The sequence below is a fragment of the Emys orbicularis genome, chromosome 22 (genome assembly GCF_028017835.1).
Source record: "Emys orbicularis isolate rEmyOrb1 chromosome 22, rEmyOrb1.hap1, whole genome shotgun sequence".
Lineage (NCBI taxonomy): Eukaryota > Metazoa > Chordata > Testudines > Emydidae > Emys > Emys orbicularis.
In genome coordinates this window covers 21,418,105-21,562,283 of record NC_088704.1, presented here as the reverse complement: position 1 = coordinate 21,562,283, position 144,179 = coordinate 21,418,105, and positions in this window count along the sequence as shown.

Here is a 144,179-nt window from a genome sequence, read left to right as displayed (position 1 = left end):
AATGTTGTGCATCAACAGCAAACGATGTTGTTAGGGCTCTGGGAATAGGGTGTTAGTTACCTCATTCTACATCAGCTCAGGAAAACGCTTTGACCAGTGTTTGCAGATAGGTAAAAGGGGACCGTGATGGCATTTCCTATGTCGAGGGCCATTTGTGTACACTTTGCAGTATTCGGGCAGCTGGAGGGGGGGGCCCGCATTGGAAGCCTCTTGTACGAGACAACATGTCCTCACTCCTTCCTCCTTACATCATAATAGTTGTGTCTCCTTTCAGTCTGTGAAGAGGACAAAGGCATGCGTACATGGAGCCTGCTGAGGTCAAGTTCATTGGAGGAATCTGTCTCTCTTTTTCTCTCCTTCCTGCATGTCAAAGTCAAACATTTATTATTCGTGGTCATTAAGTTGCAGATCCTGCAGCTGTTTGGTGTGACTCGGGTGCTTTGCTTGGCTTATACCTTTGGAACAGCTGTAAACTTCCCCCTGGGCATTTTACTGCCAATTCACGGAGCCTCTCCCATACTTTCAGCCAATTCTGAACTGTGAAGGATTGTCCGTCCCTGGCTAGTACAGGAACATCAGAACAAAAATGAAAGCTCCACTTCTAGCAATCTCACTGTTCCCTGACACACTTTGCATATAAACGTTGTGCTCAGAGGCTCCCAGAGAATGGCTATGGTTTGAGATGGAAGGGAAGAGGAACATGAATGAGGAAATGTCAGTTCTTACTGGTACAGGACCATTTTTTTCGAGATGCCACAAGTTAGCAGCAGGGTACATTTCAAAGTTGCAGCTAAACTTGTTCAATCTCAATCTGGTTGCAAAATCTATATTCATTGAATTTTAAAAGCATGCAGGACTGGCCTCTGGCATATGCACACTGCAGAAGTGTGGTTGTTGTTGGAGATCTTTTCATTCCCATGTTCTTCCACCCTTGCACACAGGGCAGGGCACAATCTAGACCTCCATTAAACTCAGTCTCCACATAATCAGATGCTTCCTCTGAATTTTTTTGATCAAGCAATATGGCTGGGAATTCCATGAGACTGTTAAAAAAAACAGCCTAAAGGCACTAAATAATGAAGCAATGATGGCGTCACATACTTCGTGTCCTGTTTGAACTTCTGCTGCTGGCGAGCACATGTAAAGATGTGCAATGTATCTTTTAAAATGAAAGTGAACTATACTTTTCCAAGCCTGAAAACTATGCTGTGGGAGGCTGAGGTACTGTTTTGGATGAAGGAAGGTTTAGGTCGCTTCTTATTGGTTCTGGATGGATTCACTCTGTTCCCCAACTACTTCTAGGCTTTGAGCAGTCAGGTGGATTTGCTGTTGACTTTTATTCTGGCCTGAGCAGATGGGGAGTCAGATGGAATTACAAATGATTTTGGTTAAAAAGAAGCTGCTTATGAGAATCTTAATAACATTTTGAAACACGTAGCTGAGTGATTTCGAGGGGAGACTGTCCCTGAGAGGTTCCTGTGACACTTGTCAAGAGCTGCACACAAGAAGCTATTGGCGGAACACAACAAGAAGGGTTATTGGTCCCACAAAACCTCGAGAGCTACGCTGCACATTCCTCAGTGCCATCTACAAGCACCTTATCTGTTGGCTGGCTATTTACATCTCTGCTTTACAGAGAACTCCTGGAACAACATCTGCAGATTGCTTCCAAGTTCCCCTTTTTTTAAACAGGGGAATAGGTAAGAAGCAAAACATAACAACAAAACAAACAAATGAATTCTAACTGATTATTACCCTCATTTCACAGATGGGGAACTGTGGTCCAGAGAAGTCAAGGGTATGTCTACACTGCCCACTGTGTTTCCAATCCCGTGTTTGAGCATCCACACTGCATTGTAAACCTGGACCTCGCAGTCTTTCACACTGTGCAGACAGACCTTCTGACTCGGGTCCATGGCTTGACCTGCATACTGCAGAATGACAGGGCTTGGACCCAAGTCACAGAAGGGTCCTAGGTCCCATTCCCCTAGCTGGGTCCTAGGACCTAGGTGCTTGCTGACCCAAAGTGGGGCCATGGGCTCAAATCTGAGTCAGAGCTCAGACTTAGCATAGACATACACCCAGTGACTTGTCCAAGGTCACACAGGGAGTCTGTAACAGAGGTGGGAAATGAACTCACATTTTCAGAGCCCCAGTCGTGTATCAAAGCCACAAGGCTCTCTCTCCTCTGATGGATAGGCTCCTGGAGGCCAATCAGAGAGGGGTGTTGTAGATTTGGACAGAAGGATCTCTGCTGCCATAAACTTCTGAATGGCATATAGCCTAGTGATACCCCGACGTCCCAGGAGGCCAACGATTTGTTCCAATGTATCGGGATGGATTCAGATCCAGTCCATTTTGTCCTCTCACTTACTGAACTGGAACATGATTTCAATTGGATTAAAGGCGGCTTGGCAAGGCTCCTGAAGCTTATGGTTTGCTCAGCATCGCAGTTACATCTCAGAGCCTGAGTCTATAATTCTGGGAATGCACAGTAGTGTTGTCTCTACTTAGATAAGTTAGCTGCTCCACAATGAACCTGGCAGACAATGCAAGGCAGTGTGTGTGTGTGTGTGTGTGTGTGTGTGTGTATCGGGGTCAGCAACCTTTCAGAAGTGGTGTGCCGAGTCTTCATTTATTCACTCTAATTTAAGGTTTCGTGTGCCAGTAATACATTTTAACATTTTTAGAAGGTCTCTTTCTATAAGTCTATAATATATAACTAAACTATTGTTGTATATAAAGTAAAAAAGGTTTTTAAAATGTCTAAGAAGCTTCATTTAAAATTAAATTAAAATGCAGAGCCCCCCGGACCGGTGGCCAGGACCCGGGCAGTGTGAGTGCCACTGAAAATCAGCTTGCGTGCTGCCTTCGGCACCCGTGCCATAGGTTGCCTACCCCATATTCACACTGAGACACACAATCTAATGTTAACAGCTATCAGCCGCTCTTCTTGGTCTTTTGCCTTTCCAGAGTATGGGGTGTCAGGGAAACTTCAACCCCAGCATTACACTCTATCCCTGTGGCCTGATCTGGTTTTCAAAGCGACCCTTTTTCACTGCTCTCTGGGACTGGGTCTACAATTAGTATTTTCTCTAAGAATTCTAGACAAATTGTCTCTGATAAAGTCACTTCTGAGTAGAGCTGGCTGGAAATATTTTGACAAAAGATTTTTTAAATTGAAAATGCTGATTTATGAAACCCGAACTTCCCTGGAAGAACATGACAGTTTAAATGAATTTTCCATTTAGAAAAAAATTGAAAAAACAAAACAAAACAAAAAACATTGAAGATGTCTAAACAGGACATTTTCATATTTTTTTTCAATGAAACATTTTGCTTTTTCAGTTCAAAAGGACTTTTTGTTTATAAATAAATAAAAAGGTCAAAACAAATTTTTTTTTGGAGATTTGTGGTTTGTGAAAAATTTTGAGATTTTGCCTTTTTTGTCCTGATTTGGGATGGAAAAAAAATTTCAAAGCTTTGAATTTATTCCAGGTCAGAAATCTGTATCCCAACCAGTTCTCCTGATTAGCAGAAGAAGCGATTGGTTTCAGATGGTCAGTCAGTTCTGTTACTGATTGATTAAAATGGCATAACCGGGTTCTTTTAAAAATGGTGGTCGTTCATTATTAGCAGAAAGTGTGTTAAGCTAGAATGAGATCTGGCCCTAGGACTGTGCCTTTCTATACGGACTCTGATTGATAGCCTCACGAGGGCTTGATTTTCTGACTTAATATCACAATCAATCCACAGAGCAAAGACATTTTTTCACTACATTTGAATATTTGTAGCAGATGTTATCTGCTCGGGGGTATTCTGAGAGCACCAAAGGTGTGAAGCATTGGGTCAACTGCTTGTTGAAAGTTCTGCACTCTGCTCTACTATCTAGATATTGGTCATGTCTGCCTTTCACCATTCCCAACTCGCTATTTATAGACACAAGTAATAGACTCATAGACTTTAAGGCCAGAAGGGGCCATCATGATCATCTAGTCTGACCTCCTGCACATTGTAGGCCACAGAACCTCACCTGCCCACTCCTGTAATAGACCCCTCACCGAGTTACTGAAGTCCTCAAATCATGGTTTAAAGCTTTCAAGTTACAGAGAATCCACCATTTTCACTAGTTTAAGCCTGCAAGTGACCCATGTCCCATGCTGCAGAGGAAGGTGAACCCCGCCCAGGGTCTCTGCCAATCTGATCCGGGGGGAAATTCCTTCCTGACCCCAAATATGGTGACCAGTTAGATCCTGAGCACATGGGAAAGACCCACCAGGCAGACACCTGGGAAAGAATTCTCTGTAGTCACTCAGAGCCCTCCCCATGTAGTGTCCCATCTCCAGTCAAATGAAGGTGACACAGATAGGTGTTACAGACTTTTAACAATGCCTGTTGGTGTACCCTACAGGTAAGTATTACTGACCTGAATCAAAGCACTAAATCCAATTTGCAAATGGAGCAAAAAATAAAATCTGAAGTTTGGATATTAATAGCTTGCATGAGCACTACCGTCATTACCCAAATTTAACAAATCATTGTGTCTAGGGTGTTTTAATTGTTCTCAGTACTTATTTAACTGTGAAAGAACACTGCGAATTATCTTTTTCAAGGTGCGTTAATTTCGTCTCCATTTACTGGTTTGTGGGTTCAGTTCCTCTCCAAGATTTTTCTCTGCCTATTTAGACATGAAGTGCTGCTGCTGGCTGGGCCGGTCCCCTTTATATATTACTGGAAGCTTTAGAAATTTCATTTCAGGGATATGGTTTGAGGGTAAAGAAACCTCCCTTTTTGCCTTTTGTTCATCAGCTGCCCATGAGGATTGGAGAAGGTCTGAGCCTTTCCACATCCTGTCCCTATTTCATCCTACATGCCTGCTCCCACCTCAGCTTCAGCACCGACCTCTCCAAGCATTTGTCCCCTTTTGCTCCAGTGTCTCTTCCTCCTTTAGTTTTTAGACAGATTGGTGACCATACAGAGTGGACATTATATGTTCCCTGGTCATTGGTGGATCTTATAGGGTAGGTGGGAGGGTGGTACCCTGCAGTGGTGTGACTATTTTTCTGTATGGATATATTCTGGCTGTGTAGTGTGTGGAAAAGTGACAAGGGCAAGCAAGGATTCACTCTATCTGGACTCTGGCTCCTTTGGACTGAGATACTTTACCAGGGCAGTTAACACTCAAGGGAATGGCTCAGATTCCATTTTGGAGCCTCTCAAAGCCTGACGTTTACATGGCCGCAGTCAGCACACACGCCTCAAAACTTTCCAAACTTGTTTTGCTTTGTGGCACCCTTTCAAGAGTGACCAATGATTTGACCTTGAGATACAACACAGCCTGAGATGGCTGAGAGACTGGCCCTGTTGGAGCTCAGCCCCTCTGAACACCAGGCCTTTGCCTCTTGAGTGGGGCACCCAAAATAAGTGACTCTTTTTGAAAACTGCAGCTTAGCTGTGTGGTATTCTATTGGAAGCCATTGGCCATGCCATTGAGAATTTCATCTCCAGGAAATGAAAAGATTAGTGACGTGGATCAAAATATGCTGAGAGATTCAGGTGAGATAAGCATCCAAAACTTCAGATGCTTATTTGAAACCTGCTTTGTTCCATTCTCTAGTGCAAGTGCAGACAATGGTTTCCATTTGTCATGGAATGGGTTTAAGCATCACCAGTCCAGTGAAATCACACTAATGGTGAATCATTCTAAGTATTGCCCCACATATGCACTAGTGGTGTCATAAGCTGCTTCAATTGCAATGGCTTCTGGGTACCTATTCCACATTTGCTGGCTTAGCTCTCAGAAGCAGTGCATTCTGGGAGATTTCTCAAAGCTACCTGTGCTCTGTGGGACAGAGGACTAGTCAAACCTTTTCTGCCTTTCTGCTTCCACATTGGCACTAAACCAGTTCAGAGTGAAGCAGTTAAGTTTTAATGGTTACTAAACCTGCTGAAAGTCTGCCTGTTCTAAACAGCTGTGGCCCTTTTATGTTCTACAAAGGCTCCAGGGGCTGAAAGTGATTTCTTGTCTTTAATGTAAACCAGGGCCTACTGCTGGGAATCTCTCAAGAATGAGTTTCTCTGGTGCAGTTCCTGGGACACTCCCTGGTTCGGTCTGGGCTGGAAATACAGGTCCCTCCTGTAGCATTGCAGTGCTTACCAGAATTAGGAGTTGCAGAGTCATGAGACATTAAAAGACTTTTAAAAATGGAAACGTAAAGGGCTATTTTCAAAGGGTGGCTTTTGGTTTTTGGTGGGTTGTCTGAAGCAATTCCCTGAGCCCCAATGAACATTCAGCTTAACTAGCCCCAGATCGGAGTTGTTCTGCTCCTTGTGAGCAGGCACAATGATTTTTTGGTGAGCTAAGCTGTGTACCCTAGTGTACTTAAGTGCCATCAGCAGACCCATCTCCTCTCAACTCCACAGAGTGCGATTACACGTAGCAATGGGGGAAAGCTGAACAATTCACACACAAATGGTGATAGATCAGTGGGCACTTCAAACCAGAGATGGAGCAAGCTGCTGCCTCCTCTATTTTCCCTGAGCCCCATGGCTCATCACTGACTCTGCAAAGTGATCTTCGCAAGCTGCACAAATAACATCTCAGGTCCCGCTTCTCCCACCCCGGGCCTTTGATTTATGTTTCTATCCATGAACTGACATCATTGTGTATAAAGCTGGGCTACAGGGAGGTACAGCAGAAGTAATGTGGTACATGGGGTGGGGGGTATAAGGCTGGTGATGTGATTTCAAGATCTCTCTAGAATGCTTTTTCTTTGTCTCTGCCTGGAGGCCTGAGGGTTCCAGTCCCCCGTGTGGCTCCCACAGTTCCTTACACCCCATGGCATAGTGACTATCCCTTCAGCAAAGAAGGAAAGAGAAAGGCTTCCTTGGGAGCCCATCCAAGCCGTTCCTCAAGCAGCTAGAGCTTGTGACGAGCTGATGTAAAAAACTGCACAGAGGAAGATGTTTGGCTTCTTACAGATTGGTGGCAAAATTCCCAGAAGACTTCTTATTTGTTCTGAGCCTGCCCTACCCTCACAGAGTTCCCTGAGCATGCCCCAGGGTTGCAGGGTCTGAACGGGACTTCTCTTGCAATTGGGCCTCTTTGTTGCTGGGGTCACTGTGGCTCTGGGCACCAGATCTGAGAGTAGGGAGACATGCTCTTGTTCTGTCAGTGTCCCCCTCATGGCACTCAGGAGAAGGAGGAATGTACGGGGTGAGTAGGAGATGGCGGGGGGGAGGGGTAGGTTACAGAGGGATAGTTGCAGAAGGAGGAGAGGGAGACAGAGATGAACACGCTGGGGGTGGGGAGGTGGTGACATGTTAGAGGAAAGGAGAGAGGTCAGGCTGAGGTGGGAGAGAGGGTATAATATATAGTGAATGAGGTTGTGGGGTCTGATTTGCAGAAGTCAGTGGGAGCTCATCACTGAACTTATAACATCGTAGAAAATGCTAAGAACTCTGAAAAATCAGGCCCTAGGTATCTTAAATTGGACGCCCACCATTTTGACAATTTTGGCCTTAAGATCTGTGCCTCAGTTCCCAATCTGTAAAGTGGGGAGAATAGCCCCTCACCTCAGGGGATTTTGTGAAGATAAATTCATTGATGTTTGTGAAGCACTCTGGTCCAAGGGTGGTGAGCGCCAGAGAAAAGTCCACGAGCAAGTGCAGAGTTTGGGGATAATGTGCAGTAAATGCCACAAAGGGAATGATGAGGATGAAAAGAAATATCCATCCAGTGAGCACCAGACATCCTGTGCACTGAATGAGGCAGGTGTCCTATGGGAAAAAATAGCATGTGATTGTGTAATTAAAGACTATCATACGCACAAGGGGCAAACTGAGGTTGCACAGGCAGCCTTTACATGGGCATTTCCTTACTTTTAAGTCCTTGGTTTTTCAACCTTAACTTTCTTTCTAACACAGTTTTTTTTTATATATATGTAACTGCCTAAGATGAAGATGGGAAGTTAATATGTGTTCTGTGACTGTGTGATGAATAGACGGGGAGGATAGATTAATTTGTTCCACCTGGGAAATGATCGGAGTGAGAAGCTTCTAGTTACCTGGACTGTGCATTTCTTAGGAGTGTGTGTTTGAGCGAAAGCAGTAAATCCTTTTGTATCCATTCTGAGGTGGGTTGTAACTAATTGGCTGCATTACTGATGTGGAAGAGTTATAATGGTTATAAGGCTAGATTATGGAACAGAAGGGAGAAAATTTACACAATGTTGCTCTGTTCACTTTGATACACACACACACACACACACACACACACACACACACACACACACACACACACACACACACACACACACACACACACACACACACTCTAAGTTCCAATGACTTTTTCCCCCAGCTTAGCTTTAATTAGATTCTATAAAACATTTCCAACTGAGAGTTCTGGTTCAGTAATTACTATATCTTTCAGGTTCAAAGAAACCAGCATCTCTCCTCTTAGTAATTTAACAGTACATTTCACACTTGAAGGGCTAAATGCCCTCCAGATTTTCCAATCCTTTCTAACATAACTGGAAGAGGTATTGTTTTTACTACTAGCAAAAGCAACCTTTTCCTTTGATCTCTTCACTGTAAATTTGGCTAACGGTTGGAATTATCCCCAGCACTGAGCACTAGGTGTGGAATCAAGTGACGAACATCCAGTCATTCTGTTCCCAAGTCAATCATTTGACATTTTTGAATGTGAAGCTCCCATGCCCATGTGAGGCCTGCCGTCTCACCAGAGCATGGAGAAAGGTTTTCATTTTATACTGTTGTACCTGAAAAGCCCTTCCTTTTAACCACTGCTCAAAATTGTGCTTTACCTAAAAGGAGGATCCTTCAAAAAAGACAAAACTTACAGAGGGACCAGATTTAAAACAGAGTAACGCCATGTGAGAACTGTCATCTCTGCTCATAGCTCAGTTATTTGTGTTTTTAAAATGGGCTCACAGCTATAGCTGGTTGGGAATATTTCATCTAAATGGTTTGGGTTTTTCTGACAGAAAATGCAGATGTGTCAAAACTGAATCTTTTTGTGGGAATGAATCAGTTCCAACAAAACTTTTGCCAGGAAGGTTTCTCAGGTCAAAGATGGGATTTTTAGTCAAAACCAGAGAGACCAGAATAACCAATCGGGGGTTGAATTTTGGTCTCCGACATCTCAGGTAAATGCCCTAATCCTGAAGCTATAGAGTCAACCTCTGTATAAATAAATAAACATGTAGTGGGTAACTAAGTGGCATATCTACAACAGGTGAGATTGAGAGTGGTTAAACCTGACCCATATCTCAGTTGATCCCCTAACGACTGGGTTTTTGGCTAGTCTGATCTCTCTTGTTCTCACTCTTGTTTTTCCTGAAAATTTTCAAAAGGTCTCAGTTTTGTCTCAACGCAGAACGAAACCAAATGCCAAAACTTAAATTTTCTACACAAAATGGAATTCTTGTTTTTCTGCCAGCCCTACTCACAGCCCATCTGATTCTCAGCTGTATCAAAACTTTGTCCTGTTGAGGACCACTTAGCTCTCTATTTGCTCTTGCAGTGCAATTAAAGAATCACATTTTCAGCCGTGGCTTCTGATTTTGTGGCTGTGGAAATACACTGAGTCTGTAGAATTGCTTGCTCATCCCTTTGGCCTGTGCAAACATTTGCCTCTGAAAATTGGCTAGTTAGGTGCAAATATTGGCAGATGCACAATTTTGTGAGAGCAAAAACTTGCATGTACTGCTTGGTGAATGCAAAACAAATTTGGTTTAACCCTTGCTTAAATTTCACCAGAAAATATCATGGGAAGGATGATGGTGTCTTCAGCACCTCTAAGATCAAGAAGAGCAACTGTCCAGGCTGCAAGGAATGAAGAAGTCTTATTCAAAGGTAACAATCTGGGACCAGCTAGCACATTCCTATTTCTACACCTGGCTCTTTCCCCCGCCTGTTTAATGCTATTGGTAAAGTTCCCCTTTCGTGACAGCTCCACAGTCCACATTTTGCTTATCACTCCTTTCCTCAGCTGCACTAAATAAGATTCAGCATGTCTCCAATACGTTTTCCCTTGGAAAAGCCTTGCTTCCTGATCCATCATAATCAGGGCTAAGAAAACACGAGCTGCAAAAAGAATAGACAGCCGCACGGCGAACGTTCGTTGATCTCCAAATGCAGCTGTAAGGTAGGAAAAGCTTCCATCAGCAGAGAGCTAATGAACTGGAGAGTTAGTGGGTGGGAGCTGAGGAGGTATAGTGCCAGGGAGAGGAAAATTACCAAACCTTCTCTCCCCTTCTCTGTTTCTTTGCAAATTTTCACTAGAATTCCCCCCAAGTCTCTTTTTCTGACCTGTTTGCTTTATGCCAGAACGACAGCTCTGGAGATGAGGCAGGCGCAAGATCAGGGCAAACTCTGCCGCCATGTCCTGCCATTGCGCTTCACTTCCGGCCTGGACAGACCCGGTCTAGGATCGAGGGCAGTGTGGGGCAGAGATTCAGTCCCCACAGCCCTTTCCATACCTGGCTTCTCAGCAGACTGGCAGCATGGGGCCATTTGGTGCTGGTTGTAGGCGCGCACACGCTGCAGGGCTTTGAATGATCAGAGGCAGCAGGCCTTTGCTGACTGTGCCTTTACCGCAGCACCATAGGACTCCATCAATGGGGAGAACCCCTTTCAGGCAGTGAGCAGATGATCTTACCGTATTTTCAGCTGGTTCCCTGCAGACTCATCTTGCAAGTAAATGGAGTGTGACAGAACACTTTGCAATCCGCACGGCAAGATGGGAGAATGTCGTCTTCAGTGACCTGAATAACATGCTTTGGTGCTCACTAACTACCTTCCCGGAGTGGGTCTGCCAGCCCATCTGAAACTGGCTTTTGAACTCTACATTGATTGCTGGCTTCAGACTTTGGTCAGCCGCTGGGGCTGCACTCGTGTGGCTTCGCAAAGCTGCCACAGACTAGGGTGACCAGATATCCCGATTTTATAGGGACAGTCCCGATTTTTGGGTCTTTTTCTTATATAGGCTCCTATTACCCCGCATCCCCTGTCCTGATTTTTCACATTTGCTGTCTGGTCACCCGACCACAGACTCATTTTACTGTGGCTCTCGCCATGACATCGAGGCTTTTTTTGCACATTGATAAATGATTTAAAAACAAAGCGACTTGCACCAGAAGGCCCATAGTTGGATTTCACCTATTTGCTTACTGGGCACAGGGGTTAAACTCTTTACTGGTGTAACTGGGCCCCGCTACATTGACATCAGTGAAGTTACATCCATTTGTATCAGCAGAGAATTTGTGTGTGGAAATGGAGGATTGGCAAAATCCAGGCACAGAATAATAACAATCCTGGTACAGTGCTGGTTCACAGCGTCTTCCTTCCAAGGATCTCAAATCCCTTTTCAAATGTCAGCAGTGAATAACATGCACTCGTCTGGCTGCCCTTAGCGCCTGCAATTACTGGAGTGCTGCTTTGGTGTTTAACAAGAGGCAATTAAGATTTTATTAAAACAGTCTGCAACAACATTTATACTTTAACTGGAAAACACACACAGATGAGTTGTTAGTGCCAAACTGTGAAGTTCACACCCAGGCCTCATGCTAGAATTGCTGGCCTGAGAAATGCTAATATGTGGCTAGCTACGGTCCCCGTACACACCTCTGACCATCCAAACGAGCCAGCATGACACTGGGGGAATTCCTCTGCTGCAGGGCTGGCAGAGGGCCAGCATTCTGTCCAGGGCCAGAACAGGGGCATGCGAGGGATATGTCTGGGAGTCGGGAATGGAGAGTAGAAATGGAATGGGTGCAGCCAGAATGGGAAGTGCTCTGCTCTTGGCGGGGCAACCGCGGATAGGCAGCCATTCATGGCTGCCAGAAAGTAGGGCAATCCTCAGGGCAGCTCTTCTTTATCCTGGGTCCTGCACTGGTCCTCAGAGGAGCCCAAGATTAGGGAGACGCCAAGATGGCATGTAGCCATCTTTGCCCCCTCTCTTGAACTGCACTTTATGTCCCGCATCAGAAGCGCAGCACAGAATCTGGTCCACTGCTCTCAGTGAGAGTTCATCTGTGTGGGGACTTTATACAAACTATCTATCTATCCATCCACTCATTTCTGCCATTCTAGAGTTACAGCGTTCTTTTACCCCAGTCCTTTAACCGTATTATAAGGTAAGAGAGAAACAATCAATCGTTCATGTTTTAGAATACTGGCCGAGTGACCTGGTGCATATATTTCACACGAAGTTTACACATAGAGCCATCTTCGGACTTCTTTGTTGTTAGACTCAGTAAGAATGCTTATTTCTTCTCTTCATTCTCGTATCCCTGGTAAAAGCCAGGAGTTTTGTAGGCCACTCTAAAGAAAAGCCAGCGCGGCTTGTTCTCTACACCCTCATCTCTGGCACAGTCATTTACACCACTGTAGAATGGGTGTAAAATGATGACAGTCTGATCTGGCAGGTGTTCACACCCCTTTCCCCCAGAGGTACATGCACACGTTACTGGAGAATCTGGCCCAATATCTTCATAGAATATTAGGTTTCCATAACAATGCCTGATTCTCCTAATTTACATCAACGTTGCACCAGTGTAACTCCACTGACTTCACTGCAGGTCCTCCTGATGTACACCTGTGTGTGTGAGTCTCCCTCGTGTCTGCATTTAGAAGTAACAGTGCTTGTGCAAGGGCTGGATCATTGTCAGTGGAAGTGATCTGCTGGGACAAACTCCCTAATTTAGCAACAACATTAACAGTAAAAAACAAACAAACCTCTGCTTTATGAACTGGATTAAGCCATAATGTCATCTGATCTGTGATAATTCCCCAATAACATTCCCCACGGAGGAACATTCAGCTCCTATAACCATGAGTGCAAGGGAAGATTTAGAAATGCCAAAAAGTAACAAGTGCTTGGAAGCCTCTAGTCATTGTTCAGAAAAGATTATCTCAAACTTTGGGACAATTGACCTTTTTATTTGCTCGGTATTCTTGTTCACACCCAAAGGTGTTACCTGCAGCAACACAAAACATACTGCAAGCTTCCAAGCCAGAGGTGGGGAATAGCCTTTGCAGTGGAGTTTTAACAACATCTTTCCTAATAAGGAAAGAAAATTCATTTAAAAATGGTAGAAATGTACTCTGGAGAGAAATTTAGCTTCATGGCAAAGCACTATTTGCTGGCAGTAACTATACATGAGCTTTAGGACATCCACATTATTCTTTAAGTATCTGGCTACTATAGAGGTGGTCAGCATTATACTGAGTTCTAATTCACAGCATTCATGAAGGAAGCAGATTAATGGGGAAATGGAATTAATTGTAACCTAATTCATTCCCCTTATACTGAGAGCTGCAGCTAATCCCTTTACAGGAAAAATAGTTTATTCTGAAAAGGATTGTGCCCTAGTGATTTGCAGACCCAAAAGAAAGGGAGTGTGAGGATGGAGTAGGTGTTTACTTGGGACGGGCAAACCTCAAATGAATTGAAGCTACTCCAAACTACCTCTGAGCTCTTGGAATGCAAAACTGGACAGGAAATCTTACCACAAGCATCTCTCTCCTGGTGTTTCAAGGCATCCGGTTCTGGTCCCAGACACAATCTGGAATGCAGAGGTATATGAAAATTGGGAAAAAAGAAAATGCTTCTGTCAGCTCTGCATGGATCTCCTCCCTTTGACAGGGAAGAGGGGCTCAGGATCAGTGTCCTCTATGGAGTGGGGACCGGATGGCCTATGGGTCACAATGAATTATGCATAGTTAATTCCTTCTCCCACACTGAAGGGTTAAAATCCATGTGCATTTTATATAACAACCTGGTACATGGATTGTGCCAGCTCTTTTTCAGATCCAAAGTCCAGAGTTTGGTCTGGAGACCAGAGGCCTAGCAAATAGTGATTAGCTAAGAGAAAAGCAGAATAAACAAGATAACATTGCCTTTGCTAAAATATGCTTGGTCAGTAGAAATGCCAGATGTTGAAGCAATAACTGAATAATTATGTTTCATCCAAAGTTTCAAATTGAACAAAGGATCCCTGTTCCTATTGTGTTTCTCCTGAAGGGAAAACAGTCTTCCCACAGATCCAACCTTGAGTTTATGAAAATTGGCACATGTCAGTATAAAGATATGGCATCCTTCCATCTCCCTTCCAAGGGACCAATGCCCTGCTTCAAGACATAAAGGAGACAATCTGTATTGTCATATACTCTCACTGTTTCTTTGCTTTAACCCCTAGGAATGTACCTGTTGGACAATCAAAGGAGTTGCTCCATTCCTATGGACCCCAAATCAGAATTCAACATATATATATATTTTATACTAATAACCTTTTATCAAAGTATTAATTAAATGTTAACTTGCTAACTTGAGACCATGGGCGGAGACATTATGTAACCTTTTAACCATTGGCTACTGTGCTATCTTGTCTTGCTGCAAAACCTATCCCGGGGTGTGGAACTGCCTACCCCGTCACTTTCCCCCACTCATGGAAAATCTATATATTCCATTGTAATCAATTGATTGACAGTGTCTCTGAGCCTAATAAGCAAGGTGACGCTCCGCCAGCACTGTGTGTAATAAACTCCTATGCTTGACCTCTACACGGTGTGGATTTATGTCCTTCACACACCCTGTAAATTTTCATCCCAAAAGTAATCTGTTTTGTGTTTGTCTGAGGTTCAGAAAAAGTTTGGCTCCTTTTTGTCCATTTTGACTGGAGCATCTACATTTCAGGAGAAGGATCAAGAAAAACTGTTCTCATGGCATTCCTGGATGGACTGGAAACAGGAAATCCCGCATAGCGATGAATGAAGAGGCGGCTTTTTTTCTAAGATTCCCACACCAGTTTAGCAGACTTAAGAAACTTGGTGGTTCTAGAGAAGTTTTCCATAAGCTCCAATCCTAAATGAAAATGGAAAGCCCATGCTCTCATTGTTCTGGTCCATTCTTTAGTTCCCAGCGGTTTGCTGCAGAGAAAATCCCCCTGTCCCTTATTTTCTAGTAATTCAGGGAGCTCCTCACAAATGAGCATTTGCTCTCATAGATGGGTTCTGATTGTGTTGCAAGGTAAATTCCCGGTCCCTGAGATGGGAGGGATCTTGTCATTAGCTGCCAGTGGGCTAAGCCCATGCCTCTTTCATGTCTATCTGTTAAGCAAGTGGAGATCAAAAGAGGCAGCAGGGGAGTGTGTGGACATGAGTTTGTGGATGGATTTGATATTGAATTTTCAAACGCAGAAGAAGCTGTTTATTTTTAAGTGGGTGTCCTTGGGGTATAAAATTACAAAACAGCAGCAAGAAGAAATGGGGATGAGAGAGGCTGGCACGGCAGGGAATGTGTGGAGGCGGCTGCGACTCAGGGCAGGCACAGCCGGCTCCAGAGGAGGGGCAGAGGAGGGCAAATGGGGATTAGAAGACTCCAAAAATCAAAGCTGAACCAACTCAACACAAAGAAACCATTCCACATCCGAGGGAAGCATCACAAAAGCATTGGGAGAGTTAACTGTGTAGGGACAAAAGACTGAATGTTTCCAGCTCTGATTTGTATGGAATTTTTTTCTCTAAAAAGACTAACACTCTGGGTTGAAGATTCCTATGGATCTGGATATACTCTACAACAAGTGAAAGCCTGCTGCACTCCATACAATTACTACACAGAGCTGGCTACGGACTATCCCTTCTGAACGAGCAGTGTTGGAATTGATGTTTTGCGTTATGTGCAGACAGTCTCTGTGATTTGAGTGGAGTTCATTGCAAGAGCAGCTGTAGATAAGAATCTGGGTCTCAGTTCCTCGTCTGTAAAATGGGGATAATAATCTTTCCTCTGTTTCTTCTGTATTTAGATTGTAAGATCTTTGGAGTGTGGACTGTCTCTCACTCCATGTTTGTACAGCATCTGGCACAATGGGACCTCAGTTACAAGTGGGGCCTCTAGGACTACTATAATAAATATCATCATCATAGCAAATGCTGGAGGCAGAAGCTGCTCTTAAAACCTTGCTCCGAGACATTTTGAGGAACACCCACTGATTGGGGAGAATTTTAGCTATTAGGGGAAAATGAAAATTAACCAGAGAAATAGAAACTTCTTTTAATGTTGCTGTCGGAAGGTTCAGTTAAAGAAGTGGGTTTTAAATTCTGCTTGACAGGTCCTGAGTAGGAAATCCATTAGAAAAAATTTTTCCAATGAAAAATTTAAATGAAAATGAAAATTTTCATTAACTTTTTTTTTGTTTTTATCGAAAAAACTGTAAACACAAACTAAAAAGTTTTCCATTTTTAATTTTTTTGATGAAAATCTATTTTTTCCACAAAAACATTCAGCTTTGTCAAAAAGCTATTTTCCATTGAAAAACTATTTTGACAAAAACTTTCCCACCAGCTCTGCTCCTGTGTTTCATGGCCATCACGACCATTTCCAGGCATGAATTCTCAGCTGATGAACCAATTGTCAAGAAAACTCTGCTGTCTGGGCTCGGGGTAGGCAGAGGGTTCCTTCATCCTGTGGGAACACAGCTGTGGTAGGAAGCCATGGACACACAAGACAAATCAGTCCCTTGGGTAACTTGGGCCAGTAAAAAAAAAAAGGGGGGGGGGCTTTGAAGATGCTGACTAAAACCTAAAATATGACTCATTATTCATAAGAACATAAAAATGGCCATACTAGGTCAGACCAATGGGCCATCTAGCCCAGAATCCTGTCTTCTGACAGTGGCCAGTGCCAGGTGCCCCAGAGGGAATGCACAGAACAGGGCAATTGAGTGATCCATCCCCTGTTGTCCAGTCCCAGCTTCTGGCAAACAGAAGTTTAGGAACACCCGGAGCATGGGGTGTCACAAGGAGCCTGTGAATCGAGTGGAGCATTGGAGTGATGGGGTCTCCCTGGCCAGTGCTGCAGAGCAGGGGCCTGCTATGTTGTTCCAACTGTATTGTTTTAAGGTGCATGGTTTCAGTGCAGAGCCGCATCTGGAGGTGAAGAATACATGGATAGCCCTGGCTACACCCCCATCGGACAGAAAGGGATGCAGTCTTCTTGCCAGCTGTAGATGGTAAAGGGAGTTTCTCATGGCTGTGGCTGTTCAGGTTTCCAGAGGCAGTCAGGAATCTAGGCTTTAAAATAACCAGAATGAAAGTCCTGGTTTGTAGTGGGGGAAGGAGTTTGGAGGAGGCTATAAACACATGGGAAGAAAGCGAAGCTGTTCCTCTCTGCTGGCCTATAGGGCAGGCTCACAAGTAGACGTGCTATGTGGTATCTGAGAAGCTGAAATCATTGCCCCCAGAATGTGCCCTTTTCTCTCCTCGTTATCATCTTTGTCGGGGGAATGAGAGTTTCCATCTCTCATAACGTTCTCTGGGAAGCAGCTGCAGACGGGGCCCTTCTGACCTTTTAGTTTTCTGTAATTTGATTGGCCAGCTAGCCAGCCCTGGTCTCCCCCTTTGACAGCCTCATCAGTTACTGGAAGGTTAATTAATCCATTTTCCTGAGTGGGAAACCAAAATGGGAAATGATGTAAAGCTGACCCTTCTCAGAGACAGTGTGCTGAGTACCACCATTACAATGCTACTTTCATTGGCATGACACAGAGAGATGTGCACAGCCGGCAGGGTAAGGGGGCACTGGAAAGAGCAGAAAGAAGAAAGAATTGTATCCAAGTAATAATGGAGGCTGTTCTCCCAGTGTCCTTGCTAAGCACTCTGTAATGCTCATGGGAGTTACATTGGGCACACACAGAGGTATCGGTGGCCGGGTGTGTTAAATACAACTTGTCCTAGCATCCTTACCAAAATTCCTGCACATTAAGTGATGGAAGTTCTATCTAGCTTGATGAAGAGAGTACAATTCCCTACAGAATTAACATGGAACTTCTAATGTCCATGCAGAACAGCCAGGACATCATTTTTAGAAGGGTTCAACAAAAAGACCCCACAAGCCGAACATTATAAACATCAGTTCATCTAACTGGGAAGGAATTAAAACTGAGCTGCCCCGCCAGTATTTGAACCTGCAGTCCCAGGGACTCTAAGAGCAGTTGATCCCCAAGTTCATTTAAGTCAGAGGAGGTGGCTGATTGTCTATCATTCCTGAAAATATAAATTCAAGGAATAGATTGGTTCAGTTCCTTCTTTGTCCAATTATTTTAATCCTTCTCTGCTGGAAACAGTTCCCATGTTTTTTTCTTCTCTGTTTCTTTAAGGAGGTGTAAAATATTCCTTGTTGGAGAAAGTCCTTTTTCGATTATTAATTTTTATTTCTAATATGGCAAAGATCTTCCAGCATCTGAATTTGGAGGATTTTATTATTTCCCCCCGAACACCTCTGCGTATCTTCCTGAAAATGTACTAGCAACTCGATAAAAATCTGTTTTAATGGGAACAATACTTGGAGGTATAACTGCCCTAACTTAATGGATCCTTTTAAGATAAAGGCTGTCAAATATCAGATTAAAAAACCTTTATACAACAAGAGCAACTATATTAAGTGTACTAAATCAAAACCAGACTGAAGGTTCTATAAATGAAACAATGTCTGTTAGGAAAGGTATTCTACTAGTTAGCGAAAAGAAAAATGAGATTTAGTAAAAAGAACAAGAAAAACTCAGAACCAGACATTGTTGTGTTCTAAGAAACCCAAGATGGCTCATGTGAGAAGCATCTTTAAAACATGGCAGCACTATCTATTCAGAATAAGGTGATGGGTTCCATTCAGTTATTCTCCACAGCCTTTAAGATCTAACATGAAAAATTGAAATGATGGCCTCAGCACTGAAATCAGTAGGTTTGCTGCTGCTGGACAGTGACCACCACAAACTTGGACTGAAGCAGAAAGACAAGCTGTGCCCAAGTCAGGGTGGGCATAAATCCAGAGACATGGGGCTTTTGTGGTGCATCGCAAAGTTTGGTCAAACTTCTTTTGTTACCCACATACTGCTGTAAGACTCTGTGGCTGATGCGTTCTTTTGTTTTGGCTGGACCTGGACCTAGACCTTTCCTCAACCCTCTGCTCCGAGACGGGATCTTAAGTGCTGATCAAATGAGGCAAAAGCCAGCACTCCATGGATGGGCATAAGGAAACAACCATCCCTCTTCTTCTCACTGAGGACAGCCCCAGGGAAACACCCAATCCTCTTCTTTGTCTTACTCGCTGGGGATGGGCTGCGGGAGTGTGACATGATTCAACATGTGATGCAAATGTCCATCAGTTGAGCTCACAATGGCTGAGTTGGTGCCTGACTCAAGTGGCTTGTCCAGGCCTGTGACTGAGGTGACACTGATGTTGGGGTTACTGCTTGCATGAGTGAGAATGAGACAACTCCATGTGATGTGCCCCACTTGGTTACTACAGTAGGATGCATCCCCTGGAGGCTTCTGGTGTCTCACTACCTCCTTTGGCATCAGGTATTTGGGCGTGGCAAGGAGTGAAATATTTTATAGCCCCATATCCAGAGGATGCTTAGTATTGTTGACACTTTGGATGGAAAGATTTGAAGGCTTCCCTGGGAGCAAGACTCCCATGATGCTTTGCAGTTCAGATGAAGTGTACTTTAGAGAGTGGAATTACCCCAAGTAGTAATCCTTAGCAGATTTTTAAAACTGCAAAGAAATTTCCTACAGTAATGTCCTAACTGCAAGATATGAAGTAAATTGCAATAGAACAGGGAACCTTGGCAATAGCCTGAGATCAGGAAATACGCGAGGACCAGAACAATACACAATAAGGGTGACAAGGGTCTAATTGCTCCTAAATCACAGGGGAAGCAAGACCACCTGTAGGCGGGATGCCGGCTGTAAGAGAATTACATGTGGAAGGTCTTCCAGAGCTATTGGCAACTGCATGACTCTCTGTGTATGTGCTGTCTTTACTAACTCTTAATCAATAAATCCAATCAAAGCTGATTTACCTGAGGTTTGTTATTATTAAACTAATCTGGACTGGAGAGAACCCCTCTCACAAAACATATAGTCACAATTAATTGATAACCAATAACTGATAAATACAAATGTAATTGTTAATTGATTATTGACAAATATTGATTGTTAATTATTAATACTATATACAGGCAATATCGTCAAAGAGTTAAACCTGGCACAGTTTTGTTTATAGCAGTTCTCACTGTTCTCCCTGTCCCTGAGCTCGCTCTCGTTGATTGCTGTTTCTACCCCGATCTGACATGTAGCTGAACTAATCCACCCCTTCCTTGCATGCAGCACAGAATCCCACAGAAGATTGGAGTGATGATATTATAAATATGATACGGGTAATTAATCTGTCTTCTGCTTCAGTGCCCTGGCAAGGATTTGGGCTGTGGTTTCTTTGCTTATGAAAATATACCAAGGTGACTACTCTTATGTGCTAGGCTATCACAAGATAACACACAAAGCATCCTGTTTCTGTTGCATTCATTCATTCATTCATTCATTCATTCACTTAGCTCTAGTGCTGGTGGAAGCTCTGGGCTTGGAGTGCTGGAGGCCTACATCTGCTGTTAAGAGCAGAATGGTACAGTAGAGGCAATTCAAAACCCCTCCCTCCATCAGTGCGACCGAGACCTGACCAAAGGGGTAAAGAGGAATTCATTTTCCATTAGTCTTTGGCCCCTCTGCTGAGTCTGCCAGCTGCGTGACCAAATAAATAACAAGTATAAGAAGAAATGGGCTAAGATTCAGAGTACTTCTTTCACCCAGGCCACCAAACAGCCATTAGTGGGGAACTATTTTCAGTCTCTAGTTACTTAAAGCCACACTGAAACCAGTGAGCTGTATATCCCATTACCAATCTTTTGAGACATCCATTAGGATTATCCCAGTGTTATTTGTTTGGGTTCAACTAATAACATGGCTACTACCATACTCTAGTAAATACCTGGAAATCCAGATAAAATACTAACCTGACTGGTTTGCCTGCAGCACGTGTGGGAGTAATAAATTGCTCATTTCCTTCTTCCATTCGTCTTCCCCTTTTTGTCAATGTTGCAAATTCTCCTAGTTAAAGTGAAACTGGGGAGCTATTGTTACCACAGAAGTAGATGAACAGACTGTAAATATGTGTCAAAATGTGCCATGCCAAATCTAGGTTATTTCCCTGCAAAGATAATTTCTCATCCTGGATTTAAAGTCAAACACAGCTTCAAAGTATAAACTGTTCAAAGAATTTTTATGGTCTTTGATTTGATTCCGCACATCCATCAGATTAAAGATTTGTACCTTTGTACCACAAATAAGGGTTTGCATGCAAATAGAGTCCAGCAGACAACAGTCTTTCCATCCTTTTTACTCTTGTTTTGGCAGATTAAAGCCACCCCTCTGAACAGAAGGATCCCTGCTCATGACTCAAGGGGCTTCCACTTTCCCTTTGTTTTCAGCCCTTGAGAGCTGGCTGGCCTGCAGAATGCAGGTGATGGAACATTTTGTCCCTCTTCTCATTTAGCTGACGAAGTGGGAGAAAGCCTGCCTCCATCTGATTTAATCTAATCTAACCCAGTCCACCCATGACATCTGAAACATGCCCTGCTCCTCCTACCCTGGGAAAACGGGGAGAGTGGCTTTCCAGCCTAGCCATCATCAAGTACATCTCCTGCAAGGTCACCAAATGCCCTCCCTTTCAGCCTTCACTGAGCACTGGGTAGCTCTTTTCAGTGCTGCTTCTCTGTAGGAGTGAAAGCCTCAGCCAGGTCCACCAGGGAAGGATGAGAGAGTGAACCAGCTATGCAGAAAAAAGCTTAATTTTTGCCAGGCTGAAATTCTGGGAGAGACATTTCCAGGCAAGGTGCACAGTATTGGGGAGGGAATGTCTGGGATTAGGGCTCCAATATTCTAGCCCTCTCGCCCCATTTCACAGTCTTACAGATGAAACCCACAGGGATCTGTAGACATGTCATGGGCATCTATAGAAATTAGCCTAAAATCCTGTAGAGATGAATAGAGAATGGATAAAGAACAGTTCTTTATTGTTTAACTGATTCCACAGGACTTCTCAGCACACTGCCTTTCAGGTGTCCCAGTCCTGGGTAATACGATACTAACCTATATGGCATTACAAGACGGAGCCTCCCCTCTTCAATCAGCATGTAGGACATGGTACTCACTGTACCTGTTTGCACAGACTATCCATTTCCTTGTGATAAGAAAAGTCTGTAGAGGCTTGACCCTGCCCTGTTTCTTATAAAATATTCACTGCTACAGAACCAGAGGTGCTGTCTTAATAAAAATGCCCAGCTGTGTAACGAAACTCATCCATCTAAAAGGCGGCAGGTGGAAAATATTTCACCAACGCGCCCCCTTTGAGAAAGCTGGGGCTGTGGATCGTTAATGAAGTGTGTGCTCAGAGGAGAGACTAGACTGGAATAGCTTTGTATCAGGGAGAGAGAACCCCATTGTGAGGCAGCCACGGATTTGCTGAATAAGGGTGATTGACAAGGTTATTTTTACTCATCAGAAAAAAATGAAAAATGAGTTACAATACCTCGAAACAACCTTCCCTTTTCTTTGCAGAGCTAGTCAAGGCTGAGCTTCTGCAGCTCATCCGGAATATAACCTCTAAATATCTTATCAGAGCTCAGCTCTTCATAAAGTGGAAAGAGGGAAAAGCCAAGGGCTTCTTGAATAAGAACTGGTCCAACAGATTTTGGTTGTCAGATAAGACAGTGTCTTGGTTACTGAACTAGCCTGTCAGCAGCAGAGATACAGGGACCCTATTCTTCATCCGAAGGAAAAGCCATGGTAGTCTCCCTGATTTTGGCTGTCAAGTGGTTAGATCCAAATTGCTTCTCATGCCTCATTGCCTAGGAACCTATGGATGTTGCAGTTTTACACACACACCCCTCAAGTTTATTGCTTGCAGCCCGAGATCTGCAAATGTGAAGACAGGATGAAGTCCTGCTTGGATATCTGAGCAAAAAAATAACCTCACTGTTTTGCAGCTAGCCTGGAGTTCTAGAGGCATTAGTGAATCTGTGAAAAACTGGCATGTGCTACTTTAATGTGTTATCCACTGAGGTGGACTAGCTCACTTGTTCCTCTATAACTTGTTTTACATGCGCATGGGTACAGTGATGATTGGAGAATGTTAACACATTGCACCTTTCTAGAATTGAATTAAAGCAGTTACCGGTAATTAGGCATGACTGATCAGGCAAGGAATTTTTGATCATCCAGCAGATTAAGACTCCAAATATTGTTACATTCTTTCAGTCCCAACATACTCAAGATCATATCTAGACATCTGTGCATGGTTGAGACTCAATATACTGTGGTCTCATTTTTAGTTTTATGTTACAGTGGTGTTGCCTCATTTTGTATATTTTAAGCTGGGTATCTATGGGAGTGTGTAGGTGTAATGGTTTGTAATCATTTATTGCAAGAATGTTTGGAGAAATGGAAAGATTCTTGGTTTTGTTTCTATATCAGATTTTGGTATTTAATCATTTGATATTAGTACCTACCTTTCTTTTCAAATGGGATGTTTAGCCTTTTTATCTCTTTGGTTTCTTTTCATATACTTCTCTTTGGGGATTGAACAACTTGTAAATACAAACTCGTTTTTACAAATAGTTATTCAGAGCTATACAAAGAGAAGGTCACTATCATCTAAAACATCCTGAAGTACATTAAATAATGTGTATAAAATAGATACATTCACTAATGTACATCAATAATAATACATTCAATAGTGTACATACACTACTTGACACTTAGTGCATAAGAGATGCTTTGTGCAAATTCACCAATTGATTTATTGTACAGAAGTGGTAGCACAATTTGTGCACATGAATGGTAGTTGACGTATTCACATGTTATTTCAAAATATCATTAAGCTTTTTAAATAAAATGAACCACAGGAACATATTCAATTAAATGCACCTCTGGCAAATTTATGTGCATTCTTGAAGCAGCTCTTCACTGGATGGTGACAAAATATTTAATAATAAACAAAACCAAGTAATTGTGCCTGTCAGTGGAGACTTGCTGAGTAAAGGCTGAATATTTATCATTCATGTCTGATTTTCCTCATCAAGGGCCAGCCTGCCAGGAGGAGGGGCGGAGGAGATCCTGAAAGCTAGATTAATACTATTGAACAATTTATACATCTGATGCCAAACACACACACTTTTTTGAAATCTAAGAGAACATGCTTCAGGTCAAATGCAAAATATAAGGTAGTTTCCAGCTGAACATTGTCAGGGTGAAGTGACTAGCACAGAGAATACACAAGATTGAAATCTATTTTTCATGTGGCTTCAAAGGCCTATTTGGTCAGATGTGTCAGCCAAATTTTCAGTTCATTATTCCCAGTGTTGCTGCAAAAAAGGCTCCAGAGATCATGTAGATAAAAGGGTCCATTTGTACTAGCAAACTAGCCACATTTCTTTTCAATAAACTTCTCAATGGGGTGGTACCATCTGCTGAACATGCCTTGGCTTGGCTAAAATGGACATATAAACATATTTTACATATATATAAACATATAGCAACATGTGTTAATATATACTGTAAAAAAAATTCCAAAAGAAAGCACTCCACTGCATACACCTCTCCCCCTGGGCAGAGGATGAGAGAACAAACTACATGTGACAGAGATGTAGTCACATTGCTTAATGCACTAATGGAAGATGCTCAGATACTATAGTGATGAATGTGGTAGAAGATATTATATAGACTGGAATATGCATTGTTGTTTCATACGGCTTTGTAGAATATGATTAGTCCACCTTAAAAGTTACCTTAAATATCATGGCATGTTAGCAGCGATCTTAAATCTGTGGAATAATAACAAAGCTGGAGTTTGTTGCTGACCTGTCTCTGGTGTGTTCCTTTATTTATCAGAGCATCCAATGGGTCAATGAATTTAGCTGGCAGGATTTCAGAGCCAAAGGTTTTCAGTCTGATTCCACATGGCGTTGTTAAATTCACGTTAAGAAAATAACTGCATAGCTTGCTTTAAAATGTCTGCACTATGTCCAGAAGAGATTTCTAGGAACGGCAATCAGCAAGCACAGTGAGTGGGTCACAGGAGCATTTGATAAGCTCTCCCTTGACTTTGTTTCATCTCTTTCTCGCTCACACACTGAAGTGAGAATCTTTCTGGTGGAAGGGAAAAAGGAACAATGATCAGAAGCAAAACTGAGTAACTGATGGACGTGCACACAGAGAAAAAATGGACGTCCTGCTCAAAGATATGCTATAGCTCAAACAGGAGTTATGGGCTTGATGCAGAACTTATTGGGCGAGGTTAAGACCTGTGGTATGCAGGTCAGATCAGAAGATCAAAATGATTCCTTCTGCCTTGCAGAGATGCACACGTAGTATTTTCTTATACGCCATGGAATTGTGGTAAGTGGCCACTTGCTTTTTTTCTGCAAAGTGGTGGGAATGAAAGGAGCCCAGCTACTGAAGTCTTTACGTGGCCCTGCAACCGGGGCATCTGAGCGCCCTACAATTTTAATGTATTTATTTGTCATCATAACACTCCTGTCAGGTAGATTAGTGCGATGGTCTCCATTCTACAGCGGGAGACCTGAGGCACAGAGAGATTAAGGCTATGTCTACACTTGGAGTCTCGGTAGGTTTGTACTCGGGGAGGCTAGCCCATGCTACAGCTCACCACTGCCAGTGCTACCCCAGCTAGTCTTAGCACAAGTGTGAGTGTGTGTACATCGGCTGGGACTCACACCCCTAGCTCCAGTGGGTGCATATTCAGGACAGCTAGCCTGTGCCACCCCAACTACACTGCTATTTTTAGTGCCTCCATGGAGGGACAGAGTGCTCTCCCCATCCCAGATCACAAAGCCACCCCCCCTTCTCCTAACAAATCCTGCACACCCCTGTCCTTTCGCAAGGCCCACACAAATGTGCCCACTGTGGGGTGCTGGTCCCTGACTGGGACTTCTGGGCACTACCACAGCACAAATGATAAATAATCATAATTATCATCAGTTACTACAGTAAGGATGAAGAAAACCCCAACAAAGTCGCCCCATCTCCGGATTGCCCAGGCCTCCTGTCCTCCACAGTGCACAGCACCTTGTCTGCACAAACCATGTAAACAAACACATAATAATAATACTTAGGGAACTATTGTTATTAGGCCTGATGAGGGGGCCAAGAGCCTCCTGCTTGTGCTGGTGGGGATGAAGAGGCCAGAGTCTCAGCTAGAGTCAATCTAGATTGACTTCAATGGAACAACCCTGATTTACACAAGCTCAGAGGTGAAAGTGGCCGCTGGTACGGGCTGGTACACAGCCGACATTAAAGCGCTGGGCCACTCAGGGGGCGGGGGGGAATGGGGCAAAAGGGCAGCTGCCCTGGGGCCCGGTGATTTAAAAGGGCCCAGGGCTCCCAGCAATGGCCGGAGCCCTGAGCCCTTTAAATCGCTGCCGGAGCCCCGGGGCTCTCGGCTGCCACTGCCGCTACCGCGGGGCTCCAGTGGTGATTTAAAGGGCCTGGGGCTCCCGGCCACTGCTACTGCAGCAGCGACCAGAGCCTGGGGCACTTTAAATCACCACCGGAGCCCCAGGTGGCGTGGGCCGGGCAGCGCTGAAGGGCTGGCTGGGGGAGTCTGGCCCCAGCCCCTCCCCCTTCTGCCCGAAGCCCCATCCCTTACAGGGGCCCAGAGCCACACCCCCCGCACCTTGCCCAGGACCCCAGCCACCCTGGGTATCGGTAAGAGCTTTAAGTTTCTTTCACCCCTACACAAGCAGAGGGTATGGCTCAGTGATAGCATGTCCACAGGAAGTGAAAGTCGCTGGTACTTTCCAGAGCCTTTCCTCAAGAGGGAGCGCTCGGTTTGCGGGCCTGCCTGGAATCCGATGAAGCCAGACGGCTAAAACCACAACATGCACTCGAAAGACTTATTGCACTGCTTCCAGAAGGCCCAGATTTCGTAAGCCTTGTTGATCTTTTTTAGAAAGTTCCAAGGGAAAGCCTTTTCCTGCATGACGATTGCTCAGAATTGCTATCCCTCGCGTTGTACCAGGCATAGGTACCAATTTCAAGGAGAGGAAGGGATGGTTTTGTGGTTATGGCACAGGGAGTGGGACTTGCATCTGGGCTCCTTTCCCCGCTCTGCACCAGGCTCCTGCATGTCCTTGTGCAAACTGCTTCCTCTCTCTGCGCCTGTCCAATGAGGATAATACTGCTTCTTTTGTCTGCCTTTCAACTTACTTTGTAAGCACTCCAGTGCATGGATTTTGCGTCTCTTGCTATGTGCCTCTAGAGCACTGAGCATAATGCAATTCCGTCTCAGTTGGGGCTTGTAGGTACTTCTGGAATATAAATAATAATAGTGGCACGAGATCTCTGGAGCCCACACTTGTTTTAAAGAGTTACACATGAGCACGAGGTCTAGAGGGAGAGTGAGGAAAGTGATGGATTACTCGATCAGGACTGGAGAATGGGGAAAGGCTACAAGATGTAGCACAGTTGATTTGTGGTGTCTTATGTTCTCTCTTCATTATGTTTTATTATGAGGGGGCGGTATCTGGCTGCTGGCCAACATTCATGCAGAGGGTAATCGAGCTAATGGGCGGGCTGTAAATCTTTGAAGACAAATGGAAGGCCAGTGGGTGGTGTATTTTGATTGGCTCTCACACAATCTCCTCTTGCCCGCTTTGTGAGAGCTGAGTCCCAGATACACTTCTTCGGCCTTCAAAATACACAGAAAACACTCTCCAATTCACTGATGCCTAACTTAGAGAGAGATAAAGAGCTCAAGCCCATTTCAGGTTAACGTCACCACTTGACATTTATATAGAACAATTATCGCTTCAAAAGTGTTACTTCTAAAGTAAAGTCTCCCTACTAAATCAAAGCATAGCTGCCTTCTGCCGACACTGAGCAGTGAATGCATGGAACAAAGCTTCCTCGCCCTACACTAGAACTCGGATGCTATTCCGAGTGTAGTTGTGATGGATTGGTTCTTTTTGGGACAGCCACAAAGGCCCAATACTTATCAAAGGTATGGCAGAGCCAGAATCACAACCGAGGTCACTGCTCTGGTTTAGTTCTGAACACTCAGAATGAAACGCAGTGTTTGCCTCACTGATCTTGCTGCACTGTTCAGCCCACTGAAAACCAGTTGCTTTTTAAATATAAAAGTACACCTCTACCCTAATATAACGTGACCCGATATAACACAAATTCTTATATAACGCGGTAAAGCAGCGCTCCAGAGGGGTGGGGCTGCGCACTCCGGTGGATCAAAGCAAGTTCGATATAACGCGATTTTTTGGCTCCCAAGGACAGCGTTATATCGAGGTAGAGGTGTATAAGGTTAAGTATAAGCTACATATGAACATATTAAGTGCCAGCTATTCATCTTGAATGAGTTATCAAAGAATTATTATTTATTGATTGTATTGTGGTAGCAACTAGGAGCCCATTGTGCTAGGTATTGTACAAACAAAGACCAGATCCTGCCCCAAAGAGGATAATAAATGACGAATGTCTCAGGGCAAAGGACATAATTTAAGACATTTTCATATAATTTATTAGTCTTCATTCTCCTTCAAAAGCTCATCTAGACTCCAGCTGGCACCCACTAAACAATTTGTTTCAGATCCTCAGATGGCATGAATCAGCATTGGCTTCAATGGAGCTGTGAGGACTTTATACCAGTGAGAAGTTGGTCCTGTGTCAGGCTGTAACATCCCCCATCTCCAAGGAGAGTTGTGGTAATATCATTTAAACAATCCCTGCACTTCCTGTAATGGATTCATGGGGAGATGGGGGGCAGAAAACAAAAAGAAACAAGGCAGCGATGATGACAATGATGATGATGAGAGAGATGCACCTGAAAAGAAACTAGAGCAATAAAAAAGGCAGGCAGGCCACAAGTCAGAGCAGACAACCCCAAGGGGAAATAAAGTTCCTGGAGCTGAAGTCTCACTCATGGATTTAAATTCCTTGAAAGAATTTTCTGAATTTTCACCTGGGGAACATAACAGTCCTCAAATGTTATCCCAAGCAGTGACGGAACATCAAGTCCAAGGTTGCTGGTGAGATAGTACCTGTTGGAAGTTTGTTTAAAAGCCTATGTGGATGAGAAGAAGAAGATAATGAATTAGTCCATATGAAAAAGTAGGAGCCCCCAAGAGAAAATAACAGACTCTTTTCTAGCTCACTCTTCTTCTACACATTCAGAAGAAATAGTGTCTGGATTTCAGATTTCTTTTGCTGATTATTGATAAATGCTTCTTCCTTGGTCAGAATTTTGATGGGGATTAATATTTGATTTTCACTCTGCTTTCCTTGTTCTGTTTCTGATCTCTCTCCAGCATTCATTTTTTAATAGAGCCTGTGAATTTGTCTTTTAATATTTATCTGGAAGATATTATTGCAGTGTGACCCACTTATTTGCTTTTTGAAAATATATTTGGCTGAAATTTGAGGCATGAATGGGGTGGTTGATGCCTGGAGGTGTGGTTTGTTAAATGTCACATATATCTAACATTTAAAAATTTACATTAACAATTCAATTAAGTGAAAGGTCCTGGACTGACAGCCTTGGGGGCTGGAGCCCTCTGTTTATCTCTTGAAGAGATATAGAATGGGAAACAGAAATACCAGCTCTCCTGAACAATACACTGCCAAAATGCATCACCCCTTTCCTGAATGAATGATATAGCTCATTAGATGCTCCTGTCACGTAACCAGAAATAGTAATAGAGACCCCACCTGAGATCAGGGCCCCATTGTGGTAGGCGCAGCACATCCTCCACAGGGGAAGAAACAGCCCCTGCCCCAAAGAGCTCCCAATCTAAATAGCCCAGACAGAGAAAGGGTGGGAGGGGCCAGAGGAAATAAAACACCCAAAGTGTATGAAAGTGAGCAGAATGCCTTCATGCCCTCCCTCCACTCAGAACCAGTGATTGTCTTGTTGGTTTTTCCTTTCTTGTTCTAAAACTATGAACACACATTCAAGCTTCACTGTCATTGTTAGTTTCTTCACCCTGTCATTGCTGACTCAGGGAGAAGATATCCAGACTCACAACACAATGGTTCATTTAATTTTCTTGTCAGTCTATTTTTTCTCCCTCAGTTATCTTCTCGTTGCAGCAGGCCATTTATCTTTTCAAAACCTAGAGAGCATCGTCACTCCTTGCACTTAAGAGCCCCACTTACAAGACCAGCCTGGTGCGCTAATGGCTGAGGAGTGAAGATCCGAGTGTAGGCACTGGACTGCCGGACCAGATTCACAGGACATGTCATGGAGCAGCTTTAGTCCCTGGGGGACACCAGGCCTCTTCCATTGTTGAGGTTTATGCTGTCTGACGTAGAAAGGTTTGTTCTGAGCTAGTTTACATCAGTAGATAAAGACCAGCCTGCGGAGACATCAGCGTTCTCACTCCACGTTGCAAGTATAATGATGCCCCCGTGCCCAGATCATCTTCAGGGACGATACCCAGGATCTTGGGATCTCAAAGCATAAACCTCTACTGCTTGAGACAGTCCCAGACTGATACATCTCTTTACATGATCCAGCCACTACAGACAGTTCTTCAGATTGCACTGAGCTCAGGCAAATGAGTACTTTGACTTCAAGGAACTCAGTAGGATATGCTGATAAAAGCCACATCCAGCTACTAGGTGTCAGGACGACATTGCTGCTAAGCTTACACCATTTCCTCCGAACAGTGCTTACATAATGGATTTTAATCTTTGAGACAGGGCAAACTGCTTGGAAGAAAAGTTGTTGTTGTTTAAGGCCCTTTTTTGGCTCCTTCTGCCTTGTGTTTGGGCTGCACAGTTTCAGGGAGAACATCTGAGATGAGATAAACACTTAGCGAGCAAAGGGTTCACAGGATGTAAAATCACAGATTGTTCTCTGTGGTGTCTAGGCCCTAATAAGTCATTGTAAAGAACAAACTCCCACTTTTTCCTCATAGAAGATGCATCTAAATATTTAATGAAAAGCTAACTAAGCCTTAATTTTAGGGTTATTTATCTTTTTCTATAAATATTTGGTGTATGCGGCACATGCAGAGCCTGGATATTAAATTATACAAGAGTGTGAAAGGGACACTGGTACATTTCTCATCTGCTATATATTCACCATGCAGAAGAACAAAATATATTGTTGTTTTTATTAAACTAAGGTTGGATCCAAACCACAGCCCTGGATCTGGACATCACTAGAACTGGGAGAAAATTAAGCCCTGTATCTACTCAGACCCATTTTTATTTATATTGTATTTATCTTATTTATTTATTTATTACAAAAATAAGGGGAGAACAGAAAAAGAGTCAACAGAACAAAAAAGGAAAGGAAAGGGAGGATGGTGGGTAGGGAGGGAAAAGTGTCCATCTGCTAAGAATTAATCCAAGGTGTCGAGAAAGTTACACCAAATCTTTTCAAATGTGTCTGAGGTCCTTCTTCAAATATTACCCACTCTGTAGCTACCAGATCAGCCCGGTTACAGTGCCAGGCTTCTACAGAGACAGTCGGTGCTTCTGTCTAAGCACTATACGTTGTTTGCCCACAAGTCCAGGTCTAGGGAACCCCCAGCAGGCCAGTGGCCAAGTTGGGAACAGAAACCCAGGCCTCCCAAGCTCCACTCCAGTGCTCTATCCACTAGGTCATACAGCTGTGTGTGTGCGTTTGTGTGCTGTACTGCATACAGTAGCATTTATACTTGTAAGGGGAGGTGCTTCCTTTTCAGCTAATACAGAAAGCCTAAAAATGCTATGCTTGTTGCAGTTATTCAGAATTGCTGTTATTGTTATTCATCTGCAAAGTTACCACTGCTGCAGCATTATGGAAAACCCGTCCCATGAGTAAGGCTGTCTGGCATACGTTCCTTCCCCTCCCGCCCCCCACTCTGCCAGGATTGCTTCTCTTTGTCTCCATGGCATTTCATATTTCAGCACGTCACTTTCCCTCTCTTTTCTTAGACGAGTCCAAAGCCAGAGTTGCTTCTGATCCTCCCACTGCTGCTCGCTTGTTCTGAAAGCAGGTGTCAGTTGAGCGTTGCTCCAGAGACCTTTAAGGACTGATTTATTTATTTGGTGAATTCATTCCAGCGCTATTTGTCTTCCCTTGTTCATTCTGGGATGCATTATTTAGTGCAGTAGGAGCTGAGTTCGTGACAGTTTTCCTCAGAAAAGTGAGTTTCATTCCCTGACAGCTCCAGCCAAATACTATTTGTCCTTCTTTATTGGATTTAAGTTTTATACTTTCCATATGCCTATCCTTCTTCCTGCACCATCGTTTGAACTCAGCTCTCACTGAATATGCAGTTGGCTCAAGCACCTCTCATGCTTCAGAGGGGTGACTTGGTACTGGATAGAAAAGTGCTGGTTTGCTGAGTAATTCTTTGAAATTTCCATAAGCCCAGCCTATGAACAGTGCTGAAACGTCGGGTTAGCTCACGGGTTTGCCTCAGATCCACTTGCTGCCATTCTTTCCCTTTCTTGGTGAGTGGTTTGCTGCAGTACTAATTAAAAGCAAACCTGGAAGAGGAACTTTGGAAACATATCCTCAATAAACTGCAAGGAAAGGGAGCAAGAGGCCGAATGGGATTTGGGAGGCGTTGCTATATAATAGCAAGAGATGCATTTTCCTCCTTCCAGTAAAGATAATAAGCTAAGGGCCAAAATCTGCTGGTGTGACATCCATGGTGTTACATCAGCAGAAGATTTGTCCTGTGTTTGTCCTGTATCTTCTTTGATTTCAGAGGATTCCAACATGCTTTAGAAAATGCCCGTTCTTGTGGAGTCACTGAGAGTGTCACCAGTCATATGCCAAGCCCTCTCCAACCCATGGCAGCATTGCATCGAGACCTCAGGTACAGGCATTGTAGGGACACTGCAGTGGGATGCTCAGACCACTTGACTCACTGTGCCTAGCTCCTCACCTAGATTTCCCTGCCCTGTATGCTGCCACCTGCTCTTCCTTGGGTCTGCCCTCCCCTATTATCATTTATATTATCATAGAGCCTAGGAGCCCCGTCATAGGCCATTGTGCTAGGCACCGTACAAACACAGAATGAAAAGAGACTCTCTGCTCTAAAGAGCTTGCAATCTTTGTAGAAGAGAAGGCACAACAGGTGGCTACAGACAGGGGACTACAAGAAAACCATAGGTCAGTATTGGCCAGTATGATAGGCAGTGGTCTGAGTACACCAGCAGCCTAACCTTTTTTGTAGGCATCATGCTAAAGAAGGGATTTAAGAAGGGATTTCCAGGTGGATAATGAGGCAGCTTTGTGAATGTTTATGAGGAGCTCCTCCCAAGCATGGGAGAAAGTATGAAGATGCTTATTTGAAAATTGAACAAGTAGGTGATGGAAGCTGGCATCATGGACTGATCAGAGGTGGGGGGCACATTTCAGACTGAATGATATGAGAGATGATACTTATGGTGGAGGCAGGCCATGGCGGGCCTTGAGAGTGAAGAGAAGTAGTTTATGTTTGATACAATAGAGAAAGAAAAGCTGGCAGAGGGTTGCAAAGAGAGGGGTGATGTGGTGAAAACAATGGATTAGGAAAATGATTTTTGTAGCAGCATTCCCAATGGTGATGAGTGGGGCAAGACTGCATTTGTCAAGGCCAGAGAGAGGATGTTTCAGTAATTGCGACACAAGATGACGAGAACCTGGGAGAGAGTTTTAGCTGTGTAGTTGGGTAGGAACGGACGTACTTTAGAGATATTATGCAGAAAAAATCTGCATGACTTCAACACAGCCTGGCTGTGAGGACCTAGAAAGAGATGACACCCAAAGAGGACACCAGGTTATGGGCCTGAGTGACAGGAAGGATGGTGGTGTTGCCCACACTGCTTGAGAAAGAAGGTAGCGGGGAAGACGTGGGGAGAGAAGGTAGAACTGAAGAGCTCTGTTTTAGCCATGTTGAGCTGGAGCTCAGAGCTACACACCCCCAAAGAGAGTCAGAGAATCAGGCTGAGATTTTTAGTTTTCCTCCACTTTGCAAGTCCCGCCAGCTGGTCCAGTGACATCTGAGGATCTGACCCTCTGTTTATAAACTGTTCAGATGATACAATCTGTGATGAGGTGGGGTGGCTGCTTGTCACTAGGGACATTTCTCAAGGACGATCTCCCCCCACTGCTCCTGCTGAGAAAATGCTGGTTTGTTAGCATAGGGCAGACCTGGAAAGCTCAGGCAATGCAGGCTAGGTGGGTGACAGCTTTTTGTGTGAGGCACCATCCATTTATTTCTCTTGGTTCATCCACCTACTTTCCCATCTTTTTATACTGTGCCCATCAAGGTGATATATGAGCATTTCAGAAACATGTCAAAGGCCAGGGAATGCAGCTGCTTTGATTTACAGCAGCTGAGGATCTATCCTTAAATCTCTAGCATGTGACCAAACTATAACTACATTGCGGTATTCTTCGTTACAAGGGCCTATTGTCAATAATTGATAATTATTACAGTTACTTTGGACAAGTGCTTATTTATGTAGCTCACAGCAAGCAAATCTCATACAAAAGTGCTTATTTTCCGTAATTGCAGATAAGCACTTTTATAACATCGCTACAGCAGTGTGTGCGGCGGCTCAATCTGGATTTTATGGGCTTTTCTTTTGTGGTTTGAAATGTCTTAACACTTCTGGTGAATTGCCTTTCTCACATTTAAGACAATGTCATCTCTGGGTTTCTGTAATGACCATGTCCTGTTGCTAAACTTTCTTTGCCAAAGAAAGACTGTAGAATAAAATTGAACATAAAAGTGGTCCTCGTTCTTTATTACTGTGTTAGACTCCTCTTGAGATGGAGTCTAAAATTTATCTCTCTTGCTGTGGGATAACCAGTTTCTAGGATTATTTGCTATGAGCGGGCTCTCTCTTTAGATTGCATGTTTGGGCTTAAGGCAACTGCACAAAACTGGATTCCACACACATTTTTTCCTGCGTCTCCCCCTCTTGTTGTCAGAATTACACACACACTCTTTAGGCCAGGCCCAAAACCCACTGAAGTCTTCTGAAAGAGTCCCATTGAGTTTAACGGGCTGTGGGTTTCACTTTTCAGATGCTGTATAATGCTCTCTGCTCTGTTATTCTCCTTACTTCTATTTATTTCCTATTTAGAAGAATGGATATTTTCTGGATGTCTAATTCTTGCTGTCTGCTTTCAAATGTTATTGCAAAGTCACACCAGCATTTAATTTACTATACAGTTAGGAACATCTCTTCTTTTTCATACATTGGAGAAATGCTGGAAAACACAGGACACTCTTTCTATTGAAATACACTCTTGCTCTGCAACCATCTATTTACCAGTTGCCTAGAACAGTCTGGGGGTGGGATTCCTCCGGATTTAACCTTGTCTGTTCTGTGCATCTCTGTCGACACTAGTGATGGTGAAACCTCTGAATAATTGGACAGTCAGATCAGTTTGGTTGGATAAACTCTCAGATGTTTGGATGCTCATCCAAACTATCTTGACCTCTGAATCAACAACATTTGACTGGAAATCTCATGAAAACAGGTATTCTTGCAAGATTTTCAGTGGTCAGAAATATTCCACTACTGCTTCTGGATGGGCCCAAGTGACTCAGATGGGGGTGAAAATGAAAGCAAGATGTTTTAACCCATCTTTTACCCAAACCTTAAAGATTTGGTTCATGTTCAGTTTGATGTCTGGTCAGTATTTATTTTATATAAACCAGAAACCCTCCTGGGAAAATTCAGATCCAGATCTGGATCCAAACACTGTAGGCTTGGTTATCTTTAGAATAAACCAGTAATAGAGCAACAAATATATTTTTTAAGATTCATACCAAAGCATGTTACAGTCTCTGCTCTGTTTGGGATTTAAGTACAAACCACTATCTAGCAGAATACATTGGACAGAACACTAACAATTTGCTTTATTAACTAGTCACCTATCTAAATATGCATGCACTGGCTGGGATTCCAGGATACCTGTTACGTTTCATCTACACAGCTGATTCAAAGCATTTACCTGGAGCTCATAGCTAATAGAGGGAAAGTGACATCTCAAGGGAATCCTGTACCACTAATTAAAATTATGCTTCATTTGAAGTGCTGCTAATGTTTGCAAGTCTTTTACTGAGCTAAAGGAGATAGATGTCAGTTCACAGAAACATATTTCCTCAAGGCTTTGGAATTCAGTATTTTGAATCTTTATTTTATGACGATTTGGATCCCTGACAAGAGCTATCATAACCCCGTAGAAGCAGCTGCTCTACAGTGCAGGACGTATGTCTGAACACCTCTGCGGCACTTCAGGCAGCGATGCTGGTGCTTGGGGCTACGATGCCTGTCTCTTTGGCTGTGGAGAGTTTCCCTGGCACAGCACATCCTAAACTTAGGACCCACTTAATGAACATTAAGCAATTGTATCTATAATAAATCTGAATTAATACTCCTTATTTGGGAAACAGCCTCATTAGCATCATCTCCACAGCAACCAATTGTTGGAGGATCATGGCTGCAAATGGGAATAAACAAATAGAGCAGGAACAATACTAGGAAACAAAGATACTGTGCTAGATTCCCAGCTGCTGCATGTGGGTGTAGCTCCTCCAACTTCCATGGCCCAGGACCTCAAAGATGTCTACAGCCATTTGCACCTGTGGCGGTATCCGCCCCTGGTGTATTTATGCAAATGTTCCCAAACACAATGATGTGCTGAACAAGGAAGAGGAGAGAAAATATGGAAAATACATTGTGAAATTGGTAAGCGTCTCCCAAGGGAAGTGAGGGGAGCTGTATTGCTGAAGTTATGTTAAAAGAAAGTGTACAAAGTCCTAAGGAAAATAGTGTAGGGGCCAGTCTTGCATGTAACAGGACTGGAAATGGAAGGGATTATTTAATTTAAGAGGAATTATCTGAGCCAGTTCTGCTGAAATCATCAATGTGATGCTGACTAAATAAGCTGAAGAGTTGGTCCTAGTTCAGCTCCAGCTTCGGTGGAACTAGCAGAAGAAGAATTGCTGCTAAACAGAATAATTCTCAGCATTTCCCCCATGAGATGTCAGTGGCTACGTTCATAACTGGGATCATTTCTGAGTTACTTTCCTGTTGAATTGATGCTTCAGGCTGGATGATTATTTCCAGTTTGTCATGAAATGATCACGCCTGCTCCTCCACCATTTATCAGCTCATAAGGCTCCATTAGGAAGAGACAAGGCCACTAATTAATTAACTCTGGACAAGAAGAATATTGACAAACAGTAAGGGACCATCAGCTGGGCTGCCAGGAGTTTGTGCTCTCAGGATATGGTGATGCAATCCCTGCACAGCTGGGAACACCTTAGTGTCTGGTTTGTTCGTTCGTGGTAGAGACAGGTGAGGGTTGGTCCAAATGAGCATCTAAAGATGAAAATGTAGAACTTAGAGAAGGAAACGACCTACTAGCTCATTTAATCCCTTCCATGTCTCTCCTGTCATTGCAGAATTCGTCCCTATTCTATGAAATATGTATGTTCTCCAAGGCTTTGTCCAGCCTTATTTAAAGTGAGCCAGTGATGGGGATCACTTCCATTGATAGAGTCAAACAGACCTCACCACATCAGGAAATCCATCCTGATATTCAGCCTAAATATTTATGTGATCATTTTCACAGCATAACTTCTAATTACACCCCTTACACTACCCTAAACAATTCTACACACCCCTTGCTCTACTTTGAAGTTTATCTGACTTTACCCAAAGGTTTGCAGCTTGCACATTTCTGGAGAACAGGCTCCCTATTCCCAGATTTCCGCAGTTCCTGGTTTAGCCTGGGTTGGCTGTGCCATGGCTGTAATAGACAACCTACCCTAAATTCTCAATTACTGAGGGACAATCTTCACTCATTGATATATTTGCTTTCCACAACTAACTCTCTGTATAACTTTTCATGAGTGATGTACCCAAATACTTGGATGCTAATATCTAAACTGTATTCTTAAATTTATTCACCTAAATTTGGGTTATTGCTGATTATGCACTAGACGCATTTTATGACTTTTAAAACAAACGTTGCATTTGTGGATAATCTAAGCACTTTACCCAGATGTACAGACACTCTTTTCTCAACCTATGTATTATATAATTTTTTAACATTAGCATTAATACAAATTTTAAATCTTTTCTCATGTGATATTTTGGCCTGTTGGCTCCCAGTTGTGGCTGGACCCAGGAAGTGCAGAAGCGGTCACAAACATGGCAACAAATAAACAAACTCACCAAAATGCTAAAAGGCCCAAATGTGAGTGCTGGGCAGAGCTTCGTGTGGGTTTCGGATTTAGTCTTGCTCGGCTCACCCATGGCCACCCCACAGAAGGACAGGAGTACGTGTGTGCGCACGCAGAGGGATGCCATCCCCTCTTCCTTTCTGTCACTAGGTGACCAAATGTCCTGATTTTATAGGGACAGTCCTGATATTTGGGGCTTTTCCTTATATAGGCTCCTATTACCCCCCAACCCCTGTCCCAATTTTTCACACTTGCTGTCTGGTCACCCTACTTGTCACTGTTTCCCTGCTTCTTTTTACCTGTTTTCTAAATGTGTGTCTGTCTCTGCTCCACTTCCCCAACCGTCAGCTCATGCCTTCGGTCTTTCTTCCTTCCTCCCAGTTCCATGGAGCATTGACTTGGCTTAGGCTGGTCGGTGTCTCACCTCCCCATCATTACACTGATTCCCCTGCCCTAGGCTCCGTTTCCCTTTGAAATCACAGCCGTCAGCCCCAGAGCCCTTTCATCCTGTGCTGCTCTCCAAGCCTTAAGGGGAGTAGTTACATTTTTCTTAAATCTAAGTGTTTGCCCCAGAGGCTTTTCCCTCTCCCAACATCCCTGAACTGGTAAGCCTATTTGATACACTCAGAGCAGCCCAGCGTCACTCAGGGAACCTCCGGCTTGGCTGGGTTTTAAGGAGCTGTTTTCTTTTAGCAGTTGTAAAATGGTTACAGCTGACCCAGAAAAACAGCTTGTGCGGCTACGGGTCTGCGTCAAAGCACCATGGGGCTTCCCGGGACTGGCCTGCGGACGGGGCACCTGAGCACCATGCTAGGCTGGGGAGATGTGCAAACCCTCCACGCTTGGGAGGCCTCCTTGAACTTTCTTCCTCAATCCCTTTCCATAGCTCAGGAGTTTATTCCTGGGGGCGGGTGAGTGCAGGGTATCATGCCGACAGACTAAAGTAAACAGTTCTATTGATGGTCAGGCTGGGTCAGGAACAATGTGTATAGTGGGGGTACTGAGAGCCACTGAACCAAACTGCAAACCCTGTATGTGATGGAAACCACTTTAAGCCTGGGGGTGCAGCAGCCCCCCCAGCATCCCTAGGTCCAGCACCAATGAGGAGAGGGCGTGGAGGGGGACAGGGCGATGGCAGGGGGCCACAGAACTGGCAGGGTGCCCTGAGGGGAGCAGGCACATCCTGCTAAGAGTTGGTGCAGACAGCCTGCTTCCCCTGCACACGGCTCCTGGAGGGTTTGCAGCACTGCCCCACCCCCAGTGCGGCACAGCCTGGCCCGTAGCAAGGAGAGCGCAAAGGAGAGGAAGAGTTAGTGGGGAGTTAGTGAATGCTCAGAGCCGGGGAGGCTGAATTTGGGCTGCCCCTGCCCCCTGTCACTGCTGAATCCCCGCTCTCACTGCAGTCTATTTCCATGATAAGAGGGAAGGCTGCTCCCTCGGCCTGACAGGTCTGCCCCTGGCACTGCCTAAGAAAAGCCCGCGAGCCGGAGTACCTGCGCTGGCTGTTTTATGTGTCGAAGGGACATTCTGAAGATTAGCCAGTCCTGTCAGAGCTGCTCAGAGGAGTCTCTGCAGCTCCTGCATTAGGCTCCGCAGCTGCTCCACCGCCTGAGAACTTACTGCACCAAAGAATGAATCATTCCAGTTCCTTCTAAAAAAGAGTCCTTGAATCTTTGAACCACTGACGGCTCCTTCTGCTGAATCCAGGTCGCTAGGCACATCTCCACTTCAGTACCAACGTCCCCCTAGGTGCCTGTTTTTTCTCTTTTCCACGTAGGAAGCTTGAGGGCTGGAGTGGCGTGTGCCAGCTGCTGTTCCTTGCTGGCTGAGTGCCGTGAAGGTGCCGCTGCATGCTGAGTGCTTTGTATTTTTGCTTATCAGTTTAATGCCAGGTAGTTTTCACATTTCTTTCATCTGCCTGGTAAAAGGCATGTCCTTTATTTGTGCAGCAAGTGGCTTGAATATGCTGCGTGAGGTGGGAAATACAATGAGGCACCTAGACTGTTGCATTAGAGCCGGTTGCATTAAAAGTGTTATCTAATTTGTTCAAAGGACAAATCTGCTGGGAAAAGTATCGCCCTTTGGTAAGTTGGCCACATACAAGTATCGCCCTTTGGTAAGTTGGCCATTTATTTAGTAGGCATTTGTTATTTATCGCTGCCCATTCCCTTCCCTTGCTGACACACAATTAGGAAAAGGAGGCAGCAGATAGGTTTGTTTTCCTCGTCACTCTTTGGGATTTGGTCAGAGTTCTATAGGGCGTCCAGGATCCTGCCTTTCCCCCTTCTCCTCCACCTCATGGCTGGAGTCTCCTCTCTCACCCCTGCAGCCAATATCCTTCAGCTCAGCTGGCCTGGCGTTCAGAAATGTTCTCTCTCCCAGGAAACCTGCCCCTTTGTTCCTCTGCCCTGAACATTTCAGCCTCTATGGTTTTAAAGGGCGGTACCTATACCTTGTTCCTTTTTGGCCCTCCTGGGGTTTTCTATTACTTCTCTAGAGACCTAGGCCACGTCTACACTACAAAATTATATCGACCTAACTTACATCCATGTACGGCCACCACAGTGATTAAATCGCTTGTGTGTTGCACACTTGGCTCTTTGTGTCGGCGATGCGCATCCTCACTGGGAGCGTTTGTATGGATGGTATTGTCCGTGGGGGGCACTGTGGGATGGCTCCTGAAAGCCAGTAACAGTCGATGTGAGCAACACCGTGCCTACGCTGACACCGCATTGAACTAATTACATCGAGTGTGACTCTATGCCACTCGGGAGGTGCTGTTACTACATTGGTGTAGAGAGGCACTTATGTCGGTGGGAGCCAAATTTAAGTGAAGACGCTGCCACAGCTAGGTTGACACAAGGCAGCTGATGTCAAACTAGCCCTGTAGCGTAGATCAGGCCCTAGAGAGAGCAGGTTTCATTCAGGCAGCAGCCTACCATACGGTTCTGCTAGGACTTGGCCTATTCTCTTCTTGTTGATAGTCTTTAATGACTGTCTTGTTCAAAGGCAGACACTCAGACATCACTCCCTATTTCCTTAGAGCAAGGGGTATTTCTGGAAAGAACTTCATTCCTTCAGTCCAAGTAGGTAGCAATACAACAGTGAGTGGGTAAACTGAGTCACACATTTTCATACAACTACAGAAACCCCTTGTTCTCTGCACGTGTAAGTGGGACTCAAGTGATGCCTTGGCCTGTTGTGATGCTGGCCCCTGAGAGGGGTGAGTAATCAGGCACTGAAATGTGTTGGCATAAACCAGCTGTCTAGGCATTTCAAATTAATGGAGAAATTCTGAAAAATCAAATCTTCTCATGGCTAATTCATATGTGGAAAAAGGGGCTAAACTGATTAAGTAAAACCGTTTGCTGTGAGTACTCACTGAGCTCCACTCAGTGCTTTTCGGTAGCAGATTTTTAAGCCTAATCGTATCAAATACTCTTCTGGCACCCATTTTATGAAACACATCGCAACCCCTGCTGGTTTTAATGTATCTAATCTCCCGTTGATTATTCCTGGGGTTTCAGCCAAATAAGCACTTCGAATTAAAGCTTTCACTGCAGCTCAAAGTTGGGTTACCATGGAGATCAAAGTAGTATTTCTTTTTCCTATATTTTGTTTAAACCAGTTTAATAATTGCACTAATTAGACAGCACCATTTCTGTAGGTGCTGAGGTCTGGAATGCTGAAGATGGTGGGATCTCAGGACACTGCCACAGCAGCCACTCCCATTAGGTTATAGTGGCAAAGAAATTCCTTTTGGTAAGAGTGAGTAGGTTTGTTGTAACGAGGCAGAGGCGATCGCCCGGACTCAGCGTTGGTTACACCATAGTGCTCTTTGACTAGCTTGTCCAAATAAAGCAGTTGTGGGATGAGATCTAGCTCTAGTAGAGGCTGCAAGCATGTTTGGAAAGGAATTTTGCTGACATCAGGGAGGACTAGCATGACCCACAATGGAGACTGCAGATGGGTGCTTTGCTTTGATGAATGTACAAAACACCCTGTCCACATATGAACATGTGAGTCTGCTAATAATGCACAGATAACACAATGCCCCAGTTGAAATTTAGTACACAGGCGGGTTTTAGAATGTCATTGGAGATCAGAAAAATTGACCATCAAACATTATCAAACTCCTTGTATGAAATATGCATCTGATTCCATCACATGTCACTTGCTTAAACAATTATTCAGATTCTAGGTCCACTCTCAAAGACAACATGGACATTCTGCTGCACCAGGCCCTAAGCATTAGTTCAGTCCTTTACCTGATGGAGTTTAGGGGGTGCACAGGGACTCATGCAGACCACCTGACCTGGGCTGAATTGCACATCACCCAGTGCTCAGTCTCCCAGTGAAAGCATTTCAGATCCTGAGTGGTGATTTCACCAGAACCAGAACCCTACGGAAAAGAGATGGGTTTGAACATTGGAGTTACATACAGTCAGATCCAGAGGAAGATTCTTACTTTCCTAAGTTCGAAGGGGTTTATATCTGAGACTTGGATTTGGGCTCATCTCCACTGATGAAGCAAGTAAAAGAACCAAACATCATGACTGATTTTTCTGGCGTTATGATTTATATTCATTTTTTCCTCTTGTTGGAAATTCTAACAGGAATTCTGGTAGCACTGGACTTGCTGTCCTGCGTCAGCATTTCATTACCCTCAAAAGCCATTTATTGTCTAGGGTCCTCTTCTGCCGGGGAATTTATCCCCAGATATATCATCATTTTAAGATCATCTATTTCTAATGTGAGGAACGATGCCAGGCAGACAGAGCTAAGGTGTACGTTTTTAACCACGGGAGCAGTTTTCCAAGGGTTGTGGTGGATTCTCCTTCACTGGTAATTTTTAAGTCGAGATTGGATGTTTTCCTAAAAGCTCTGCTCTAGGAATTATTGTGGGGAAGTTCTCTGTACCCTGTACAGGAGGTCAGACTAGATGATCACAGTGGTTCCTTCTGGAATCTAGGCTACTGGAGCGGTTTACAGGGGTAGCAGCCCCAGCAAGCTCCCCCATGCACTGACCCTTGTCCCAGTCCCAGTCCTGTTCCATAACAGAGGATCCATCTAAAAGCAATTGGATGGACTCACCTGCATTAGGAAACTGTGCTAAGTTCCATCAACTCATTTTACTTAGGCCAGTGAAAACTTTATTGCCTAAAATACCCTTTCCTCCAATCTCTTGAGGAAACTCTTATTGCTAATCATGAGTATTTGGATTACAGGTATAATATCCAATGTAGGGCTAAAGAAATAAAGCACTAATTAAAATTCTGCTGAAGTGAGCAAATTGCTTTGAAATGAGAACATGAGGGAAGGAACTACGTGTAGATGCAAAACATTTCCCCGTCCTCCCCTCTATTCCCAAGACACTAAACTTTTAAGTATTTCTTCTTTAGCGTGTCTTGAAATCCCATAAACCCTTTGACTCCTTGGTCTGAAATCTTGCAAATTGTTTTGAGAGGATTATATCATCTCGCTCCTTCTGCAATAAAGCAGAGCATTTTCTTGTGCATGAGGGAATCTCTGTACGGCATCATAAGGGGGAAGAAAGTGTCCCAGGAGGAGAGTAACATTTATAGAGCTCAGTCATCTTCCTCTCCTATGCAGTCATCAGAGCTCAGGGTCCCGGTTGCATAACCAGAGGATAGTCAACTGCCCTCCACATGTCAGGTTGGACACTCTTCCGCCACATGCAGTATTGTCTGAAACACAGGCACACCGCGGAGAGGAAACCAGGGCAAGCTGCTGCATAGTTGCGACAACTCCGGATGAGCCAGAGAGTAGCCTGTTAAGCCCAGACCACGATTTACAATCAAGTGGACCAGAAGGTAGGTGCAGCGATGGACTCCTGAGTTGATTTAGCGTGTTAGACTTTTTCCCCCACCGATGCTTCCACTCAGAGCTCAGTCACGTGCCATGTGTCACCCAGCTTGACAGGGGCTGCTTTCGTTTCTAGAGCTGGGCTTTTCAAAGGAGCCTCTGGCAAGGGGACACCCAAATGCCATTGAAATGCAATGTGATTTTGGGCCCATTATGCTTTCAGGCTAGTTTGGCTAGTGACCCTGATGCAGCATGTTCATTCTACATTTGCTGTTGCAATGGGAAACAGGCACTGAAAACACTCACTACAGGCCATTTCAGTGAAAATGGGTTGCCCATTGGCTCCTTAACTGTTTACTCCTGGGGGAATTCTGTGCCACTGCGCATGTGCAGAATTTATGTCTCTGCAGAAAAATGACTTTGTGACAGGGAAGCAAAGGGAAGCCACAAGAGTGGTCATATGACCCTCCCCAGCAGTATGTTTTGGATACCCAGGGCAGCCGGCAGAGAGGTAAATCACTGTGGGGCAGGACTGGGGAAGACCCGGCTGGTGGCTCCTACCCTGCACCGGGCTCAGCTGCGAGTCCCGGCTAGGCTGGGGAGGACGGGATTTCCTCTTCCCCTGCACGGCATCCGGGGCTGGGTCAGACCCACCCCCAGATTTCTCCCCCAGCTGCGGGAAGCTCTGCAAACTGCCCCCCCCCAATTCCTGCACCCATCGCTTCTCAGCCTCAGGGGGAGGGATCCCTGGACAGGGAGCTGCTCCCTCAACCCCCATGCATCCACCTAACCCCTCATGCCCAGACCCTCCCACTGAGCCTTGCCTCCCACACTCAGAACCCCCTCCCCCGCCGAGTCCCACTCCCCCTGCACCTGGACCACCCCGACGAGCCATGCACACCTGGATCCCCACCCCGCTGATGCCTACTCCCCCAGCATCTGGACCCCCCCCAAGTCCCCCACACCCAGACCCTCCTGCTGAGTCCCAACCACCTTCACCTGGACCCCCCGCAAAGTCCCATTACTGTTGCACCCAGAATCCCCCAACAAGCCCCTGTGCATGCAGATCCCCCCAGCACCTGGATCCCACACTGAGCGGCCCGCACCCAGATTGTCCCACACAGAACCCTCCCAATCCACACCTCCCCCCACACTAAGCCCCTCCAGATTTGGATCCTGCCTTGCTGAGCCTGCCTGCCCACACCTGGTGCACCTGGCATGGAGGGGCAAAGCCCTGGGGTGTTTCTGGGGCAGGCCCGGTCCTTGTGCTGTGTCAGGGTTGGGTGCAGCCTCACCGCTGAGTCCATGTCCCGGGGGGGGGGGGGGGGAGCTGCACAGTGATCTGGAGCCTCCACATTTATTTGACAAATAAAATTTGCAGAATTTTAAAAAATTGTGCCAGAATTTTTATTTTTTTGGCACATAATGTTTAATTATTTGGTGCAGAATGCCCTCAGGAGGATTAACTTTAGCAAGCTCTCTGTGATCAGAGAGTGTGGTTTGAGCAGGTTAATCTGGAAAGTAATTGTGAGGAGCATTCTACACAAAGGGTCCTGCTAGTCACTTAGGAGATGAAAGGGGAGGCAGTACTTCCTTGAAGGTACTACACTGGATTGGGAGGGGAGGGAAAGATCCCAACACAGGCTGGGCAAGCAGGGCGAGGCTGAAAATTAGAGCTGCAGGGAGCAAATCAATCACATGAAGAGTAATTTGCCCTTGTACGGAGAAGCACTCAAGGCCTATAGGCTGCTAAAGCCCCATTTGCAAACTCAGGGCTTCAGTGCTGCTTCTTAAATAGGGCTGGCACTCTGCAACAGGGGCAAAAGTCAGTCTGCTGGGCAGCCACATGCCGCAGGCTGGGAAAAACATGCAACAACTGAAGGGTGGTCTTTGCACTCCAAACCCTGCGCAGATCAAGCAGGGTTTGGAGGGATGGAGGATGTCCTGGGGAATGGAGGATGCGCCAGGATTCTGTTCTGTTTATTGACTTTGAACACAATGCAAAGCGGGATTTGGGATTTTTGACAAATCTGTGTGTGTCACTTACTTCTCCAGCGAAGCTGATTTCAACTGGTGATTAACAAGTGATCCACAGGTTTCAGAGTAGCAGCCGTGTTAGTCTGTATCCGCAAAAAGAACAGGAGTACTTGTGGCACCTTAGAGACTAACAAATTTATTAGAGCATAAGCTTTCGTGGGCTACAACCCACTTCTTCGGATGCATATAGAGTGAAACATATATTGAGGAGATATATATACACACCCATACAGAGAGCATGAACAGGTGGGAGTTGTCTTACCAACTCTGAGAGGCCAATTAAGTAAGAGCCAGCAATGCCCCTCTGCTATGTACATTGGCCAAACCGGACAGTCTCTACGCAAAAGAATTAATGGACACAAATCTGACATCAGGAATCATAATACTCAAAAACCAGTGGGAGAACACTTTAACCTGTCTGGCCATTCTATGACAGACCTGCGGGTGGCTATCTTAAAACAGAAAAACTTCAAAAACAGACTCCAACGAGAGACTGCTGAGCTGGAATTGATATGCAAACTAGACACAATCAACACAGGATTAAATAAAGACTGGGAATGGCTGAGCCATTACAAACATTGAATCTATCTCCCCTTGTAAGTATTTTCACACTTGCTTCTTATCAAACTGTCTGTACTGAGCCATCTTGATTATCACTTCAAAAGTTTTTTTTCTCTTACTTAATTGACCTCTCAGAGTTGGTAAGACAACTCCCACCTGTTCATGCTCTCTGTATGGGTGTGTATATATATCTCCTCAATATATGTTTCACTCTATATGCATCCGAAGAAGTGGGTTGTAGCCCACGAAAGCTTATGCTCTAATAAATTTGTTAGTCTCTAAGGTGCCACAAGTACAAGTGATCCACAAACACTCTCACTAGGGGAGTCTTTGATCAGACCTAAACCACTGTCAGCTACAAGGCTGTCAGTCTAGTGCTCACCCCAGCAATCATTATCCTGCTCAACTCACTGTGAATGAAGAAGAATTAAAACACGCTCAGACAGCTCTTTGCTCATCTGTTCATAACATCTTTCGCTCATCAGCAAGAGGCTGGGGCCATTTGCTTTCTTTGCCAAAGTGGAAGAACTTGGACAGATATTTAAGACATCACCATCATACTAGTTAGGAAGGGAAGTGGGCCGAATGGCTGTGAAGTCTCATACGCCTAGGGGAAGACTCCTCTCCCTGGGTCATCTTGTCACAGCTGTGGCATCAGGAGCATGCAGGCTGGCTCCCCCTCACGAGACATCATCTAGGAGGGCTCCGGGACTTGAGAACGTGTGCCCCTCTTGGTCTAAAAGAGCCTGAATGTGGCATGCTGTTAGATGGGGTTTCTGGAGAGAGCAGAGGGTGTGCTTCTCGGAGTGGTGACGGGGGTAAGGGAGTTTATGTAGGTGTTGGGTTGTTGAGTCCCTGCTGAAATGATAATTGTAATGCTGCTGAGATTTAATTGTGTTGTGAATAGTGTTAGGGTGGCTAGAGTCTTGGCTAGGCATCTTCATAGTTATTTAAATATAAATAAATAAATATATAAATATTTGCAATATACACAAATTGTCAGCTTAACCAATAACACCAACCTCTTCCCAACAGAGCCCAGCCAGCAGAAGAACGTTCCCTGTCTCACCTACGAAGATTCTGCCCTTGCTAGCTTTATAGGCATGACGTGGGTGAACGAGGTGAGCACATATTGGTTCTTGGCATATTAGTGGACTTGTAGCTTCAGAATCCTATTTGCAATATTGCCCAAATCCTGATCCAATGGTTCTCAAATGCAATTTATAGCAATTCTTTCTTTTGTAATGGCAGCTCAGGTACACGGGTGTGAATTGGTCTGACTGCTGTAGCAGTTAAGAAAAATATCTTGATAGATGCAACATTTCCACTGGTCTGTCCTGAAGATTTTCCTGAGAACTACCCAGGTTACTGATGGCTGCACTCTTTGTATTTCTTTTACTTCCATTGTTAGCTTTGTTTTTGCTGATGCCCAATTCTTTGTGCAGTCTATCTGATAAATTCCCCAGACTCTGTGTGTGTGTGTGTGTGTGTGTGTGTGTGTGTGTGTGTGTGTGTGTGTGTGTGTGTGTGTGTGTGTGTGTGTGTGAGAGAGAGAGAGAGTGTTCATTACCCTTTTAGTTATTTATGGTATTCTCAGAAATAAGAGCTAATCTCCATTGACTGTTCCAAAAATGAATTTCACTGAGAAGTTTTTGTCCTGAGGTTGGAACTGTCTCGAACCTTTCATTTAACATCAGACTTATTCACATGTAATAATTTTTTTTAATCTTCGTAATTTGAAAATATGTTTGCTGAATGACTTTGAAGTGAATAAAGTGGTTTGGTCAGCGCTGCGTCTCTGGAGTGTCAAACACATTGTCAGGTTTTGACAGTGGAATTATCTCTGTGAATGTATGTGTGGCTAAATTAGCAAATAGCTTTAAGATCTAAGAAATGATGGTTATTATAAGAACAAAATAGTTATTAATGTACTAATTTACTTGGGAGCCAGACTTTATGTAATTACAGTTTAGGATCAAGATAAGGTTAATGCATTTACCTTCCTGGGGTATTTATAGAAATTGTAAATTGTTCTCCACCAAATTCTAATAAATAATTGTGGGTGTTCTGTAGTGACAGAGCAGTGGAAATAACATGGGTTTGGAGAGAATTATTATTTATAGTATTCACACTAAGGTACTTCACAGACATAGCCCTTCTCCTGAAGTGCTTACAATCCAAGGGCCTGACCCTGCAGTCTTTTGGGACCTCTCATGTCAGGAAAGCTACCTGTGCCACTGGAATCAATGGACATTTTGCTATTGATTTCATTGGTGCAGCATCTGACCCACTAGGCCTGCTCACCTGAACACCTGCTCACCTGACATGTGTGTCAGTGCCTGTTGCATCATCCCCTAAATCAAGACACTGTACAGATAATGTGGGAGGGGGGAAACAAAATTGAAGATAAGACTTTTTTTTTTCAGAGAATGATTTGATCCCATGCCAAATTCTTTTACTGCATCCTTCATTAAACGCTTCCTGAATACATGGAGTTGAAAAGTCTTTGCAGACCTATTACTGTTAATAATGCTCAGAAGTTATATGATGTGGTGATCTACAGTGTTATGAACATGAGGACCCATTTATGATTAACCAGAAGAGGTATAAAGTAATTCCTCAAGCATGAGACAGGTGGTATTTTATTTCCCACTATTTTAATGGGTCTAGAATTGCAGGACTCTGTGGAATCTTTCAATATTTTTTGGCCACAGACACTGTAATTGGGGTCTGAGTGACTCTTTATTGAAAGTGTTGTTATACCTGTGTCGGTCCCAGGATATTTGAGAGTCAAGTAGGTTAGAAGTTGGTCCACTAAAAGATATTACCTCACTCACCTTGTCTCTTTAGTGAAAAACGGGATTAGTAAGGGAGCAGCAGAGAGAATCAAGAAAACTGCCGGTGAAATGAAAGAAGGATGCTTTCTGATCTGAGGAACCACTGTCCTGACAAATCCTATCAAGATCTCTGCCAGGCACTGAATCAGTTTGCAAGGCAAAAGAAGGTAGGATTGAAAAATAAATGTGATGTGATGTTTTGGGGTTGGCTTCTCATCTCCTCCAAGTAGCTCAGGAAAGCAGATATTACCCACTCACAATATCCTGAGCTTGCACTTCGTCCACTGAAAGTTTGCAAAAGTTCTCCGAGGTGCATTAAAAGGTTCAGCACTATTTTTGTTAGCAAGTGCCTGAGTCAGAAGCTAAGCCTGGTGCTGGGCCATTATACAGTTCATTTCTTCAGTGCTTATGTAAGTGCTTTGCACAAAGCCCAATTTCCTGCCCATGTCTTTAAAAGCACGTTGTTTACATAGGTATTTCAAAGCACATTTAAATTAGTTTTCAATCTTAAATACATTTTAAAATCAGATCTCCGGAGGAAGAGACCGTTGGGGATTTGGCGCTCTAGAAACACCCTTGGGGAGGGAGTGCAGCTAAGTGCTTCCAAATCCCTGGGGCCGAGATTAAATGACAGTCTGAGGAAGGGGCTTTATTGTTGCTGTGAAAATTCTTCCCATTTTATGTATCAATAAATTATTAAAGCAAATGACTTTGACTGCTGGAAACTGCCAGTTAGTGCAAGAATATTTCAGCTGTCACGTTAAACGAAACATAGGAGGCACAGCTCCCGCACATTAAAGCGCTAATAGGAAGAAGCCCTGGATTCGCATTAAACTCTTGTCTAAGGAGGAATGCTGGGGCTGACCTGCAAAGCACATTCACACCCTCCAATTCCAGCCATGCTTTTGGAGTCCCACTGTTCAGCCATGGGAGTCAAATTTGACACTGCTCTGGTCACAGCAGAAACTAGAGCAGGGCCAGGAAGGACAGGTTTGGTTTTGCAGTTCCGTGCCAGCTGGGATTTGGTTTTGCAAGTAGCAGTTCAGAGCTAAGCTCTTGGTGGGGGTGGCGTTAGGGAAATGGGTTTGGGTCTGGTCCATCTTTAGAAATAAATGGATGGGGTGGGGTGGGGTGTGGTTGTGACAAGTCCAGATGCCATTTGAATAGAAGTACCTGAGTTTGGAAGAGGCCTAGTCCTAGAGTGTCTAACGTCACGTTGATCTGTTTTAGGTGCTCAGACAGCTTGCATTTCCATAGTGTCTGAGCACCTCCCAGTACCACTGTGACAAAGGGAGGTTCTACCCCATTTCATAAGCAGGGAACTGATGCACTAAGTGATTGACCCAAGGCCAGCCTGTGGCAAAGAAGTGAATTGAATCTGGGCCTGCCCGCTCACCGGCTAGTGCCCTAACCACCGTACCAGCCTTCCTGTCCAGGAGGTGATGTCTTCTGCTCTTTGCACAATAAAAACAATGTGAAGAAACCACACAGGCACAATTGAATCCCACATAACCATTTTTCCATAACTGTTCACAAACACGCAAGGCCCAGCTGCTTACACCCTGCTACTCTGGTTCGAGCAGTTTCTTAAACAGAACATGGTGAGCTCCACTAGAAGGCTTACAAACTATTTAAAGGGATACCACCTGATTCTTGTACACTACACAGAGGAAATATTCTTCCAGTCGAGACCCTTAGAGTGAAATCTCATGACTCTTAAATCCGAACATCTGACATTCTTTTGCTCTTAAGTTCTGAAATGCCTTTAGGACTAGGTTGTTTTTGTGTGGTGTGGGCAAATGTCTCTTCACCTAGGGACCAAACAGCCACCAGTTGGTAACACTGCCTCCACCAACTTCCAGCTCATATTTGCTCCAATTTGTAATGCACTCAAGCACAAGTAGCTTTATGCATGTGAGTAGGCTTCTGATGGCGATAGGAATAGGCTTAATGTTAAGCACCTGCTTAAGTACTTTGCTGGATCAGGGTGACTGGGATTAGTGATCTAACAGCAAAATTCTCTAACAGAATTTCAGCTCATCATCTAATAGACCAGGGGTTCTCAACCTTTTTCTTTCTGAGTGTCCCCCTGCCCCACGCTATAAAAACTCCACGGCCCACCAGTGCCACAACAACTGTTTTTCTGCATATAAAAGCCAGGGCCAGCATTAGGGGGTAGCAATCAGGGCAATTGCCGGGGGCCCCATGCCACAGGGGCCCCTGCAAAGCTAAGTTGCTCAGGCTTCGGCATCAGCCCCCGGTGGCAGGGCTCGGGGCCCCAGGCTTCAGCCCCTTATGGCAGGGCTTCATCTTTCTGACCTGGGCCCCCGCAAGTCTAATGCCGGCCCTGCTTGGCGGACCCCCTGAAACCAGTTCCCGGCGCCCCAGTTGAGGACCACTGTAATTTTTAAGCATCCTTCCCCCAGGTTTCACAGCAACAGTGGGATACATCCCACATCTAATCTCCACCCCTTCAAACAACAGCTTTACACCAAACCAGCATATGTGTTCAAAGTGTTTCTTGCACACAAAGAGGATTGTAAGAGGTAACTCTGTCTAATGCCAAAAGTTGCAGCCTGAGCAGTCCAGTAAAACGTCAAACATTTCTAAAATATCAATTCACTGCAACATCAGCTCAGACTCAAAATATCAAAGGAGCCAGCCAGCCAAATTCTGGCAAAAGATGGTTTAATGGTAAGCTGGCATGTCTCAGGTGTTTGAAATCTTCGACATCCACATCTAATTTTCAATAAGACTTGGGATACTGGGGAAGTCCCAAAAGACTGGAAGAAAGTGAATGTAGTGCCAGTTTCTAAAAAGGGTAAATGGGATGACCTGGATAATTATAGATCTGTCAGCCTGACATTGATCTCAGGCAAGATAACGGAGCAGCTGACATGAGACTCAATTAATAAAGAATTAAAGGGGGGTAAAGTTGTGACGGGTTGGATCACAGAAACCCCCTTGGGAGCTGCCACCTGACATACCAAGACTACCCCTGCTTCTGTTTTCCCTGCCAGCTCAGGACTCCAGCACCCTGTCTTGCTGAGCCAGACACTCCCGTCTGCTCCAACACAGACCCAGGGTCTGAATCACTTGCCCCAAAGCTGCAAGTTTACCTGAAAACAGCTCACAGAAGTGTGCTTGTCTTTAGCACTCAGATGCCCAACTCCCAATGGGGTCTAAACCCAAATAAATCCGTTTTACCCTGTATAAAGCTTATGCAGGGCAAACTCATAAATTGTTCGCCCTCTATAACACTGATAGAGAGATATGCACAGCTGTTTGCTCCCCCAAGTATTAATACATACTCTGAGTTAATTACTAAGTAGAAAGTGATTTTATTAAATACAGAAAGTAGGATTTAAGTGGTTCCAAGTAGTAACAGACAGAACAAAGAAAGTCACCAAGCAAAATAAAATAAAATGCGCAAATCTATGTCTAATCAAACTGAATACAGATAATCTCACGCTCAGAGATGCTTCAGTAAGTTTTTTCTCAGGCTGGACACCTTCCAGGCCTGGGCACAATTCTTTCCCCTGGTACAGCTCTTGTTCCAGCTCAGGTGATAGCTAGGGGATTCTTCATGACGGCTCCTCTCTGCCCTTTGTTCTGTTCCACCCCTTTATATATCTTTTGCATAAGGCGGGAACCCTTTGTCCCTCTGGGTTTCCACCCCCCTCACTGGAAAAGCACCAGGTTAAAGATGGATTCCAGTTCATGTGACATGATCACATGTCACTGCAAGACTTCATTGCCCACTTGCCAGCACACACATATACAGGAAGACTCACAGGTAAACACAGCCATCTGCGGATAATGGTCCTTGTTAATGGGAGTCATCAAGATTCCAAACCATCATTAATGGCCCACACTTTACATAATTACAATAGGCCCTCAGAGTTATATTTTATATTTCTAGTTTTAGATACAAGAGTGGTACATTTATACAAATTGGATGATCACACTGAGTAGATTATAAGCTTTGTAATGATACCTTACAAGAGACCTTTTGCATGAAGCATATCCCAGTTACGTTATATTCACTTATTACCATATTTTTCTAAAACTATCCCAGTTACATTATATTCACTTATTATCATGTTTTTATAAAACTATATAGACTGCACAACGTCACAAAAGTAATGAATGCAAATCAACATGATTTTTATGGAAAATAGATCCCATCAAACTAACTTCATATCTTTTGATGAGACTACAAATTTGGTTGATAAAGGTAATAGTGTTGATATACTATACTTAATAAAGCATAATTCTGTACAGTACAATAATTCTGTAATGTGTCTTAGTACTGCATGACATTTTTATTAAAAAACTAGAAGGATATAAAATTAACACGGCACACATTAAATGGATTAAAAACTGGCTAACTGATAGTTCTCAAAATGTGATCGTAAATGGGGAATGTTCATCAAGCAGGTGTGTTTATAATGGGGTCGTGCAGGGATTGGTTCTTGGCCCTATGCTATTAAATATTTTTATCAATGACCTGGAAGAAAATAAAAATCATCACTGATAAAGTTTGCAGATGACACAAAAGTTGGGGGAGTGGTAAATAATGAAGGGGACAGGTCATTGATTCAGAGAGATCTGGATCACTTGGTAAACTTTGACAAATTTGAAATTTTTCCACATTTTTTTAAAATGGAAAATTCTTTGAAACCAACCACTTCCCATGAAAAGCTGTAGTTTTCTGATGAAGGAACATAAGAACATAAGAAATGGCTATACTGGGTCAGACCAAAGGTCCATCTAGCCCAGTATCCTGTCTTCCGACAGTGGCCAATGCCAGGTGCCCCAGAGGGAATGAACAGAACAGGGAATCATCAAGTGATCCATTCCCTGTTGCTCATTCCCAGCTTCTGGCAAACAGAGGCTAGGGACCATCCCTGCCCCCCCCCCAAATATTTAGTCAAAAAGTTCCTGACCAGCTCTAGGTATTATGGTCCAGAGATTTAGTATTACTCCGCTGTTGCATGGAACACAATGGATAATGGACAACTGATATTCCACTATTAAAGCAAAAAGTGACATATGACAAAATTGTCAAGAAAGAACATGCCACTATAGTCCTGCAGAAAAGACTTGCTTAATGAGAATTTGTTTTCAAAATGTGAATTTACATTCCCTGGAGCTCAGTCCTGTTAGTCATGAATTTTTATGCTTTTTGCTGTTGGAGTCTAGTTGGCATGAAAATTTAATCCTCAGAATTTCGTTTTCCCCAAGGCAATTGGTGTTGCACTTTAATTTTGGTGTTCTTGTTAATGATTAAATTGCCTCTGCACCAAACAGAATGGGCAGGAGAGTTTATTGCAGACTGGAGCTCAGTTGCACATTAGAGACTATATCTATGTAAGAAGTTCCAAGGTAATCAGAATGTCAAATTTGCCATCAGACAGTAGGACAATGGGACACCTGTAGGCATTAGAAAAAAATATATTCCATGTTCATTTGTTAGATTATTTGGACATTTTTGGTTTTCTTACATGAATTTTAACTTTCTGATCCCTTTAACGATACAAAACTGCCACATCTCAGCAAATATTTGCATGATTATTTTCACTGAACTAAACCAAAGGCCTCATCCATACTGAAATATAGAATCATTTCCTTGTAGTAGTATCTGTTTTTCCTGCTCCCTTTCTTATCTCAGTCCCTTCCTTCCTGTCACATGCTTTGCAGTACTGTGCCTAAGGCAGAATCCATATCTGGTGGCATGTAATCATTAATAGTCTGTTTTAATGTATTTGCAAGGGCCAGACAGTCACTTTTCTGTTAGGTTAAAGATAGCAATTGCTCACGCCCTCTTTCCAGAGTGTTTCCTTGTCCTTGTAGAGATACAATCATAAAGAAGGGGCCCTGCGCATTGAGAGCAGCTAAACTACTTCCTTTCCATGTGATGGCAGGATGGGTTTGCAAAGTGCAGAATCCTTTGGAAATCTCAGTTCAAGCTACTCTGAGAACAAGCGCCCTAGAAATGCCAGCACATACTAAGTAAATACAATCAGCCTTGCCGATAGCTGTTAGTTACTGTAAGCAAGATTTAACTGTCAGCACAAGCCACTAGAGAGAGACAGACTGGCCTGAGATAAAGACAAGGTCAAAGAGCATTAATGAGAGATTCAGCCCTCAGTGAAGTTGGCTTGTTTTTTAATTTTCACGGTTTGAGTGAAAACAAGAAAATGAAACAAACAACAGTTCCCAAAGACTTCCCCTTTTCAATGGGGGGAGAAACATCATCAAGGTTTCTTTTTTCTTTTCTTTGTGTGTGTCTCCTAAGGACATTTCCCTTTCAGAACCTTTAAAAGATTCCTTCATCCCTAATCACACAGCATAAGGCATCCCACAAAACTGGCTTTATTAATGTCATGCTGAAAAAATGTCAGCTATGTTTGTTAACCCACTCGAGGTATTAAACTCTGTTCACTGCATATTCAGCTTCAAAAATATTGTTTGTTTGCAGGCCACTTAGAGGCATCTGAAGAGTGTCAACAAGCATCTTTCCTGCCACGTTAAAAGAAGAAAAATGGCAAATCAAAGAAGGTCAAAAACTCCCCCCCTCCCCCCCCAAAAGTGTTTTTTGGTTCTTCATTTAATTATTCAGCACACACATGCCAGAGAGTGAGAAGGCCGAGAGCGCAGAAATTGAATACAGGTAACCTTTAATACCAACAGAAATGTTTAATAAGGTTACATTAGGCCTTAAGGACTCCTCGACAGGATGTTAGCTTGGCCTTTTAATAATTTACATTGAAATTGCTTTGTAAGTAATTGTCTGGAGTTCGACAGTTTACCCGGCAGTATACAAAAATCCCTAGCCCCATATTAATAGTGCGGGCGAGAAAAGGCTGAGTGTGAGACTAAAATATCTGACAAGGAGAAATCCTTGTGAAATGAGCTTCAGATTAGTATCTTCAAAATGACAAAGAGATACTAGCACACCTAACAAAGATTTCTCTGCAGATGCCCCTGTGCCCAAGGTCTCGGAGCTCTGGAGATGAGCCTACCACAAAACCCTGGCCCTCAGCATGGATTTGGATCTAGAATGCAAATGTTGCAGTTGGCCCATGAACCCCTGAAGAGGTGTGTGATGGTGAAAAAGGATGTAATCATGAACTCAGGAACTGGTAAGAAAGCAGACAAAAAGGTGATTGCCACCTAGAGTAGAACCCCCACTTTACAACCCCACTAGGGACTGTGGAGATCGATAAATTGAACATTGCAACAGTAGGTCTGGTGCACAAGTAGCAATATGGTGCCATGTGTAGCTTTCTGAAGCATGGCAAAGCAATTTCCAATGCACTGAAGGCATTGGAATGTGAGGGGATGTCAACTTGGTCTTTACTGATGTTACTTTTATTATGTGATTTTTTTTTCTGTTGGGAAAAATGGCTCATATAACTGGTCATTTATAAGATTGGTGATTGTAAAACTGAGGTTCTACTGTGTTTTGATTAGAAAGGTAGAGCATTTATTTGTGATTTTTAAGCCTCCATACTGATGGGGGACCTAGGACAGATACTCTGGCCCATGCTACACTGAACATATCACACTGAGACCTTGAGAAGTGGTCTTTGAAAGTAATAAAATAAAGGGGAGGGAAGCTGATACTTTCCACACAAAAAATTAAACTAATTGAAAACTCAATTTTTTTGGGGTCAAAAATGGTTTCAATGGAATACTTTTATCCAGCTCTAGCTGGAGTGTATAAATGAAAGGCATTATTTTTATTATATTTATTTACCAATGAAAGCACTATATGTGACTGTGAAATGGCATTTTTGAACTGCTTTGACAACCAGAGGAGCGGTACAGCTTAAAGCAAAACAAAAACAACAACAACCACCCTTTTTCTTTGGGGTATTTTTTGTTTAAAAAATCCCCATTCTAAACTCCTAAATTGTTAATTAAACTGCTTAGCTCTCTGTTTGCTTTTGATTAATGGTAAATTATACTTACTCGATACAGTTTGCAAAGCAAACCGACCGAGTGTTAACTCAAATCCTTGGGGATCAGCTAGCTAGAACCTATTAGACAACTAGGCAGCATTATGATGCCATCAGAAATCTATACAGATCGATATGGCAGAATCAATTTTGCTTCACAAACAGGGTGAGACTCCTTTGCTACTATAATTGTGCTACCTTTGCAAGACATTCATTGCTACTTCACCTCCTCCTATGTGGTCTGTGGCATTAATGGCAATCTCAACATTCACCAGCTGCCATTTTTCGTTATAGTCTGTTGAACATACCAAGTGTGGCAGTGGCATTGGAATAGTGGGGGTGCTGACGGCAGTTTTTACTTATTACCTCATGCCCCCCCACTTATCTCTATCCACGCCCCCACCATATTCCCAAGAGCTGGGGCTGGGAGCAGGGCCATGTCTCCGGGAGGGGGGGACCCAGACAGGGATAAGGGGCCGTGGCTGGGGCCACAGCTAGGGGCGGGCACGGGGCCAGGAGTGGAGCCCTGGGAGCGGAGCCCCAGGAGTGGGGCACGGGGATGGGACCCAAGCCCCAGGCACAGGACCAGCGGCCGGGGAGCGGGCATGGGGCTGGCAGCCGGGGCCCCGCGTAAACCCCGCTGCACCCCTAGTTCCCGCGCCTATGAAGTGTGGCAAAGTGGTAATGCTTGTTTGGATTCTATGCTGCTGTTCCAGGGAACTGATGACAAGATGCTGTGTGTGTGTGTGTGTGTGTGTGTGTGTGTGTGTGTGTCTTTGTTTACAGATACACTTTATTCCAAGTGCTAAGCTACAGCAAACATTGGGCTCCTCTGGGGTCAATGGAAAAATATCTCAACCACAATGTGCAACTCAGTGTTTGATACAGCATATTTAATAAAAGAAATCGCTACCTGGCCACGTTCATGTATGGCAACAGCACCTGTAGTTTCTTTCCTTTCTAAATGTATAAAGAAATTAAATCACTGTATTGACTAGGAAATGACCTTTCTACCAGGTAAAGGCCTTGCTCCCACTTTTAAAACAATTAAAGAACTGCTCAAAATTTTTCTTTAAGTGTGATTCTACTCTGAATAGTGACTGTAAAAATGACCTATTCTTACTCAACAGATCTGCTTCTCATGTGTTCAGAAGTCAATCTGCTTACTTCAATGGCAAAAATAACTCCTGCTGGCACTGCTGAGCCAGCAGGGATATAGGAGAGTGATCTGGAGTCTATGCTGGGTCAAAAATCCTCAGCCACACAGGTAAGTAATTTCCAATTGCAGAGCTAAATTATATTCCCAGTTAGCCCTGGCCATTGAAGATTTTGGCCTTGCAGAATCTGTGATACAGATGCATGAGTCACAAAGACTCAACTTGACAGCTAGATCCCATAATGAGTTTGCAGGGCTGGCAAACTCAGCAGGATGGCTGATCATTTTTACTCATTATGGGTGAAATTCGCATGTGTGCAGCCCTCAAAACAGAGCGTAGGTAGTGCACAGGCTTTGTGCTGACTCCTGTGCACGGGTGAATTTCACCTAAACCGAGCAAGTCTGATATGGGACCATTGTAGAGACCAGCACTGAGGCCTACGATGCCACTTTCTAGAGAAGAACCATCACACTTTAAATTCTGTTTGTATAGCACAATGTATAAATGAAGCACCGCTCTTCAAGTGCAGAAGGAAATGAAAGTACATATAAAGTATAGTAATGTATGCAGCCCACCCACAAAACATAACTCTAGCAACCCGACTGGGAAACATGGCAATCCTCTCCTTGGTGCTCATTTCTAAATCACAGTCACACGTTTCATAACCTATAGCATTAGTTTCTGCTATTTAAAATTCTTCTATTTTTCCTCCCCTAATAAAGTATGTAAAGTGGTAGACACTTTTCCTGGAATACTTTCTTGTCCATCTATTGCTGGTTGTGATAAAATTCTATTCTTTAGGTCAGTCTTTCAGCAGTAAAATTGTGGTCTGAAAAGATTTATAGAGTGCCTCCAATAGATGGCAGGTCAGCAAGCCGGATATAAATAATAAAGATATTGCAATATTGTTTATCCAATGATCCAGAATGACTCACACTGAGAACCAACACAAGTATGATACATTTTCCCATGGAGATGTTTAACCAGATAAATAAAAGCTTCAAAAACACAGTGGGACAAATTCTACTCTCACTTATATCAATGTAAATCCAGACTAACTCCACTGAAGTCATGTTTTCGCAGCGGTGAGCTGAGGTTGATGATGTTTGAACAGTGTTGTGGCCATAACGTTTCTCTGTTACTGCCTGCTCTGCAAATTTTAAAAAGAAACTATCTAGGCAATCTACTGAGCACAGAGCTGGTTCTCTGTCCTGGGCAGTAAATTCAGAACGGTCAGTGACAATTCATTTTTGTCTAGTTTTCTGCACGAAGTTTGTTGCTATAGAATTGAGAGGCTACTATCTCAGCAGTAACTGGAGCCAGGCATAGGGGAGTTCAGAGATGAGGCAAAGTTTCATTGCAAGCCTGCGCAGTTTAACAGGAGTGTCGTTTTGCTAGTCTAGTACTACCTCTGTCCAAACAACATAGATGATTCCCCTCAGTCCTGTCCTGCAGACCCTCTGCTATCTTCTGCTAGAGAGGCGGCATGGTCCAGAGACTAAGCTACTAGACTGGAAACCAAGAAACAGGCATTCTATTGCCACTGACCTGCTGTGTGAACATGGGCATGTCTGTTTCCCTTGCAGTTGATTGTCTGTCTATTTAAATTATAATAGCTACAGGACAGGAACTGTCTCTAACTATATGTGTATATGGAAAGTTTAGCACAGCAGGACCCTGATCTTAGATGGGTCACTGAGTTCTGCTGTCCCATATTGATATTCTGGCTGTGGATTCCCACCCAGCTCTGCCTTACACGGCAGCAGTGCCTGTGCTGAGCAGTGGCTGACCATTTACATTTCCAGCAGCGTTGTGATGTGGACAAACACCCACTCAATGCTGGGCTGAGCACGTGCTAAACCAGGGGTTTTCAAACTGGTGGTTAGAACCCCTCAGGGGGTCATGAGGTTATTAGATGGGGGGTCGCGAGCTGTCAACCTCCACCCCAAATCCCACTTTGCATCCAGCATTTATAATGGTGTTAAATATATTTTTTAAAAGTGTTTTTAATTTATAAGGGGGGGGGGGGGGTTGCACTCAGAGGTTTGCCATGTGAAAGGGGTCAGCAGTACAAAAGTTTGGGAACTACTGTGCTAAACTAATTTGACTTGTGACAAGTCCAGAGCTACAAAGCTAGCTCATTGAAGATCCGCATCACCTTGCTCATCTCCACAGCACTTACCGATTAAATGAACTAGGAATTGGTTTCAATAAAAATAATTGAGTGCAGCTACTTTAAACTGAATTTTAAATGAAATCATAAATTTCCATTTAATTGAAATTTAATTGTGGTCAATTCCAGTGATACTCCAGGTATTATTTGTTTAAAGAAAACTGGCTGAAATGTGAGACTCTATCAATGCTCGCTTTAAAGACTTCACCATTTACATAAAATCACTCCCAAGGCACTGCAGAATAGTTTACCAAGAGAGAAAACTTGTTAGGGCTAATAGATCAAAACAATATTTTTCCTTTGGGGGGGGCATTGGGGATGTTTTTTGTCCTAGGCCCTCTATTCCAACGATGGGCTTTCTGAGTTCGAAATGTTGAGTCTGTGAATTGAAACAAGTCATTTGATTAATTGTTGAGCTTGGTTTGCAATAAAAGTGTTTTGTGATATTGCGCACATGCCTGTGTGGTGCAGAAGCAAAGTGTGTCATGTTACTTCCCGCCAGTGGATGAACCTAACGGGGAAAAACCTACAACCACCCTCGCTAACTCCTTGCACTCAAGTAGCTGAAGTTTGTACTTTGGTGCTATAAATCCTGTGTGCAATCCCCATTTATGACCCTACAATTCATTACAAAGTGGTGGCTCGTACAGTGAGTATAGTTAGAATTATTGCTAAAGAATCGACACTTGGCATTTCTGTAACTCCTTCCATCCTGAGAGACAGCAAAAACGCTGTGCAGACTGCAGATCACTTCATTCACAAATGAAATGCAGCCAACTGTGGACTGTACCACAGCTCTGTCTTAATAGCACACAGTGAAGAGTACACAGCAGTTTAGGAAAAGAAATGTGGAAGAATTCTGTGTACAATTGAAACTTCAATGGGCAGAGGGTAATTACCTGATTTGCAATTTGACAGGGACAAAGTAGAAGCTTTTCCCCTTCTTAATAATTTCAGTGAGCCACCAGGTGCTCTTGGCGATGCTACTGAGAGAGCAGAGCTTGTAACACGAACTATACCAAGGAACAGCACTTCTACCTACACTGACACTTCTGTTTTTAAAAGTAAATATCACTTTTATAAAAATTACTAGTACATGGCATATGCAGCCTACAGCCCCAAACAGCAGTTTGGAATGAAGATTTTCTTCAGTGAAAATAGACAGCATTGTACATATTCCATTTATTCCCCAAATGCTAATAAGGACACATCCATTGGTCCTAGCCTCTACAGAAGAACGCATATGTAGAGAATAGCAGATTTCCTCTACTACACGAGTGACATTACCTGCCATTCTCAGTTCCCACTTTGTGGAATTTTACTGTTTTATTTGAGTTGCTTCTTGTTGATCTCAGGAAGAGAATAAAGAGCAAGGTCTTGCTTCTTGAGACTGCAGTCTGCAAGCAGCCAGTTATGACTAGTTGTGTGCAAACTCCTGACCAGCATGCATAGGCTGGGCACACAAATATTTATCAGTGTTAGGCCCATGAAGCTTTACATTCCTATTAGGTACAACAGGAAAACATAGAGGGGAATCAAAAAGCAACAAGAGTCAATTTTAAAACATACGTTTCCAATAGTTTCTGGTCATTTCATCAGACTGTTTGTTTTTGCAGCATATGCTTATTTACATTTCCAAGTGTGTTGACTCCCAGCAGATTTGAACCATTTTTTCCAATTAGGAATGTCAGTTATAGTTCATTACTCTGTAAAGTAACTTGGCTATAATGTACTGTATGGTTTTGTATAATTAACTTATTATACAGTCTTCTTAGGAAAGACTTGACTATGCAAACAAAGGTTAATCTCAGCTCGGAAATCTTTCTATTACATTGGCACTAAGGTCATTGACAGGAGCCAGGGTGAGAATCCCAGGCTGCCAGCACCACATCTGTTTTGTGATCAATTTACCTTCTGTGATGGGTGTTTGCTGACACGCCGTTGGCTGATGTGCTGTAGTTGCACAGGGATCTCAATGAGCACAGTATAACGACTCTGGCAGAGCAGTTGCTTTGTTCCTGTAAACACAAATAAAACATCCAGTGTGCCTCTGCACCAGCCCCGTTTTGAGGATTTAAACAGAGCCTAGGTTTTGTGTTGTCAGGAATTTAATCACACATGAAGGGACTAGAGCATTAGTACTCCAGACAGTACCCTCAGATTTATTTAAGGCACTAATATGCTTAATAAAGTAATAATTATGCATTGCATTCATATAATGCCATGTACACAAGGATCACAAATCACTTTGCAGAGCGCCTCCTCAGATTCGCCTCCACAGGATTCTCGGAGCACACCACCCTGTCTGCTCTCTCCGCTGGCTTCCCATAGAATTTTGAATCAAGGTCAAGTTCTCAGTCCTTATCTTCACAGTGCTCCCGGGCCTGGGCCCAGGATATCTGAAAGAGCCTAAAGCTTTGGGGTGAAGACCAAAGTTGACTTCTTTGCTCCTCCAGTACAATGGAATTTGCTACAATAGCGTAAAGCTTGTCTGTGTGGGAGAAAGAACTTCCTCGGGGGCTGGTCTGAGGCTAGGTCTACACTACCCGCCTGAATCGGCGGGTAGAAATCGACCTCTCGGGGATCAAATTATCGCGTCTCGTCGGGACGCGACAATCGATCCCCGAATGGACGCTCTTACTCCACCAGCGGAGGTGGGAGTAAGCGCCGTCGACGGGAAGCCGCGGAGATCGATTTTGCCGCCGTCCTTACAGCGGGGTAAGTCGGCTGCGATACGTCGAATTCAGCTACGCTATTCGTATCTTAAATCGACCCCCCCCCACGTAGTGAAGACCTGCCCTGAGACTGTGGAATGAACTGACCCAGGAACGAAGGGACCAGCCCAAACCTCCCCACCTTCCACCCACGTGCAAGCCGCGTTTCTTGGCCCTTGACTTCTCTAATATAAACATAGAGCAACGTGTGCATATAAAAAAAGAAACCCAACAAGACACTCCACTGCATGCACTTCTCCCCCTGGGGAGAGGATGAGAGGACAAACAGCATATGACAGAGCTGTAGTCACTTTGCTTAATGTAGTCACTGCTGGAAGATGCACAGGGACTATGGAGATGAGTGTGGTACAAGAACCTAGACAGAAAAGAATAGAATTAATTTCACCTGACAATACTCCTGCAGTACAGTAGGTTGGCATTACTGTCCCTCTATTACACATAGGGAAGCTGAAGCACAGACATGAGGAGAGTTGCCAAGGGTGACACAAAAAATTTGGGGTCTTGCTGAGTATAGAAAACAGGTCTCCCAACTCCTAGTGCCTTAGCCACAAAGCCCCCCAATTCACTCAGGAATCAGTGCAAGACATAAGAAGAGGGAAAGCTGCCCCCCAGAATATTTCACAGCAACACTGTTCATCTGTCTGATGTGTGTTATAACACTGAGAACATTAAAAGAGAAATTAACTCTGTAGAAGATGCATCAGCTTGGTGACATCAGAGGACAGCTCTGCTGCACAAGAACTGAAATGTATTACTGTACCAGGGGCTGAGCTTTGCATTCAAACCGTACAAAAATCTCCATTTGTCCTGGCTGCAGCATGAACCCTGAGAACAGAAGGTGGTGATGACCAAGGGATTAATTATATGTAAACTATACCCATTGTAAGTCACAGTCAATTACTGACTTCAGTTATGCAAATTATATGTAAGAAAAGTTATACTTTTCTTCCACAATAAGAGAGACGAGACACAGACTTACACTGAAATGATTAAAGGCATGACTGAAAACAGGGTTAGTTGTTTCAGTTCCAGGTTCGGTGAGGACAAGTCTCGACATGAGTTGAGATTTTTTTCAGTCGATTTCAAGCCAAAACTCAAAGCAAAGCTTTGCAGGGAGGCGTGCGCATATATGTATGCGTGTGCCCGTGACCCACTTGTCTTGAAACCACAGAATAAAACAAAACACACCGCACAAAGTGCTGCGATGTGCAATGCTGAGGTCCATGCAATGCAAATTTCAATCCACCACCACGAGATTCAAATCTGCCAATTGTGAGGATTATTCATTTGGAGCAGGAGCCTCTGAGATAGTATTTTTTCAGTTTCTCCTGGATTTTACATATGAATCGGTGTTCTTCCTCAGATGCCCTTATCCATTATAAATGCCATAACTGACTTTGTGTGGAAGGTGATATAAATGTTCACAAACTGACTTTCCTTCCTAGAGAAGCAGCACCAGCATGGTACCTGGTTCTCTAGAAGTGCCTTTCCATTCCCAACTGGAACCGCTGTTTTAATGTCCAAGCAAAGATCGGGAATCGTTTTCATTTTAAACAATACAGACAGCTTTTCCAGGCCCACCTTCAGGTCCTGAACAGTGACAGCAAAAAAACAATCTGGCTGTTCGATTTGCTTTATTATAACTCTTCTGCCCCTTAAATTGCACCTTTTGGTGATGCTCTGAGTAAAGGTACAAAGAGAAGAGGATGAGACTCAAAGTTAATGGTCCCCTCCAGTATTAGCAGCTTCTGCTGCTCTCAGAAGCCATCATGCCATAAGGAGTTGCCTTTTTTTATCCTTGTCTTATAAACTTATAAAGCTACTGGGACTCAATTCATTGTGCAGTAGTCAGTGCTCGTTATAATCAGGAAAGGTATAATATTAGTTAATTCTGTAATCCTTACTCCTCTGGAGCAGAATTTACACATGTGAGGAGTTCCCTTCCATGGGAACAGAAAGTCTTTACATACATACAAATGAATGTATGTTCACGCTTGCACACACACACACACACACACACACTTATTTGTATTATGGTAACATCTAGAAACCGAAAGAATGGGTCCCATTGTGCGAGGTGCTATACAATACACAGTCCGAGAGTCCCTCGGAGAGCGTACAATCTAAACAGACACGAGAGACAACGTGCGGAAGGAAGGGTTGCACTAACCTTTGAGGACAATAGTATATGGGGATGTAGATGGAGGATGTCTCTCCCCCTCCTCTTTGCGAACTAGCAGAGAGAGTGAGAGTTCGGATCCTGCTGGAATCAGCGCACCTGTGGGTATCTGCTTATTTCCATGGGAACTGGCTCTATTAATTTCTCTTTGGATGCATTGTGTGAAATGGTCCAATTCTAAATATCAATTAAATCCCCGACACCCTGAGGAATCATGCTGAAGTGAGACCCTCGTGGGAGCCCATTCCAGGCTCAGGTATGCTGCTGCTCCCTCTTACAATTTTCTTTCCTTTTGATGTGTATCACACTTCCTAGTGTCTAAGTCAGCTTGGGACACATCTTACCAACTGGTTCCTCATTCACGTTCTGTTGTTCTGTGATTTCTGTTCAAGCTGCAAGTAGCTTTTCCCAGGGGCTGAATGGTTCTCTTAAGAGTGCCCTATTTCTATCAGAAACACCTTAACTGCTGATATCTATAAAAGTCCCATTTCTGTAATTTAAAACCGGCTCTCAGCTGTTTCTGAGATACTAATTTCTTTTCAGCAAATAATTGTTCTATCGATATTAATCCTGTCTAAATCCAGATCTATCTTTATTTCCTTGACAGGCCAGGCTGGGATGTGGGCTATCAATCTGCTTAGGCTAGAAAGGGAAGATCCAAACTCAAGTATTTTCTTTCCCTCAAATACTTGAATCTAAAACATACAAATATTTTAAATATTGAGTATGCCAGGATAATTCAGGAGTCACTTCACTAAAGTCAATAGATTTCCCTCACTTCAAACCAAGAGTGAGAGTAGAGAACCCCCATTACTTACCGACTTGACAAAGCTTTGCTTTGACACTGCAGCACCATTGCAATGCTGGTTTTCATTGGCCTCCTGTCAGTCATGCAGATACACAGCTCACAGGGTGTGTTCTATCAAATGGAAACCATCAAATGAGAATTGTACTGATCTTTGGGGTAGCACCTGGGGAAGTCAATAACCGTCCTGGGTGCTGAGAACCGGGCCCAGAATTCTCAGTGTGCACCTCATCATCCAGGAAAATAGCTGCCATCCACGGAATCTTGGATCAGAGTCTGATTTCGATACTTGGGCATGAAAGACACTACTTTGTTTCTGAGAGATCATTTTTTGGTTATTGCAGAAGAATACTACAGACAAGACAATAAACAAGCAGCGAATAGCTACAGCGGGGAAAACAACTCCCTTCGCCTTTCAGACCTAACCGAAATCAATGAAGATAAAGTAAAAGAAATGAAAACATTGTACAGGTAAATATAATGTGAACATGCCTGAGGTATTGTGGAGAATAGGAAATATTGGAGGGCTTGATCCCATGTGTCTCAGGGTCAAATTCTCTGCTGGTGACGCCAGTGGAGCTGCACCAATTTATACTGGCAGGGGATTTGCAATAGTGCTGTAAGTATTAAGTATATATTATAAGTAAAACAATTAGAGATGGGCCCAATCCACACATTTCAGGACTTTAGGAGGGTCACATCTGGATCAGGACATAAATTTTGCAGCTGGCTTTATTGATACTTGGAATGAGTTAAACCAACACCCCACACATTTAGGCAGGAGTTTAGAAACTGGATCAGGTTCTGAATTTTGCAGCTGGATGATAGTTTAAAGAGAGCCAACCAGCCAACGAGGTACCAAAGTGTGCAAAAGCATTCCCCCCCCCCCCAACATTTTGACTTGTTTCTCCATCTAGATGATTAGGAAAAAAAGGAGTACGTACAGTATGGGGCAGAACTGTTTAAGTGAATCTTGTGAAAGCACATTCCTATGCTAAAGTGGGATTTAAATAGGGCTTAAATTCTCATAGAGTATTTCCCAGAGCCCCCCATGATTCCCCACCTCAGTTGCTATAAAAGCTCTAGGGGGTTTGAAAATATTTACTGGAACTCTGCTTCGCACAGCTGTGGCTGAATTTAAGCTTTGGATTTAAGTGATGCGTACACCTTGTGCCAGCCTTGTGTATGTGGCTGAATATTGCCCTAGGAGAGTAAATAATTCACTCTGATGTCTCAGGCCCACCAGTAAGCAAAGTGCAGAAATGATTATTAGGAATATATGGCAAAGCATGCTCTAGGACTCAAAGAGTCCTTTCTCTTTCTCTGAATCCAGCTCACCATAAAATATATAGCTTCTGACAGAGATTTCCCTTATTATAAAACTTTTCAATTCCTCTTGAGCTAGCAAGTAATTAAAAGAAAATTGGACCCTTTCTTATTATTTTATTTGGTTTCGTTCAACATTTTTTCTTTCCCTAAAATCTGAGAGCCGCTCCTTGGTTTGTAATGCTAATCCCTTTCCACTGGGAAACAACTGCATATTCTCAGCTGTCACTCACTCATTCAGTCCTCAGAGCTCTCAGCCATCTCTTCTCTGCTGTACCCCACTGGAGTGACAGGACTCTCTATAATTCAAGGGCTGATGGGATTAATTGCATTTTTGAGAGCTGGCAGATATCCCATGTTAAGGGACATCCTTTCTCAGTACCTGTTGCTGGGTGAGATTTTTCCTCCACTTGCCCAGCTAATAAGATGGTTGATGTGCTAAAAAGTTTGGCCAATGGGTTTGCAGCAGCTGGCCTCTCCTGACAGCAGTATAGAAATTGCTCAGGCTCAGCAGATACTGGTCTCTTCTTGTGATTGACTGACAGGAGACTATCAGGCCAGTGCTGTTGTTCTCTGCCTTCCTCGGTTCAGGCTGGTCAGGCAAAGTCTTATAAATCATCAGTGAATGACAGGGATTATTCTTCCTATGATGGGATGAAACTGAGCCCAATGCAGAGGGCTCACACAAGACTAGTCCCGCTCTTGTGTGGGGCATAGTGGTGAATGAGCGCTTTGTAGGAGCTCTCTGTACCGGGCTGGATTTCTGTTGTGACGTAGAGATGTTTGAGACTTGAGTAACGGCTTTAATTCAGACATGCATGGACCTATGGCACGTTAGGGAGGACAGCTCATTGAGCGTTATAAAAGGCAAGACACAGAAGAGTTGAACTGGAGTGGCAGGTCGGTTAGTGGTTAGAAAGGGGACTGGGAGGGACTGCTGGATTCTATGTCCAATTCACCACTGACTTACTGTGGGACTGTGACCAAGTCACTTTAACCTTGCTGAGCCTCACACCAGCCATTGGAAAAATGTGGGTAATAATAGAGGGTTGAGGGCAGGCGGAGTTAATTGATGCTTATAAAGTGGTTTGAGATGCTCAGCTGAAAGGTGGTACAAAACACCTTATCGGCCTTTTCAAATCATGCCTGCATTTTTCAGCCCATCAATGGGTGTTTTGCCTAAAAGACTGCATTATGTATTGTTTTTCCTTGTTTAAATTATACAGTAATCCAGGGGACACCAATTCACTTCTAACAGAAGCAAGCATAGCTCTTCTGAAGTCAACAGAGTGCTGAATTTGGCCTGTGGCATTTAAACAGCAGCCAAAGAGATCTCAGAGAGCAGAGAAAAGTGCAGAGAAGAATAAATCTTAAAGGAAATAAGGAAGGTATGAGAAGACCTTTCAACATTTCCATTTCCTAGAATTTATGTCCTTCTGTTCAAACTGGCAATCATCTCGTAAGCAGCAGAAGTCGTTACAACATCTGCCTTGTCTAACTGGTGCTTTTTTACATGGTAATGCCTAGCTTTGTGCTGCTTTACGAGTCTCTTGAGAGTTTAACAAGCAGGTTGAAGGCTCTTGTGTCAGCTCACACTTTGGCACACTGCACATGTTGACCTGCTGTAGCTCATTCAGGAAACTGTATCCTTGATGGATCGCCCCGTGGAAAGCAGGCATTCTAGAAGCCACTCATATTCCTAGGTAGAAGGTTCTCATCGTGGCCAGTGAGATCTTCCTTCTCTGTCCTGACCTTTGATGAGTTGTTCTTTTTTTAGCATTCTGGGATCCTAAAAACCACTGCACTGCTTTCGGAGCTTGGCTGTTGTCATTAGGTTAGCTGCGGGCTTCCTGTGCTTTGAGAACAGGGAACAGGGAACTGCTGTGTGGAACAGAAAAATGGTAATTTATAAGGTTCTGTTTATCCTCATCAAGGATAAATATAAGAAGCGGCTGGAATGGAACAATGGAAGCAATATTTAAGGACTGAAATGTTTTAATACTGGGGCTTGGCATCTGCAGGGTTGAGGATTTTCATGGTTACAAGTGATGGACATAAGAACATAAGAACGGCCGTACTGGGTCAGACCAAAGATCCATCTAGCCCAGTATCCTGTCTACCGACAGTGGCCAATGCCAGGTGCCCAAGAGGGAGTGGACCAACAGGCAATGATCAAGTGATCTCTCTCCTGCCATCCATCTCCATCCTCTGACAAACAGAGGCTAGGGACACCATTCCTTACCCATCCTGGCTAATAGCCATTAATCGACTTAACCACCATGAATTTATCCAGTTCTCTTTTAAACGCTGTTATAGACCTAGCCTTCACAACCTCCTCAGGTAAGGAGTTCCACAAGTTGACTGTGCGCTGCGTGAAGAAGAACTTCCTTGTATTTGTTTTAAACCTGCTGCCTATTAATTTTATTTGGTGACCCCTAGTTCTTGTATTATGGGAATAAGTAAATAACTTTTCCTTATCCACTTTCTCCACATCACTCATGATTTTATATACCTCTGTCATATCCCCCCTTAGTCTCCTCTTTTCCAAGCTGAAGAGTCCTAGCCTCTTTAATCTCTCCTCATATGGGATCCGTTCCAAACCCCTAATCATTTTAGTTGCCCTTTTCTGAACCTTTTCTAGTGCCAGTATATCTTTTTTTAGATGAGGAGACCACATCTGTACGCAGTATTCGAGATGTGGGCATACCATCGATTTATATAAGGGCAATAATATATTCTCAGTCTTATTCTCTATCCCCTTTTTATTGATCCCTAACATCCTGTTTGCTTTTTTGACCGCCTCTGCACACTGCGCGGACATCTTCAGAGAACTATTCACAATGACTCCAAGATCTTTTGGACTTGTTGTAGCTAAATTAGCCCCCATCATATTGTATGTATAGTTGGGGTTATTTTTTCCAATGTGCATTACTTTACATTTATCCACATTAAATTTCATTTGCCATTTTGTTGCCCAATCACTTAGTTTTGTGAGATCTTTTTGAAGTTCATCACAGTCTGCTTTGGTCTTAACTATCTTGAGCAGTTTACTATCATCTGCAAACTTTGCCACCTCACTGTTTACCCCTTTCTCCAGATCATTTATAAATAAGTTGAATAGGATTGGTCCGAGGACTGACCCTTGGGGAACACCACTAGTTACCCCTCTCCATTCTGAGAATTTACCATTAATTCCTACCCTTTGTTCCCGGTCTTTTAACCAGTTCTCAATCCATGAAAGGACCTTCCCTTTTATCCCATGACAACTTACTTTACTTAAGAGCCTTTGGTGAGGGACCTTGTCAAAGGCTTTCTGGAAGTCTAAGTACACTATGTCCACTGGATCCCCCTTGTCCACATGTTTGTTGACCCCTTCAAAGAACTCTAATAGATTAGTAAGACACGATTTCCTTTTACAGAAACCATGTTGACTATTGCTCAACAGTTTATGTTTTTCTATGTGTCTGACAATTTTATTCTTAACTATTGTTTCGACTTATTTGCCCGGTACCGACATTAGACTTACTGGTCTGTAATTGCTGGGATCACCTCCAGAGCCCTTTTTAAATATTGGCATTACATTAGCTAACGTCCAGTCATTGGTACAGAAGCCGATTTAAAGGACAGGTTACAAACCTTAGTTAATAGTTCCACACCTTCACATTTGAGTTCTTTCAGAACTCTTGGGTGAATGCCATCTGGTCCCGGTGACTTGTTAATGTTAAGTTTATCAATTAATTCCAAAACCTTCTCTAGTGACACTTCAATCTGTGACAGTTCCTCAGATTTGTCACCTACAAAAGCCGGCTCAGGTTTGGGAATCTCCCTAACATCCTCAGCCGTGAAGACTGAAGCAAAGAATCCATTTAGTTTCTCCGCAATTACTTTATCGTCTTTAAGCGCTCCTTTTGTATCTCGATCATCAAAGGGCCCCACTGGTTGTTTAGCAGGCTTCCTGCTTCTGTTGTACTTAAAAAACATTTTGTTATTACCTTTGGAGTTTTTGGCTAGCCGTTCTTCAAACTCCTCTTTGGTTTTTCTTATTACATTCTTGCACTTAATCTGTCAGCGTTTATGCTCCTTTCTATTTGCCTCACTAGGATTTGACTTCCACTTTTTAAAAGAAGTCTTTTTATCTCTCACTGCTTCTTTTACATGGTTGTTAAGCCACGGTGGCTCTTTTTTAGTTCTTTTACTGTGTTTCTTAATTTGGGGTATACATTGAAGTTGGGCCTCTATTATGGTGTCTTTAAAAAGCGCCCATGCAGCTTGCAGGGATTTCACTTTAGTCACTGTGCTTTTTAACTTCTGTTTAACTAACCCCCTCATTTTTGCATAGTTCCCCCTTTTGAAATTAAATGCCACAGTGTTGGGCTGTTGAGATGTTCTTCCCACCACAGGGATGTTGAATGCTATTGTATTATGGTCACTGTTTCCAAGCGGTCCTGTTATAGTTACCTCTTGGACCAGCTCCTGCGCTCCACTCAGGACTAAATCTAGAGTTGCCTCTCCCCTTGTGGGTTCCCGTACCAGCTGCTCCGTGAAGCAGTCATTTAAAGTATCGAGAAATTTTATCTCTGCATTTGATCCTGAAGTGAAATGTTCCCAGTCAATATGGGGATAATTGAAATCCCCCACTATTATTGGGTTCTTAATTTTGATAGCCTCTCTAATTTCCCTTAGCATTTCATCATCATTATCACTGTCCTGGTCAGGTGGTCGATAATAGATCCCTAATGTTATATTCTTATTAGAGCATGAAATTTCTATCCATAGAGATTCTATGGAACATGTGGATTCACTTGAGATTTTTACTTCATTTGATTCTACATTTTCTGTCACATATAGTGCCACTCCCCCCCCCCCCCCCCGCACGACCTGTTCTGTCCTTCCGATATATTTTGTACCCCGGAATGATTGTGTCCCATTGATTGCTCTCAGTCCACCAGGTTTCTGTGATGCCTATTATATCTATATCCTCCTTTATCACGAGGCACTCTAGTTCACCCATCTTATTATTTAGACTTCTAGCATTTGTGTACAAGCACTTTAAAAACTTGTCACTGTTTATTTGTCTGCCCTTTTCTGATGTGTTAGATTCTTTTTTATGTGAATGTTTATCATCTGATCTGGCCCCTACTTTATCCTCCTCCAGCCTCTGCTCCTGACTAGAACCTGGAGATTCTCTATCATTAGACTCTCCCCTAAGAGAAGTCTCTGTCCAGTCCACATGCTCCTCTGCAGCAGGCGGCTTTCCCCCATCTCCTAGTTTAAAAACTGCTCTACAACCTTTTTAATGTTTAGTGCCAGCCGTCTGGTTCCACTTTGGTTTAGGTGGAGCCCATCCTTCCTGTATAGGCTCCCCCATCCCAAAAGTTTCCCCACTTCCTAATGAATGTAAACCCCTCCTCTCTACACCATCGTCTCATCCACGCATTGAGACTCTGAAGCTCTGCCTGCCTACCTGGCCCTGCGCGTGGAACTGGGAGCATTTCTGAGAATGCCACCATAGAGGTCCTGGATTTCAGTCTCTTCCCTAACAGCCTAAATTTGGCCTCCAGGACATCTCTCCTACCCTTCCCTATGTCATTGGTACCTACATGTACTACGACCACCGGCTCCTCCCCAGCACTACACATAAGTCTGTCTAGATGCCTCGAGAGATCTGCAACCTTTGCACCAGGCAGGCAAGTCACCATGCGGTTCTCCCAGTCATCACAAACCCAGCTATCTACATTTCTAATGATCGAATCTCCCATTACTAACACCTGCCTTTTCCTAACAACTGGAGTTCCCTCCCCCAGAGAGGCAACCTCAGTGCGAGAGGTAACCCCAGCACCATCTGAATGCATACCTGTGAATTTTGGTTTCGGTCTGGTTTCCCCAGAGCTCTATGGCTATGAACCATCCCAAGCTGGGTAGTCCGTATATTAGGGCTATATGAGAAGCCCTAACAGCCCAAGTATTACAGACTTGGCTGAAGGCTTCTTATTATTGTCAGTGATTCTCCTCCTTTAACACTGGCCACTTCTGTTTAGTTAGCGTCTCTTTTTCTGGAAAACCGACAGGTGGTTTTGAAGATAACGATTTCTGCTCTGTTGTGGCCAGTTCCTTCCATGATTGACTGGGGGGAAAATCAGTGCTGTTTATATAAATGTATGCAGGGCTCAATTTTGAAATGTAGACATGTAAATTAGGAGATTCGTGTCCGCCTCTGTGTGCTCAAATCAGTATTTAGGCAGCTAAAGTGGCCATAAGGATACTGAGATGCAGGGCAGAGTTCTCAGCTGCAGAACCTATTGATAAAATGGAGATAATAATGCTTCCTTTGTCTGCCTTTTCCATTTCAGCTGGAAGTTGTTTAGAGCAGGGACAGTCTTTTACTATGTGTATGGACAGCACCCAGCACAGTGTCCTGGTCTCAGTTACAGTGTCTACTTGCGATGGTAACATAGCCAAAAATCACCACACCTGCATTAGGAAGAATTACTCCAAGCCTTCCTCTTTTCCAGTCCCATAAACCACCAGGTTTGTCTCCAGCTTTCTTTTAGTCCATAGAGAGATAACGGGGTAAAAGCTCAAGCGCTTATATTGGTACAGTCACGTTCGCTAGATTTGTTTTGGACAGAAGCTGAGACATGTGCTGGAAGTGTGCAAGGTTAAACAGATAAGGGGATGCCCCAACATTTCATCCATTACTTACAATTGAGGATACAGGTGGGAGCTTTTGATACTACAAAGGTTTCTCCCCCTCTCCCTTCACCCCCAGTTTATTCCTACTGATGGCAGATAACCTCCCGCACTAATTAGCTGTTTTGAGACGTGAGGAAGGCACTACACCTGTAGTGCTGCCACTCTCCCTCCCCGTCCCCAACGATTTAACACGAGGATGCAGCTTCCAATGCCAGTCAGGCCTCTATAGCATCCCACGTGATGGAGGCATCCCAGAAGGTACACCACAGCAGTGTATCTGCCATCTGCCTTCCCCTGGCCACCCTGAGGGGGCAGCTTCAGCCAGCTCCACACCCTCTGGCAGAGGAAGGATTCTGGGCAGTTTTATGCCTGCTTAGAGAATGCTCTGCTGCAGGAGCCCAGCCTCTGATGGGTGTGGTGTGAACCCAGCCTACCCTGTTTGATATCTCATGGGATTGTGACACTGGAGTCTGGGCCTGCACCACTGCATTCCTTCGCGCTGGACTCCATTAATCAGACTAAGGTGTCTAATAAGTTATTGGGCCCAGATGTTTCCCATTGTATGTTACAAACGTTAATTATCTTCTAATTACTTATTAGCAGGGGCTGGCACAGATCATGACTGAAATGCAGCCAAGTACGTTCAGAGCCTTGGATGGCAGTACACTAACTAACAGCTTCGTCTGGCAGGGAGTTTATTGGAAATTCTTATTATTCCCCCATGCCTCCAAATATTTACCCAAGAGTTATATGTGGCATAAAATGCCTTCACTCGTGCAGCAACAATAGGTAATACATGTACATCCGCACTGAGCAGCACAGCTCACTAATAGCTTCATTGCGGGAAAGTGACCTTTCACAGCAAGCAGAGGACTAGCACATCATGGCTGCAGGGATAATGAACAAGGAGACATTTTAAAATTAAAGCTCAGGTGTAGTAAAAAAGTGGTGGTGAAATTGTATCATCTCACACTCGCTCTTCTCCTGGTTTTAATTTATTCCATGCAATAGCTTCTTTCCCTAGCTAGAGCAGACAAGTCATTCTCCTTATAGTGCAGATCCAGTAGAGCCATGGGAGAGGAAGCCGGAGTTGTATTTATCTCCTGTCTCATCAACAAAATCATACGCTAAGCCCCAGTTGCAGGCTCTTTGTTGCGGCTATGGTGAGAGTTGAAGGAACAGACGGTTGTCTGATTTTCAGATCGCTGATACGGTTTGCAGGGGAGGAAGCTACAAAAGGCACAATCTTGTGACTTGCAAGTTGATCCAGTTTGCCGTGAGGGGGAGGTTCAGAACTGGTCTGATCCAAGCTCGCCAAGGCTAGGGAGTCTTTCTGTTGGCTTTGGATCAGCCCCCATCTCATTTTCAGAAAGGCACTTTCTGGACTATTCCCACACGTCGGTTTGTACCAGCACGCACTGTCAGGCAGCCCTTACAAAGGAGCACGCTCAGAGAGGAATCTGTCATTTGAACAACTTCTCATTTTGACTGACAACGTTGCAGGGTTTCCGGGTGTTAGAGTGATTTGTTTGCCAGGACACTCATTGTCCCCTTCACAAATTGTTGCTGAGGCAAGAAACCTGAAACCAAGTCAGGGGAAAGCATGGCTTCCGGTGTATTCATCCTCTGCTATCAGGCTTACATGTCTCATGTAAAGTACCAAGCAAGCTCAGTGGGCCTGGGCTGAAGGAGGGGTCTGGAAAGTGAGTGAGGGAGTGTCATTGTTTTTTTGAAGGGTCCAAGCACTAGACTTGGTGAAACATTTTTCCTTTTAGGATGATGGTGCAGGTTAGCGGCTGTTGCTAAAATGGAGGCAGGACTGCTGTATGGCCTGCAAAAAAAAAAAGGACAATCTCTAGCCTAGAGTCACATTCGCACAGCTCTCACTCACTCATCAAGGCAAGACAAACAAGGAGGTTCCCATTGCTGACTCTTGGCATGTGTGCGTCCTGCCCAATACTGCAGCCAAGTCCAAATGCTGGGTTCCCGTCTCTGCTAATTGGTTACATTCACTCTGATCGACCAATTTGGCAGTCAGAGCAACTGCTAGTTTATGGAGCCTTGAAAAAGAAGGCATCCTTTTTGACTGGTGAGTGATGGAGAGGGAGCTGCTCTCCCTCTTATTTCTCATAATGATGCTCTCATAAGGTCGATGCAGTTTGGCTTCTCACTGTGGCTGATAGATACTTTATTGGGGCATCTGTCATTATTTGCAAAGATTAAAAACAGACAACCTCAAATGTTATTAAAACTAAGGGGCTTAGAGTTTAAGCAGCTGGAGTCCAGTCTCTGTCTGGCAAATGGTAACATATTTCTTCTTGACACTGAGATGTTATTGATTTCCATGTAATACACAGGGCTTTGTGCATTTAATTCCATCAAGTGAAGAAGACGGATTGGCACATGTTCACCTTCAGGCTAGTGATACACTGTGTTTTATCCAAATAAGCATCAGTCTGCACTGCTGCCTTGCCTAAGGATTCATTAAAAGTTCATGTTGTCAAACAACAGGCTATTGGACACGAGGTCCTCCTGAAAGCGATGCAGAGAAAAATACAAATATTTGTTTCAGGACGGCTATAATTTTCCCTGCTGTGATTAGATATAAAAAGAGAAAGTCATCCTAGCTCTCATTTGCACTACAGTATTAATGAAAACACACTTCAGCCAAGTGTGCACTGCAGATTCCCAAGCTGAATGGATTCTTCACAGAGAAGAAGTATGAACAGACAGTGCAGTCTACAGGCCAGGCAATACAAAGTATGCTAGGAGATGGTGTAAAGGGAATGGTCTACAGTGACCGACAGATGCCTCTTTAAGGGTTTCAGGAAGAGGAAATTATGTAACAGTCATTGTATGGTATTGTCATTGTACTCAGCTCAGTCAGCTCTTGCCCAAGATAGCATATAGTCTAAAGGCACAAACACAGGAAATAATGCAGGCCGCACAGAGCATATGTTAGTAATGATGCTTAGCACTGATTCTTCAAACCACTTTACAGACATCCTCACCCGGGAAGTCAGAAAGGAAACGTTGGCTGTGATAATAGGCAGGACACACACACTCAGTAACTCTGACCCCGGGGTAGAGGAATTCCGCGATCGTGAAGTCATCTGTCAGCTGCCACCCCACAAGCACATGGAAAAGTTTTGGTTCAGATAATTCATGTACCTGTCTCTGTGAACTCCAAGCATCTTGTTTCACCAAAGAAGGAAATCAAAGCATTTGGAGAGTTTGACTGTATACATTTCCTGCACCCCACACCCCCAAAACACACATCCACACATTTGAATAGCTCCATTGCCTTTGCCAATCTGAATGAAGAGGATGGCAATCTAAAAGGACATCTTTTATGGGAAGCCCTGGAACTAATACTTTCTGTGATAATGGGATATGCCATCCATTTCTTTGTAAACTGAATGAGGTTCTGCTAAAGAAGAAGAAGAAGAAGAAGAGAGCAGTTAAGTTGCATTTGTCATGATTGCATGAACAACTGACAGCTCATGGTGACATATTTATTCTAATATCTGCACAATTTAGTCTCATTTGACCAGTCTAAATTATAGAATCCAGAACAGTCCAAAGCCTTTAATTTCCTGATTTATGGTCTCCCTGTCTCCCTTCCTTTGCGGTGCTGACCTCCCTAAGGTTGCATGCAAATGATCACAATCTCCTATTTCAAATGTCCTCTTGGAACGATGTTGGGGCTATGAGCTCTGATTCTCGACTGTAACAGAATTAATTTCTCACACATACTCCTGTAGATACAGATATGTTACATATACGTCACTCATTCAACATACATGATGCACCCTCAGCTTCCATCTCCCAGGTAAATGCATCAAGGCTGCATCTACTTTCTTTCTAAACTGTTGCCTTGCCTGGGCCTCTACTTCTGCTGTCCATTCACTCTAACCTTAGACTGGAAACCCCTCAGGGCTTTTATCGTTTTGCCTGGAAAGCTCTGGGCTGACCCATGGTACTGTAGACATATCAGCTACAGGGCAGGGCAGGAAGAGGAGCCAGCAAGCGGGGGGAAAGATCGCATGCCAGCAGCTAATATAATGAGTAGAAGAATAAAAGTGTTACCTGAGTGCTTCAGCAGTGACTTGTGTGTGTTTATAGTAACTTTGTACCTAGCATGGAAAGGCCAAGACCATAACCGTGTTCAGAACCCCCACAAATGAAACAGGACATGGGTCCAAACTCTACCTGATTCTGGTTTTGCAGAAACAAAACCCACCCCAGTTTTTCTCAGCTGCACAAAAATGCCACCCATGTCTTCCCTGAGTCCTGAGGCCAGCCATAAATTTGCAAATTGCTGACATATGCCTGTGGATTTTCTAGAAAGCAGTGCATTCTGGGAAGTTATGGAACAGCTGTATCTTCAGTGTCTGCCAAGGTATTTAACCATAGTATCAGTCAGATTCTGATCTTGCTTACACTGGTGTAAAGCAAAAGTAACTCCATGAAGGGCAACAGAGGTCCAAACTCTGTACTCCATGTGTGAGAGGAGAATCAGACCCCTATATCTCTAAGCAATAAGCTGAACATGACAGAGTAGAGAATACAGTATTGCTAATATCAGGGGCACTGATTCGCCTAACAAGGGTGCACATCAGTGACACTAAAATTAAGCATGTGCCTGGTATTTGCAGGTTTGGGGCCATAAAGAATTTATATTCATGTTAAGATGCTAGAGAGGCTATTGTTTTGTTTTTTGCTGATTTGCTTGGTAACTTTGCAAAGAACTGTTTTCCATGAAATATTTTATTCTCCTCTCATGCAGAATGGCTGTTTGATCTCAATCTAAAGGATAAAAAAAGTCAATGCAATCTATGTTATTTGATGTTCTAAAATGTTTATAGCATAGCTTCTGTGTGCTCATATATTTTCTAGCTACAGATAACTTGTGGGCTTCAGTCTTTTGTAGTCCCCTTAATCTTCTAAAGTGCTACATAATTTAGATAAAAAGAGGTTTTGTACATTTCTGCCTTTAAAAAAAATACTTTTAAGTCTTGGCTTCACTCAAGCAGCTGCTGAATCTTTTATGACAGTTGGAAGGTTTTCCAGCATTAATAGATGCCAGTGAAATATACATGAAAAGGTTTGGCAACCCAAGATATTCAGATTAAGAATATTTCTTCATCCCGTGTTCCCATTTCCCTCTGTTCCTTCAATAATTCTCTTTACTTTGAATGTTGCTCTGTTTATTTTGTGCTATTGTTTGTGTGAGAGTTTAGGAAATACAAACTGAGGCTTCCTTATAGAACCAAAAGCTAGAGGATATTCCCCTCAGATCTTTTCTAGCTCACTCCCAGAGACCTGTTAGTTTGCCTCAATACTGATCTGCAAGAACTTCCTTTGACTCTAGACCTGGGCCACACACTGCTCTGTCAACTTATGTCATTCTTGACTTGCAAGGCCTCCTGTCCTGCCAGCCCTGGACTTCTCCCAGGCTGACTACCAGTCCCTCCAAATTGCGAATGAAGCTCTGCCATGCACTTGACTGGGCCCTTACAAAGTTGTTTTCAGCTCTGATTTGTGCCATGCGTGAAACCAGGAAGAATTCCAGAGAGGAAAACGGCATGTGTAAATCCACTTTTCTAGTGGTTTCCAGATTTCCTGCTTTCCCGAAGTACTGTGTAAAACTCAAAAATTCCACTAAATTCAGATTCTGCCCAGTCATTTCTTGCTCTATTTTCGTTTCCTAGAGGCACAGAGTCAGAGGCTTATCCTCCCCGGATCAATTAACTTCTTCTTTGCCTGGACAGGGTGGTTAACAACTGTGGGGAGATTTGTGTTATCGCTTATGATCATTTAGGGGAAAAATAGGAATTCTGATTGCTCAAAATAATTGCTGCTATGACTGTCTCAGTATTACCACCCCATTTCAAATCAAAGCTGCAAAAAATGTGCTTCGCGTGTGCTTAAATGAAATAAACTGCCCTGAAATAACATCACCTTGAGAACAATTAACTGTCCCCTCCACCCCCACAAACTGCATAACGAGGCCCAATAAGGGATTATCTTCCTCTCAGTCTTGCATATCAAAATAAAAGAGGAAAGAAAGGGCTTAGAAAAAGTGTTCAGAGACTTAATTGGAGGGGGAGGGGGAGGGGGAAGCGTTATTGCCTAGCTGCTGATTTTAATGTAGTATTGCACAGATGGGAGTAGAAGAATCAAGCTGCCATGAAACTTCATTTGAAGCTCACTGAACATTTTGCATATTAAAAAAAAAAATCCCACTGGCAGCTAATCGAATAGTTGTTAAAAACAATATTCCTCTTTCCTGTTGTGTAGAATGCAATCCTCTTCCTTCCCCACAGCCCTCCACAACGTTCTCTCATTTTCTTACCCTCTGGAGGTCCTTGTTTTTTAATTGTTGTGATTAAATCTGTCATGTATTGTCTGTACAGTAGCAGCCGAACACAGCCTGTATCCCCTTCTCCTAGGAGGGGCTGTGTTCGTAGCTACAGCTCTGTAAAGGTGGCACAGTGTCGGCTGTTGAGAAAGTGGATAAGGAAAAGTTATTTACTTATTCCCATAATACAAGAACTAGGGGTCACCAAAAGAAATTAATAGGCAGCAGATTTAAAACAAATAACAGGAAGTTCTTCTTCACGCAGCGCACAGTCAACTTGTGGAACTCCTTACCTGAGGAGGTTGTGAAGGCTAGGACTATAACAATGTTTAAAAGGGGACTGGATAAATTCATGGTGGCTAAGTCCATAAATGGCTATTAGCCAGGATGGGTAAGAATGGTGTCCCTAGCCTCTGTTCGTCAGAGGATGGAGATGGATGGCAGGAGAGAGATCACTTGATCATTGCCTGTTCGGTTCACTCCCTCTGGGGCACCTGGTATTGGCCACTGTCGGTAGACAGATACTGGGCTAGATGGACCTTTGGTCTGACCCAGTACGGCCTTTCTTATGTTCTTATGTTCTTATGGCTGTATACTTGGCAGGGAATCACCTGGGTTCAACCGTCCTTCCAGCAACCTGGCCTCCTGCTTTGTCTTCTTTATCTGGATTCCTTTCTGCTCCTCCTTAGGAATGCAGGGGAAGAGTTCTTACTGCCAGCCTCACTAATACTTTAACAATGCTCTAATTAAAAAGTCTTTGGGGTGGTTCATAGGGTTGCCAATGCGACATAGAGGCTTTCCTCTCTGCTTCCAATCTGCCTATCATCCTAATTGCCACCAATTAACTCTTTGGCCCCCCAGGCTGTCTCATCAAACAGGCCATAGTTCAAGAGGGGCTGGAGACTGACCTACCATCTCACCCTCCTGGGTGTTTCCCCGAAGCTCGGGTGGAGAGGCACTGGCCTTGCTTGTGCCCCTGTGCTCCCAGGCTTGAGCATAAAACAAAGGCTCCGTTTTCCAGTATTGTCAGGCCAGCACCTGGGACACTTTGGGGGCTCATCCAGAGCAGGAAGGGGTTTGGACAATATTTCAGCTTTAATTTAAAAAAGTTCTAACCCTCATAATTGAACAGAAAAAAAGTTTGAAACCATGAACCCTAAAGGCTATGACACCAGAAAATAACCCAACAGTTATTCTATTTTTTGGCTTTAAAATCTACAGACTTTTTTTTAAATCTCCTGTTTTTTGTGTGGCCTGACTCATGAATTTTGAAAGTGTGGGGTTGGCAATACTGCAGGTGGCTAGCACCTCAGATTTAATGTTTCATCCAAAAGATGTGCCGTTAGCACCATAACATCCCTTAGCACCATGCCTGGGCACTGCCTCCGGAGGAGTGACGCTCAGCGAACCATGAAACACACACTCCTCCTTTGCTTGGAGGTCACCTCACACCCAAGTTATGCCTTCTGGAGCCACGCCGAGAAATTAGCTGTTCATACAAAGGCTGGTACATGACTGGTACCTGAGCTACATATCCCAGAAAGTGAGTGTGGAAAACTGAGAATCCGTCCCTTGAGTCTGCAAAATTAGGTCCTTCTGGTTACTTACTTCAGCTGCAACTGAATGATGAGCTCCCATTTCTCTGCAATTCTGACCCTAAATGTGCCAGTAAGAATTTATTTGCCAAATAAGCACCATCCAGGGAGCAGAGCAGGCAGTTCTTTAAATTTACTATCCTTGTTTTTCCACAGGATCCCCAAGAGTAAAATTTGAAAGACTTAAATTGTGGAAATGGCTTGTTTGGTGAAGTTTCAGCCCTGAATGGAGACCATCTGTGATGTAGCACAGTTTCTGTCATCCAATATATTGCCAAGCAGTCCATGGTGATAAATCATTTCCCATGCAGACTTGCTCTTATACTCATCATCCAAATCCATTTCTGAGTTAATCAAATTATCCCTCCCAATCTCAGGCGTTTGTTCTCTCAGATGGGAGACCTGTACAATCACTATAGATGAGAATTAGTAGAGCGGGCTGGAAAACGGTTCTTTTTCCCCATGGGAAACTTTTGTGAGAACAACTAAAAAACTCAAACATTTTTGTTGACATTTTCTGTGATTTTTTAAAAAAATGTCCTGAAGGAACAAACATTTTTGGTTGAAAACTGATGTTCCAGGTTGTTTGTTTTTTAAAGAAAACATCAACAATTTTCAGGAAAAGTGGGTGGTTTTTGCGAAAAAATTCATTTTGGTGAAAACCCCATTTTCATTGAAAAACACGTCTGATGTTGACCGGTCTTCAGGTGATCCAGTTAAAATGAATGCTAGTAGGGGTAAGATGGCTTCCTTCCCCCTTTCCCCATTATATGTAAGATGGGGACAAGTTTGGTGTCTTAAAACGTTTGGATGGAAACTGGAAGTGCCCTCACTCTGATGCTGCAGTGGCCGAACAGAGGTGTCAGAGCCAGTGGCTCTCTGTGGTGGAAGGGTTGGTCACATCTGCAGAAGCTGGCATTACCTGTAGTGGGAACTTTCTGGTCCTTGTTTCCTGAGGTGCTGCAATGAAAAGGACACCTTTGAAAGTACCATGACTGAAGTGCTGACTACACGTTGCACCTGGCTTGCTCATAAATCCACTCAAGCAAGGAGATTCAGAGTTACAGCTGAAACGCTGTCCTTAATTGTGCCCAGGTGTTGCAGCAGTCTCCAGGGCCCGGGGTATCCATCTTGCATATTCTAGCAGTGGATGGATCCCTTGGCATTTCTTCTTTAACCATGTCATGCCTTTGGGAGGTAAAGTTCCTTTCTGGGCATATTGCAGGTTTGGGCTGGTCAATACACACTACCGGGGCACACTAGGCATTTCTACTGCACATGCCACTGTGTTATATGAAGACCTTATTGCATTAACTGCGTCCATATAATCTAACCAACATGCTGTTAGGGTCCTTCCCCAGATGGGAGAGGAGGATGAGTGGTTACTTTAGTCTGGGTACAGATTCCCAACTGCTGTTATGATACAAAAGCAAAGGAGCAATCAGAGGTGAAAGAAAATGAGCCGACCCACTATGTACCCAGATCTGGCTCCCACTGTGTGAAGGGCACACAAGGGCCCTTGTCCCTGCTTGCATACCTGCACAGTGAGCAGAAAAAACCCTGCTCTTTGCACATCTCACTGGGGATAGAGGGGTGGGTGTGAGTTCCACCAGAAATGGCAGACCCCTCCTATCCCAAACAGGGCCGGCTCCAGGCACCAGCCCACCAAGCTTGTGCTTGGGGCGGCACCTGGAGGGGGGCGGCGCGGCGCTCCGGCCGCCGGGGAGAGCGGGGCCACGGCCGGGCTTGCCGCCCTCCCCCCGGCGCTCTGGCCGCCCTCCCCCGGCTGCCGGGGGGAGAGCGGAGCCCCCGCCGGGGCTCGCCGCCCTCCCCCCCCCCCACAGGGGGGGGGGGAGCGGCCGGAGGCTTTTTTGCCTGGGGCGGCAAAAAAGCCAGAGCCAGCCCTGCAGCAGGTAGAAGGCCTGTGGGGATTGTGGTAGGTGCAATGCCACCTACTATCTCTTCCAGCCTAAAGTGGCTTTGAAAGACACAATGTAGCCCTGTCACTTAAGGCAGAGGCTGCTCCATTGACACCAATGGTGGAGGTACGTCTGCGTACACCAGGTGGGGATCTGGCCCAGAGGTTTGTAGAAAAGGGAAGGTAATTGCCTCTTGCTGAAAGACATTTGAGCAAACAGGTTGAGGAGAACCTGGGTGTGTTGGCTGTGGATAGTAACCTGTAAGTCTCAGGCTGCTTTAATCTCCTGCGCACTGCTCCTGTCCTGATATGTGCATACACAGCTAGCCCTGTGAAAAAACCCTTCCTGGAAGACTTCCAAGTAGATTAATCAACTGGTAATTTAGCGCTTATGAAGTAATTACTGAGTTTTGCAGTGTCACTTCAGCCAAGGGAATATAACTCTTGCCCCTGGAGTAAATCGGCTGCCCTTCAGCTAACTTTAATATTTATTTGCAGGAATTGGTGACAACTAATCTTCTCGGAATACAAGTAAAGGCTCCTTCTTTTATCATGTAAAATACGTAGCCTGGTTTTTTCCAGCGCAGAGAAGGCTTCAGCACTCTCAGCAGCACCGAGTCGCATCCAGTGGCAGGGGAACTGCGAAGAACTGCGCATAGCAGACAAGGAAAGTTTCCCCCAGAATGGCTTTTCATTGGGATTTGGGCCCAAGATGCAAAGGCTGGATTCAGATGATTATTATTACTGTAGTGCCTCACCATGGATCAGGACCCACTCTGTGCTAGGTGCTGTACAAACACAGAAAAAAAAGAGAGTTCTCTATCCCAGAGAGCTAGCCTTCCCCAAAGCGAACGGTGTTGGGCTATAGAAATTTAGTTTGGGCTCATCCCAGTAGCTAATATCCCACCCTCTCCTTTCATTGGTAGTCCTGGATAGGGACTTTTACAGGATTGGCTTCCCTCTCTTTAAAGGTCTGCATGTCAATCTTTACCTATTCCTCCTCTAACCATCCAGCAAAACTGTTCAAATCCAGGCTGTATATTCAAAGAGCTCAAAGGTCAGAGAATTCTCTTATATTAGAAAGTAGGGCTATACGTTATTTTGGTATTTTTAGTGATATGTTCTTCTTTTTCCTTTTATGCCCCAGAGAGGGTAAATATGCTAGCTGTTGGCAGCCCGGGTCATATTACCATTTTTAATAGTTTTAAAAAATATCATTCACATGTTCTTTATTTTAAAATCCCACAGATTTTAAGAGTGTTGTGTGAACGACTGTCCCTGCACAATGGGGGTAATTAAAATAAAACAAATTCAGTGGAGATGATAGGCTTGATTCCGACCTCTCTTGCATCAAGGTGGCTCAACTGAAGACAGTGAAGTTTTGCTGCTGTAAAATGGTTGTGAGTTGAGGGTAAAGCCATTAAAATCGGATGGAAAAATACCATGAAAGCAAACTGCATTGTTTTGTTAGTCCCATTAGGGAGGGATTTACATTTTGAGTGAAAACCAGAGGTTTGAACCTTCTAACAGGGATGCTCCCCAAGCGCCAGACATAAGTGGTTGATTTGCAAAGCCAGGTCACTGAGTTATCCATTAGCACTCCTCTTTATTATTATTTTACAAAGAGAAATCAGGCCTGGAAAAAAATGTATACTCTGGCATTAAACAGTAATGATCTGGATTTCTGAGGCTAAGTAGCACAGAAATAAGTAAATCTATATTGTAATGGCCCAGTGACAAGCTGCTTACAGATGCAGCCTCTGAGAAAGAAGAGCCCGACAAGAACAACAATCTGTCATTATGTCAGTCCTGGGAACCAATGTGTTTGCTCAAAAGGCAACACAACCATAAGACGCCGAAGCTGAACATTTCCCAAAAGATCGGAGAACTGTCCTGAGCTCCAGACCATGCTGTCAAAGACCACAAAAAATAACAAATGTGTTTCTATTAACTTCCCAGCCAGTCATTCAAAATTGCCTTCAACCACTCTGCTGGAAGGGAGCTCAAGTGAGGGAATGACTAGTCTATGAAGCTATCATTATTGCTAGCCAAAACCCTTAACACGGTTTGAGGAGGCGGTAATTCACTTGCTAAGGTAGGTTGGTACCACAATGATGGCTGCGCTGCGTCATTAGTAGTTCACTGCCTGGCCTGATTCTGGGCAGATGATATGAATCATTTATGTGTTGCCAGAGAAGCACAAAACTTGATTAATCCTCTCCCGTGTCACAAATATGTGCAAGACATGATTTCTGCACAGCCAGGACCTGCTTGGGCCCAAATACTCTGGGGCTATGTTAAATTCTTAATGGGGTCATTAAAATGGCAGTGTATTTGCTCAGGGCAGGAGACTAACTGGGAGTTTATTTTGGTGGCTTTTGCCGTGATGGATGGCACGAATGATACAGAATTGCCATTCGTCTCAAAGGTGCCAATACCTGAAACAGAAAAATGATGCTGTATTGCAATAAAATCCCAATGAATACAATCCAGCGAACATCAAGCGATGCCGGAGGCACCGCCACAACTGGCCTAAACGCAACGTGCACATTTATAAACACGTAGGGTGATTTCACAGTGTCTGTTCAGACAGGATAAAGGCTGTGGGCTGCTCTCTGTCCTCTACTGAAGGCAGAGGAAGAGATTCCCCTCCCACTCCTTCTCCTTGGCTAGTGGGAGCGACACCCCTACTCCCCCTGTTCTTTGGCTTGTGCTGGTCCTACTTTCTCCCCCTGTCTCCCCATGCTGTTCCTACTTTCACTATGCCCAGGCAGCAGCCCATTCGGGTCAGCCCCTAGTTTTCTGAGCTCTCTTAGATCAATGGGTGAGGTTACCCAGCGGCTGCTGCTCTCCCTAAGCAGGTTTCCTAAGGCACTCTGCCAGTGCTGACCTGAGGATCGCCCTTGGCCTCCTCCCACTGAAGAGGGGGTAAGGTTCACCCCATCCCAAATTCACAGATCCAGCTGGCTCAATAGTAACTTGCAGGGGTGCATGGGCAGGGCAGGAATGACCTGTTGTATTGGAAAGACAAGATGGGTGAGGTCACATCTTTTATTGGACCAACTTCTCCGGGTGGGAGAAACAAGCTTTCGAGCCACACAGAGCTCCTCTTCAGGCCCCTTATGTTTTATTCACAGTTGTTTCTGTGGCTCCTGTCACTGTCATCACCCATCTGAGGAGGAGAATAAGAATAATCATCCCTAGCTCTCAGAGCACTTTACAAAGGAGGCCAGTAACATTACCCCCAATTTAGAGATGGGAAAATGAGGCACAAGGAGAGGAAATGACTTGCCCAACATCACCCAACAGGTCAGTGGCAGAGAACCCAGGTTGCCTGAATCCCAGTCCAGTGCACTATCCCCTAAACCACTCTGCTCAAGGCTCTGTTTAGAGTTGGGGAATGAAGGCAGAGTGAAGGGAAGTAACTTGCCTATAGTCACACAGGTAGCTTTCATCAGAGCTAGGAATAGAAGCCATGACTCCAGATTCCCAATCCTTTGCCTTAACCACTTCCATGACGCTAGGGAACACAAGACAGCTCTTAGCTCCTCCCCAGGTAGCCTGATTCTTCCCTTCCATGGAGATAATTCAATGGGAAAAGGAGATGTGGGGAAAATAGCGCCTATGGTGAGCCATCGTAAACCCCACCCCAAGCCTACTGCTTTTTGGTTGAAGGAGGCAGAAGGTAGCACATGGCCCAAAGAGCTGAATACCACTTGCCTATCACAGCCCTTTACTATCTCAATAAACAGCTTTTTCAGCTACAACCAGCTTTGTTTCAGGTGCAACCTTATGACTAAATGTCAGAATTTAAGACTCTGTGGGGAGATGTAGGGCTATTCCACTGACTCATCTTGGAAATCAGACCAGGGTTCTTTCTTTAACCCCAATTCAGGGCTATTGAAGGGGAAGTGGCTGTCTGAAGGGGAATCAGCTAGAAGGAGTATAGGAAGCCTGGCTGGGATGGGTCCTTTTCTGTCTGTAAGCACAGCCCTGAATTTGGGACTGTGAGAGTTCACTAAAAACTAAAGGCAAACCTAGGAGGAGGCAAGTGTTTGTCTGTGGAAAAGGGGGGAGGGGGGAGGGAAAAAAGATGGTGGAAATCATGTTTTGGCATTGTTGTGTAGTAAACAATTCTACCTTAATTGTAGTTTAGTAGTTGCATCCAAATGAGTTAGTCGCCTTCAGGCTGGATCGTTGTCAAATTCTTTTTTATTCTTGGGCATATGGCATGCATAGCCCAGACTCTCAAAATCCAGTGCAGGCAGTTATCAGACTTGCCATAGCAATGTTTCCCTATAGGACATTCTGGATGCTTGATTCCCATGGATGGTTTGATAATAGCAATACAAAGAACCCACAAAATGGGCATCCTCCAGTGATATTTATACTGTCTCCTTTTAGGATGTTTTACTCATCGTGTTCTGAATGCAAGAAAGAAAGAGGAGGTGAAGACACTGCTTTCTGCTTGGTTTCTCAGGAAAAAGTTGGAAATGTTTTTTAAAAAATATGTCTATTGCCCTGTTACCATAGCAACTAGTTCCAGAATGATGACTCCAAAAGGACAAACTTTCAAACAATCCCACAGATTAGGACTCTGCTTTTCTAACTCCAGTGTTTGTGGATACATTCACCCATTTTAAACCATTTCAGAAGTTGTACCAGGATTTTTGAGTTTTTCTGCTATTTCTGTTGCAAACCCCCCTCCTCCCACCCACACGTATACTCCCTTCAAACAAACCAAAAATAAGCAGAGAAAGCAGAAAGCAAAATGTCACAGCAGGTTTGATTCCATCATGATGAAATTCTAATTGCATCACTTGAGAAGTGTTGGGTTTGCATATTCATGTCCCCTCATTTCCTCTTTGGGGGCTAATAAGCAATAATTAATTAATATTATCTTCCTGTAGCTTCTGAAGAAGCTCTGCCTGAGTGATAGAAACCTTAAGTATAAGCAAGTAGTTATCAGAGCTAAAATTACCTCTCCCCACAAAAAGAAAAAAGGTCTCTCTATTTAGAAGACCAAACAAAAACAGTTTCTACTAGAACCGGAGACAATTGTAGACATGTGAGAAAGGACTAATGCAAGATTCCTTTTGTAGTATATTTGCTAGTGCTTTATCCAGAACAGTATAGTGTATGCCAAATCTACATTTGGATCTAAAATAAGGCTGGTCCCTGATAATGAGGGACAGTTGAGAGACCTCATGGAAAACTTACATCTAAACAAGAATGGATTTTAAAAACTAGCCTATATGATCCATGTGTGATTCAGTCACATCTCCTCGTCGAGGGAGAAGCGAATAACGTGCAGCTGGCTGACATGCTGTCACTGGGCTATGGTGTTCAGCTTTTCCCCAGCGCTCTGAGAACAGGTCCCCACAATGCTCAGTGCAGAAGAAATGTAATTAGGTTAGATGAGTGACACCAGATCTGCAAGACTGCAGAACAGCCATGTGGGGAAATGTAATCTTACTCATTTGCATGGTGCAGAAAGTTGGCGGAATCAGAATTAAGTTATCAGAGCCTAGAGTGAATATCTTGTTGTCACAGGCAGCTTTATGCTACAATGGGTGACTTGTAAAGTTACTTGGCAGTGCTCAGTGCTGGCTAAGGATCAAAGAATTTAGATAGCTTTTATTTTCTAGCGCTGCTGCAATCCCATTGGTTTTACATGCACAAGAAAAGGTTATTGCTGTCATCTACTTTTCATGCCATGACATACAACTTTCATTTGTGTTAGTAAACACATTATTTAACTGGTATCTAGAGTGTGTGTTTGTGTGCGACACACACAATTTGGGTGTCAGTCTCCTCTTACCTAGGTCAGTATAAATCAGGAATAGCTCCACCAGAGGCACTGGTGGGAGAGAAACTGGGCCCTTTGTATATTACACTTTCAGGGCTTGACTCTGCTAAAGTTAATCAGGATTAACTCCATTGATGTCAATGGGATTTTGCTGGCCTAAAACCAGCACCAGGTTAGAATCAGGGCCTGAGACTCTTCAAGGAATGTAACAAAGTGCCCATGACTGAGGTTACAGGTCTGTCGCATCTTACGCGCATTTAACATGCGCGAATTCAGCTTTACGCGGTCGGCAAAAACAACAACAACAAAAAACAAAAAAAAAGAGAAAAATAACAATTTAAATACTGTTCCTGTAGTGCGGGCGAGTCCGCCCGCCATTCCACTCAATGTAATTTTGACTATACCCGGTTTTCGCTTTACGCGCTGGCCGCGGAACGGAACCCCGGCGTCAGATGAGACAGACCTGTACTGGAGAATAACCTGCGGCTGATGCTCTGCTGCACTTCTCAGAAGGCACAGGCCAATTTGGGACCTCCTGGATTGCAGGCTGCTCTGGGGGACAAGGTAGCGTCAGCATAAGCTAGAGCAGCCCTGGGGGCTGTTCTAATTTACAATAGCCTTAAACAGGATACCTATGGGCTGCATTGCAGCCCAGAACAGCCAAATGGCAGGGTACTCGGGTCATTACCTGTCACACTCCCGACAGACCCTCACCCCAGTGCTGGAGGCTCCAAGGGGAATGGAATAGGACTGCACAAACTGGTCACACACCAGGTGATTTCCCCCAGGGATCACTGTGGCCACTGAGTGGCATAAATCAGTTGCGTTGTAGGTCAGAATCTGGGAAACATGGTACAAAACTTTTATGAACAATTTCCAAACCATCTTGGAGTGTAGCACTGTGAGCCATGCCTGGCAGTGGGCCAAAAATATAAATGCAACAAGAACACAGTTTTACTATCCAGATCTTCAATAAGGGAGCAAGTCCTACCAATGAAAAGTTGAAAGTTTAGCCATTTTAACAACAAAGCTGTCAAGCGATAAACCCCTGATCTGCCTCTTTAATTACATTTCTTTTAGAGTCACAACAGGTAGTTTTTATGTAGGTCATTTATCAGCAATTGTAGTGACTGGCAATGTTGTTGGCATCTCTATTGCTTAGGAGATCATATCCAGGCTCACACTGCAGCTGTTATATGGTGTGGCTGTGTACAACAGGCACCCATCAATTTAACACTTACCCTCTGCAACACTCACCCCCCAAACAGGCCCCTATGGGGTTTGATTTGCCTTTTCCAAACCAACTTGTAACATTTTAGTTTAGAGTCACTGATGCCCGGGTTTTAGCACCTAGTGGTAGCTAGGTTCACCTTTTAGTTGCTAGATGGTTTGGGGAGTGAAAGCCTCTCTCTGGCCTGGTCTACACTAGGGGTGTTCAGGGCCGGCTCCAGGCACCAGCCCACCAAGCTTGTGCTTGGGGCGGCACCTGGAGGGGGGCGGCGCGGCGCTCCGGCCGCCGGGGAGAGCGGGGCCACGGCCAGGCTCGCCACCCTCCCCCCGGCGCTCTGGCCGTCCTCCCCCCCGGCGCCCTCCCCCCGGCCGCCGGGGGGAGAGTGGCGCCCTGGCCAGGGCTCGCCGCCCTGCCCCCTGCGCTCTGGCCGCCGGGGGGAGAGTGGAGCCCCGGCCGGGGCTCGCCACCCTCCTCCCAGGGCTCCGGCCACCCTCCCCCCCGGCACCCTCCCCCCGGCCGCCGGGGGGAGAGCGGAGCCCCCGCCGGGGCTCGCCGCCCTCCCCCCGGGGCCGGAGGCTTTTTGCCTGGGGCGGCAAAAAAGCCAGAGCCGGCCCTGGGGGTGTCGATGTAAGATACGCAACTTCAGCTACGGGAATACCGTAGCTGAAGTCGACATATCTTATTCCGACTTACCTCCCGTCCTCATGGCGCGGGATTGACGGCTGCGGCTCCCCCGCTCCGCTACCGCCGCTCGCTCCGGTGGAGTTCTGGAGTCGACGGGGAGCGCGTTCGGGGATCGATATATCATGTCTTAACGAGACACGATACATTGATCCCCGATAAATCGATCGCTACCCGCCGATACGGCGGGTAGTCTGGACGTACCCTTTCCCTCTCTCTCTCTCTGTTAAGAGAATTAAAGGTTAATGTTTGGAAGGCAAGGAGCGCAAACAGCCACTGGAGCAGTGTTATTCCCTCTGCCCCCCCCGGATGAGAGGCAGATACAGAAATGGCGGCATGATGTTAATGAGAACCATGGTGGCCTAGTGACTAGGGCCACTGGAGTGGCAAATGTTGGTTCTGTTCCCTGCCTGCCCTGTTATCCCCAACCCCTGCCCTTCTGTGGGACCTTGTGGAAGTCATTCACCTCTGGGTGCCCCTTTTCCTCTCCCACCCATTACCTATTCACATCGGAAGCTCTCTGTGGCGGGGACTGCCTCTTACTAGTGACTGTCAAGTGCCTGGCACAATGGCGCCCTGATCTTGAGGCCCTACCCTAAAATAAATGACACTTACTGCATTCGCTTCATTCTGCCCCCGCTGCGATTGATGCAGGTGACACCTGGGGATTAGTCCTGCCCACAAGAGCGTCCTGGGGCTCGCTCGACCTTTGCACCGGCTTCCTTTCCCTGACTTGTGGTGTGTGTGTGCAATTCTGCGGAACCCCAGGATCGGGTCCACTGCTTTATTTTTTTTTTCAATAAAAGCGGAAGCAAACTTTCTGGGTGCAATTCTGCTCTTCCTTCCCCCAGTGTATATCGGGGATAACTGTGCTGAAGGCACCAGTGCAGAGCTAGTGTGACAGAACCCAAGTCAGACCCTTTGCTTCCTTTTTGGCGAGGCTTCATAGAGTTACTTTAGGTAGGATTATATCCTGGGAGCCTGACTGATGCTGGCAGGCCGCCAAGTCTTCCTTACTAATTTTGTGGCTGTTATATCAATTTGACTGCTTTCCACAGCTTAAAGGGAACCAAATAGCAGCTCCCCTGGCTGAAGCACTTGATGAATCTCATTATGCAGTGCTGTATGAATAGGTAGCAAATAGCTCAGGGGGTAGCATGTGAGTTAACTGACATTAGAAATATTTAACCTAGGCAGACACATAACTGACACTCCCGCAGTCCAAGGCAGGGAATGTTTCTCATGGAGCTGACATCCGACTCCTTTCATTTGCATATAAATAAAAAAAAAGAGCAAGAGTGAGAGAGACCAAAAAGTGTAGCCTTCAGAAATAGCATCATGTGTCACCAAGGCATTAATGCTGGGCTGATGTGCACAGATTTTTTCCATGTCTTTAACCTGCAAAATCATCTACCTACGTTTACCTACCTGTCCTTGTCCCCTGGGCAAGCTTGTGCTGGAAACCTGTCTAGCTGCAAATGTGAATATCCTTATTGACTGAGCTGGGGCGGGGGGGGGGGGGGGGGGCTGGCAGACAAAAAACAATATTATATTAGAAATGCTCTGAAAGGATTGAGCCTGGGCCCTGGCGCTGGGAAATCCTGGCTTTGTTGGGAGTGGATATTTCTGACAGTGCTTCATTGTGTGCTGCACTGATAAGAGGCCATTGATGCCACCGCTGGATTCAGCCGGCAGCCCAGGGCAGTGGACAGCCTCTTGTTGAATAATACACCCCCCTGGGGCACTGAGGGGAGACTGACTAATGGAGGGGAAGGGAAACGTTCCCTGTCAGGGACCCACATGCTTCAAGTGGGATGCTCCTGACTGTTTCTGCTGTGGTGTCCAAATAGCTGCCCAACAGAAAGAAACATTAACAACATCAGAACAATTCTCCTGTAGATACATTTCCCAGCTACCCAACCTTGCCAAAATCCCGGAGGGCTCTGAGGTTTTCTTCTAATCCTAGAATCGCTCCTGTCATGTTTACATATCACAGAAGTCTGATTGCAGGAGTAATTTCAGTGGTGTTACACAGTGCAGAATGAGGCCCACCTTTGAAATACTGCAATTATTAAGCCCTTTCTCCGCCCATTTACTTCAATCTACTCAAAATGCTGCTGATCGTCTGAAGCTTCTACTGAAACCAATGGGTACCAGGGGTCCTCAGGGTTTCTGAAAATCAGGTCATTTGTTTAGGTGCCAACATCTGGATTTTATGGTTGATAACTAACATCAGGCACCTACGTGTGAAAATGTTGGTCTGTAATTTTAAACAAATGTGTGGCTATTTTAAGCAGCACTGAAGATGTATTTGATTGTCTCAACATTTTTTCCCCTTTTGCTCTGACTGTCTGGAGTGTTCCAGATATGTTCTAATATGTCAAGAGCTGTAATTATGTATATTGCTGTCTGTGGCAAATAAAGATTAAGTTGTCAAAAAGACAAAGAGTCCTGCTTTAAGCCTGTCGCCTGATGGTGAAAAGTCATGTAATAATGAGAACCCTCTCCCGTCTTGCAAATAGTGAGCCAGTGCTACCCCTGTGTGAAACCAGAGAGCAATCATGGCTGTTATTTATAGTCACTGAAACCTTAACAGTGATCTCTTTTCTAATGTGATTGTCTCTCTCCTTCCACCCCCCACCGTCCGGACAGTTCCAAGAAGGAAGAACACAAAGAAAGAGAGAGAGAGCACCAGATTCCACCTCTGCTCTGCTCCTGACCCATCCCCAGTGCAAGTGATGTGGAACCGGAGGTTCCAATGAAAACATTTCCTGACTGACCTACAGTGGGGCTGTGTAAAAGCAGGGGCTATAGGCTGTCTCCAGAGTATGCATGACAATACTTTGCTCTTCCAGAGCACCTGCCATCTAGAGATCTCAAATTGCTGTACGAACATTAAATGAATGGTTAGCACTTGGTTAGCTCACTGCCAGCGCCGAGCAGTAATATGTCTGAGACGAGGGAAGCCTTCGCTGACTTTCCTTTAAGTCTCATTGATCTCAAGACTTATTTCTTAGGACTGGAAAGTGGCCAACGTGCAGCCATTATTTCCCCAATGGCCTAAGGGACGCACCGATAAATTACAGACGATTAGTTTAACTTGAATGGCAGGGAAACGTATTAGAGAGCGGCTTTGAGCAGGTGAGTGTAAAGAATCACAAGAAAGGCAAGAGAAAGGGGTCAGTCTGAGGAAGACATTAATGAAAGTCACTGAAAATATCCAGTGACAACGCAGAACATCCATAGCCCCATTGGGCCAGGTGCCGTATGGATGCAGCAAGAGACAGCTCCTCCCCAAGAAGCTTACAATCTAAATAGAGAAGACAAAGGAAGGAGAAAGAAAGCATTAGTATCGCTGTTTTACAGGTGGGGACCTGAGGCCCAGACAGGTTACATGACTGGCCCAAGGTCAGAGAGGGAATCTGTGGCAGAGGAGGGAATGGAAGCCAGATTTTTCGAAGCACAATTTGAGACACAAGACCATATTTCCTCTCTAATAAATATTAATATTATTAGTAATACTTGGCTCTTAACAGACATCAGGTAGAATTTTTCAAAAGCATTTAAGGGACTTAGGAGTTAGGCACTTAGGAATGTAAGTGTCATTGAAAGTCAATGTGACTTAGGAGCCTAGATCACTTTGGTGCTTTTGAAAATCTTACTCATGAACTAGTTCATCCACACAACACCCATACGTGGGAAGCTTAAGAATCCCCCATGGAAGATGCCCTGCAAACACAAAGCATCATTGTTCAAATGACACCCCAGTCTAAGGTGTGAGACATCGTAGTGTTCCTGGTGACGGAAGGCGATGGATGCTTTTAAGTGGATAAATCAAAGGGATTTGCATCAGGTTTGGCAGGTAACTGCACAAGCACCAGCCGAACATGACTGCCTTTCTGCAAAGACTAAAGAGCAAGTGATATAATTAAGTGATACAGGATGTGATGCCTTTAAAACTTTATGATCAATTTCAATAATGGATGCTTGTATAAAAAAGTGTTAAACTATTAAAGAACACAATGAGCTGCCACCATGGCAGGGCTCCAATACCCTGGCAGCATATCTGAATGCTTCCGTTACAGATATCCCTGTGAAGCGTGTGTACAAGTGTGTTATCTAAGCAGTGGTTACAGTTTTACACCAAAACGCGCTAGTAAATTACAGCAGGGAACGGGATCCAGGAAATGGTGCATTTTGCTGTGTTTTCTTTGTCCTTGGAAGCAGCGCACAAAATAATCTGTTTTTAATAGATGCTCCAGAAGAGTTCACAATTCACCTCTTGGTAGTTATGCTGGCATCCTCACATAGTAACGTGGGAATCACCGGACTGGGTCAGAGTCGTGGTCCATTTAGACCAGCATCCTGTCTTGGAGAGTGGCCTGCACCCAGTGCCTCAGTGGAAGATGTAAGAACCCCACAGGAGGCAGATGTTAAATACAACAGAGATATTATGGAAGCTTTTTCGGTTGTAGGGGATGGAGCCTTTGGGGAGTGGATGAATCCCAGGGATAGGTGTGGGTTACAAAGCTTTGCACCTACAATGTCAGCATAACTTTGCCCAGTAGTGACTGGAAACATGAAACCTTTCTCTGCCACATCCAGTAGGAAGTACTGGCCTTCATGGCCTATCCCTCCCACCTCATCTTTCACAGAATATCAAGCCCTCAATGTGATCTGCATTCCACCAGCCATCCCAGCCCTTAGAGCTCCTTTGTCAAATTTTCTAATAAGCATCTTTGTACTTCTCCCATGCCACCCCTTGTGCATGGCAGGGCCTCACGGCAAGGGCTGCAGAACCACGACTTTGTTCTCCTTCAAGGCTATCCTTAGAGCCCATCTATGCTGCGTTGTCTGCCCGACTCTTGGCATTGACTAGGGAGCTGGTGTGCTGTGACTTGTTTTTCATATTAATCACCCTGGTCTCCCTTTTAGCCTTGTGCTTTGCCCTGTCTATTGGGTACCTTCACCTACTGTAATTGGATAGCTGGGCTGTACAGTCTCTGGGGCAGGGACTGTTTTCTGTGGGGTGTGTGCACAGTACCTGTCCCAATGGAGCCCTGGGCTCTTTCCACTACTGCCCTATAAGCCACCGCTCTCTGATGGCTGTTGGAGGTTGGCGTGAAACAATCGGCGGCCTCAGCCAGTGCCTAGGGTGAAGTGTGCCCCGTGCATTGGTCCGGAACAAGGCCATTCAACCTATTGGAGGGTGTCAGCAGGACGGAAGGAGGCGCATAACTCTTGAGTTGTCCCCTTCGTAGGGTGCAATTCACCCTCTATGACCGTCACACAACCCCTCCTCCCCCATAGTCACAATGGGCCCCCAGAGCGATGGACGCTTAAAAGGGATGCTGAGGGCAAGCTGCCCCATCACTCCCAGGTGTGGCCCTTTCAAACCAGGGAAGAAGCAAACTGGGACTCCACCGTGGGCAGCTTGCAAAGCTGCTGCCTGTGAGCTACCTGTTCTGGGAGCAAACTCGATACTCCAGTGCTGTCCCTTTCCACCCAGAAACATGCATTAGAAAAGAGGAAAAAATAAATAAATTGATTCCGGGGAAAAAACCAACAGCCAACCAACCCAAGACTTTATTGTTACAAATGGGAGCCTGGGAGATTTGGTCTGGAGCTGCCCTGCTGAGAGTGAAATGAGATCTATCTGTCCTTCAGTGGCAGACTTGCATTCAGCTACTCCTCATCCTGAGCCAGCGCAGACCATCACCTTTCAGCCTATTGCATCGATTTTTAGCCATGTGACAAAGCCAGTTTTGTGCTTATTGTTACAGAATGCACCCTGAGCTCTTAGTAATCCAGCACAGCACAATTACAGCTTCAGTCTAAGCAAGCCATATACAGCCAGCATACCACTGACATTTAAAGGAACAGCTGCTCGTTTGCTCCAAGGATGAGACAGCCTGACAGAGGCTCCAGGGCTGCTTCTGTCCCAGGAATCTCCTACTGTACATTTTGAAACATACAGATGTTGCTCATCAATGCTTAGAAATTAAAATAGTTTTTTATATGATAATGAACTATATAATCTTGCAGGGTTTTTTTCAAATAATAAAACAGCACAGTAGGCAGCCCTTTTACCAGCCCCAAGAAATAAAATGTTAAACCATGCAATCTATTTTAAAAACTAAAAGAAAGAAGATTATAAGCAAGTTTACTGCTGATGAAAACCACTAGAGAAATCAGCTAGACAAATGAAAAAACAAATCATAAAGCCATAAACATTGGAAGAATGAAAGACTAGATTTCTCTTAGTAATTGTAGTTCTGGCAAAGTAAATAATGCAGAAATCTGCCACTAATGCAGACACATCTATGTACTGCTTTGAGCTCAAAGCCTTGTTCATGCGAGTACATGGTTTAAAAATAGAGCTAGTAAAAAAATTGATGAAACATTTCCTTGTCAAAATTAGTTTAATTGAAACTCAATGTTTCTTGGAAATGTACCTGGCATTAGCTATTCTGGGGTGGCGCTCCCTCATGTTTTTTCACTAAAATTATGGAAAAAGTCTTAGTTTCATTGAGCGTGGAACAAAACAGATTTTGAAACCTTACCGTTAAAAATTTCACCTTATTTCCAGTCTGAATTTGATTAGCTTCACCTTCCAGTCATTGGATCATGTTAGACCTTTCTCTGCTAGGCTGAAGAACAAATGATCAAATATTTGTTACAATGTAGATACTCATAGACTGTAATCAAGTCACCCCTTAGACTCAAGGATCTCAGTCGATTTAGCTTAACAAAGAGAGAGCTATCACTATAAGGCCGGTTTTCTAATCATTTAATCCTTCCTGCAGATTTTCTCTGAACCCGCTCCAGTTTATCAACATCATTGTGGATGCTCGAAGTGGACAGTGTTCCAGCAACAGTCTCATCAATGCCAAATACAGAGGTAAAATAATGTCTGTATTTCTGCTGGAGATTCCCCTGTTTATGCATCCAAGGATTGCATTAGCCTTCTGGCATAGTGTCACACTGGGAGCTCATGTTCAGCTGATTATCTACCACGACCCCTCAATCTTTTTCAGAGTCACTGCTTCCCAGGATAGAGTCCCCCATCCTGTAAGTATGGCCTGCATTCTCTCTTCCTAGATGTACGCATATACCCTCAATTTTTGTTTCATCTGCAAACTTTATCACTGATGGTTTTATGTTTTCTTTCACGTCATTGATACAAATGTTAAACAACAAAGAGCCAAGAACTGATCTATGCAGGACCCCACTAGAAACTATCCTACTCAAAGACGATTCCCCATTTACAGTTATGTTTTGAGATTTACCAGTTAGCCAGCTTTTAATCTATATAAACGTGTGCCTTGTTCATTTTATATCACTCTGATTTTTTAATGTTCCCCCTGGGTGGCATGATGTGGAAAGTTGAACATCAGGAATTAAACTGAAATCCACTCATTTTGCATAAACCACCAAACCTCATCAGTGACTGTACTTTCCAGTGACAAGCTGGAAATGATCGCTCCAGCTCCAGTGTAGACGAACCCTGAGAGGTGATAGGCCATATATGCCGTCCCAGGAAACACAAGGTTCTCCCCCTTGCCACACACTCACCCCGCAAACTTCCAGGAACAAGAGCTGTGTTTATTTTATTTTCCTTTTAAGGCCATTTTGCCTCTGCCAGTGGTTATCAGCTATTTCATAAAACCCTGCTGAGCATCTTAATCCTTATTTAAAACGATGTGTGTTTTATTTTAGAGTTTAATTTAATCAGCTTCTGTTTATGAAATTAGATAAGCCAGTGATTTAGCTCCCCTGGAGGGACCTCGACAGCGCGGGAGGACAGATCAGCCTCTTCTGCTGCAAGGTGGGTTTTAAATGAAAGCTTTGGTCCTGCAAGGGGCTGTGTATGGATGGACCCTGCACCTGCATGGGGCCCTGCTGACTTTAAGGGGTGTCACCTGCACAGAGGCACTTGCGGGGTCAGAGCCCACGGGATTTTATCCCTCCAGCCTCCCTTGGCTCACTGCCATCACGAGACCAGCTTCCCCATAGTCTGTCTTGAGAAATAACTCTCTCTCTGTGCTCCTTCAGTTCAGTTCTGGCCTCAGGATGCTGCACTGGGGCTCGGAGGGCCACATGCTGCATCTCTGAGATGCATACACAGACCACAAGGCAAGCGAGTATACGTTCTGCACTCTCCAAGCTAGCGTTTCTGTTTCATCTCTCGCTGGTCTTCTGCCTCCATAGTTAGGTCAGGCCGAACTAGTTCTTAGGTTTAAAAGAGACCAAGGTTTTTTACAGTTAGTTTAACCTATTAAATAGCTTTGCTTAACATTAGGCTACTAATCTCTGATATCCCATGCATCCGAAGAAGTGGGTATTCACCCACGAAAGCTCATGCTCCTATATGTCTGTTAGTCTATAAGGTGCCACAGGACTCTTTGCTGCTTTTACAGATCCAGACTAACACGGCTACCCCTCTGATACTAATCTCTGATTGAGAACCCTCTGGGCTGCTGTCTCACACTGAATCCAAATTCACCTGGGCTCACTTTGTCAGTGCCCCTCTCTCTCTCCAGGGACTCTGAGTAACAAGCTCTGCCTTTTTCACTAACAGGAAGCACAGCTCAATGACTTCAATGAGCTGCTCCGGGATGGTCTGGCCTGAAGACTTCACCCCTCTCACCCCTCCAACACAGTCACTTCCGGAATTCCCAGACTCCAAAGAGGTTGGTTGGCAGAGTTGTTTTATTGGGGTCAAATATATTCATAGCTCGAGAGCTGAGGGTTAGTCACTGCTCTGACAGCACTTACAGCCCCATCCTTTTGTCAATAGCTTTCAAACAGATATTTAGCATGAGTTTCGTGGGAGCCCAAAATTAAACTTCCCAAATTAGGTCCAAAAGGTTCAGATGAAAGAAAAACGATTTCCTGGCTGGGACTCTCATGCAGTCCCAACTCCACTGAGTTGCGCTCTATGAGCGCCTCTCAGTTTGTCCAGGACCTTTCTCTGGGCTTATTTGACACAAATGTCAGTGTTTGATGGGAATTTACAGATCTGTTAAACCACAAACACTCACGTCCTAATCCAGTGTTATAGATGGTCAAATGTGGATATATCTTCATCAATATTCCACAGAGAGACATCCTTCCGGAAGGTATTTTATTGCCCATTATGTTTTCGTACTAATGGCTAGCAGCCATGCCACAAAACTTATACTGTCAGTTTATTCAATGCTCCAGTGAGAGTTTAATCCGTATGTAAAGGCTGGTGTTTGTTTTATTTTAGAGCTTCATTTAGACAAATGTTAATCAGCTTTGGAATTTAAACTGAGGCTAGTACAGGGATGTAGCTTTCTGGAACAGATATTTTCACTCGACATACAAAAAGGGTTACTGACCAGGTGCAAAACTCTGTGCACCTGTGGAGTAGCTAAGAAACACCAATATTTAAACTCATCCATTTAGTTCTAGGGTCCAGTCAAAAGTTTTCGATTCACGCGGCATTTTGGAAGTGGGTACCAACCTGGGTGCTCAGCACTGGAAGCAGGACTGTCCCACTCACTTGCAATCGAGAGTGGAGGGTGAACGTGTCTTCAAACTAGGCATCTCTTAAAAATATCTGAGAGTCCAATCTCAGTGCTCCTTGGATGACTGAAACTTTGGCCAATGGCTAAAAGGCTAGAGCATTTGCCTTGACCAAGATTTTCAAGAACAGGTGTGTCAAGTTAGGTTCTTCCATTTATATCGAGGCATCTAAATATGAGGACTGATTTTCACAAGTGCTCAGCACTCAGCAGCGTCCCCAGAAGTCAACAGGCGCTACAGCACTTTTCAAAAATCAGACCTTTTATTTAGATGCCTAAATATAAAACTTAAGAACCTGACTTTAGGCTCCCATTTTTGAAAATATTGGCGAGTGCACTTCGGATTGGCAAGTGAATCTGTGGGAAAAAATGTTCTTTAGAAAAGCCGTAACCAGGCAAAATCTGCTCAGGGTGGGGATTCTTTATCTCAAGTACACTTTGAATGTGTGGGTTGCTTTTCTCACTAGTTTTTAACCCGTCCCCACCCCTCCCACCCCCTTTGAAGCTGGATCTCTGATTATAATAAAATATCAAAGGGAGATCTCAGACAGACTTTACAAACCGTCACTTTCAGATTCAGTGTTATATGGGTTTATTAATATTATTTATTGAAAAGAGTTTTTTATTTTTACTTTGAGTTTTCAAGTCTTATGTCTGATTACAGCATAAAGTCATAAAGCAGTATTAATTTAGTTAGCATGTCTCCTGTCAGCTGGTGTTCAGACAGGCCCCACCATGTGCAAGGCATCTTTTTTAACCACAAATACCACAGGTTTTTAGAATTAATTTTGAAAATAACTGCAGTAAACTCTGAAACCTCCAGTGAAGATCTGCAGACAGTTTTAGGTCACTATTTGCCCAATTGAGTTAAACACACTCTCACCCTGATTTTTATTAGGATTGAGAGAAAAGGGATTTGCTATTCCCATAAATTTTTTTTGGTTTGTTTTTAGTGCCTAAATTAATCTCTGATTAGAAGGTGGAAAGTGGAGGGGTGGATTGTAGACTGCTTCCTGTGCTTCATGCAACTTATTAATTACCATAGCTCTTGGGATGTTGAAGTTGATTTGTAAATAAACACTAGGTGAGTCTTGTAAAGCCCACCTTGGGTGGGAGCCTGGTCATTCTAAAACCTTCTCCAAGTCAGACAGCTGAGTTCACTACAAAGGGAGCTCAGTTCATGCCTATGAGAAAAGCAATGAAGCCTTTCCAAAGGCTTCTCAAACTTCACTTCCGACAACAAAAATGATTACCCGGTCCCAGGAGGGGGGACTGAAGCCTGAGCCTGCCCGAGCCCCACTGCCCAGGCAGGGGGGCCAAAGCCAAAACCTGAGCCTCATCTCCCAGGGATGAAGCCCTTGGGCTCCGGCCCCAGGCAGTGGGGCTTGAGCTTTGGGATGTGGGGCTGGGGCTTTGGCCCTGGGCCCCAGCAAGTTTAATGCCAGCCCTGGCGACCCCATTACAATGGGGTCCCAACCCACAGTCTGAGAACCGCTGGGCTACTGTATACTGAGACTCCTAAAACTTAAATTCCTGGTGCTCTGTTCATGCTGTTCTGCACACAAATCCCAGTAACATTACTAGAAAGTGTGGCTGCTGAATTCCCAGGGGTCACTAACCCTTTCTGCTATGCATCCCCCCCTTTTGCCACATTAAAAAAAAGCATGAAAGAATCAAAACACATTTAATTGAAGTCATTTCCAGTGACTGCTGAGAAGTGTGGGGGACTTTGATCTGCCTGGCCAGGTGGAGTTCAAGGACAAACGTTGTGGAACTGGACGGAATCTCAAGAGGGGCATCTGGCGGGAGTTTCCCCCTGCATGGAAGGGTAGTTTAGCCATTTTAAGTTTGGCTCTTCTTTAAAATCAATCAATCAGCCTGTGGTAAAAAGGGGATTTTCAAACCATGCTGTGCTGCAGGACCAGTAGTGGTCTGGTGACTCAATTCACCTCTTTGCAATGGTACTTTCTCTTGAGCCAGTGGGTCTGATTTCTAAACCCTGAGCTAGAGATAATGTGGGCCAGCCAATCCAGACTGTCAAGAGAGAGAAAAAGAGAGACAGGGACTATCTATCCTGTCCCTATTGAAGAGCATATTGCATGAAGAAGAAAGAAGAAATGGCTCACATACTAATAGCACAATTAAGTTATTTATGTCTTTGGTTAGTACCAGCATAAGCCCAGATGGAGACAGAATCATCACTGTGGTCCAAAACATAATAAAGTAATACAAAATCCAGACATGTGCATTTACTATAAAGCACAGTCTAATGAAAGTGATATCAGCTCACACAATACTCTTTTGGATTCAAAATAGTTTGGGGATCATAATAGCTTTAGCTGAATTCCTGCTTGGCAGGTTGGCTGCTGTCATGCATATCTATTAGATGTCAACAGAACTGTTCTCTGAATGCTAAGATATCCTTTTCATTCTTCCATCTGTGGCTGCACCATTTGTCTTAGGGCTGATTTTATTTTCTGGAGCCGTGCGGTAACTGCATAGTCATTCATTGTGACAGGGCCGGCATTGAGGAGATGGTTTTGAATCCAAAGTAATTTTCTAGGGAAACAATAATTATAGATGTGGTTCCTGGTGAAAGGCATGTGACTCAACTGGAGCGGTGGCGTTTGGAGCGGGAGGGACGGACCTTGGTACACCAATAAGCCAGAGCACTGACCCAGTAAGTTCTGTCTCAGAAGAAAAAGGTTAAAAAGATGGAAGGATCCAACAAACTGACATATCCATATTGACTGGTTAGTGCTGGATGATCTCATGCTTTAAACGCCAGTCTGGTAAATTAGAAATGAGGGCGCACATGTGGGTCTATCCATTATTAATTGCCCACTTTTCAGATATGGAAATGTTTAGGAAGCAATTCCTTGTGCCACTGAGACTTTAAATATTGATGCTGTAATGACAAAACAACCCTAAAACAAATAGTCAGTGTCTTTTGGGCACAGATACAACATGTGTTTGGCCGGAACTGAGTATGAGAGGATGAACCAGCCCAAGGACCACAGATAGCTTCTAAATATTTCAGTCTCTCTCAAGCAGTGCTGCCTGCAACTATGGACTGGCGACACATTAGAAGTCTCCAGTTTCACAAGCAGGTGTTTATCAACAGGGAGTCAGTACTTGACATTGTGTTCAGAGACTTTAAAGATGTAGAACATGAGCTATGCCCTGATTCAGCAGAGCATTTAAGCTTGAGAATAATTCTTTTGATGCTTAAAGTCAAACGAATGCTTAAGTTTAATTAACACCATTTAAAAATAATAATAAATGTCTATAGCATAATGCCCCTGGGACACCTAAGAGAAACAGAACGCAGGCAAAATAGGAGAACACTTGCATTTTTGATAAACTGAAAAACGATAGTAAATAAAGTATCTGTTGTGAGATTGTACAGGAAAGTCACTATTAATCCAACATCTCAGATAAAAATACCCCATGCCCCAGGCCTACCCCTCTCCCCCCCTGTTTTTAAACCAAACCTGGGATGGATGTATAAAAATGACCTGAATTCAACTTGGACTTTGTTTGATTTGAAAAAGGATGGTCTTGTGATTAAGGTACTAGATGGGGACCCAGTTCCTGACACCCTGTGTGACACTGTGCAAATCACTTCATCTCCCTGAGCCTCTGGTCCCATCTGTGAAATGGGATTAAAAGCTTCCTTTCACCAGCCTTGTGCCTATTTGGTTTATTTAGATTGCAAACTCTCTGGGGCAGGGACTGTCTCTTACCGTGTGTTTGCAGCTCCCAACACAGTAGGATCCTAATCTCAGTGGGGTGTTATAGCAAAACAGGTAATAAAGAATAACACTAATAACATTTAGGGAAGTGAGTTCCAGAATCAAAGACCCCCCTCAAAGATAACTCTGTTGCTAGCTGAAAAATATCCAGGGACTCTCAGTCGGAGCATCCCAGATGTTTTCCATCGCCAGATCCATCACAAAGAGAAATCTAATGTGCACTGGACCCAAACCAAAAGTGCTTCTAAAGGACAAAACCAAAGCCTTGGATTGCACCCAGCCAATGCGGTACACAGAACACTGGCATCAAACACTTTATACTGCATGTGTGAGATACCAGACAGACAGCCTACAAACAGGAGCCAAATAGGCTCCTCAAACTGAATGATAGAAAATTCATTGTGGCTGGAAGGATGAGATGCCACCCATGTGTTTTGGCACTGGTCATGAGAGAGGTGCAGGACATGCTCCATGGGGCAAGGAGGGTTCCCAACTCTGCCAGGTTGAGACAGAGGGCAATACATTCCAGCTGATTTTAAATCAGACGTTCAATTTGAAACACACTTCGTTCAATGCTCATTTTTAAAGAACCAGTGGAGCGAAAGCGATTAGCGAATCCGTCTCTCCAAATGCGGGAGCCCCTCTGAACTGCTGAGAATCAGGATCATTACACCTCCCACATCAAGGTCGGCACCAGGGAGGCAGATTTCTGCATTTATGCCCACAGTTAAAGTTGTGCTGGGGAAAAGCTGTGCGGCAAGGGATCCTACATCTTGGTTTGAAGTTCTTGGGAGAGCATTTCTGTGTCTTCAGTCACATTTAATCACTTAGGCAAGTCATGATTTACAAAAAAGACAAAAAAATCTATTCTCCTTGGAGTAAAAGTCACACAGATCTTTGAACCTTGACCTTGGGTGAGGTAGGAAACCAGGCACTTCAGAAACAGAGTTGAGGTTCTTAAAGGACAGGCGAATGCTGAGTCATGTCCTCATTACTATTTAACTGGCATCACACTGCCCTTCTTTTAAAGAATGTAAAATGTAAGCTATTAAAATCTACACCTAGAGCTTATCCACAAGTTTAAACAGTTTTGCTCAAGTCTGCAGAGAACAATTTGGTTGTAGCAATTGTTCCCAGTCAAAAGACCATTGACAAGGAACTCTGAGGTCCCCTCAGGGTTCTCTCACTACGCAGGATAATAAGGTTCCAGGAGGTACTTATAGCTGAATTATTTGGAGTTCTGGGAAAGTTTTGGCCAGCAGGAAGGGGAATACAAAGTGAAACATACTGGCTGAACATGCCAAAACCTCTGCTTTTGAGCCCAAGGTGCATTACCGAATGGCCCATTATTATTATTATGGGCTAGAGGGGACAGGGTGATGAGGGAAAAGGATGTTGAAAAAGATAGTACAGTAAACTTTTATTATTAAAGGAATTCAGTGTAGCAATTTCTACAATGAATTCAGTGGGTAAGTACGACATTTTCCCACCACCCTAGTAGCCAAAAGCATTAATATGGTCAACAGGCACAAAATAGAAGCTACTGCGAAATGTGCTGATAAAGACTGGGGGAAACACACTTCCTCACATGGGGTTCCCTCCCTTTTGTGAGCCCAGTTTGTGCCAGAGCCCAGGCAAAAATATTTCCCCCAATTCTCAGAGATTCTACTACCTATTGAGCCTGCTTCTACCTGCACATACCCCAGTGTAAATCAGAGTAAAGTCCCTCTTTAACCAATGGAACTGTGCTAATTTGCACCTTACATTTGTACTGATCAAGGCTAAACACTTCTTGCCTTCCTCACACACATCTCCTTAGTCCTCACTTCTACACAGGTACAAGTCCCTGCTGGAGGAGAGGGAAATAATTGTGTTCACAGAATATAGTCTGCAAATTTATGATACAACTACACAGATCTCAGGGGTTCCTCAAGGGAATTACACAGGCGAATCATATTTGTCTTTGTTAATTTTAGAATGGGGTCATAAATCATCTGCACAAGGTTTAGAGAACCTCTCACTGTCCTCTTGTAAATATTTTTGTTGAAAAGCACCCGGAATGCTGCTTGCTTTATCACAGTGTATCACACTTCATGTTCTTGATAAATACTGTATTGCATTTAAATAAGTAAATGTTATCTGGTGCTGGAAAGCATTGGATGGTACTATAGTCTCCAGTGCTTTAACACTAGGCAGTTTATCATTACTAATTCCTATGGTAATTATGGTAATAACAATAATCATGAAAAGCTCATTTGGCTTTAATATGTGTATATAATATGCCTTTCCATATGAATCCACTCTGATTGAGAAGTGATTAATAAAACCCTACCATCATAATGTCCTGGAAATACTTATTATTGGGGACAGGTATTCTCCATATAGGCAGTGTGACTTCCAAAAAGAGAAAGGGAGGCTTGTATTTTTTTTCAGACACCATCTTTCAGACACATTCTTTCACACAGCAGGAAATGGAAGGTAGGCACTGAACCTGATGTAACCAAATTACATCACTAACATCACATGGCATGCCATGGACATGCCTTATTGGATGCAGAGGAAAACTGGCTTACCTCTGGTGCAAACTATGGTACAGCCGATAACATGGATGTTAGGCTAAACTACCACTTCCTTTATCACAGATAGCTTTATCTTCTCAGCGTGTCAAGTACATTTGCCTTTACAACTTCCTCGAGCACTTCATTAGAGAATTATTTTTTTAACAACTGAGTCTGGAAAGCAGGGAAGTCAAAGTTGGGATTCCGTTTAGCTGTGTAATATTCATTTCATGCTCTACAAGCAGTTACCATATTTAAATTGCAAATATTAGTTATGCTATCAGACTTCAAGGGTGAATGTGACTTACTTATCCCAGCATGATTTGAGTTAAAATGCATAACTGGATATCAGGCAGCCAAGTTATGTTTTATAAGAAATGGCGATTGTGTATATTAATAAAATCGCTCTCGATTGACTGTTTTTCATTTTAAGTGGTTTATCATGGAAACAATTTTAATTCCTTAATAGACAGAGACATAGGAGGTGCCATTAACACTTTGTCTCACAACGCAAACTTGAGAGGTACATTGCTAATATGAGAGTACTGTAATAAGAGCTCATCTTTGTAGATTGCTGCAGGTCACAGCCACATTACAGAGTCAGAACTAGAAAATGTCTCTCTGCAGATTGTGATCCAGTAGGATTATGGTATTTGCAGATACGTCCCTCTCTATTCTCCAATTTGTCTCACAATCTACTGGCTCTATTTACATCAACATTCAGAATTCCCTATCCCTGTTCCCAGACAAAGGCTTTGTTAGGGTTGAGAGTACGCATCAGCAACTCAAGGGTTAAATTCCAACCTTACATGAAAGTCATAGTTATCAAACACCAACAATTAGAAGCCCAGGAAATTCAGAGTAAAGGTTGAACTTAGTAGAGACATAAATGCACCATTGGGGACCAAATACCTCATCCTTAATGTAAGAGTTGGTTAGCAAAAGAGGGAAGCAATTTTTTCAAAAGATTTGTGAATAGTTTTTCCTAATTTCTTTTTTCAAAATTGAAAACTTATCAGATCTACTGACCTCTGCTCTTATAGCAATGCCCTAAGAGAGCCCAAAAAGACTCTGGGGGTGAGATCCTGGGCCTGCTGAATTCAGTGTGAATTTAATCATTGGCTTTGATGGTGCCAGGGTTTCTCCCTATGTGCAGGCAGGGACACAGGCCTGTATATGTGCACCCTGCTACCTACATCCCTTGTGAAAGGTTGTGAAAAAGATGCTGCCATTGGCCTCCCCATGCAGAAAATAGTGCTTCTGGTGAAGATTCCTGGCTAACTGCCTCTCTTGTGCAAGGGCTGAAGACCCTAGCAGCACATACCCCTGCAGGAAGGAGATCTGAGTCTGAAAATTAGTTCTGGGCATTACAGCTCATCAAATGTTCAAAGGGACCTCATCCGAAGCTTAGAACAGGGGCAGTGCTGCCTGTTGGCAGTGTGGTTTTTGTTTTTATTTTGTTTTGAGATATGACGTGGTCTAAAGGCATCGGAGGAATTTTCAAAAGACGACTAATGGCCATTTTCTTCTGAGCCCCTATTTTAAAAGAAGTGGCCTGTTCAGATCACTTATTTGGACCAAACCTTTCTGATGCCACAGATAATACCTACAGGATTTGAAGTGGAAATGACCCTTTTCTGAGGATGGTCATGTGAATGTGTGTGCGTGCGCACCTGCGAGAGAGTTCATGTCCCAAATTCCCGGGTCATAATGGAAAGCAAGTCTCACCCTTAACATACTTTCAGGGCAATTACTCTTCCCAGCAATGCTGATTAAATTTTAATTGCAAAGTTATTTATTAATGTGGTAATCAATGTTATCACTACCATGTAATTACCATCCCGCAGATAGATTTTTTTCATGGAAATCCCATGGTGTCCGGTTACACAAAGAGCTGTGTCGTAGTCTTATTTTCATGTGGTTGCATTTAATTCATCTGAGCAGGTGCACTGAAGACACAGGTATACCATTCTTTTACTGTTCATGCCAAAATTCATTTGCTGGTAAGCGGGCACAGTTGTGCTCTATTAAAACACAGACTATTACTTCTGAATTATTTATGGCTTGGAAGTAAAATGCTAAATGATACCTAATGGGGTCGGCGTGCCAGTCATATCCAGCTGTAAAGCAGAGTCTTACTTCCTGGGGCTGAGACATCACAGTACTCCTGCCATGGTGCGCAGGGGGTCCTGCTAGGACAACGCACATATCTGGCTGCCTGGGTAATTTCATTTGTTCCCTATTGCTCCATGAGATGCTCTTTGAAGAAAAAGGGGGAGGGGTTAAAATAAATGTCCCACCAACAAATCAGTGTCACTAAATGGTCTACAATTATTTAGTGATTTATGGGGAAGGAAAAGCAATTTCTATAGATGTCAGCACCCTGGAGAGCAACTTACTTTCTATTTGCATTAGCAAAGGCTTTCCATTTGGCTTCCATATTCTGCAGAAGACCATGCAAGAGCACTATCACTGCTTCCCCTTTTCATTAAACAACAGTGGGGGGTAGAAGAGGAGAGTGGGAAAATAAAGGAAGAGAAGAGACTGAATAGACACTGGTTTCTTCTGCCCGTGTCTATAACAGCAACCTTTTTCTTTTTCATCAGAGTGTTTGCATTTCATTACCTTATTCTTCCCCCAGTTGGTCTTATTTAAAACATGCTGTGACAACAATAAGAGTACCCAGAAGGACAGGGAGGTAATTGGAAACTTGCTTTAGCTTTCCATTAACTCTCAGTACAAGGCACCCAGAAAGGAAAAGCAGGATTCTGAGTGTCCTAGAGGAACATTACTCATGTGCATTACTAGCTAAAGGTTAGACTTTTCTCTGTAAGAGATCCCACTAGAGATTTACCTGACGCAAAACAGAAGTAAGTGCGTATTAGCTCAGCCTAAGAAGAACATCACCTCAGAGAGATTACATGTCCTGCTTAGCACTATAGCATCCTTGACATTTTTCCCAAAGAAAAAAAGGGCATTTTTAAGCCACAGCCAAACGTATCCTGCACCCACCAAATAACAAAAACTCATAATTCATTGCCACAGGCACATGCTCCGCTCTAAAGCGAGGGAGAGCCCAGCTTTCGAAAGGTGTGTGACACAGTGAAGCTTCCTAAGAAATGGGGCCAGTTCCCTGACAGGGAGGAAAATAATTGTTCCCCTGAAGCAAGGTTATGGAAGGAGAATGTGACTCCTTGAGAGGTCCCTTGCTACCACCTCCCTTAGTATGAGGAAACCTTGTCTGTGCCTGCTGTGGGTCAGCTCCCCAACTCCATCATGCATGGGCAGCACAGGCCGTCTCCTCTAGGCCTCGCAGGCCCTGCTGTTACCCTACAGCTTGGTGATTAGCACATCCCAGCTCTCGCGCCCTCTGAGCCTCTCCCTGGAGTGTCCAGCCCCTGCTCCACTAGATACTCACTGGGTTCACAGATCCGCTGCTCTGAAAGAAACAGGACAGCCCAGCTTCCCAGTTCCTCCTCAGAGCAGCGCCCTGCTTTACACACAACATGTAGAGATGCTCATAGTAAAATCAAGTGCCAGGTTATTTGACAGAGCACAGAGATTCAGTTAGTAGCAAGTAGGAGAATTGGAAATAATAGGTTACATGTAAAACAAAATCATAGCCTGCATTCCAGAGCCTAGGCTTAATTCACTAGATCCTCTCATGTCTTGTATAGTATTGCCCAAAATCCTCGCAGGAGACAAGCACACTTCCTGTCACGAGACAAACACACTGTCAGTTTCCTCCTAGGAGAAAGATTTCATGTGTTTCATTGCACCCTAAGATATAGCATAATAATCATTGGTCTTTCATTCATAAACAGGACACCCCCTGCTGTTTATTTCATCCTGTAAATTTCCTCTCTTGTAAATTTTCATTCTGCTCCTGGTTACATATACAAATAGCCCTACAGCATGAGGCATACAATACATAGTACGAACGGGGCCAGACAGGGAGATCGGGGTCTGTTACCTCCTGCCTGAAAGGAACACGTCCGAGGTATGTCACCTCCTGGTGATCTGCCTTAACTGCCAGACCTTAAGAACATAATTTCCAGTATAGATATATAACTCCTTAAATATTACCCGTACATATGATTCACAATGATCATGTGACCAGTGGGCTGCTGACTTTCAGTAGAGACCTCACATGCCACCCTTGGGGAACTACTATGCACATATCCAACCCAGGGGAATCCCTGTACAACCTTACTCACTTCTTGGGCCCCCTGCCAGTTGGCACCATGGGGTGCATGGGTCACAAAGAGGTAGCACAGCTAACGGATAGATCACTAGATTGGGAACTCAGATGCCCTTGATTCTAGTCCCAGCTCTGCCACTGACCTACTGTGTAATCTTGGGAGGGTCACTTCTCATCTCTGTTTCCTATCCCACCCATTATCTGTCTTCATTTAGACTGAGTTCTTCATTGCAGGGATGGTCTCTTTCTAACTGCATGTACAGCTCCTAGTACAGTGGGGTGGTGATCTCTGTTGGAGCCTCTAGATGCTACTGCAATACAAATAAAAAAAAATAATAATGGAAGACTTCCAAGAAATAAAAAAAAATTCTCTTGTCTTTTTCACTAAATTATTATTCAGAGAGGTAAAAATCTGCACCAGACATTTCATCCTGATGCACCTTGTTGTATGTCATACCGTGGGATTTCCTTTGGGACCTCCCAATAGCTTGGGACATTTAGGACCAAGTTCAGACATGGCCTCTGGCCATTAGTGCTATCGCCTGTTTGCTCAAGATGAGTAGATGAACGTGCATGTAATGCAGAAACACCCCTTTGTGCATGTCTAATTTTGAATGGTGGCTTGAAAACTAACTCCTGAAAACTGAACTGGACAAAGCAAAAGAAAAAGCTGGGGACAATCAAATTTTAGCTTAGCTGAGGGACTAGGATCATATGTATAAACCCCTATGCTAATATAATACTAAAGGAGCCAAGCCTGTAGCAGACGTTGTTCAATGGAAGGTTAAAAGACGACATATCTCCATGAGCAGAGTTTGTTGGTTTTACCAAAACACCACAAGAAGTTGGCCTTTTAAGAGCATTTCTATGTTTTTGATCCTGGCTGAAACTGGGACTTTGGAGTTCTGAAAAAATGGGAAAAAACCTCACATAGCAGAAAATTTAAGACAGTGTTTTTGAACCTCAGTGAAGGTTTGCACTTTTAGTTCAAGTTTTTGGGGATTGGCTTGAGTTGGTGAATCAGTTTAAACTTACTAGAGTAAATTAATCCATCCCTAAAATAAATAAAAAAAATCTATCTTTCCCCCCATTTCTTTCAGCTAATAGCATTTTTTAAAATGACAAAAAATTAGTTAAAATATAACAGTTTAATCGGCTTCCCAATTGTGTTAAAGTTCAAATGGAACATTCTTCGGTCTCAAGTGTAGACCGCAATTGATACGTGCAGCCGAAAGGTTTTTAATTCACTCCACAGGAAACAATGAGCTCAGTTGATTAAATTTGAGCTGGTAATTTATTCAAAAATGTCAGTGCTTCAAGTAATTTAACCAAGTTTAGGGCCATGGAAGATGAAGTAGGGTTTTTCAGTATTTGTGGCTGTTTTTGTGGAGCGACGTTCATCTTGGAAACATATTTAAAAGCAGTGTCCTATTGACAGCTTTCCTCAAAGGAGAAGTTAACATGAGAGATAGCCCCAAAGTGGACCAGAAGGAGGAACTGTTCACTGTGGCTTCCGTCCAGTGTCACTTTGGGAAGTATGCGAGGGAATGAGATTCGGGACTTTTGGAGGTGAGTGGATTGGGGAGGCGCTTCCGCAGGACTAGGGAAGTTTTCTCATTACTGAGTGAACAGTTGGGCAATAGGAAAGACCAATCCAAAGGGGGTTCAGGGAACATCAAGGTTGGCGAGAGCTGTATGTGGACAGGATAGCCCTGCCTCGGGATGTTTTGGAGGCACCAGAAGAAGTTTCTTTAAGTGACTATTTTAGTTTCATTGCAGTGAAGTTCTGTTTAGCTTCCTATGTGACCTTTTCTGAGCCTCTATATTCCCCTCAACCCTCTCTTCAGTTCAGAGTGAAACACGGGGAGAAGATTTGTGGGAGAGGAAGGCTCTTTAATCCAGCAGACAAGGACATAAGAAGAGCCATAAGAACATAAGAACGGCCGTACTGGGTTAGACCAAGGGTCCATCTAGCCCAGTATCCTGTCTACCGACAGTGGCCAATGCCAGGTGTCCCAGAGGGAGTGAACCTAACAGGTAATGATCAAGTGATCTCTCTCTTGCCATCCATCTCCACCCTCTGACAAACAGAGTCTAGGGACACCAATGGCTGGCAGCAGAAGCTAGACAAATTCAGAGTAGCAATCATTTATTTTCAAGCATTTTTTGGATTTTTATCAATTTAAATGTTCAGAGTTGTGGGAAATTAAGGGAGGGGAATCAGACAATTATTTAATGGCAGGGGACATTAAGATTCAAACAGTTAAAGCTTTATAACCATTAAAGCACAAAAAATTGTCCAAAAATACAAAGTAAGTACCCTTCAATCAAACCCTAATGAGTTCCCAAAGCAGCATTTTTCTTACTTTGCCTATCGGTAAATTTTGATAATTATCGATGGAAATATTTTCCCTTGGTGTGTGAGTGCGTGCTGCAATCGACATTTACCAAAAAGCTCTAGTCCGTCCAAGCCTAGCAACAGGACACACAGTTTTAACAGTGATGGTAAGTCAGTCACTGGAAGGAGTTACCTAGAGATGTGGTGGATTCTCCATCACTTGGAGTCTTTTACTCAAGATTGAATGTCTTTCTAAATGACGCATTCTAGCTCGGCCAGACGTTGTGGGGGCTTGCCGTAGGACTGTGGGGGGGTTGCCACAGGAATCATTAGGAGCAATTCTCTGGCCTGGATTATGTAGCAGGTAAAACTGTATGGTCATAATGATCACTTTTGGCCTTAAAATCTAGGAACACTTGCCTGAGCAAACAATAGGTGCACTTTGGAGCAGTTGAATAAAATAGGCTTCCATGCCCGTAAGACCCCCAAGAGCAAACACAGCAGAAGCCTGGGTGTGCCATGGAGGTAATACAGCTTAGCTGCTGGTGGGACAAAATCATTTAAGATACAAAGTGAGGCAGGCTCTACAGCAAAAACTAAACTAAACTGAAAACCCAGCCACCTCCTCCTGCAACTTTCACCTCAGCAAATTTGGTCTGCCTGGCTTCTCCGGAGTACATGAATGATACTGGACATACAGTGAGATGGAGCTGTTGTTTTTTTCCATTTAGCCTTGGTACCTTTCAATTCCACACCACTCTCCTGTCGTGTGTTCCCAAAGTCAGTGGGAAAGGTAGATCTTTGGTTCATCTTTCGTTCATCTCTGTGTATTTCAGATAGTTCCTAAGCAAGTTTAGGGAGACTCTGCCTAAAGTGGTATAAGCTGCCTTCTTCTTGGGAGAAAGGTAAGTGTGGTGTCTTTGGATGGGGGAGGTTTTAGAATGCACACTGGCATTAATGAACTGGTCTAATCCTTTCACAGCCAGAGTGTAGGAATCATTTTCCTGCATCTCCAACAAATTATCCTAATATGGCCAATATGCATGACCTACAAGCAGCGCCTAGGACAAAATAACACCAGTGAAAAACCTACATGCTTGCACATGTATTTTAATTCAAAAAAGCAAATCTGGAAGGATAGATATAATAGTCAATTCCAGTATTTTGATTTGAAATATTTAAATTAGGCTTGAGAAATTGTATTACATATTGGAAACCTTTGAGCTATTTGCTTCATTAATCTTGTTACAACAGCTACATTGAAAGCCTATTCAGACAAACCGTTGGAAATCTGCGGTGCATATCCTTCATTACTAAATGAGAAATGCACGCAAAATTCTCTTCCATTTTAAATTTTAGGAGAACTAATTTAGCTGGCTACATAAAATAATAACCAACGAAGGCTTTATAATAAACCTTCTCCCCGGGTTGTCTTAGTCGTCCATCCTTACCCGGATGACATGGTGTCAGCTGGCTGTTAATTTATTCTACTTTAGCAATTACTACAAATGATTGATAAGGAATTCTCCCAGAACACTGAGGGTGCTACCACAAGCCCTATTTAGACACTTCCTCTGTGTTCACATGTGTCAGTGCTTGAGGACTGAATGCCCGAAGCGATGTGTTCACAAAATCAACGAATGTATAAATCTGTCTGTCACCAACCTTGATTCAAACCTCTCAGTGAAATAGGTTTAAAATAAACAGGCCATTTTGAAGATCAGCCTTTGAATGTTCTTGTTGTTCTGTAAATGTAAACCTGTCTGTCTAAATTGTTCACTAATGAGTTACTGCAAACAGCCAGGAGGCCTACAGAGAGGAGAGAACTCTGTGATTAGGAGATTCTTCATATTATTTAATATCAGCCTGGACTTAATTTAAGGGTATCCCTGTCCCTTCAGGAGTTCTTACTAGAATTTATTTAAAATCATCTATTTTAAAATTCAAGGAAGCCTTTCAACCTCTGTATTGCATGCATTTCCATCACGCAGATCCTTGTCTAAATAGATAACGCTTACAGTGGTTCTCAAACTGTGGGTTGGGACCCCAAAGTGGGTTGCAACCCCATTTTAATGGGGTCACCAGGGTCAGCATTAGACTTGCTGGGGCCCAGGCTGAAGCCAAAGCCCGAGCCCCACCGCCCAGGGCTGAAGCTGAAGCCTGAGGGCCTGAGCCCGGGGCGGTGGGCGGGGCTCAAGCTTCTGCTCCCCGTCCCCCTATTCATGTTGTAATTTTTGTTGTCAGAAGGGGGTCTCAGTGCAATGATGTTTGAGAACTGCTGCACTAACCTGTCCTTTCAAGCATATGATGAGGACCTACTCCAAGGACTGTTCTTTCACAAGTAGACAGTGACCTTTCTTGTCCCCTTTGTTGACTTCTCTTTAAAAAGTAACAATCTGTTCAGTAAATGTTTTCAGAGTTCCCCATGCCAGACAGCTGCCCTGTTCACACACTCTGCCTTGGCTCTGTTGTTTTCAAAAATATCTGCTCCCACAGGGAAAATGCTTCTTCTGACTGGAGCATTTCACCATAGTTAGGGAAGCTGTTGATATGCGTGGCCTGAATTTTACCATAGGCCAGTTGGAGTACATCCATCGACGTGACATACCTTCTAACACTGATTTATTCTCAACACTGGAACGATGTGGGGTTAACATGCAGGTGAAGATTCGTATTAGTTTGTGTGATTATAAGCCAAGGCTGTTGTCCTATTTCTCTGAAATGTTCCTCAGTTTCTTAGGACTTCGAACTAGAGCACACATTATGTTTCACATTCATACATAATATATTGCGCAAGAATGCTAAATGTTCCACAAAGAACTCACTATTCTGAAAACGAGCTGGTGAAATAATTTGCAAATATATTAATCAAATTTGGTGAATTTCAGGAGCTTTTTGAATGAAATACTTTACAATATATTCGCCTATTATTTTCCCATCTCTGCTTTTAGTGTCCCTTTTTCCTATGTTAAAATGCATTTGTTGGTTAAATGCATTACTTTGTCATGACTTTATTGCACAATAAAAATGAATGTGCATATGAAGAAATATTGTTTGGGGAATATAAAGAAAAGGTCAAAAACCAGTACAATGAAGATTCCAGTATTATTGTAAAGAACCACTCTTCCACCACCAATAACGAAGGGTCTGTACAAGAAGGGGGGAATAAGTGTTTTTAATAACCCTTTACTTAAAAATAAATGAAAAAGTAGCTAAACTACTTTTAAAAGGTGCAAAACCTTTTACATTCTTACCGATGCTTTACCAGCATATAACTGTCAAATCAATTTATAAAAGAATTATATTGAACCTGCAGTTTAGTAGCTTTCATAGTCAGTACATAAGTAACAATCATTTTAACTCAAATGGGTTACAGATTTCTTTGTATTTTTAAGACTTTGCTGTGTAATGGAAAAGGGGAACTTTTGCAAAGAACAAACAGTGGTACCCTCATCAAATGCAGATGCAAAGTCACATTGTCTGTATGTAAATCAATACAAGCACACTTGAAAGTCATTGTATTTTCATTCTACTCTCTAATATTTTTATAGAGAAGTGCTTGGCTGACAAACATCCAAATTCATGCCTCGGAGTGGGCAGTCCCCATCCTGCTTCATAGCCAATGTATCTCAGCTGTGGCCTGAAGGCACCACTCCTACCCCAGAGTGACTAGTTCATTGTCCACAGCCCAGTCACTCTCTCCCGAGACTGCCAACAAGAAGTAGGTCCCAACTGTAATGATAACACCTTGAGTCTTGGTAGACACCTCTCCATTAAGAAACTGGATCCAGATCACCAAGGGTTTTACAGAGGCCACCAAGCAGCCATCAGATGGCAAAGATTTTCCCTCCTTACTACAGTCTGGGGCCATTTCAAGCAGCCTTGAGAACTGCTGCTCCCCGAAACATGTAGCCTTTTTGGTTCTGGAAGGTTTTGGAAGGTTTATTGTTTTAGGATAGTCAGGGAATTCTGATCAAATAGACTCCAGCAGAGATCTTGAAAGAAGAATGAAAGTGAAAAATTTTGAACTACAGCTGTTCCTGTAATACCAGTTGAAAAATTCAGTACAACATGGAGGTGGGACTCAGTACAGACAGGATATTGGCTTTGCTGCAATTCAGCATGGAAAGGGTGCAAAATGACACCCAGAAAAGAACATTCTCTCTGAATCCTTCCTGACCACAGGTAAGTTACATCTGATGGTCACAATGAACATGGAAAAACACAGTGTTTTCAATCTTGCATATACCAGTGACCAGATAAGGGTTCAGAAGAACCCCCTAGTTGTCCACCATTGTCCCGCAGAATTTAGTTACATTTCTTTTGAAACAAGAGCAAAGTGTGTGTAAATAGTGAGCTGAGAATCCAACACTCAAATCAAATCCATGAACCGAATGTCATTCTCAGATTACTGAAAAATAAATAGGAACCGGATTTCCTGCAGGTTAGCATCTTGCACGATCATTTATGTCTATGGACAATGTGTGTAAAATGTGGCCATTTTTATCTGGAAGTGTTTCAGGTGCACATGTCGAAGGTGCCAATAACCAGGACCGGCTCTAGGCACCAGCAAACCAAGCACGTGCTTGGGGCGGCACAATTTCAGGGGCGGCATTCCGGGTGTTCTCTGAGTTTTTTTTTTTTTTTTTTGCTTCTGCAGTTGCACTCTCGGAGGTTTTTTGTTTTTGTTTTTGTTTTTTGGTTGGGGTGGCAAAAAACTTAGAGCCGGCCCTGCCAATAACTACAAGGCTGCGGAGAATTGAGCCGTATTTCTCAAAAAGATTGGGGAACACAGTCTGCACTCATCAGAAGAGCTGTCTGGGCTGGGGTCATCCAGTGTAATTTAGTATGCACACCCGACAATCTGATTCCCACCTGCAAAATACTTTATTCAGGGATCAATATTGGTGATAGTGTGACAATAGCACATCGCCTGTGAGAATGTCCTACACTGACTCCTTTCTGGGATGCTCTCTTTAGCAGTGTGGAGTTTGCTCCAGAGACCAATTTAGACAATAAACCTAGCAGGAGGAGTACTAACCCTCTGCATAATCTAAATAGATGTGACAAGAGATGGCTCTTGAGAGCCAAACTGCCAACCACAGCACAGCTATTATGACAAACTGGATTAGTACGAGTCCTAGTTTTAGAAATAGGCAAAATGCTTTAAAAGAAACTGCATAATCCCCAGATCACTATCCCTCCCCCTCACTCCCCTTTGCCTGTAACAACACTTATGATCTGATTTAGGAGCTATTCCGGGACTATTCGTTGCTGAACCCTGGGATCACGTTCCTCTTTTGTTGTCAGCTGTGTTTATTCAGTTTGTATAGTTGGGATCAGGGAATAAATTAGATCTTTTCTCTCTCTTTTCTGTTGCATCACTTTAAAAAAAAAACAACACCTTAGGCCAGTGGTTCTAAAATTCTGCTCATTCCGGAAAATGCAGGGCTCCCACTCGAGACACTTGGAAGCCAAAATCATAATTTGGGCCTAAATTTCCAGACCAGAGCTTGATTTGGTTCATCCATATTAACAAGTCCTCTAGGGGGCTGGGCTAGGTATGGGCCATGACAAGGGAAATCTGCAGAGCTGCATGTGCTGTCAGTGTTTTCTCTTGCAGCTCAAAGAATTGGGTGACTAGTTCATATTTAGATTCAGCAAACCAAAACATTAAGCTGCATGAATTGGGATCAGAGTTCAAGGGAAAAAAATGATTCTACTCAGGCATTTAGAGAAAACTCTTTCATTATCCTGCTGATGGAGTTGAAGTGGTCTGCATGGTTTTAAATAACCCTCTGGAGATAGTCTTACTTTGGTAGGAGAACAATTGGTGTCACACACAACATCTGAGCCTTGATTCACATGTTATCTAACCAGAGCCCAATACACTGACATTTTACATCTCTCCAAATTATTGCTTTCTGCTGCGGCAGGAGTCTTTATTATTCATGGGGCATTTAGCATCAGCACAAAGTAGCATGTTGAACCAGAGAGTTCAAGAATAATTAAACAGGTATGATCTCCTAATATATCTAGCAAATCAGTCAGAACATAAGCATGGGGCTATCTGAGTGCAGTTACTGAAATAATTAAAGCTGTTGCTGAGCAGAGAATATCTGCTGTTTTTCTGTACTGCTGCTCTTTTATATGTCACTTTCTAAAGTGCTTTGAGCTCTCCTGGAGTTTTTCCACAGCTGATCACTCTTTTTAGTGCAGTGTTTGAGCATGAGTTGGAAACTCTGTATTACTCCCCATGTTGGTTTCATGAGCTGTGTGCTTTACTGAGTGTTTCACTTATAGCCCACACATTATCCTACTGTTATTGTAGTCAGGGAGTCATGTCTCTTTGGGTGCTAAAACAGAAACTTTACTTAACGATGCCCCACCTGCCTACCACATGTCACTTAGAGGAGGTGCTGTGCTGAGACAAAGATTAGGAGCATTTGAGAAAGTTGGGGATAAGTGAAGAAACCCCCCCCCCCCCTCCCCGGTTCCTCTCCTAGAGGCAAAGTGTGAAACTGAAGAGTGACTTAGCCAGACCTACATCAGCTCTACCCAGATTGTCAGGGGCACTTGTACAGTACAGTAGAGAGAGTTCCTGAAATCTTCAGAAAAGACGGATGCTCTCCAGTATTTGGGCACTGAGGTTATGTTGCCTTTTCTGAAGATACATTTTGATGAGCTGAACAGGTGCTCTGGGAGACACATTGGCTGGGAATGGGGCCTTGCTGTGTTATGGGGCTCAGCGTAACTCTAATTAACTGTAGCCACAGAGGCAATGATGCTAGCCCTAATACTTAAATGGGGTTCCCAGCTAGCCAACCAACAAAGCAATTCATATATTGACTCCTGAGTGAGAGTTTAGCACGCTCAACTCAGTCAGCATTGGTGAGGTTGGTAGAAAACTGAACAGAGTTAGGTCAGAACTGTTACAACGCTATCAATGGGTTGGATTGTTGCCCCATGTTTCACTGCTTACCATTTTATGGTAAATGTGGGCTGGTAAGAGCAAACTAATATGAAGCAGACGGCTAATGCCATATACTTCTCTGTCCTTGAAAGCGATGTCTACCTTAGTCAGATTCCAATCAATTTATAAATATGGACAGAAAAAACATCTCTGATTTTAATTGTTATACAAATAGTTCATGAGTCACATTCTTCCAGCTTTACTCTCCCCACTAGACTTTTGCCTAGGATGTACCTAGCATTTATTTTGGGCTATGCTTAATGACAGAGACCAAACACACTCAAGTCATCAAAATCTGAGCCTTCTACAAGTGGTTGCTGATGAGGGATAAAAGTGTGCTGCGCGTAAAGGCTCACACAGTTTATTGTATGTAAATAATAAAAAAAAAAAAACCCACAAAAAATCCCTTCCCTGCACTGCACAACTCTAGCCAACTAAACACTAAACCAACTAAACACTATGTCAGGTAAGATGGGCTTTTAAACCCTGCAACTGGTTTCTCATGACGTCTTATTCTTAAAGGGATTCATTTCACTTAAAGGGATCTCTTCCAGTTAAATATCCTCCAGACCCATGACCAGCCAGCAAGGTTGTCCAAGGAGGGTCATCCTGACTCCTTCAACATATACAATGGTCACATTGGGCAGCATAAGGTGGCAGCCTCTCAAATCTTCTCCCAGAAAGAACAAGGAAGGGGAGTAACTCTTGGGGATGTTTTATCAATACCCCTTATCTAGAGACAAATCCCCCCCCCCTTTTTTGGATTCTTGCAGAAAGAGGTTTAAGCTATAACATCTGGAGCTGAACCTTTTCAAAGTCTGAGGGTATTTGGCTGCCAAACTATCCCTCTTGGAACACAACTATCTGTAATTTCCATGCCAATGCTAAAAAATCAGCCTATGTTTGACATTAGGAGGTTATATATTGACTCCTATATGACCTAATATAGAAGGAGCCCTTTTCATGCATTACAGCATATCCCCCACCTGCCCAGCAGGATGACACATTGCCTATATATAAGAAACATGTGTCCCTTCCAGGTATGGCAAGTTGGCTGGGCCTCGTCTCTAGCTCACAATGAAGCATGAGCTTGATACAAACTTAGTTTCTCCTGTGGGCGAGGGACAACATTCTGCCCTGTATGACTAAGATGGCCTGAGAGTTATGCTTTTGGGGGCTCCCACCACTGTTCCTGTGGAGCCCAGAAAGCTCTGCTCCTCTCTAGGGCTACTGAGAGAGAAGGGAGGAAGAGAAGCAGGATGTTTATTTACCAGCAGAAAGTTAAATCCCAGGTGGGAAATGAGGCGAAGAGGCTAGCATCCCCGGAGCCCTTATCCTGCACCAAAAAGCACCAGGCAAGAGAACATCATTGTGCACCGAGATCATTTTTTCTCTCTGTCCTTTGGCTCTTCTTTACCTCCCTCTTGCCCCATTGCTATCAAGCAGTGGTGGGGCTGTCTCTCCCCACTGTACTGTCAAGGCTTCCTGAGCCCAACACACTTGGAGGATTCACATGACACAAATTGCTCAGTAAAAGGAATCCACTATCGGCTGCAATTCTAGACACAGGCAATGACGTGATCATTGGGTTTCTAGCCGGACTCCCACCTCTCCCCTGCACATTAATCGTCTAACTTGCTCCGAACCTAGTTTGCATATTGCAGGCTCCATAAAGCAGACTAGATTACACTATCACTTTAAGTTTGCTGACACGGAAAGGCAGCCAACGCCAAGATTAATCAGCCACAGAGTTAGACTCTTTGCATTCAACCGCTGTCCTGAGCAACATTTGACAGCAAATATGCACTGGGTGTTATCCAGACAAAAGCCATTGCAGCTCCTGAGAGGGCTTTCCAACCCGCACTTTAGAATTTTTATGGGTTTGTGGTGACATTTCCATTTTATTTTGCTAATTATTATTGGGGAAATGGAGAGGCAATTCCAGATGTATTCCACAGTCTGGTGTGAACTATTTACAACAGTGAATCCTGAAAAACAAGGGGGGCATCCTGCAGTACCCTGACCCCCCACATGCAGATTAACCCTTTCAGGGGAACATTAGCTTTGGCTCCAGGGCCAGGCTGCTGGACTTACACCTTTTAATGGCCCCCAAAGGAGGCAATTATCCAAGTACAGGCACTCTTCCCTCCGTTGTGCCTGAGGCCTGGTCTACACTAGGAACTTACGTCAGTCTAGCTGCGTCTCTCAGGGGGTGAAAAATCTCCCCCCCTCCCCGAGAGACATAGCTATGCTGACCTAAACCCTGGTTCAGACCTGTGCTAGATCAATGGAAGAATTCTCTTGTCGACCTAGCTACCTCCTCTCAGGGAAGTATTACTGATGCCAAGGGGAGAAGCCCCCCCACCAGTGTATGTAGTGTCTACAGTGGCGCCGCTGCCGTATTTTAAATGTAGACAAGCCCTTAGACCCTGCCCCACTTGCTTCCACCTCCCTGCCAATGTTCACCTGCATCATCCGTTTTAGCCTTAATTCTCCTTACGTAGGCAACACTCTTACTGACATCAACGGGGGAGTGCTAGGACTGACTGCAGAGCGTTCATCGCTGCTTGGTGATGGGTCCCGGAGCTTTGGCGTTTTTGTCCCCTGGTGCCCCGGGAAGGGTGCAACTCCTTCACGGCTGGTTATTCAGCCCCTGCATTCACACACGTGATGGGGGTTGAGGGAGAGTTGGGAACTGGATGCCAAGAGCTTGGAATCCCATCGCAACAATACACCATTGGCCATTCAGCAAGAAAGGCCAATGAGATGGGTTTTTCCAGTCAGCAACTATGCCCCAGCCCAACAAGGTATTGTCCTAAAGCACAGGCCGGGGAGGGCTCTGCTTCAGCCACTCAGAGCCAGATGGTAAAGGTATTTAGGCATCGCTCTGACCAGTGTCTCAAAACCTAGATGGCTAAGGCCTAGTTTACACTAGAAAATTAAGTCAGTTTAACTACGTTACTCAGGGGTGTGAAAAATCCATTCCCCTGAGAGGCATATTCAAGCTGACCTAAATCCCTGTGTAGGCAGGGTTAGGTTGATGGAAGAATTCATCTGTTGACCGAGGTACGGCCTGTCGGGGAGGTGGGCTACCTACACCCACAGGAGAATACCTCCTACCGGCAGAGGTGGCATCTACACTAAAGGGCTGCAGCCGCTGTCATGTTTGAAGTGCAGACGAGCCCTCAGCCCCATTTTCAAAGCTGACAGTCATTTAGGAGCCTGAGTCTCACCGAAAGCCCATGGGAGTTAGGCTCCTAAGTTGTTTTTGAAAATGAGACTTAGGCTTTGCAATGCTGAGAGGAGCAACGCCTAAACGGCTTTAAAAATCTAGGCCGATGAGACTGAAACCCATAACTCTGTGACAAAGCGATGGAAAGTGAAGGATGGTGTTGTGCCATAAACGTATGATGGATGCTAGCATTTAATCAGCCTAGAATAAAAGCCAACTACAAAATCCTATAGCTGGCCACAGAACAGATGACATTGCAAAGCACAATATAGAATATCAATCAGACCTGGCTGAAATGTTTCATTTGGATTTTATTTTTAATGAAAAACGGCCTTTTCTAAAAACTGTATTCCTCCCCAACACAAGTGGACATTTTGACATTTTGGTATTTTTTAATTTTGATGTCTCCTCCTTCCCCCGCTCTCCTTTGTGGCTTTTTGCCACCAAATATAACAGAATGAATAGCTTCCAGGACTTTCATTTTTCTTTCTTTCTTCTCCTAATTTTTCCTTTTGACACCCTGTAACTTTCATAAACTTCCTCAATTTTTGAAATGTCAGAAAGTAGAAGAAGGCGAGGGGGGGGGTGGGGGAGGAAGAAAGAAACATAAAAAACCAAACCCAGGCTTCATTCATTCTTCAGCAATCAATAGAGGGCCAAAGTGTGTGTGTGTGTGTGGGGGGGGGGGATTAAGGGGGAAAACTACAAGCAAATGAAATTTTGAAATTTTGAAATATAAACATTTTTCAATTTCAAATTTCACATTTTTTGTAAAATTTTAAAACAAACGAATATTTACGTTCTGGAATAAAATGGTCTGAGAAACTGTTTTTCCTTTTTAAAAATAATTTGTTTTATTTGACCCGCTCTAATATCGAAGCCATGGAGCAAGAAAGGGACGTGTCACGCCCAGCACTAAGGAAAAGCTTTAGGGAACCAACATTCTGATTTAGGACTAAACTCAGCCGAGTTCCTCAGCATTGCCTACATCCGACCATACAGTGAAAGGCACTTGTGTTAGAAAGCTCTTTACAAGGGTGGGAAAATATCATTGCCCCATTCACAGTTAGGGACCCTAAGGCACCATGGGCTAGATTGTCAATTGCACAAATACACTAGTGAGCACTTACTCCAATGAGTAGTCTTGTGCTAGTAGCTGCTCACCATTGTGAATGAAGGGTTCACATTTTGGTCCAAAGTGTTTAAGGGACTCACCCAAGATCATGCAGTGAGTCAGTGGCAGAATTGGGGCTAGATCCCAGGATCCCTGCCTGCCAGTCTCCCTACTTTAGCCACTATGCGATACATTGTAGAGCTGGTACAAGGAATTATGTAACAATACCCCAATAGCGATACATAAGGAAATGATTATGAAAGTAGTTCCCTGTTGTACCAGTGTTAGACAGTTTTCTTACCACAAAAGGAAATTAAGTTAATGTTATAAATAGCACATATACCATAAATAGCACAATACTCTACAGTGTGTTATTAGCAATGTTCTGTAAATCACATCCTAGTCTAACAGCCTCCTGGCACCACTGACTCCCAGTCAGGGCAGAATTTGGGCCTATATCTGTGCTTCTTTACTCTTGTTAACACAATGTGAAGGATGCTAGTATTACCTACTTGCAACCTTATTCTTTTTCTTCAATGGCCGGGAAGTAGCTGCCATGTCAGAGAAAGGGCTAATCATTTCAGTGGCTGTCCTTTTGCATAAAATCTTTTATTTGAACAACTTCTGTTGGTGAGAGACAAGCTTTCGAGTCACAGATTTTCCAGTCTGGGAAATGTACTCAGAGTGTCATAGCTACACTACACACAAGCTGGGACAGATTGTTTAGCATAAGTAGTTAACACACATTTCAAGGGACCATTAAAGGTGAAGTGGCCAGCTAACACCTCTGCAATCACATGGGGGAAAAGGAGGGGGAAAAAAAGCCAGGAGGGGGCATTCTTTAGTGGGTTATAGATTGTTGTAATAAGCCATAAATCTAGTGTCTTTATTCAGTCCGTGATTTTTAGTGTCTACCAAAGTTATGAATTTAGGCTCCCACGCTCGTCTTTTGAAGGTGTTATCCTTAAAGGAAACCTGCACGAGGACGGAGAGGTCAGTTACAGAATAATTGTTTTGTGAAAAGAGTTCAGTCACAGGTGACAGGGTGTTTTTGTCTTTTATCATTTTTCTGTGTCAGTTCATTCAGGATTGATTGTCTGGTTTCACCCACATAGTTGTTATTGGACATTTAGTGCACTGGATGAGTTACACCACATGTTGAGACAGGCATGTGTCAGACTCATGAATTTTGAAAGGTGTATTGGCGGGGTGTTGGTCACGGTAGCAGTGGAGATATGTCTACAGGTTTTGCATCTGTTGTTCAGGAAGGGTCTGGAGCTGCTTTCAGTTGGTGTATCCTGGTCTGTGGGGAGCTCTTTTCTGATGATAAGCTTGGAGAGGTTCAGGAGGTTGTTTGAAGGCCAGAAGAGGGGGTTCAGGAAAGATTTCTTTCAGGATGGGGTCCCCATCGAGTTTTGGTTGTAATTGTTTAATGATACCCTGTATGGGTTCCAGTGTGGGGTGGTTGGTGACATCTATGGTTGTGCAGGCGGAGTGGGTTTTATTTCCATATTGAAGTAGGTTCTCTCGGGGCATTTGGGTGGCCCATTCCATGATGCGATCTACTTCTCTGGTGGAGTGTCCTTGTTTGGGGAAGGTGGTTTTAAGTGTGTTGAGGTGTATATCCCAGACTTGCTCCAATTTTTTGATCAAAAACAAGCATGTGGGTGAAATGAGACAATCACTACACTCTTGAATGAACTCACATAGTAAAAATTATAAAAGAAAAAACACCATATCGCCGGTGGGTAAACACTTTTCACAGAGTGATCACGCTGTGTCTGACCTCTCAGGTCTCATCCTCAAAGGAACACCTTTGCACAACACCTTCTAAAGATGAGCCTGGGAGCTTAAATTCATAACTTTGCTAGACACTGGACCAAATAGACACACTGGATTTATGGTTTATTACAACAATCTATAACCCACTAACTCGCCCCCTCCCTCCCAGCTTTTCTTTCTCCCTCTCCCCCCCCCCACCCCTTCCCGGATTGAAGAGGTGTTAATGGGCCACTTTACCTTGAATGATCACTTAAAATATGTGTTAACTACTTATGCTAAACAATCTGTCCCGTCTTATATTTAGAATCATGGAATATAATTTCTTCCACTTAGGAAGAAAAAATCAGTTTCACACATACAGAATGGGAAGAGACTGTCTAGGAAAGAGTACGGCAGAAAGGGATCTAGGGGTTATAGTGGACCACAAGCTAAATATGAGTCAACAGTGTGATGCTGTTGCAAAAAAAGCAAACATGATTCTGGGATGTATTAACAGGTGTGTTGTGAGCAAGACACGAGAAGTCATTCTTCCGCTCTACTCTGCTCTGGTTAGGCCTCAGCTGGAGTATTGTGTCCAGTTCTGGGCACCGCATTTCAAGAAAGATGTGGAGAAATTGGAAAGGGTCCAGAGAAGAGCAACAAGAATGATTAAAGGTCTTGAGAACATGACCTATGAAGGAAGGCTGAAAGAATTGGGTTTGTTTAGTTTGGAAAAGAGAAGACTGAGAGGGGACATGATAGCAGTTTTCAGGTATCTAAAAGGGTGTCATAAGGAGGAGGGAGAAAACTTGTTCACCTTAGCCTCTGAGGATAGAACAAGAAGCAATGGGCTTAAACTGCAGCAAGGGAGGTCTAGGTTGGACATTAGGAAAAAGTTCCTAACTGTCAGGGTGGTTAAACACTGGAATAAATTGCCTAGGGAGCTTGTGGAATCTCCATCTCTGGAGATATTTAAGAGTAAGTTAGATAAATGTCTATCAGGGATGGTCTAGACAGTATTTGGTCCTGCCATGTGGGCAGGGGACTGGACTCGATGACCTCTCGAGGTCCCTTCCAGTCCTAGAATCTATGAATCTATGAATCTATGAATCATAGAATATCAGGGTTGGAAGGGACCTCAGGAGGTCATCTAGTCCAACCCCCTGCTCAAAGCAGGACCAATTCCCAACTAAATCATCCCAGCCAGGGCTTTGTCAAGCCGGGCCTTAAAAACCTCCAAAGAAGGAGACTCCACCACCTCCCTAGGTAACGCATTCCAGTGCTTCACCACCCTCCTAGTGAAAAAGTTTTTCCTAATATCCAACCTAGACCTCCCCCACTGCAACTTGAGACCATTGCTCCTTGTTCTGTCATCTGCCACCACTGAGAACAGCCAAGCTCCATCCTCTTTGGAACCCCCCCTCAGGTAGTTGAAAGCAGCTATCAAATCCCCCCTCATTCTTCTCTTCTGGAGACTAAACAATCCCAGTTCCCTCAGCCTCTCCTCATAAGTCATGTGCTCCAGACCCCTAATCATTTTTGTTGCCCTCCTCTGGACTCTTTCCAATTTGTCCACATCCTTCTTGTAGTGTGGGGCCCAAAACTGGACACAGTATTCCAGATGAGGCCTCACCAATGTCGAATAAAGGGGAACGATCACGTTCCTCGATCTGCTGGCAATGCCCCTACTTATACAGCCCAAAATGCCGTTAGCCTTCTTGGCAACAAGAGCACACTGTTGACTCATATCCAGCTTCTCGTCCACTGTGACCCCTAGGTCCTTTTCTGCAGAACTGCTACCCAGCCATTCGGTCCCTAGTCTGTAGCAGTGCATTGGATTCTTCTGTCCTAAGTGCAGGACTCTGCACTTGTCCTTGCACTTGAACCTCATCAGGTTTTTTTTGGCCCAATCCTCTAATTTGTCTAGGTCCCTCTGTATCCGATCCTTACCCTCTAGTGTATCTACCACGCCTCCCAGTTTAGTGTCATCTGCAAACTTGCTGAGAGTGCAGTCCACACCATCCTCCAGATCATTAATAAAGATATTAAACAAAACCGGCCCCAGGACCGACCCTTGGGGCACTCCGCTTGAAACCAGCTGCCAACTAGACATGGAGCCATTGATCCATGTCTACTTGTGACACCCTGAGTACATTTCCCAGACCTGAAGATGAGCCTGTGTAAGTTCAAAAGCTTGTGTCTCTCACCAATAGAAGTTGGTTTAATAAAAAGATATTATCTCACCCACCTTGTCTCTCTAATATCCTGAGATCACCATGGCTACAACAACACTGCAAACAACTTTTGCATAAACACATTTAACATTGGCTAATACTATATAACACTTTCATATTATATTAGCGCTAACACAAATATACAATATTAGTGCAACAACATTAGTCATGGTTAATTCAACTACTCTTTCCAGATAACAGCCTGTCCATATAAACAATATGCGGAGTACAATTAGGTGAAATTGATCAGCTACAACTGATCAGGTCAATCTTCACTTACCATTGAATGGCAGCACAGAAGAATAAAAACAGCTGTATGTGTTGTGTGTATAATCTGGACAATCAGACTTTCAACAAGGAAACCAATTCACAGTTTCCAATTAAAGGACGGCTAACATTAGCCAATAGGGTGCATTGTATTAATGTACATTAGAACTACTCTTTTGAAAACAAAGAGATCTAATTTGAAAATGGTGCCAGTCAGGTTTTGACACTTTCATAGAACAAGTATCTGCAGTTCCTGGTTACTCAGCAGGTGCTCGCTATGGGCCAGATTTTCCAAAGAGAGCTGAGCTCTTATAATAATAAATAAGTAATAATAATAATAATTAATAATAATAATAATATCACTCAGCTCTAATATAGCACTTTTTCCAGAAGAGCTGAACATGCTTTCTGCCTTTGCAGTTTGCACTTAAATCATGTATCCAGATTTTCAAAAGGCCTCACCACCCAATAGCTCTCATTGGGAAACTTGGCCATGTGTCTCAGGATTTGGCCCTGCAAACACACACAAGGTCAATGTTCAGAGTAACCCCACTGAGTCATGTGCTTAGCACTACGCACTCGTGTACACATTTGTAGGATCAGTCTAAACTTGTACTGGGCTGGAGAAAAGCTACCCTTGTTCTACCCGGTTTATCGAAGGTTCGTTAAGATGCACAAACCTTCCTGGGCTAATCTGAATTCAAATCATGAGGAATATTTTGGGGAACTCAAGGCAAGTGGGGCCACACCAGGGTTGGAGGAGTCTACTTCAGATAAGGCAGGAAAAGTCTGTTAGCCATGAGTCACCTAGAAAAAATAAATTAACTTCGCCTCGCCTTGATTTCCCAATATAAACAATAAAATAACCACATTTATTGGCATCCACCTTACAGGTCTCTTTAGGAGCCTAATTCTGCAGGGCTTTTAAAGTATTCCAAGATACTCACTTGAATGATGCTATGAAGAAGCAAATAATTATTATTACACGTTGCTCACAAAAAAGAGATTTCACTTGCTGTCTACTATTGTTAACTATAAAATAGGCAATTGGTGAAATCTAGGCTTCTCTACATAGAAGACCTGCTTTTATTTCAATAATTTTGAAAACATACTAATATCATAATCTAATACTATATTCACATTCATTCATTCCCCGTGCAACTATTTTGTTTTGCTTTGTTTTAATCCACGGGCCAAGGCAGCCACGACAGCTGTTAGGCACAGCCTCATATGGGGACTCTGGGTCTGTGCTGGGAGAATGTCATTAACATAGTCTCAGAGAACAGATTTGGAGACCAGTGTTTCCCAACTGCTTGTGGTGATACTTCCTGCCAGGAGACAAATGCTATGGTTAGGGCCCTACCAAATTCACAGTCCATTTTGGTCAATTTCACAGTCATAGGATTTAAAAAATTGTAAATTTCATTATTTCAGCCATTTAAATCTGTTGTAATTGTAGGGATTTTGACCCCAAAAAGAGCTCTGAGGGGGTTGCAAGGTTACTGTATGGGGGGCTGCGGTATTGCTACCCTTACTTCTGCACTGCTGCTGGCGATGGCGCTGCCTTCAGAGCTGAGCAGCTGGAGAGCGGCAGCTGGTGGCCGGGAGCCCAGCTCTGAAGGCAGCGCCGCCGCCAGCAGCAGCGCAGAAGTAAGGATGGCCTGGTATGGTGTTGCCACTCTTACTTCTGTGCTGCTGCCTGGAGAGGCGGGACATCAGTCAGCAGCTGCTACTCTCCGGCCGCCCAGCTCTGAAGGCATCAGCGCAGAAGTAAGGGTGGCAAGGTACAGTATTGCCACCCTTACTTCTGCGCTGCTGCTGCTGGCGGGGTGTTGCCTTCAGAGCTGGGCACCTGGCCAACAGCCGCTGCTCTCAGGCCAGCTCTGAAGGCAGCGCAGAAGTAAGGGTGACAATACTATGACCCCCCCAAATAACATTGTGACCCCCCCCTGCAATTATCTTTTGAGTCAGGACCCCCAATCTGAGAAACACTGGTCTCCCCTGTGGACTCTGCACAGTATAGGGTAAAACACAAAAAAGACCAGATTTCACAGAGGGAGACCAGATTTTATGTCTGTGATGCATTTTTCATGGTCGTGAATTTGGTAGGCCCCTAACTATGGTCCATGCTCTCTGTCTTTCAGGTCACTATTTTTTCTTTTTCGATATTTTCTTATGTTTGGAGAAATAACATAAGAACACAAAGGGGAAAAATCCCAGCTAACGAGTGGCTGAAAACAGTTGTGTGATATGTGTCTATGGGCCAAATTCTGCTCCTGTGTAAATCCAGAATAACCTCACTGAAGCCAATGGAGTTACATGAAACTTACACCTGTATAAATGAGAGCAGAATTTAGCCATGAGATTCTATAGTTTCCTTCCTTACAGGCCTGGAGGAATATCAACTGCTCCCATTGCACATGCAAATTATGTCTACTAACAGGTTCCTGCTAAGTTAAAGGACAACTATTATTAATAATGTTTGATGGGCCAATTATACTGCATATTCAAATAAGATCATTATGAATTGCAGCACTATCTTTGCCCTTGAAGGTGAATAATATATGTTCCGGATCTCCAAGTGCATGTACCTTTTAGATGTTAATTGCAAGGAGAGAACAGGTACATCTTTTGAATTCATGGCCATAAGGGAGACATCTGCAGATATTTCAGATGAAAATACTGGGATTATATATAGCTATACAATACATATTGTGATTCAGGGACTTCTTTGTGCCCACTGGCAGCAGGCACAGGTGTGCATATGGGTTCCAGGGATCTCGTTGATCTGGTATCTACATACCAGGTTGCCAAAGAATGTCATATAATGTCTCTAATGAAAGCTTGTTTCACACTGTCATCATAATCACTGTGAGATGTATGTACAGAAAATATGTGGGGAGTTATGTATATATGTTGAAAAATATGTTCACTAGGGCTATGAGTTAAGGCAGGTCACATAAAGGTGATCCACACACTCCTGCCAGACATTTATCACTCTCTGGCTGGTCATGTGCACATTAAGTATTGCAGAGTTCACAATGGACATCCATTTACAGTCTGAGCTAAATGCTAATCAATAGATTGTGGGGTTGCAGGAAAAACACAAAAACAGCAGCGGTTTCCAGCTAACAAGCAAAGCCCCTGAACTTTTGGGACTGTATCTAGGGTGCACAGGGACTGCCAGTTATCCTTCACCTAGGAAGTAAACTGGCAGTAGGTTTGCTTCATGGAAAAGGAATCTCAGCCAGGCTGACAAGAACTTTGGATGAAACAAACTTTCTGTAGCCAGGAGGATAACTTGCTATTTAAGTTTAGGCTCTAGCAAGCATGTTATGGTTTTATTTTATATGTAACCATTTGTCTCCACCGAAGCTACTTGCTTCTTCTTAAATTTTTGTTAAATAAAGTTCTTCTTGGTTTTCACTATAAACATATCTAAGTGCTGTGTGTGAAGTGGAAGCGGTGTTGCAAGGTGTAATGAGTAAGTTGGGGTATATTATTCCTTGGGGAACAGCGAGTCTGGAAATTCTGTGAGCGTCCAGTGGAGCAAGGGCTGGACACCGGTGGCTTGGGGGTTGGAGTGTGCCTTTGGCTAACTTGTAAAGAGACAGCAAGGCTTGGAGGGCAGTGCTTGTGCTGCCAGTAGTCACTGGCATCATGGTGCTGACCCTGGGAAGGCACGGATGATGCTCCCTTACACCAAGGGCAAATGGTAGCGAGGTGCCTCCAAAGCCTGGGTACCTCAGGGGAATGTCACACATACTCTGACCATTTTTTTTGGTGAGAACCAAGATGTATTCTTTCTTAAGGTAATTATTGAATTCAACTTTGCCTGAGCAACTAGTCTCTCAGGCTAATAACTCCTAATATTCAATTTAACAGAAGCCAGTGCTTCTTTGGTGGCTAAAAGCAGAGCTGTGCAAAATGCTCAGAATGAAATTAAAAACAATTAGTTTCAGTGGTTTTGGATTCCATCACAAGATTAAAAAGTCTTTTCATAATACATTCTAAAATACATTCTACATTTTTCTCTCAAAATGCACCATTTCGGTCAAATCTGAGCCAGTTTTGATTCATGAAGAAAACTTTTTGGTTTAAAAAAAAAAAAAAAAAAAAAGAGTGGGATTTATAGTGTAACTAGGCCCATTTTTGAGCAGTTGTGGCTTTGTAAAGAGGAACTGTAGATATTAATGCTTTTGATATCAAAATCCTATTTCTTGAAATTGTGCATGAAAATGAAATTTCCTGGACATGAAAACTCCAGGTATTATGACATTGCTAACATTTCCATTAAAAAAAAATCACACTACTGTAGTATGCTTAGCCATACATAATATTTAACCATTGGAGCATCACCATTTGCTGCTGCAGCATTTATCCACTCGTAAAGACTGCAGCTCCAGATGAACTCATATAGTTTGCATCCTTATGGGCATACAAATTCTCTCTTCTAGCTTTGGGGATATGTACTTAGAGTCAAAGAACTAAAACAGTGTAGTTCATACAGTGCCTTTAACCTGCATCATATTGACTTGAATAGGAGTTTTATAACTGACTTTACTTGGCACAGAATATCTGCAGAATCATGGTGCCTGGAAGTCAGAAAAGATGTCAGGGATATATACTTTCATTCACTTCTGCTACCGTGTATAAATGAAACATCACGCCAGCTTTGAAAGAAGCAGCCGCCATAAAAATGATTAACAACAGGGCCTATTTATATGTAAAGAGCAATGTATGTTTTATTCTCTCTCTGGAGTGTAATATTATTCCTGTTATTGTTTTAAATTGTCTTACTCTTGGTGGCTTTGGGGACAGAAAAAGAGCATACTTGAAATTAAATGATAATTTGGAAACATTTATTCAGATACAACCCCTACCATTAAAATTTACAATTAAAATGTTATGACCCTCCTTTTATTACACTTTAAATACTATCTCATCACCCCAGATTGCCAATAATGACAAAAAATAATACTTAAAACCTCCTAGCCAATGTGAAATGCATTGGTGGTTCTATCCGGTCCCTAGTTGAACACACAGCTGTTACCACTCTTGGAACTAATTGATACTTTTCTTGGCAGTCTCCGCATGGTGATTTAACTCCCCTCTTGATCTTACATGAGGCATCTCCAAGTCACATGCTCAACATGGGACCTCAGTGACTTCTTATGCCATAGCAAAGAAGGGTCAGAGAACCATGACTGCCACCTGCCCAGTCTCGCTCTGGTGAGAGTAATACAATAATTTTAAAGAAATTCTGAAGCCTTTATGTTTTTCATTAAATGGAATTCTTGTTTTCTGACCAGCCCTATTTAGGAGTCACTGCATCAAAGCTTATGAAAAAAAAAGCTAATTATAGGGACTAATTCTTCTTTTGGTTATGTGTGTGAAACTTTCATAGAACTCAACAGGCACTGCATATGTATAATCAAGAGCAGAATTTGGTCAATTCTGTCCTATCAGGCCCTTAGCATTGGGCTCCTGGCTATACGATATCCTCCTTTGCGGAATCGGAAACCCTTTTAGGTCTCAGTTGCCACAGATGAATCAATGGCCTTGGCTACACTCGCGGATTCACAGCGCTGCCGCGGCAGCGCTGTGAAGCGCGAGTGTAGTCGCGCCGCCAGCGCTGCGAGAGCTCTCTCGCAGCGCTGCAAGTACTCCACCTCTCCGAGGGGAATAGCTTGCAGCGCTGCGAGCGAGCGTGCAGCGCTGCAGGCGCTGATTACACTGGCGCTTTACAGCGCTGTACTCGCTGCGCTCAGGGGGGGTGTTTTTTCACACCCCTGAGCGCAGCAAGTGCAGCGCTGTGAATTGCCAGTGTAGCCAAGGCCAATGACACAGGTCCACCTCCTCTATTCGTCAGCCTGGAGGAGATAATGGGATTTCAGATCTGTTTGTGACACCCCCAGCCTTGGGGCAGTGTAGTTCAGAAGCACTTTTCTCCTCATGGAACCTGGCAGTTGGCATCACCTGGGACACGTGAACTGAATTCCCTGAAATTGAGGAGCTGGTGCAGCTGAGAAATGGAAAATAAACGAACAGTCCGACCACGACAGAAGTATTACCCTCAATGCACCAGTCCAAACACAAGGCCTGGCCCATGCAGTGTATGTGTATTACCAAAAATCACCAGGAAACAGATAATGGAAACACTGTTACATTTAATCCATGATAATGAGACACTAACATTTTATCCTATATACTCCCTTTCTTCCATCTCTTTCTAAGAAGTTTTCCTATCACCTGTTGGCTCGGTTTGGTTCCCATTCCCACATATTTAAGTAACGAGGGAATTAGTAACATGTAATGGCCCTGGCTATCATTTTTCTAAAACATAAAACATAAATACAGCAAAACTGAACAAATGTGCCATAACTCTTCATAATGGAAAACTGCCTTCCTTCCCTTCATGGTCAATAATCCCCCCATCCCGCCGCCCTCAGTCCCATAATCTTCACTCATTAATTTTGTATGGGCCCGAACTGTGGTGCTGCTGGTTTCCAAAGTGCTTTCTGCAAAATAATGAGTCCGTTTATTAGTACCAATGAGGCTGCAGAAGGAGAACAGTTGAGATAGTTTCTATAGTAACTCTCTTCTAAAACATTTGACACTCACCCTGGTAAATCTGTTCTCCTGCCTTAATTGCAAGGCTCAGCAGTGGGAACCCATGACTAAAGATGTGTGCTTAGGACTCTCCATGCTAATTTTGCCAGCATGTATTATGGCAACCATTTTAAACTGCCACCACAGGATTTTAAAGGTAGACGATTAACAAAGGTACTGTTTCTATTTTCTCTTATACTTCATTGCTGTTTGCAATGGCCCCACTAAGAAGCTTAAAAATAATGTGTGTTTCCACACCAAGTTTATTCTTCATTTTTGGTTATGTCCATTAGGCCAGGTGGTTGCTGAAGCACATAAACAAATTAAGACAGCTGCCCACTGAGCCACAGGGTATTAATATTCTGCTCCAATTCAAAAGCTGCTTGTCACTGCAATGCTGGACTTTGGAATTCTGAAACCTAGTGGAATGCTGGGTGTGCTCATTTCCATACCACCATGGTGTTGCTCAGGAACAGGTGTAATCCACTTTAGAAGCATGTGGCTCATGCCTGCAGTGCTGATATTCTGAGTTTCAAGCTCCATTGATAGGGAGGGTAGCAGAGGTCACTGTATGCATGTTCTACTCTTAGCTACATATGTTGGGGGAGCAGCAGATATCCTGACCTCCATGGCATGTGCACTTTTGCTATGTATACTTGATATCTCCTGAGTTCACAGTTGTTTCATGCCAGTGCTGGGATCTGAGCTTTGGGAATTAACTGAAGCATCATTGATTCCCACCCAAAACAATAGAGAACAGAAACAAACAGGTTTTATCTATGCTCATGTTCAAATCTGGCTCCTCTCAAGCCTATGGCCAAGACATTCCACGTTCTCTTCAAAAGCAGAGACAGAGGGAGAGACCCAAAAGTTGCAGAAGAGTCCCTTCAGTTGCAGAGCACAGGCACAGGAAAACAGCTCTTTCTTCTTAGATTATATACATGCATCACCGCAGTTGCTAGGCAAATACAATTTAGACGGGGCTACTATAAGGTGGGTGCATAACTGGCTGGATAACCGTACTCAGAGAGTTGTTATTAATGGTTCCCAATCCTGCTGGAAAGGCATAACAAGTGGGGTTCCGCAGGGGTCTGTTTTGGGACCGGCTCTGTTCAATATCTTCATTAACGACTTAGATATTAGCATAGAAAGTACGCTTATTAAGTTTGCGGATGATACCAAACTGGGAGGGATTGCAACTGCTTTGGAGGACAGGGTCATAATTCAAAATGATCTGGACAAATTGGAGAAATGGTCTGAGTTAAATAGGATGAAGTTTAACAAAGACAAATGCAAAGTGCTCCACTTAGGAAGAAAAAATCAGTTTCACACATACAGAATGGGAAGAGACTGTCTAGGAAGGAGTACGGCAGAAAGGGATCTAGGGGTTATAGTGGACCACAAGCTAAATATGAGTCAACAGTGTGATGCTGTTGCAAAAAAAGCAAACATGATTCTGGGATGTATTAACAGGTGTGTTGTGAGCAAGACACGAGAAGTCATTCTTCCGCTCTACTCTGCTCTGGTTAGGCCTCAGCTGGAGTATTGTGTCCAGTTCTGGGCACCACATTTCAAGAAAGATGTGGAGAAATTGGAGAGGGTCCAGAGAAGAGCAACAAGAATGATGAAAGGTCTTGAGAACATGACCTATGAAGGAAGGCTGAAAGAATTGGGTTTGTTTAGTTTGGAAAAGAGAAGACTGAGAGGGGACATGATAGCAGTTTTCAGGTATCTAAAAGGGTGTCATAAGGAGGAGGGAGAAAACTTGTTCACCTTAGCCTCTAAGGATAGAACAAGAAGCAATGGGCTTAAACTGCAGTAAGGGAGGTTTAGGTTGGACATTAGGAAAAAGTTCCTAACTGTCGGGGTGTTTAAACACTGGAATAAATTGCCTAGGGAGGTTGTGGAATCTCCATCTCTGGAGATATTTAAGAGTAGGTTAGATAAATGTCTATCAGGGATGGTCTAGACAGTATTTGGTCCTGCCATGCGGGCAGGGGACTGGACTCGATGACCTCTCGAGGTCCCTTCCAGTCCTAGAATCTATGAATCTATGAATCCTTGTGGTGCATTCATTTGAGGGGCAATGTGTTGCAGTGCAAGGAGTTTGCTGTATAATGCTATAATATTTACAATGTGTTTGCCCTATTTCTCACTTTTGGAGAAGATTTTCAAGTGGTGTAAGTTTGTCTTCTTAACATTCTCGGGAGGGGTGATACAAGCATTCAGAAGGAGCAGAGAAACAGATGTCTGACTTTGCAGTTTGGAGAACTGCACTTCTCTTTTCAAAATCCCATTTGTGTTGAACTGAACGTCAAAAGGGACATTCTGTTTAGTATTCTCTTTAGACATTGGGCCAAATTTAATAGAAACTCCATTGGGATTCCATGCAAGGTTGCCCATACTTATTTAAAAAAAACATTTGGGGCTTATGCTGGTCTCTGCATAATAGCAGAATTTCAAAATGTAATTGAATTTGGCCCAGGCAGTTACTTCTACAAATAAAAGAAAACACAATTACTTATATTCACCGATCAGAGATCGGGGGAACTAAAGACAAATTACATATATATATTTTTACCAGTGCTCTAGAAATAAGCTGAATTCAGTAGGAAGACAATAAAAATCCCTTGACCCTTAGTCCATTTATATACTCAAACAAACCAGCCTGTTTAAGGTTCTGAAATGCTCTGTAATTCATTTCACTTCTAGTTTACAGATGAGTCTGCAATCAGCCACACTTGTCTATGCATATGTGCATACTCTGTGTGTGTATAAAATGCTACATTATTCTAAAATAGTGATCCAAGACACTACAGTTTACCAATAGTGATACAACAACATTTGGGCTATTAATGTTAGGTGTTTTTTTGTTTTGCCTGAAGTATTTAAATCAAGCCGGGATGTCTTTCTAAAAGAGATGCTCTAGCTCAGCTAGAAGGTATGGGCTTGGGTGAGGTTCTTTGACATAGGTCAGAGTAAATTATCGTAATGGCTCCTCCTCGTCTTAAAATCTATTAATCTAATGGTGAGTTTGGCCCTGTGTATCACAAATAATATCTCTTATTCAACTGGAGGCTTGGAAATGGCCAATGAAATAAATTCTTCACGTCACAAATGCCTCTCACTTTTTTTTCCTAGTAAGAAGGACGTGCTGCCTTCTGAAATGTTTCGGTTGCTGAGCTGAGCCAAATGGGACGAGTTTACCATTTACAAAGAGGCGACAGTTTTCAGTTCTAGCTGCAGGTGGGGGAGGAGGTGGGGAAAAGGACAAAAAATTGACTAGGAATAAAGTGGCAGAAAAGGGGCCCAGAACTTTTCAATGATGGAATGTTGCTGCGAATAATGCAATTTCAAATCCCTCTTATGTCACAAATGAGAATATATTAGAGGTCTTCTTCTTTATCTTGCTTAGTGCTCATCAGAGTGCAGGTACAGTGGGCTAAAGCTGCATTTCAAATTATCACATGGCGCTGCAGTTTAGCATAGGGCTGTCACTGTCACACAGGACAAACATACCACATATCGGACATGAAGTGAACTGAATAGGGCATTGTATAAGATTAGTATGACACTGATCTTCTATTCATGTCATTCCCTTCATAAACTGCAAGTTGAGAAAGTTCTATAAATCTGAAACTGGGTGAACAATCTTCCATGCACCGGAAGCAATATTTTATGAATTCTAAAATTTCACAGATTTGGGTTTGTTGTTGTTAGTAAACAAAGTAACTTTCTGAATTTACATCTATCAATTCTCCTTTCTGTTGCCTCATCATCTCATTTGAAATTTGTTGTGACCTTTTCAGTCTTTCACAAATTCAAAGTTTACCAGTCAGTTATCCATCTGCCTCCTCACACGGCCAGATCCTCTCATTGGTTGTCACGTTGAGGCCTCCTACTCCTGACATTCTGTTGTTGTTTCTTTCAGACTGGCTGATGCTCCTAGCATCATTTCCAATGAAAATTCATCAGATTAATGATTCTTGAGGCATTGTGATTCCTGAGGCAGAGATTTTGATCTCCCATTGAAAATGCTTGCTATAAAATTGTGCAATTCCACAGAGCCCTGGCTATGGGAACAAAAGGCAAAATCTGAGTCAGGTGCATCCTGAAGGCAGCACATAGGAGCCTGTTTCAAGGAACAAACATGAGAAGTGACTTCTCTGCCAAATGCAGTATTCAGTGGAGCTACCATTCACCCCTGGCCCAATTCTCATCCGATTGAACTTAATGGCGAAATTCTTATTGATTTCAGTGGCACCAGGTTTTAATCTTCAGTGCCTTACAGAATACCTGCAACATTACATGGGGCTTATTGTTTAAGAATAGTACCTGCTTCTGTGATGCATGGGGTTAGAGCTAACTCCATCCTGGAAGCCACTTATACTCGACTGGCGCTGAGATACTGCGTAAGCTACTGGGGAGCTAAGGACTCAAGGTAGTACCCGTGGGAAATGCTTTGCATCATTTTGGTCTGACATATGTAAATGATAGTGACACACATGGTCACAAGTGCTGGACTGTACAATACCAGAAGAGACTGGGAACTTATGCGGTCTGGTATCTCCCTTCCCGCTGTACCACAGCTGACGAACAGGGCATCTATCCCTGGCCGTGGGACAAAACCTACTTCTCCATAGGATGGTGGAACATACCATGCATCAGAAATATTAATTTCTGGTTCAATTCCTGTAGATTTCTATGAACATCAGTTCAAAAAGGATGTTAATAAACTGGGGGGAGTTCAGAGAAGGGCCATGAGTGTGATTAAAGGTTTAGAAAACCTGCCTTACAGTGACAGACTCAAGAAGCTCAACCTATTTAGGTTAACAAAGAGGAAGTTAAGGGGTGACTTGATTACAGTCTATGAGTACTTACATGGGGAACCAATATTTGATTATTGGCTCTTCAGTCTAGCTGAGAAAGGTCTAACATGATTAGGGTGACCATATTTCCCTATGCTGAATACGGGACACCTGGTAAAATTATTCATGTTCAAGTGAGTTGACTGGCAATCAATCAGAACCATGAAGTACAAACGTTCAAATTAACATCAAGTTGACTGAGCCCCTGCTAAAAAGAAATACTGCGGAGGTGGATTCTTTTTATTTATCTTCTTATCTTTAAGGGTTTAGGGTTCACCCGGGGAGGGGTGACACCCCCACTAGCCCCCCCTACACATGGGGAGAGGTGACACACACACCCCTAACCCCACCCCACCCTCCCGTACACCTGTCTCACATGGGGGGGGGGGGTGACTGACTGACCCGACCCTCCCTGCCTGGTGCTTTTCGCTGGACCCCTGGGACGGACCTGCCTATCCCGGTACCTGGCGCTGCATCTTCCCAAGGCAACACTGGGGGGGGGGCATGCAGGGTCACATGCCCCCCCTCCCCAGATTTCTGCCAGGGTTCACACCAGAATGTGGCCAGCAGCAGCATTTTGGCACTGTGTGGGAGGGAAGGGACGGGAGCTGTTTCCAGCCGCAGGGGAGGGGGGCGGGGAAGGGATGACCTGGCCAGTGTCTTTGCAGAGCTCATCTCTTCTTCTCCCCTCCCACCCCCCCCTGGTGGCTGGAAGCAGCTGGTCCCTTCCTGCCCGCACACTGTCGAAAGGCAGCTAACACCTCATGGCTGCTTCTGGCCACTGACATACCCAGCTGCCTCCTGTCCCCTGGCTACAGCGCGGGCAGGAAGGGGTTAAGCCCTAAGGGTGCATTGTGCACCAGGGCCCCGGGAACCCTAAACGGGACATCTGGTCACCCTAAACATGATCCAATGGCGGCAAGCTGAAGTTAGACAAAGATTGGAGGTTCTTCTAAAAGCTCTGCACTAGGGATTATTTGGGGAAGTTCTCTGGCCTGTGTTACCCAGGAGGTCAGACTAGATGATCACAATGGTCCCTTCTGGCCTTGGAATCTATAGATCTGCAGTGTAGAGATGGCTGCCTGGGCCTGAAGAGAGAACATGAATATCTGGCCACCTTTTTTCAGAGCATTAACATAAAAGTATCACCTGTGTATTAAAGGTAAAGAAATAAACACTTTCCAATGAAGCATCTACCTTGGAGAGTCACACTCAACAAAACAGCGCTGGACAGATTGGATGGTGAAGTCTTGTCTACACAGAACTATTACTGTAAAATGAAAAAAAAAAACGCCACCAATATTAAATTATCTTTTGATGGATTTTTATTCAAAGGTTTGAGGTCAGCATGAGAGATTTATTCATCAGGAATGGAAAAGGTTAGTGCTACTTATCAGAAGTCCTCCTGGATGGACTTGAAGCAGGAAATGAGCAAGACAGGTTTATGGGTAAATTAATAAGATTTATAGCTTCAGCAGGAAGATTCAAAAATAATAAGTGTTTCTGATGAACAGTCTTCCAGACAGGCAGATAATGAGAGGAACCGAGAAAAAGAATACTTTAAGAGGAGGCAAATGCATACAGTTAGAGTTAGGATTACAGCATTATGGGAAACAGATTTTAGTTAAACAATCAACCAAGGGCCTTGAAAAGGACCTTTTCTCTAGCAAGGTCCCAATTTGCTTTACAGTCACTATATCAATGGAAATCGGTGCCTCTGCGATGGATTTCAGCAGCTGTACAGGGCGTGTTTGGGGTTTTTTTGGAGGAAGAGTGAGGAATATATGAGCCAATACCATTTATGAACCCAAATGCTTTGTACTTATGCTAAGCTGGTATTACTATGAACTGTATTCCCAGAATGCCTTGCATTCATGCTAAACTTTACTGTGGAAATCTATTGATAGTTAAACTGTTCCAGCATTTGTTCTTTGTATGTGCAGAATCTGTCAAAAGTAAGCAAGGCTGTTCTCTAGAGGAGGTAATGATGAACCTCTCTGTTTGTGCTGATCTGTTTTTAATTAATAAACGGATTGAGCTGAGTTACCTGGTGTCTTGTCAATTGATAATCAAACCCGAACCACTAATAAATAACTTCTCCATTAAAACCACTTTGGAGGAGAAAGGGTGGTCTTGGGCTTGAAGCACTGGAGATTAGGAGTTCAATTCCCAACTATGCAGTAGGGTAAATCACTTAACAGCTCTGCATCTCATTCCCCATCTGTAAAACGGGGATACTAATGCCACCCTTCGTCTGTCTTGCCTATTTAAATGGCAAGATCTTTGGGTAGACTGTCTCTTACTCTACTGTTTGTACAGTGCCTCATACAATAGAACCCCGATCTTGGTTTGGCAGCTCTAGGTGCTCATGTAATACAGACAATGAATTATTAAGGACCATAATAATATTAAGGAGATAGAATAAAAACAACCAAGTTGGAATGGAGTCAGGGGACCTGTAATGTTGGAACTAGGCAATTAGATTTTTAATGACCAGCACTGCTCAGGGCTGGGTTTTACATGTCATCGTAAAAACGGCACAGCTAAGCAACATGGCTCACCTATCTTCACGCGGTTGCATTATTATTATTTATTGTCGTTGAAACAGAAAGCAGGACACAACCTACTGTATCAATTACACCAAATCACCACATTTTCTTGGAGGCCTCTCATCCCCAAA